The sequence below is a fragment of the Caretta caretta genome, chromosome 7 (assembly GCF_965140235.1).
Source record: "Caretta caretta isolate rCarCar2 chromosome 7, rCarCar1.hap1, whole genome shotgun sequence".
Classification (NCBI taxonomy): Eukaryota; Metazoa; Chordata; order Testudines; family Cheloniidae; genus Caretta; species Caretta caretta.
In genome coordinates, this window is record NC_134212.1 from 48,930,642 (window position 1) to 49,072,079 (window position 141,438).

Below are 141,438 nucleotides of genomic sequence, written 5' to 3' on the forward strand. Positions count from 1 at the left end.
AGTTCACAGATGACATTAAGATGGGGGGAGAGGTAGATACGCTGGAGGGTAGGGGTAGGGTCCAGAGTGACATAGACAAATTGGAAGATTGGGCCAAAAAAAATCTGATGAGGTTCGACAAGTGCAGAGTCCTGCACTTAGGACGGAAGAATCCCATGCACCGCTACAGGCTGGGAATCGACTAGCTAAGTGGCAGTTCTGCAGAAAAGGACCTGGTGATAACAGTGGATGAGAAGCTGGATATGAGTCAGCAGTGTGCCCTTGTTGCCAAGAAGGCTAACAGCATATTGGGCTGCATTAGTAGGAGCATTGCCAGGAGATCGAGGGAAGTGATTATTCCCCTCTATTCGGCACTGGTGAAGCCACACCTAGAGTATTGCGTCCAGTTTTGGTCCCCCCACTACTGAAGGGATGTGGACAAATTGGAGAGTCCAGCGGAGGGCAACAAATATGATCAGGGGGCTGGAACACATGACTTACGAGCAGAGACTGAGGGAACTGGGCTTGTTTAGTCTGCAGAAGAGAAGAGTGAGGGGGGATTTGAAGCAGCCTTCAACTCCCTGAAGGAGGGTTCCAAAGAGGATGGAGCTCAGCTGTTTTCAGTAGTGGCAGATGACAGAACAAGGAGAAACGGTCTCAAGTTGCAGTGGTCTAGGTTGGATATTAGGAAACACTATTTCACTAGGAGGGTGTTGAAGCACTGGAATGGGTTACCTAGGGAGGTGGTGGAATCTCCATCCTTAGAGGTTTTTAAGGCCCGGCTTGACAAAGCCCTGGCAGGGATGATTTAGTTGGGGTTGGTCCTGCTTTGAGCAGGGGATTGGACTAGATGACCTCTGAGGTCTCTTCCAACCCTAATCATAGAATCATAGAATATCAGGGTTGGAAGGGACCCCAGAAGGTCATCTAGTCCAACCCCCTGCTCGAAGCAGGACCAATTCCCAGTTAAATCATCCCAGCCAGGGCTTTGTCAAGCCTGACCTTAAAAACCTCTAAGGAAGGAGATTCCACCACCTCCCTAGGTAACCCATTCCAGTGCTTCAACACCCTCCTAGTGAAATAGTGTTTCCTAATATCCAACCTAGACCACTGCAACTTGAGACCGTTTCTCCTTGTTCTGTCATCTGCCACCACTGAAAACAGGGTTTCACCACCCTCTTAGTGAAAAAGTTTTTCCTAATATCCAATCTAAACCTCCCCCACTGCAACTTGAGACCATTACTCCTCGTTCTGTCATCTGCTACCATTGAGAACAGTCTAGAGCCATCCTCTTTGGAACCCCCTTTCAGGTAGTTGAAAGCAGCTATCAAATCCCCCCTCATTCTTCTCTTCTGCAGGCTAAACAATCCCAGCTCCCTCAGCCTCTCCTCATAAGTCATGTGTTCCAGACCCCTAATAATTTTTGTTGCCCTTCGCTGGACTCTCTCCAATTTATCCACATCCTTCTTGTAGTGTGGGGCCCAAAACTGGACACAGTACTCCAGATGAGGCCTCACCAATGTCGAATAGAGGGGAACGATCACATCCCTCGATCTGCTCGCTATGCCCCTACTTATACATCCCAAAATGCCATTGGCCTTCTTGGCAACAAGGGCACACTGCTGACTCATATCCAGCTTCTCGTCCACTGTCACCCCTAGGTCCTTTTCCGCAGAACTGCTGCCTAGCCATTCGGTCCCTAGTCTGTAGCGGTGCATTGGATTCTTCCATCCTAAGTGCAGGACCCTGCACTTATCCTTATTGAACCTCATCAGATTTCTTTTGGCCCAATCCTCCAATTTGTCTAGGTCCTTCTGTATCCTATCCCTCCCCTCCAGCGTATCTACCACTCCTCCCAGTTTAGTATCATCCGCAAATTTGCTGAGAGTGCAATCCACACCATCCTCCAGATCATTTATGAAGATATTGAACAAAACCGGCCCCAGGACCGACCCTTGGGGCACTCCACTTGATACCGGCTGCCAACTAGACATGGAGCCATTGATCACTACCCGTTGAGCCCAACAATCTAGCCAGCTTTCTACCCACCTTATAGTGCATTCATCCAGCCCATACTTCCTTAACTTGCTGACAAGAATACTGTGGGAGACCGTGTCAAAAGCTTTGCTAAAGTCAAGAAACAATACATCCACTGCTTTCCCTTCATCCACAGAACCAGTAATCTCATCATAAAAGGCAATTAGATTAGTCAGGCATGACCTTCCCTTGGTGAATCCATGCTGGCTGTTCCTGATCACTTTCCTCTCATGCAAGTGCTTCAGGATTGATTCTTTGAGGACCTGCTCCATGATTTTTCCAGGGACTGAGGTGAGGCTGACTGGCCTGTAGTTCCCAGGATCCTCCTTCTTCCCTTTTTTAAAGATTGGCACTACATTAGCCTTTTTCCAGTCATCCGGGACTTCCCCGGTTCGCCACGAGTTTTCAAATATAATGGCCAATGGCTCTGCAATCACAGCCGCCAATTCCTTCAGTTTTCTATGATTCTATGATTCTATCCGTGGATATAACAAATATATCACAGCAAATCCATGGTAGCACTGGGATCAGAATGCAGGACTCCAGGTCCTCTAGCCACTATACTCCACTCTTTCCACATGGCCTGGGAATGGAAAAAGCCCTTTTGTGACTAACCTGGAGCACAGTTTGTCCCTCTGTCAGGTTGTGAATTTTAATCACCAGTTTTTATTAAGTCCTGGCAAGCTGCCACTCTGAACTCTGTTTCTGAACAACACAGGAGGTATCTTACGCTAGAGAAAGGGAGCGCAGAGATCACTGGGTTGGCTGGTCCCCAGGCTTTGCCCAGGACAGAATGGCGAAAGAACATCAGCTATGCTTTAGCATGTGGGAACTGGGAGAAGCTGGAAGTTGCAGCCTGAAATCCAAGCAGGGATCATGATCCGAGCCCTGAGCCAAACCCAAACAAGTGCCAGGCTCCAGGGCAGTCACCTTGCCTGAAGAAAGGTGATGCAAAGCAGTAGAGCTGTTCTCAGTCAGTGCAGCAGCTGGGAGCTGGCAGATGTGGGGTGCGCAGGGTGGGTCCGACGAGGAGCGAGGGGGCAGAGTACAGAGGCAGGTGGAGATGCTGGCGGGCAGGGGGTTTAAGGTGATAGTCTTTCCTCCCATCCTGTTTCAGATGCGTGCCCCTCACACAGCAGGAAGCAAAGCTGCCCAGGCCCTAAGGGGGGTTTATGGATGGAGATGGTGCTGTGTGGGTGCTGTAAGGGCAAGCTCCTGGGCAGGGCCGGCTCTAGGTTTTTTGCTGCCCCAAGCTCCAATAGCGCAACTGCCCAAGCAAAAAAAAAAAGGCCGGAACGCCGCCCCTGGAATTGTGCAGCCCCACGCACGTGCTCGCTTTGCTGGTGCCTAGAGCCGGTCCTGCTCCTGGGGTGTGTGTCTCTGTTCCCCTTCTTCTGCCTAGTCCTCCAAAGATCCTGGAGAGGGGTCTCCCCCAACGGTGGCCTTCTAGGGGTGAAGGTCAAGAGGCTGGTTCTGAGCAGTGCGCTGGGGTTGGCTAACCTCGTCTCTTTGGGAGAGGTCTGCTCAGACCCAGTCTGAGCACAAGAGGGACAGTTTTTTTTCAGACCTGATCCAAACCTGACACTTGTAGGGTTGCTAACTCTCCAGGATTGGCCTGGAGTCTCCCGGAATCAGCATTGATCTCCTGATAACTATTGAAAGCAATCTGGGAGGATATTTTAAGAAAATGACATTACGTCATGTTGGGGGTGGGGTTGGGGAAGTCTCCCGGAACATCTTCAGTCACAGTTGGCAACCCTAGACACGTGTAGCTGGGTCCCGTCAGGTTTGGGCCTGGCTGCCAGGCTCTGCTCTTCAGATCAGCCTGAACCAATGTGTCTGTACTGCACCTGGAACGACAGGGCCCCAGTCCTGACTGCTTGAGCCAACAGCTCCTCATTTATACATCTGGGCCTTGGGGCCTGGTATCCTCAGGGCATGGGGTTTGACTCTGGAAGATGGTCAGTCCATAAGCCCATCTCACTCCACCTTCAGAGCATGAAGCCAGGTCTGCCTGCTCCAGCTTTTCTCGAGGGGATGCATGTGGTGCGGTGCGGTGCGGCACAGGCCGGGGGGGCAGGGCAGGGGAAGTTGTGGTCAGTGGAAGAGTTGGGGATCATTTTGTCCTGTCAAGATTGGGAACATTTTAAAAAGCGTCTCAGTGATTTAGGACCCCAAGTGCCATTTTCAAAAGTCACCTGCACCCACATCCTCAAAGGTATTAGGCACCTAACACCTATTAAAACCAAAGGGAATTAGGTGCCTAAATACCTCTGAGGATCTGTGCTGCAGGTCCTTGGGGGCATGGGACTTAGCTCCCAGGCGTTAGGTCACTTCTGAGACTTGGGCTGAAGCTCCTAAATCACTCTGGTGCTTTTGAACGTGTCCCCCATTGTATCACAGTCCTTGATTCAGTTAACTGCTCTCCCTCACATTGATTGACATTGGCCTGTCCTCCCAATGCCATCACCTTTCTCCCACCTCTCCTCCCCCCACCATTGCTGGGATGGGTCTGACCCTAAATGCAAGAACCCTCAGACTTTTTTAGATCAAAACAGAGCTGTGAAGGGTGCAATTTGACCTCTGAATTGGGCACAACCAACCCCAAGATCCAAACTCCTCAAAGTTCTGGAGGGAGAGATACTGGGAGCTGGAACAGCTTGAGTCCTTCTCTGTCAATAGTGTATCCTATTCTGTTCTCTGTTGATTCTTATACTGCGCCCATCCTCGTAGTAGCTGAGTGCCTTCCAGTCATGCTGTAAAGCAACGTGACTAATATCTGCCACATGTTTGTAGGCTCCGTGCTCCTTTCTGGAGGGCTCTAGGGTTCATCTGTAGCTTTTGGCTAAGTGAGAGAGTTACGTCGCCAGGGTGCATGCCTGGGAAATGCTAGCCCCAGTCAGTACAGTTCAGCACAGTCCTGGTGATGGCATTCTGAGTTCAGCATTCACTTAATCATAGAATCATAGAATATCAGGGTTGGAAGGGACCTCAGGAGGTCATCTATTCCAACCCCCTGCTCAAAAGCAGGACCAATCCCCAACTAAATCATCCCAGCCAGGGCTTTGTCAAGCCTGACCTTAAAAAAACTTCTAAGGAAGGAGATTCCACCACTTCTAGGCACCTCAGAACCAGAGAGATCTGGAAACATTGGCAGGGAATCTGAAGGTACAGCTACGTTATAGAAAAAACTCCATGGCAGTTGGGCTTAGAGCCTGGGTCAACTGACCACAGCAGGAATGTCTACACTGCTATTTTTAGCCCCATAGCATGAGCCCCACGAGCCCAAGTCAGATGACCAGGGATCTGAGACTCGCTGTCATGTGGCTTTTTTCCAGTGTAAATAGATCCTGAAAAGAGCAGCAACCTGATTAAGTGAGTAGTAGAGGGTGAGTCAGGAAGAATAGCCCAGTGGTTAGGGTTGTAGCCGGAGTTGTGGGAGACCTGCATTCAATTCCCTACTCTGCCACAGATTTCCCATGTGACCTCAAACAAGTCTCCCTGGGCCTCAGTTTCCCCATCTGTAAAATGGCAATCAAAATACTCACTTCCTTTGTAAAGTGCTTTGAGATCTCCTGATGATAACAGCTAGGGATTATTATTCTATACCTCATGGGCTCTGACCTCATTTGCACTTTGGTAATCTAGAGTAACTCCAACACAGTCAGTGGAAAGCCTTCAGTTTGACATGGGTGTAGCTGGGAGCCGAATCTTGTCCCAGGCATGTTTCAGTCCAGACTATTTTCCTCCTTTTAGCTGTTGATTATATTTTAAAATATCTATTTACTTAACACGATGAGATGAACAGCCCGTCTGGATCAAGGACAGTGTCCCCTGCTAGCGGATTGGTAGCCAATTGCTACCAAGTTCTTAGGGGAGGGAAGGGGGCAGAGTCCTGCAGCTTCCCATTGGTCAGTTACCAATGACGGGGGGTTTTCACAATGTATGGTGGCAGAGTAGGGGACACTCATTCTGATAAGGGGGAACTGGGATGTGGCTGGCCACTGCTCTATTCTTTCGCCAACTTGCCTGCTTGGAATGTGTATGCGTGTGTGTCCCAGCTCGAGGGCCGGATGTCAGAGCAGACCCTCGTGACGCGCTGTGTTCCCAGGTATAATAGTTTGCTGGATCACAGTTGTTTCTCTCTAGTGCAAAGTGTGTTGCCAAATCAGATGACAAAGGACATTCTGACTGGGCCCCCCACGGCTTTGCTTGCACAACTGCTTGGAAAGGGTCCTAGAAAGGAAGACAAGTCTGGCCCATGTTGATACACACTGCGAGGACTGAGTCGGGCAGGAAAGATCACCCCCTGCCCCCCATCAGTTCAGTCCTGGCCCCAGGGTGCACTGTAGGGTCTAGCAGATGGCCCCAAAGGGACCCCCACCCCACCATTGGCTGGAGCAGGAAACATGCTGAGCTTTTATAGTTTCATAGCCCAAAAGGGACCATCAGATCATCTCATCTGACCTCCTGTCACTAAGTTTCACCCAGACACTTGTATGCACCCAACGTGAGTGAGACTAAGGACTCGGAAGCAAGGTTCACAGAAACCTCTGCTAGCGTCGGGCAGGAGACACTAACACTGCCTGGCTAAGGAAAATAGATCACCTCCCTTGGGGGACTGGGGGGCTTCAGCGGACTGGCAAGCCCAGCCTCCCACTTCCATTGGAGGCCACTGGTTTGACTCCAACCCAGCAACACTAGCTGCCTCAAGCATCCCCGCCCCGACTGGTTGTTTGGTGGCAAGCGTGTGCTGAGATGGTGACCTTGCCACGTCGGTCTCCATATCACAAAAGCTGCTGGTGTGGCTCGTTGGTAAGTAGCCCCAGGCCTGGCTGGGCTGCGGATCCTGAGTGTCCGCTCCTGCTCAGAGGCAAATTGGTGACAGGGATGGTTGCCCTGCAACTGCCCGAGGTGTATGCGTCCTCAGAGTGCAGATGCCTCCCTTCTCCCGGGATGGCATTCTGGCCCTTCTCCGCCTCATGCCAGTCACTCACTTCCTTTTGTGTCCTTCCTGTTTAATTCATTTGACTTGGGAGGCATAATAGATGCTTTGTCCGTCCTCCACCCTGTGATTGGATCCCGACAGCTCGGTTTCTATGCCCCGTTCTGCTCCCAGGACTGCCAGTCACCCCAGCTGGAGGATGCGGCATGTGAAGGCAGATCACAGGACTCGTAGTACCACCATGGGCTGGAGCTGAGCTGTTACCACAGGGAGGTGATGCCACCGTGTAATTCTGGCCATAAAGCAAACCAGAGCCCAACCCTGGAGAGGCAGATTGAACAGCGTGGGTACAATGGCTCTTACTCACAAAGCGTGAGCGAGAGAGCCCTGACACTCTGATCTAGACCTGAATCTCCCCAAAATCTGGGTCAGAGCTGGGAGTTTGATCGGGGACCTTCTCTAGTATTGCTAGACTATAAGAAAGTCAGTCATGTGGCTACAGAACGGAGCTAGACAGTAGCAAGCTCTGCACACACATTGCAGAAGCTCTATGGCATGCAGGATGCCCAGATGAACAGTGTACTGCAGAGAGGAGCACAGTATAGATGCGTTGGAGGGGTGGGTGGGTGGATGGATGTGGTAGCTACTGATCTAGTTCAGATCCATAAATTCTATAGGTTTGAAAGGATCCGATTTTTATTAATAAACATCAGTAAACTTCAATTTCATGGTACACACACACAAACAATCAAAAACTATTTCCATTGATAATAACAGAAATTTACCAATAGGCAAAGTAAGAAAAACACTGCTTAAGAATGATTTGTGTTTTAATGGTTAAAAAGCTTTATCTTTCTGAATCTCAGAATCTATTGTCAGTAACTAATTATTGTCTGACTCCGCTGTCGTCTGACCCCCATAATTTCCTGCCGCTGAAAATTTAAATTGATGAAAATAAAATTAAAAAATGCTTAAAACCTGTAATTTTGAGCAACTGTGAAAACGGAAGTAGATACAAATCTGAAAAAAATGTTTACAAATAAACACTGATATTATCAAGTGAAATTTTTTTAAAAAACTGAATTCTTCCAAGCCTATGTGTAATGTAGTATGATGGGGAAGTCTACCTCGCTAAAGATAGTGGAGCCTACCGGACAGCTCACCCTAGTCACATGGCATGGCCCTTTAAGATTTTGGGAGGTTTTGATATAGGCAAAAAAGTTAGGCAATATTGGTGGAGAGGAAGCAGTCCAGGGAATAAGTTGTGCTTGGGAGAAAGTCTGTTACTGTTTTTTCAAAGGTTTGGGACTGGGAGATTTGTAGAGTGGGCGGGGCAAGGCTCCCCCCTCACCCAACTAATTGGGAATGAGCTAGGAGAAGAGGCCTGTATATATTCTGCAGCTTCCCTCAGATCAGAGAGACATCAGCTGGAGAAGGCTGCCTGCTGAGGTTGGAGGTTGGTTGGAGACAAGGAGCAGGTGAAGAAGGATCTGGCTGGAAGCTGCAGCTGGTCTGGGGTAGCGAGCACAGCCCAGCAAGGGGAGCTGTGGGCCTCAGGCCCCAAGGCGGGAGACCCAAACCCCAAGGAGGGTGTTAGGACCCCTGGGCCTAAAGAGGAGCCTTTTGGGGAAGCTGTATGAACTCAGTGAATTAGTGAATTAGGCCTCTGGAGAAGGGAAATAGTGGTTAGAGTCTCTGAACCCCAGTAGAAGGTGTGGAGGGAAGTGTGCCTGCAGGGCCTTTCCTGGTCAGCAGACGGTGCTACTGGCAGGCATGGCTGATGACATTGAGCTAGGCAGATGAAAGGACAGCTGTCCCTATAGTCAGGCCCCTCCATGGGATTGGCATTATCTAACAGAGAGACGCTGCCCCCTCTGCAGCCATAGGTCTCCGGATGGCTACATTCAACCTGGGTGAGGAGATTGCCAGCCACTAGGGCAGGCTGACAACGACAGAACTTTCACAGGAGCTGGACCCAGACTGTGAAACTCACTGCAACAAGAGAGAAGAGCTCATGGGCCTCACAGTGCTCAGAACTAAATGCAAAGCTCATTTCCTTCACAGCCCTGATTGAGGTCCCCTGCTGGAGACTCATCAGGCTGCTGTTTGGATGGGTGTGAAGAGTAACAAGAAGGGTTTCTACAGGTATGTTAGCAACAAGAAAAAGGTCAGGGAAAGTGTGGGCTCCTTACTGAATGGGGGTGGTAACCTATTGACAGAGGTTGTGGAAAAAGCCAAAGTATTCAAGTCTTTTTTTGCCTCGGTCTTTACAGACAAGGTCAGCTCCCAGACTGCTGCACAGGGCAGCACAGTGTGGGGAGGAGGTGAGCAGCCCTCAGCGGTGAAAGAACAGGTTAAGGACTATTTAGAAAAGCTGGACATGCACAAGTGACTGGGGCTGGATCTAATGCATCTGAGGGTGCTGAGGAAGTTAGCTGATGTGACTGCAGAGCCATTGGCCGTTATCTTTGAAAACTCGTGACAATTGGGGGAGGTCCCGAACGATTGGAAAAAGGCAAATATAGTGCCCACATTTAAAAAAGGGAAGAAGGAAAATCTGGGGAACTACAGACCGGTCAGCCTCACCTCAGTCCCTGGAAAAATCATGGAGCAGGTCCTCAAGGAAACCATTTTGAAGCACTTGGAGGAGCGGAAGGTGATCAGGAACAGTCAACATGGATTCACCAAGGGCAAGTCATGCCTGACCAACCTGATTGCCTTCTATGAGGAGATAAGTGGCTTTGTGGATATGGGGAAAGCAGTGGACATGATATATGTTGACTTTAGGGAAGCTTTTGGTACTGTCTCCCGCGGTATTCTTGCCAGCAAGTTAAAAAAGTATGGATTAGATGTATGGACTATAAGGTGGATAGAAAGCTGCCAGATTGTCGGGCTCAGCGGGTAGTGATCTTGGCTTGATGTCTAGCTGGCAGCTGGTATCATGCGGAGTGCCCCAAGGGTCGGTCCTGAGGCCAGTCTTGTTCAACATCTTCATTAATGATCTGGATGATGGGATAGTCTTGCACCCTCAGCAACTTTGCATATGACACTAAGCTGTGGGGAGAGGTAGATACACTGGAGGATAGGGAGAGGGTCCAGAGTGACCTAGACAAATTGGACGATTGGGCTAAAAGAAATCTGATGAGGGTCAACAAGGACAAGTGCAGAGTCCTGCACTTAGGACGGAAGAATCCCATGCACCGCTACAGGCTGGGGACCGACTGGCTAAGCGGCAGTTCTGCAGAAAAGGACCTGGGGATTACAGTGGACGAGAAGCTTGAGATGAGTCAACAGTGTGTCCTCCTTGCCAAGAAGGCTAACAGCATATTGGGCTGCATTAGGAGGAGCAGTGCCAGCAGATCGAGGGATGTGATTATTCCCCTCTATTCGGCACTGGTGAGGCCACATCTGGAGTATTGCGTCCAGTTTAGGGCCCCCTCTACAGAAAGAATGTGGACAAATTGGAGACAGTCCAGTGAAGGGCAACGAAGATGATTAGGGGGTTGGGGTACATGACTTATGAGGAGAGGCTGAGGGAACTGGGCTTATTTAGTCTGCAGAAGAGAAGAGCAGAGTGAGGAGGGATTTGATAGCAGCCTTCAGCTACCTGAACGAGGGTTCCAAAGAGGATGGAGCACGGCTGTTTTCAGTGGTGGCAGATGACAGAACAAGGAGCAATGGTCTCAAGTTGCAGTGGGGGAGGTCTAGGTTGGATATAAGGAAACACTATTTCACCAGGAGGGTGGCGAAGCACTGGAACGGGTTACCTAGTGAGGTGGTGGAATTTCCTTCCTTAGAGGTTTTTAAGGTCAGCCTTGACAAAGCCCTGGCTGGGATGATTTAGTTGGGGATTGGTCCTGCTTTGGTTTGGACTAGATGACCTCCTGAGGTCTCTTCCAACAGTCATCTTCTATGATTCTATGATGCCGACATTGAATCTATGTGATTTTAGCTCCTCTTCTAGGTAAGCTCTAGGCACACTCTTTCTTTGGCCTTTAGGCTTACTCCCTGGGGATGGATTCTCTGGTACCCCTTTCAAAAGTGGGACCCTCAGTCCAGCTGCACAGGACCAGTGCTGAGCCCCCAGTAGTTTAAGCATGTCTGTTCACTGAGCTTTATCCAGGTGACCAGTCAGCTTATAGCTTAACTTTTCAGGGACACGTGACAGTTGAAGAAAATAATGTACAGACTTTGCAAAGGGATTTCTAAAACAATTGCTCTTTACTTTAAACTGCACAAGAGATCTACAGATCTAGGCAAAACAGTAAGCATCTATGTATGCCATCCCTGCCTCAGTTTCCTCACCACTCGTGAGCCTTCTTTGGGATTTGGATCAAGGTCCATTCAGGGTTCCAAGAACTGCTGTTACCCCAAACAGTTAGAGGTTTCCTTTAGCTCAGAGAGGCCTGTGTTGTAGGAGCCAAGCACCATGGTTCTGGTCCTGACCCCCATGTGCATGCAATTGCTATAATAACTGCATCTGCGTATGGAATCACTACAAAGTGCAGCAGGGTTCTTAGCTGCCCCGGCCTTCTCTTCCCTTCCCTGCTGGTGCTCAGAGAAGCCTCTTGAATCTCAAAGGAAACTTTTAAAGCCTCTCAACTGACCAGAGCGATTCCCCACTCTCACCAGGAGGAAAACATTGCCACCGTGGGAATGCTGAGCATTACTCATCAGCTGAGATCAGGGTCCCATTGTACCAGGGGCTGAAAATGTGTGTGGAAAGAGTCAAAGGGCTTAACATTGAACAAGACAGGACAGATGAAGGACAAGATTATTAGCCCCATTTTACAGATGGGAATTGAGGTGCAGGGACTGGCCTGAAGGGAGGCTGTGAAAGGGAGTGAACCCACATTCCCAGTCCAATGCCTTAGCCACTAGACCATCCTTCTCCTCTGCCATTGCATTTAGTGGAAAGGTTAATGTCTGCATATTCCCGTAAATCACCTCCCCGCCCCCAGGCATCAACCCAGCAGAACTGTCTATGAGCAGACCCTTCAGGAGGTTTTGCTTGGGATCAAGCCCCCCTCTCTCTGGCCCCGTTCTGCCATCTCTCTGTGAAGACAACCCCCACCGGGCACATGTATGATGCACAGTCTATTGGCTTGGGCATGCAGTGCCAGCCTGCAGATTGCACGGGGGCAGCGAGCACATGGCATGGGCTCTGACGTTTTTCCCCTCGGGTGCACACACAGCCCCAGCTCCCCCAGCCATCTGCAACCCCCTGGCAGACTCCCCTCCAGCTGGCGTTTGTCCTCCCCACCCCCTAGCACCTGGCCTGGGAGAATCTGGAAAAATTACACAGCCAAGGCTCTTGCGCAGGGGCAGCTTGTTCAGTCACAAGGTCTCCTCCTTTCCTGCACTCCCTGTCTGCCCATGCTCCAGCTCCATTGTCTAAACATTAACTATCTGTGTCTGTGGGTCATATCTGGGACCTGGCATCCCGGCCAGGCATTTGGCTGCAGGTCCAGTTTGGTGCATGACCTGTCCTGGCGAGGATCCTATCTTCATTGGGGGCCCTCCAAGGGCTCGCATTGGTCCCTCTCCCTATGTGTTTCAGAGGCAGTCATGCAGTGTCTCTGCATGGGGAGGCCATCTGATTGCATCACACTGGGAGGACAGGATGGCATCACCAGGCCCCATGGGTCACATGCAAATAGCACAGGCAGGAACATGTGTCCTCTTTCACCCTTCCTGGAGCCAGCTCCTGGCTTATGACTCTGCAGAGCCCCTCCCCTATCCCCAGACAACACCCATCAGTGTCCTAAAAGGAAGCAGACACAGCGGTTGCAAGGGTAGCTCCTCCAGTGCGGGTCTTTTCTCCTGCTCTAGAGGCTGGTCCATGGAAGATGATAAGAGTCTACTACAGCTGCCAGCTAACGGAGCTGCTCCTGTCGCTCATGCTTTTAGGGGTGTAGGTCTGGGGTTCAAATCCTATTCTCAGCGCCCAGGGGCGGCGAGTTATATCTCCACATGGTGCCTTAGCACCAGCAATATTCAGAGCCCAGGAGCCCAGCTCCACCAATATTTGGGGCCGGGTGTCCCCACCTGCTGCCCCCCCTCCCGCACCTCCCCCGGTCCCCTCTTTCTGCACCTGGCCTCCCATGCGCTTCCCCGGGCCCTGGAGCAGAGCGTCTCTGCCTCTTCCGTGCAGCAACTGCTGCCGCAGGGTCCAAGCACTCCCCCATCTCCACTGTCAGGGCACACTGACTGAGCCTGCTCTTCCACCTCAGACCCTTCCCTTTTCCGGCGGGACCCTCTACCATCACAGGGGGCCCCCCCACCCACAGTCACTGCTCCTGCCCCATGCTGGCCAAGGAGGCAGCCCCATCCCTCACCCTCAGTGAGGCTACAGTCAGGGGCAACAGCAGGGGAAGAGGCACACGCAGCACCCCCCGGCACCCACCACGGGGGAGGCGAGGGAGATTCCTGGACCTGAGAGGGCCCCAAGGAGCACATGCAGTGACAGTGGTGGGGGTGAGTGTGCTGCTGGGGGTGCGGGAAAGGGGGGCTCCTCCCCCAGAGCTTGCTGCTGCCGGCAGAGAAAGGGCTGGGGGGAGTCCTCTTCTCTGGCCCCTGTTTCGGAGCAGCCTGCCTGCACCCCAAATTCAGCCCCAGCTCTGCCCCACCCCAGAGCCCACATCCCCAGCCAGATCTTTCACCCCCCTACCACACCCTCAACCCTCTACCCTAGCCCTGAGCCCCTCCAACACCCCAAACACCTTATCTCCAGTTCCAGCCAGAGCCCTCACCCCTCACACCCCAACCCTCTGCCCTAGCCCTGAGCCCCTCCAACATCACAAACCCCTCATTTCCAGCCCCAGCCAGAGCTCTCATCCCCCCACACCCCAACTCTCTGCCCCAGCCCTGAGCCTCTCTAACCCTGCAAGCCCCCCAGCCAGAGCCCTCACCCCTCACACTCCTAATCTCACCCTGAGCCCCTCCCACACCCCCAAACCCCACATTCCCAGCCCAAGACAGAGCCCTCACCCCCTACACCCCTACTCTTGCCCTGAGCCCCTCCCATATCCCAAACACCTCATCTGCAGCCACACCCCGCAGCCCTCACCCCTGCACCTCCTTCCTCTGCACCCCCTCCAATCCCCAAACTCCCTCCCATAACCTGCACCCCCTCCCACCGCACCCCTTCCCATCCCCAAACTCCCTCCCAGAGCCTGTACCCTGCACCCCAATCCCCTGCCCCAGCCTAGGACCTGCACCCCAGACTTCCTCCCCCACCCAAACTCCCTCCCAGAGCCTTGGACAGGTAGGGGGTGGAGCTTGGGGAGGCGGAATTTGGACAGGGGCGGGTTCTGTGCACCACCAAAATTTCTACAAACCTGCCACCCCTGTCAGTGCCGGCTGGCTAAGTTGTCCAAAGCCAAGAGAAGCAGAATATTAGGGGAGATCAAGCTGGGATGAAATGCTGGTGCTCCCTTCCAGTCCAGCATGTTGCAGATCTGCCCCCTGAGCAGCTCTCCTGTTTCAGTGGCTTTGCCTGTGGCTTTGCGGGGCAAGGGTGAGAGGAGTCAGTTTTCAGTTCCTGGAATCCTGCCTGTGTTATTTGCATGTGACCCATGGAGCCCGGTGATGCCACCCCCCCACACCGCCACCAGCGTGATGCAATCAGATGGGCTCCCCCTGCAGAGACACTGCATGGATGCCTCTGACACACACCGGGGGGGGGAGGGGGAGGGGGATAGGAGAGGCGCTAGCCCTCCCTGGAGGGGCCCCCCAGGGGCTTGCCAGACACCCCCATGAAGATGGGATCCTTGCCAGGACAGGCCATGCACCAAACTGGACAAAATGGGAGAAGACACAAGCTCTTTGGGGAGGGGGCCCAGCTGTGGGGTGTCTGTCAGCCCACATTTCTCACACAGCCCTAGTCCCTTAGAAGCTCTACCCCAGTAACAAGCAGACTGATCCCACGCCCCGCAGGACAAAACCTGTCTCGTCTCCCCATCCCCCAGGGGTAACTAGCACCAGCTGCCTCCCCTAAGCTGCTGCTCCGCCCCCTCTTTAATGCACTATGCCCCTCCCTGTTTCACCCTGCCTGGCCTGCACCATGAGAGAGCACAGAGTCTACAAGCAGAACTGTCCATTGGCTTGACAATCAGGCGATTATCCTTGCATACACCAGGCCAGCACTGTAGCCACTAGTTTCAGAGTAACAGCCGTGTTAGTCTGTATTCGCAAAAAGAAAAGGAGGACTTGTGGCACCTTAGAGACTAACCAATTTATTTGAGCATGAGCTTTCGTGAGCTACAGCTCACTTCATCAGATGCATCCGAAGTGATGTGATCCGAAGCTGTAGCTCAAGAAAGCTTATGCTCAAATAAATTGGTTAGTCTCTAAGGTGCCACAGGTACTCCTTTTCTTTTTGTAGCCACTAAGCCATCCTTCCTCCGTGCTGTCACCTGCCAAGGAGCCACAACAGCACAAGTGCTCAAGGAGGTTAGCGGAAGGAGCCAGAGGGAGCAGCAGGATCATCTTGTCCTGGAAAACTTGAGTAGGCTCCGTGCTCCTTTTGCTCAGGAGCATTAATGCTCCGATTTCTCCTTTGAGCCATTTCACGAAATCACAACAGACGCGGGCCATGCTGGCTTTCTCCTGCCCCCTTTAAACGAGTCTTGCCGTCAGTCCCGATTGCTCAGCAATCCCTCTCTCACCAGCTTCACTCAGCTGCTTATTGCCCCAGACCCCTTTTATCGGTCCCACGTTAGGGATTTGGTTTCTCTCATCACAGTGGGAAGAAGAGGAGCGGTTCCTGATTTGGGGGGCTGGGGAAAGGGCTCGGCCAATGCGCCCTTTGCTGATATTGACTGGAGATCCAGCTGCGGATTGTATCCAGATACTGAAAGATCTGCGGGTTGTATCTGGGATACTCAGAGCGAAGATCAGAGGGTCACACAGGTCCCGGATCAGAGCTTTTCCTAGAACCACCCCCTCCTCCTGAGGAGTCTGCAATCAGATCTCTTCCTCCGCTCTGCACCAGCCTCCCTGTGCTTACACACATAACCATCTTACTTCAGCATGAGTTTTCGTGAGCTACAGCTCACTTCTTTTCTTTTTGCGAATACAGACTAACACGGCTGTTCCTCTGAAACCATCTTACTTCGCTTTGTGAGATGCCCTGAATGGCCGTGTTGTGAGTGACAGTCTGTTCCAGGCTTGTGTCAGGGAGCAGGGCGAGACGGTAAATGTCATTATTCTGTCCCTCATGTGATGGATTAATTCAGCTCCATGTGATACAGCCTGGGCAAGCTGGGGGAAAACAGCACCTTTGGCTCTCAGGGCTAAAGGAAGGGACAGTATTTGACACCCAAGAACGGGGGAAGGGAGAGAGAGGTGAGCCTCACACCTCAAATGGTGTCAACCTGGGGGGTGGACTGACTGCTTAGTAGGGACCCTGCTGATGTGCATTAATAGGCTGCTAATGTACTTTGAGCCAGCCCTGTTTCAAAGAGGACACGATCAAAGCGCTCTGATGAACTGTTAAGGTGTTTCCTAAACAAACAGGGAGAACTGGAAGTCCTGACACAGTCAAGGAATTATGATGTGATTGGAATAACAGAGACTTGGTGGGATAACTCACATGACTGGAGTACTGTCATGGATGGATATAAACTGTTCAGGAAGGACAGGCAGGGCAGAAAAGGTGGGGGAGTGGCATTGTACGTAAGAGAGCAGTATGACTGCTCGGAGCTCCGGTATGAAACTGCAGAAAAACCTGAGAGTCTCTGGATTAAGTTTAGAAGCGTGAGCAACAAGGGTGATGTCGTGGTGGGAGTCTGCTATAGACCACCGGACCAGGGGGATGAGGTGGACGAGGCTTTCTTCCGGCAACTAATGGAAGTTACTAGATCGCAGGCCCTGGTTCTCGTGGGGGACTTCAATCACCCTGATATCTGCTGGGAGAGCAATACAGCGGTGCACAGACAATCCAGGAAGTTTTTGGAAAGTGTAGGGGACAACTTCCTGGTGCAAGTGCTGGAGAAACCAACTAGGGGCAGAGCTCTTCTTGACCTGCTGCTCACAAACCGGGAAGAATTAGTAGGGGAAGCAAAAGTGGATGGGAACCTGGGAGGCAGTGACCATGAGATGGTTGAGTTCAGGATCCTGACACAGGGAAGAAAGGAGAGTAGCAGAATACGGACACTGGACTTCGGAAAAGCAGACTTTGACTCCCTCAGGGAGCTGATGGGCAGGATCCCCTACGAGAATAACATGAGGGGGAAAGGAGTCCAGGGGAGCTGGCTGTATTTTAAAGAATCCTTATTGAGGTTACAGGGACAAATCATCCCGATGTGTAGAAAGGATAGTAAATATGGCAGGCGACCAGCTTGGCTTAACAGTGATATCCTTGCTGATCTTAAACACAAAAAAGCAGCTTACAGGAAGTGGAAGATTGGACAAATGACCAGGGAAGAGTATAAAAATATTGCTCGGGCATGCAGGAGTGAAATCAGGAAGGCTAAATCACACTTGGAGTTGCAGCTAGCAAGAGATGTTAAGAGTAACAAGAAGGGTTTCTTCAGGTATGTTAGCAACAAGAAGAAAGTCAAGGGAAGTGTGGGCCCCTTATTGAATGAGGGAGGCAACCTAGAGGAGGTGGAAAAAGCTAATGTACTCAATGATTTTTTTGCCTCTGTCTTCACGAACAAGGTCAGCTCCCAGACTGCTGCAATGGGCAGCACAGCATGGGGAGGAGGTGACCAGCCCTCTGTGGAGAAAGAAGTGGTTCGGGACTATTTAGAAAAGCTGGATGAGCACAAGTCCATGGGGCCGGCTGTGCTGCATTTGAGAGTGCTAAAGGAGTTGGCGGATGTGATTGCAGAGCCATTGGCCATTATCTTTGAAAACTCATGGCGATCGGGGAAAGTCCCGGATGACTGGAAAAAGGCTAATGTAGTGCCATCTTTAAAAAAGGGAAGGAGGAGGATCCTGGAAACTACAGGCCAGTCAGCCTCACCTCAGTCCCTGGAAAAATCATGGAGCAGGTCCTCAAGGAATCAATTCTGAAGCACTTAGAGGAGATGAAAGTGATCCGGAACAGTCAGCATGGATTCACCAAGGGCAAGTCATGCCTGACTAATCTAATTGCCTTCTGTGACGAGATAACTGGCTCTGTGGATGAAGGGAAAGCTGTGGACATGTTGTTCCTTGACTTTAGCAAAGCTTTTGGCACGGTCTCCCACAGTATTCTTGCCAGCAAGTTAAAGAAGTATGGGCTGGATGAATGGACTATAAGGTGGATAGAAAGTTGGCTAGATTGTCAGGCTCAACAGGTAGTGATCAACGGCTCCATGTCTAGTTGGCAGACAGTATCAAGTGGAGTGCCCCAAGGGTCAGTTCTCAGGCCAGTTTTGTTCAGTATCTTCATTAATGATCTGGAGGATGGTGTGGATTGCACCCTCAGCAAGTTTGCAGATGACACTAAACTGGGAGGAGAGGTAGATACGCTGAAGGGTAGGGATAGGAAATAGAGGGCCCTAGACAGATTAGAGGATTGGGCCAAAAGAAATCTGATGAGGTTCAACAAGGACCAGTGCAGAGTCCTGCACTTAGGACGGAAGAATCCCATGCACCGCTACAGACTAGGGACCGAAAGGCTAGGCAGCAGTTCTGCAGAAAAGGACCTAGGGGTTACGGTGGACAAGAAGCTGGATATGAGCCAACAGTGTGCCGTTGTTGTCAAGAAGGGCAATGATATTTTGGGATGTATAAGTAGGGGCATTGCCAGTAGATCGAGGGAAGTGATTGTTCCCCTCCATTCGAGATTGGTGAGGCCTCATCTGGAGTACCGTGTCCAGTTTTGGGCTCCACACTACAAGAAGGATGTGGAAAAATTGGAAAACGTCCAGCGGAGGGCAACAAAAATGATTAGGGGACTGGAACACATGACTTATGAGGAGAGGCTGAGGGAATTGGGATTGTTTAGTCTGCCGAAGAGAAGAATGAGGGGGGATTTGATAGCTGCTTTCAACTACCTGAAAGGGGGTTCCAAAGGGGATGGATCTAGACTGTTCTCAGTGGTAGCAGATGACAGAATGAGGAGTAATGGTCTCAAGTGGCAGTGGGGGAGGTTTAGGTTGGATATTAGGAAAAACTTTTCCACAAGGAGGGTGGTGAAACACTGGAATGCATTACCTAGGGAGGTGGTGGAATCTCCTTCCTTTGAGATTTTTAAGGTCAGGCTTGACAAAGCCCTGGCTGGGATGATTTAGTTGGGGATTGGTCCTGCTTTGAGCAGGGAGTTGGACTAGATGACCTCCTGAGGTCCCTTCCAACCCTGATATTCTATGCTTCTAAATCCATCTATCCCAGCTTGGGATCTGGTCCCATGCGGCCAATCTCCTGAAGTGAAGATTTGGCCCTTCGATGCTGGATGCTGTAGATACAGGTGGATAGCTAATCCAAGCTGATTGCTCCGTTTTTTTATTAGCAGTATGGGTTATTTTTTGTTTTCCCCTCCCTAGGCGACTGTGACATGTCTCTGGAGAGAAAGCTGCAAAAAGCCAATTAACTCAGCCTTCCCTAGCTCCCCATCAGTTAACGATGCTCCCTTGTTTAAGAGGCATGGGCTGGTAACCACTAGTAGAGGGGAGGAGTGGCTCTTCCCTATAACACTAGCTGAGACAGTGAAAGGGTGAAACCACCCCTATTAAGCAGGGAAAGAAGGGCTGGATTGACTGGTCGGAGCTGAGGGAGGGCTTCATGCTGAGGGGCTACAGACTGTGAGGCAACAGGACAGACTGGTAGGAAGGGCTGTGCCCAGCCAAAACCTGCAGTGGATGAGTGGACTTTGATTTAATGCTGGGGACTTTGATTTAAACCTGGAAGGGAGGAATTTTGTGGCTTAGCCAGAGGGTGATGACCCCTCCTATGAGACCTAGAGCTGCCTATAAGCCTGTGAACCCTGGCTCAGAGGAGAAACAGAGGCCCCACTGTAACGATGCTGCCTTTGGTTGGACACTTCTGAGAGTATCAATTCAGGACAAATTGCTTAGAGCAGGGCAGTTACAGCCCAAGGTTTATTTGTAAAAAGAAAGAAATATAGATGAGAGCTAGAATTGGTTAAATGGAATCAATTACATACAGTAATGGCAAAGTTCTTGGTTCAGGCTTGTAGCAGGATTGAAATAAACTGCAGGTTCAAATCACGTCTCTGGAGCATATTCACAGCTGGGATGGGTCATTCAGTCCTTTGTTCAGAACTTCAGTTTGTAGCAAGGTTCCTCCAGAGGACAGAAGCAGGATTGAAGACAAGATGGAGACTAGAGTAGCTGCTAGATCAACTGGAAGTAGCAGCTTTCCAAAGTAGCCAGGTGAGTCCTTAACAGGACGGCCTTCTCTTGGCTGCAGTGTGAAATCGAGGTATAACTTGAGTTTTGCCCGTAATCCAGCTTCTGTCCACACATGAAACCTCTAGTCTGAGTTAAATGGTGTTTTAAACTCAGGCTTGCTAGGCTTTCAGGGGAGTGGGCTGAACTCATGTGCTGCTATACTAAAGCTCGTAATGCAGCGAAGCTGCAGCTACAGGCTACGGCTGGACTCACACAGCTCGTCAGTCCCTGATCCCACAGATGCTGACTTCTGTTTTTGCCTGTGGGTGCTTTTGAAGAGGTGGGGGGGCACACTCTGCCAGTTTGGGGGGAGGCTATTTTCAGCATGTTTATAATTTTTCATATTCTAGTTTTTGAATATGTATCTGTCATTGGTATCTTAATTTAATCATTATTCAAATAATAACAAATGACATAATTACATTATCATGAATTACAGTTTATTACAATCATTGCACTCACCCAAAAGCTGTCTTCACTAATGTCCCCGTTGAAAGATATTATATCTCACTGTGGCTTACTGGATGAAACTGTCAGCCATATTACTTACATCTAGTTCCCTGGTCTGGTCTTGATACACATTAAGGACAGCTACATAATTCAGTTGCATCTGTTCCGATGGTGGTATAAAGAAAAGGAGGACTTGTGGCACCTTAGAGACTAACAAATTTATTTGTTATAGTAGTCTAATAATTCCACCTTCCGGTTTCACTGTGCGCCATGTATGTGCTCTTGCCCCCTACTGGTGCCATTGTAAAATGTCCATTGGAAGTTACTTTGCCTTAAACCGACATCTTTAACAACACTTACCACATAAAAAACCCACTGTGGCTTGTGGGTGCTGAGCACCCCTTTTTTTTTTTCAGTGGATGGTTGAGCCCCACAGCACCCATGGAGTCAGCACCTACGGATCCCATCACTGTGTAGCTTCACAGTCGTGTCACTCTCGCTCGAGCCAGGCTAACTCGAGGGGTGTAACTCCGGCTGGCTGTTGGCAGAAGGAGATGTTGGCAAATGAGTCAGTTCTTGAATTTCCAGGGCAAAACTACCCTGTGTAAAGGCTGCCATGGCCACAGAGGGTCACCAACCCTCCGGGATTGTCCTGGAGTCTCCAGGAATTAAAGATTGTATCATGAAAAAACTTGCAGGAATACGTCCAACTGAAATTGGCAACCCTATTGTCACATGGCAGTTGGAGATGCTATTTCTGGTAAGTCAGATACCCTCTCCCAGGAGAATCTTCCTCTGATAAATTTGTCAGTTTCATGTTTTCTCTGACAAGCTTCTACTGTGCTGTACATACAGGGAATGTGGTGGTATTTTCTGTACCTTGGCCTTTAGGACCAGCCTCCTAATCCTTTCTGTAGTGTCGATCTAGACATCATGTTCTAGATGTCTCTTATTTTATGCTTTTCTCTGTGTTCTGTAAAATTGTCAATAAAATCTATTTGCTTTAAGTCCCTGGTTCTCATCCTTTCCCATAATGGGCCCCTGCCATTCCCATCAAGACAGAACCTCCCTTTCCCTGAGCAGTATGGGACAAACTGGCCGGTCATGGCCCAGACATGTCCTCCAACTCTGGACAAGCTCTACAGTGGCAGAGTTACTTTGTTTTTGCCTTTTGCCACTCTGGCACTTTTCTGAAGTTGAGGTGTTTTAAAAATCTACAGAGCTCAGAAGAAGGAAAGGAAGACAGGGATTAACAGATTCCTAGGTTCCAAGGCCAGGAGGGACCATTGTGATCATCTAGTTTGATCTCCTGGTGAACACAGGCCAGAGAAGAGCCTCCTCCCACAGTACTTTAAAAAAAAAATCTTGATTTTAAAAGTTGCCAGTGATGGAGAATCCACCACAAACCTTGGTAAAAGGTTCCAAGGGTTAATTACGCTTCCTGCTAAAAATTTACACCTTATTTCCAGTCTGAATTTGTCTAGCTTCAACTTCCAGCCATTGGATTGCGTTAGACCTTCCTCCACTCGACTGACAAGTTCATTATCCAATATTTGTTTTCCATGGGGGTGCTATAAACTGTGATCAAGTCACCCCTTAGCCTTCTCTTTGTTAAGCTAAATAGACTCAGGGAGCTCAGTCTATCACTATAAAACAGGTTTGCTGAATCCTTTAATCATTCTCATGGCTCTTCTCTGAACCCCCATCCAATTTATCAACATCCTTCTTGAATTGTGGGCACCAGAACTAGACACAGGATTTCAGCAGAGGACACACCCATGCCAAACACAGAGGTAACATAATCTCTCTGCTCCTACCTGAGATTCCCTTGTTAATGTGGCCCAGGATCACATTAGCTCTCTTGGCCATAGTGTCGCACTGGGAGCTCATGTGCAGCTGATTATCCTCCACAACCTCCAAGTCTTTTTCAGAGTCCCCTATCCTGTAAGTATGGCCCACGTTCTTTGTTCTTAAATATATACATTTTACATTTTGCCGTATTAAAGCGCACACTGTTTGCTTGCACCCAGTTTACCACACAATCCAGATCACTCTGTATCGGATGACCTGTTCTCATCATTATTTTTGAGTCATCTGCAAACTTTAACAGTGATTCTAAGTTGAACACCTTATAGAAGCCTAAGTATTTTATGCCAACACTATTATCTTTATCAACCAAACTTGTACTCGGATTGAAAAAAGATAGTTAGTTTGACAGGATCTATTTTCCATAAACCCATGTTGATTGGCATTAATTATATTGCCCTCTTTTAATTCTTTGTCAATCAAGTCTCATATCAGCTGTTCCATTATCTTTCCTGGGAACAATGTCAGACTGACAGGCCTATAATTACCTGGGTCATCCTGTTTACTCTTTAACTATTGGCACAATTTTGTTCTTCCCACCTTCTGGACCTTCCCCAGTGTTCCAAGACTTACTGAAAATCAACATTAAAGGTCCAGTGAGCTCCTCTGGCAGCTATTTTAAAACTCTTGGTTGCAAAGTATTTGGACCTGCTGATTTAAATGCTGAATAAAAATGTCTAACTTTAGTAGCAGCTGTTTTACATCCTCCTGATATCCTAGTGAAATGGAAAGAGTGTTATCCTATTATATGATTGCATCATCTGTTTTCCCCCAAATACAGAACAGAAATATTTATTGAAGACTTCTGTCTCTTCTGCATTATAATTTGATAATTCTACCATTGCTCATGGTTAGGATTCTTTTTGCTCCTAATATATAGTGGCAGAGCTCTGACCTTGTCCCCTGGGTCCTGTGCTTCTAGGCAGTTTATGCTAGCCTCAGTGGCTCACTGCAACCCTCCACGTAGCCCTTCTCTCTCTAGGGCCAGGGTTACAGTCTACTGAGCCCTTTTCATCATAAGCCAGCAAGGAGCCTGCAGTTTATTCTATCATTGCTACAAGCCTGAACCAAGAACTTTGCCATTACTATATGTAATTGAATTCATTTAACCAATTCTAGTTCTCATCTATATCTTTTTCCTTTTATGAATAAACCTTTAGATTTTAGATTCTAGAGGATTGGCAACAGCATAATTTGTGGGTAAGATCTAACTTGTATATTGACCTGGGTCTGGGGCTTGGTCCTTTGGGGTATTTTTTTCTTTTACTGGGGTATTGGTTTTCATTACCATTCGTCCCCATAACCAGTGGCACTGGTGGTGATACTAGGAAACTGGAGTATCTAAGGGAATTGCTTGTGTGACTTGTGGTTAGCCAGTGGGGTAAAACCAAAGTCTTTTCTGTTTGGCTGGTTTGGTTTGCCTTGGTGTGCAAAAGAACCCCAGCCTTAGGTGTAACTGCTCAGGTTTAAGCAATTTGTCCTGAATTGGCACTCTCAATTGGCTCCCACCAAAGCCAGCATCGTTACAGTAGCAGACATCAACTAATAGCCCATCTTCTGCTTTATCTGTAAAGACATTGATCCATAAGCATTTCAAGATCATTTTCTGCTAAGTGATCAGCGACTCAGAAAAAGGTCATGCCATTTTTGACATAATTCTGCTCTCTCACCCCTTTTGCCCACTTGATCCTTCCTAAATAGGCTGTAACCATGAATTGTAAAATTCCAGTCATGGGAATCATCCCACCAGGTTCCAATAATACCAACAAAAGCGAATTTATGCTCGTAAATTCCAGTTCCTCTTGTTTGTCACCCAGGCTCCTACCATTCGTGTCTAAGCAACTAAAGAATTTCTTCTTTGCATGTCCTTTGGTGTCTCTATTTATTCTCAACATCACGATTTTGTGCTAAGTGTTCTTATCTTCCCTCTTTTTTTTTTACCCGTCCCCCTTTTGTTATTAGTTTAATGCCCTCCTGTCCCTAAGAAAATGGGTCCCCCTTCTACTGAGGTGGAGGCTGTCATAAATATAAAGGGAAGGGTAACCACCTTTCTATAAAATCCCTATAAAATAGTACTATAAAATCCCTCCTGGCTGGAGGCAAAACCCTTTCACCTGTAAAGGGTTAAGAAGCTACGGTAACTTTGCTGGCACCTGACCCAAAATGACCAATGAGGGGACAAGATACTTTCAAATCTGGAGGGGGGTGGGGAACAAAGCGTCTGTCTGTCTGTGTGATGCTTTTGCCGGGAACAGATCAGAAATGCAAGCCTTCCAACTCCTGTTAAGTTAGTAAGTAATCTAGGTAGAAAATGCATTAATCTTATTTTGTTTAATGGCTGGTAAAATAAGCTGTTCTGGAGGGAATATATATTCCTGTTTTTGTGTCTTTTTGTAACTTAAAGTTTTGCCTAGAGGGATTCTCTATGTTTTGAATCTGATTACCCTGTAAGGTATTTACCATCCTGATTTTACAGAGGTGATTCTTTTACCTTTTCTTTAATTAAAATTTCTTCTTTTAAGAACCTGATTGATTTTTCATTGTTCTTACGATCCAAGGGTTTAGGTCTGTGTTCACCTGTACAAACTGTTGAGGATTATTATCAAGCCTTCCCCAGGAAAGGGGGTGTACGGCTTGGGGGGATATTTTGGGGGAAGACGTCTCCAAGTGGGCTCTTTCCCTGTTCTTTGTTTAAAATGCTTGGTGGTGGCAGTATACTGTTCAAGGACAAGGCAAAGTTTGTACCTTGGGGAAGTTTTTAACCTAAGCTGGTAAGAATAAGCTTAGGGGGTCTTTCATGCAGGTCCCCACATCTGTACTCTAGAGTTCAGAGTGGGGAAGGAAACTTGACAGAGGCCATCCAAACTATATGGCCCTCCCTCCCCACAGAAGTTGGACCAATGTTGTGCAAAACCTAGGGTTACCATCTGGGTCTCCTGGACAGAGCCTCTGAGCTTCCTTTTCCTGTCTGGGTGGATTTCTCAAATAACAGGCAACGTCTGGGGTTTTTACAGAGCAGACAAGCTACAGCTCAGAAAGAGCCCCAATTGGTCCCTCTCCTGCACCCGCAGCTGATTGGTGCAATCCCCTGCAAACCACAGCTGCCTGATCGCACCACCCCATGCCCCAGCTCTGAGCCCTGGGATGGGAGTCTCTCAGGGAGGCACTGACTGACGATGGTCGCTGTGTCCTGGGCTTTCACCAGCCACCCTGCCACCATGAGAGCGACACGGCCTCCCACCTCCAATTAGTACCCCCTCTAGTTCCCCCAACTGTACCCTCCTTCCCTGCCCCCTCTAGCTCTCCCCTCCCCCACAATGTCCTCTTTTTGGAAATCTGAAATATGGTAAACCTCCACCTAGCCAGCGGTTCGCTTCCGAAATCTGCTGCATTCTGTCTTCCTTTGTTTAACCTGCTCTTTAACACCTCTGATGCTGGGGATTGCACCTCATTCATTGTATTGCAGAGAACCTGCAGTGAATACTGCATTGTATTGCAGTGAAGAGAGGAACCAAAAATCCACAATTAAAAAAAATCTTTTTTCAATAACCGACACGAACATTTCAATTAGAACTGAAAATGTTCATTTTGTTTTGAAATTCCCCATTGACCAATTCAATCGCACTTGACACTGTCCCTGTGAAAATTTCCGTTTCTGATTAAATCTTTTTTTTTTTAAGGGAACACTTTTCAGACAACAAATTTGGAGCAGTTCTAGTGTGTTCCCTGGGGAAGGCTTCCAGATCTGTTTGAGGCCTGATTTATTTATTTATTTTTAATCAATTTCCTTTTGCTAACCTTCATGCCCTGTTACTCTGATTGCCTACAGATGAGGGGGAATTGCATGTGCCAAATGACCAGCTATGCGTCCAACTACTTGCATGTGATGTATCTGATATCTGAATGCAGTCACAGTAATTCCACATACACATTCACAACGGCATTGCTCTGTTGTTGCACTTGGGTAATACTAGAGCAATGTGGGAGTGGATCAGAACCTAGTTGTGCAATTGCATGGACATTTCTTTACACGCAATACAGAAAAACAGGTGCTCGGGGTCTAATCCTGCCCCCACCCAGGGGTCAAATTAGCAGTGAGGTCACAATTAGACTCCTTGTGTTACAGAAATACAGGAATCCTCATTGCAAAGAGACCGGTCTCCTTCCCTTTCCTTCCCCAAACTAGGAAGTGTTTCAAAATAGGGGGGAAATGCCAACATTAGGCCATTTTTTCCCCTTGTTCCTCAGATCCTACCTTCCCTGACCCCAAACCGGCCTCATTACCACTGCCCATGACATATGTGGGAGGTTAGTGATTTAGTGAAGAGATAAACCCAGAGCCTCCAGGGCCAGCGATCAGTGTTTGTTTCTGCCTTGTGTAAAGTTAATTGGTTTAGATTTTCCAGGAACAAATGAGAGAAACCCATTCCCAGCGTGCAAAGCTCATGGCTGCTTTCTGATTAATTATAATTGGAAATAACGTTTTGAAATTGCATTAACCAATTATTCATTGTTGTTGTTGAGCTTGCCCCATCATAGGATAGCTGGGAGCACACACAATGATATAAACAATACTCTAGGGCAAACAACATGGCTATAAAATAAACTGGTTTCTCACCCCCTCATGGCAGCCATTTCTGAAAGTAAATATCCTGCTGGCTTGAAAAACGCATATCCTAGGATTTGACCATGAGTGAAGAGCTAAAGTGATCAAATACATCATCCACTAGGCAGTAAAGGCTGCCAGAGTTGGGATGTGGCAGATCTGAGCCATTGCAATGTATCCTAATGGAAAGGGCAGCGGACTAGACCTCGGGAGATCCAGGTTCACATCTTACCTTTGCCACTGGACTCCTGCATAACCTTGGGCAAGTCATTTCCCTTGCATTGTGCCTCAGTTTCCCCATCTGTAACATGGGGGTAACGATACTGACCTCCTTATGAAGTGTTTTGAGATTGACTGATGGTAAAAATTAGGTGTTATTGTTAACAATGAATCCCATCAAGAGAAACAATCTCACCGATTGTGCAAGCCTTTGACTTTTTTCCACCCCTAATTCAACCAGAACTTTCCACAACCCTTGTCCCATGATCCTTTCTGCAAGGACCATAAAATTAGAGTTGCAGCAAGCAAATGGAGCTGGTGTTTGGGTGGTGGGCAGGGAAGGCTGCCGATTCTCGGCTGGACAGTTGGATAACGTGAATCAGCATTAAATGGCATTTCCAAGACTCTACAACTGTGGGTCTCATGTCAGGAAAATGAAACTGATCATGTCCTTCGCAGCCTGGCCTCGTGGTGGTCATGCTTAATTCCAAATAAGCACTCACTCCACATGCGTGTAGATCTTCCAGACAGCAATAGATGATACTCGTAACACTCCCAAAAGTGACACAAGAGTGTGCGTGACAGCCTAGGACAGACTGTCAAAAACCAGGGCACAACCCCCAAATCAGCTGTGAGCTCTAAACGTAGATTTCACAAACAATGTGCAAACTCCTCAGGCACTTGAACAGCCTTAACATGGAGTCACCGCCAGCCCCTAGGGTTCTCTGGTCTGTCTTGCTGCCCAGGTGAATGTACCTCTCTGCTCAATGGCTCCCTACACCAAGAATCACAGCAATATTCATGGTACTTCTGATCCCAAAGGACCAGTCACTTACCCCAGATCAATTGCCCTTTAGGTCTCACACCAAAGATAACACTTGTAGCCAATCCTATAGTAAAGTACATGAAGATTTATTAAATAGGAAAAGGGAATATGAGCTTCTATAATCAGAAAGCTCTATTTGTCCTTTAGTGCTAACCCAGACTAGACATCCTGGGATTTCTTGCTCAAGCCTAGAAACACCTGGCCCTTCACCACACCCAAATCCAGGCAGCATAGAGATACCTAATACTTTTGTTTGGGGTTTTTATCCCACTCCTGCCTTGTGCTCTGAGCTGCAAACTCAGCTGATGGGAGTCCACTTTCATGACACATCTTCATGGGGAGCAGAACACAACAACAATAACAGGCTTTAGTCCTTTTATTGACAATTCCTAATCCCACAGTGGGGCGTTTCCCGTTGTAAGAACAGACGATGGCCCATCTGGTATCAGTGGGTCTCCTCTTTTTGGAAGGGGTAAATCAATGTTTGTAGAAGAACAGCTCTTCACACTAATTAATGTCGCTTTCCGGTATGATGATACAGAAGTTCACAATACAACCGCTCTGGTATTTGATTACAGTGTGAAGCACAGATATTACCAGCAAGATTAACACAAGCAGTAACTGAAAAGCATCCAACAGAGTCTAACCATAAAACACTTTCTTAGAATTCTTACACTTGCAGGTTGATGTTGATAAAATAACTAAATCTGTCCGTGAGACATGGGAACCTTGACACAAGCTGGCACTGGTCTGCCAGTGTCACTGTACTTTTCCTCCTTTTGAACATGTTTTGGTGGGCAGCAGAGCTGGTGGAAAGTTTTTTATCCAAACATAGCTATCGGTGGTCCAATGGCTCTTTGATCACAATGAACACGCTCTCTGCAAATTTTCACTTGGTCAAAAATGTCATTTTTGGTTACAAACAGAGAATTAAAGGGGGGCATTAATAAAAATTAATCAGAGGGCATTTGAGTTCCAGCAGAGCCAGGTCCCTCACTGCTATAGAAGGGATCTCTGGGCAGATCAAACAATCTAGTGTGTGTGTGTGGGGGGGGGGGACGGACAGTTGTTTCTTTGTCACAATATGAATTTATTCCTGCATTGTAGCAATAAAAACTTTGTTTCTTTCACACACAGGGCTCCTGATTAAGTGATTTCCTGTCCCTGATGTGAGAGCGATTAGATTGTTGTGAGAACAAGGACACACACACACATACCCCACTCCTGTGGAAAGCCCCTGCGCATGCAGTTTGTGCAGGGGAAACAGAACCTGCCCCACCAACTGATGGACAGCCTGCCCATTCTGCTCTCAGCCGAAATAGGAGATCTTGGTTTGTCCCTGTACTGGGGCATGTCACCCTTTGCTCTGTGTGGGTGTGAATGCACCCCTGTATTCACACCCTGCACACGACTGTAATAATCTCTGTACAAAACATGTCTTGTAAAAACTAAGAACTCGCTGGTCAATCCTATCAAAGGATAAAAGGTGTGTAGCAACATTCTATGTAAAGTTATGAGCACAAGCTGAAATCCTGACTGAAGTATGTTTACCAGACAAGTGTGGGGGGAGGGGAGAGTAAATCTGTTTCTTGGGTGTCATCAAGTGGCCATTCTTTGGGAGGGAAGTGAGGCAGGAACAAACAGAGCTGCAGTTTAGGAAACAGCATGGAATCTCTTTCACCTAGAGATGCCTTGTCTCTGTCCTCCATGCTGCAATGAACTTTGTCTAGGGCTAACCCTCAGGAAACTTCATTGCAAAGGGTGACTGGACTACAAAAGTGAGGGGCAAAACACCCCAAGGTGTCTCTCCCTCTCCCTCTTTTACCTAAGACGACAAAAGAAACAGGTTTTGGACTTTGGGAGCAGATCCTGGCCTGAGAATGTTCCTGGGAACATGGGGTAAGGGATTCCACCTTGAACCAAGGCTAGCTTGTCAAGTTTTAGCACTAGGATGCTAAAACTTGCCCGTTCAAGGGTCCCTTCCCCAAAGCTGTGTTCACCAAGTCTTGCTCCAGCCCATTCCTGACTGCCTCCTACACTCCCCTGCAGCTTCAACTGGGTCCAGGCTTCTCCTTCCCTTTGCTGATCACTGCAAACTAGCTGACTGTTCACTGCCCAGAGGTGGCTGCATTTCAATGCTGGGTCGGCAATCCTGGTCTCCAGGAGCTATGGCTCTTTGGCATGTGCCATGCCAGGCAGGTACTAGAGAAATGCAAGAGATTATCCTCACTGGCTGGTTCTGTCCATAGCTAGGGCTCAGATGTCCCCCACAAAGCCCCTAATCCTGGATCTTGCCTGTAACCCAGCGGTGAGCCCAAGCCTTGCTCCTACCTCTGGTGTAGTCAATGGAAGTCTTCCTGTTGCTCTGGGGACAGCTGGCCCAAGCTCTGGTTCAGGCAAAGTCCAACTGGGCAGTATTATAAAGACTGATCATTGCCTTTGCTCTGTAAGGTTGTTCTCTGGACTGGGGGGAGTCACTGCTACCACAATCTCTGAGATTGGCTTAAACACCAGGAGATTTAAAGATATCATAGAATCATAGAATATCAGGGTTGAAAGGGACCTCAGCAGGACCAATCCCCAACTAAATCACCCCAGCCAGGGCTTTGTCAAGCCTGACCTTAAAAATCTCAAAGGAAGGAGAGTCCACCACCTCCCTAGGTAACCCATTCCAATGCTTCACCACCCTCCTAGTGAAAAAGTTTTTCCTAATATCCAACCTAAACCTCCCCCACTGCAACTTGAGACCATTAGTCCTTGTCCTTGTTTGCTACCACTGAGAACAGTCTAGATTCATCCTCTTTGGAACCCCCTTTCAGGTAGTTAAAAGCAGCTATCAATCCTCCCCCCTCATTTAATCCATTTTGGGTCCTTTCCAATCCCCCCCCCCTTTAGGCGTCACGTACTCTAGCTCATTTCCACAGCCATGAGGGCCAGAAGTTTATAAAAACACCAACTGAGATTGTGACCTAATCCCAGGACTCCAGGAGCTGGAGCTTTGAGAAAAATACCAAATATTGCAAGACACACCATAAAAATCATGGTCATATATGCTGTGAATTTGCCTGCTTGGACCCAACAAACACATTGATTCTGAGTTTGCTCCGGTCTGTATCAGGAGTCACTGCAATGAAAGTCTTGTGGTGTAAACCAGTGCAAGATCAGGACAGAATCAGCAAGCTCCTACCTCAGGAGTTTCTCTGAGGAGAGTCAGAAAATCATTAGCTTTTGAGCCCATAGAAATTACCTCACCACAGATAGGGACTGAGCCCCCGTAGATTTGGGGACTGGCCCAAGGTCACCCAGGCAACCTGTGGAAGAACTGAGGACAGAACTCAGATCTCCTGAGTCCCTGTCCAGAGACCTGAGGAACAGGGTGTTCCTGGCATTCCTGGAGTGACTCCCTGCCTTTCCTCCATGGGCTGTCAGCAGTTCCTCATTAGCTTCTCCATCTACTCTAGATTGAATGCTCCGGGGCAGGGATCCTGGCCAGCCTTAATGGTTTTCACAGCAGAAGCAAAGACCCAGGAATGCCACCATCCCCAGGGGCCTCGGTTGGTTTAGATTCCAGAGTGAGTGTCCACAGAGTCAAATGTGCTGTCACATGCTGGGGTTGATGCTCCAACGTGCTTCCTGCAGCTGGGATGGTCCTGCGGTGTTTGCATTGAGCTCTGTTGCATGGCGTGGAGCTGACCGCCAGCCACTCACTGCTGCTTCAGGCTCTGCCCTCTACTCATGCTGGACGGCTAGAAATACCACACTGCTCCCAGCCCTCAGTGATTGATTGCTGGGGGGTGAAGGGGCTCTGTCCTAATAGCAGGTGTGTAAGAAGCACAGCTGGCCTGATGCCGCCAGGACTCAGGGGGACCTGTTCCAGTTGCAAACAGCTGTTCAGTTCAGCCACGTTTGGGCCCCTGACTATTCATGGTAGGTGCAACTAGAGCTGGGCAAAATGTTTTGCCTGAAACCTATTTGGTGACGCCAAAACCACTTGCAGCTCTGGGTCAAATTGTTTATTTAGCGGGGGAAATCTGAATAAATTGAAATGTTTGCATTTCAGTTAGAAACGAGTTTTCCTTTCAAAAAGTCCTTGCATTTTTTGCTTTAAATCCAAGAATGTTTAAAAAGTGGTGGAAATGGAAACAAAACACTCCACTCGCCCCACAATGAAACTAGCAATTTTGAAAGGTCAGAAACGAACCAACTAGAATCACATGAGTCATAAAACCAGCTCTCGCTCTCTGCAAAGGTCGTGTCCTGATGGCAGTTCAGAATAAACCATGGCACCTGCCCGCTCTTGGCTGGGCTTAAAGATTGTGTGCCTGCCCCGTGCAAGCGTGAGCATGAGTGTGTATGTGTGTGTGTGAAAGAAAATAGAATACATGCAGGAAATTGTTCTGGACCATGTGCAGGACAAATTGCATTTCCAAGGGCAGATTTTTTCTTACCTTCCACTTAATTCCCCCCCCCCCCATTTTTTAACTTCTCTAAAAGATTAATGTTTCTTCCAACTCCCCTCCGAGATTTACTGGAAGGGGCGACGGTCCTGTGATACCAGAAACACTCTACTTTCTTTCCTCATTATGAAAAAGACCACTGCAGCTATATTTATATGTATTTATATCTGCCACATGCTCTACTTAATATGCAGACCCTGAATCTGCACCCCTTTTAACTTCTCGGTGCTGTGAAATACACAGACCCTGCAGGGAGATGGGAACTGGAACCAGATCTTACCCTGTCCCTGAAGTCAGATATCAATGGGAAACTCCCGCTGTGGGTACTGATCAACCTCCATGTGTCAGTGTCATTGATCTGCTTCCAGATGTTTCTGTCTTGGTGGGAAGATGTAGAACTGCAGGTGCCTATGCACGCACTGTGCACCTCTCTGCAGGGAAGAACCTGTCAAACTGGGGAAATCCTCTGCTGACTAACTGCCCCTCTCCAATTTCCCACCTCCTGAGGAAGGGCAGTCAGTGAGTGCTGATGCATGCACTAAGGGGCAGTAGCTTCTCTCAGCACATGGAGCAGGCTCCTCTTCCCATTTTGCTCTGCAGCAAAGGGCAGGGAATGGGGCTAGGTAAATCGTGGGAAAACAATCTAGTGAAAATTTTTTGAGGTTTCCATTGTCAAATGGGACAACTTTTTGTGAAATATATTTTTCAAAAATTCCAATTTTGGGAAATGTCAGATTTGTATTTTTGAGATTGCAACTTTTCACTTCTTTCCTACTTTCCCTCTTTTTTACCAGAGTGCACCAGAATGCATGACAAAAAGGTGTCTTTTCCTTTTTCCAATCTCATTTCCCAAAACTGCCTCACCTTTGAGTCTGTTTCACGTTGGCTGTCCTATAACTCTTCCAAAGTTGAGGAAGTTTTGGAAAGGGAGAGTGGCAAAGGGGGAAAGCATAAAACAAAACCCTTGACATCTTCTATTGTGTTCTGTGTCAAAAGAGCAAAAAGGGAAAGAAGAAAAGGGAAAAAATCAATTTCAAAATTAAATTTTGAATTTTTCATTTTGACCCCAAAAGGACAGTTTTGCAAACAGAGTATTTTGCAAAAGATGAAGGGTTTTTAAAAAAAGTTTCCAACTAAAAATGTTAACCAGCTCTAGGTGGATGTGATACATTAATACAAAGCCCCTCAAATATATTGCAGGGGGTTGATATATCTGTAACTCACTGCCCTGGGGTTACTCTCAGAACCAGCTGAGGTGCAGAGTTACTTTAGGGAGAAGCTAATGCTAATTAATTAACAATCAGGGACAATGTTCCCTCTAATTTTTGACAGGTCATGTGCGCAAAAAATTTCTTCTGTGCAAATTGTTGTGCGTGCGGTGTTTTGCTGTGTGCGCGGGGTTTAGGATCTGTGTGCACATGCACCCGCGCACAGCTTAGAGGGAACAGTGATCAGGGAGTATTTATGCAACTTCCATGAAGGGGGCAGTGTTGCAGGATGTTGTCAAGACTGCTGCTCCTTAGCGCCTGGACTGCCCCCCAGAGACTCCCTCCTAGCCAAGCTAGCTAGCTGATCGCTCCTCTGTCTCTTCGTGTTTTGGCAGCTGCCACTCAAAAGGATTTACTTGTGTGACTCGGGCTCGCAGTGACACATAGACATGCATGGCTGTGCTGACTGTGCATGGCCATGGCTTGTAGCACAGCACTGGATGCGACTGCTGTCTTATTAAATGTCCCATGCTTCAGTGTGTTTGCTGGGAGGATTTGCTGATTGGGTGGCTGTTTTCAGGCCTCTCTCTTTTTTTAACCCCTTCCCTATGTCAGAATACATGGATTGCTGTATTCTCCTGACTCATGCACTGTTGATTTGTGCAACCCGGGTCCGGGCTGTGCTTGGAATTGTGGCATCAGAGGGGTTCAAAACCCTGGACTGGAGTCTTATCTCTTTCAAACTGGAACTTCCCACAAATGGCGCCTATGGGGTGGCTCAGATCTGCCTTTGTAACCTGCCCTGAACTTCCAAAAGCTCAGGCAGGCCTGGCCTTTAGTCCTTCAGGGTATCAGCAGTTCAGGAGTTACCTCCACGTGCTGCTGTTAGGAATTAACAGTCAGTGTGGCTCTTCTGCCAAAAAGCAGCAAAACAAGGCCAGCAGGAACAGGAGAAGTGCTATTGTGGGGCACAAGGGCAGCTCATGTGACAGCAACTTACTGAATATTTAACATCTTACTATTTGGGTGTATTAGGAACAGGCCGGCTCAGTTGAGCTCAGCAACAGAGTAAAAAGGGATGCAGCAGGTGGCTGCTATTTGTAGGATCCCTGGGTTGGGACCCAGAGCAGTGGGTGGGCCTGGGTCCCCCCCACTAGACACTAGGGAAGTGGCTTAAGCCCTGAGCAAGGAAGTAGCTCTGGGAAGGGGCTGAAGACCCAGAAGAGGGTCAGCATTTGTTGGATACCCCACCGGAAAGGGAGTGAACTGAACTATAAAGAGTGACTCAGCTGGAGAGCTGGGGTCAGCTAAGGCTTGCCAGGAGGTGAAGAGTCTCCAGTCAGGAAGCCCTAGGGGCACTGCTCCGTTCCAGAGCAGGGACCCTTTGAGAGCTAGCAGAGAAGGGGCTGAGGACTAAGCCTAGGAAGGGCTGCAGGAAGAGACCAAGTGAAGGTACTTGTTTATTCACATACAGACTGTATGTGACTTGGCCAGCGGGCTGAGTTGCAAAGATCCACTTGACGAGGCTGGTAGCCGACGGGTGGCACTGAGAGCAACGCTAAACTGAAAAAGATCAGGTGCGTGTGTAAGGGGACTGTTGCCCCCTTATTAACATTCAGCGGGGGTGTTTTAGTTGCTAGCTCCCAGTACTCAAAGAGGAAGGGTCGATGGGGAATCAGGACCCTGAGTCTTACAGCCCCCAGGAACAATAGGGAGAGGTCAATGCTCCAGGTCAGCCTGAATGACAGGGAGAGCAAGCTAATCAGGGAGTCAGGAGGCCAAGGAGGTCCTGTCCTCCGTGTGAGCTGGAATTGCCTGAGTCAGATAGAGTGGGGCCGAGCTAAGGAGAAAGCAGGGGCCAGAGCTGAGCTGGGGAGCAGAGCCATGCCAGATCCAGAGGGACCAGAAAAGCAGCCCAGAGAGAGCAGACCCTGTCCTGGGAGCAGAGCTGCAGCCCCAAAGCCAGAGGCACAGCCCAGAGAGAGCAGACTTGCCCTGGGAGGAGAGCTGCAGCAGCCAGAGCCAGAGGGGCCAGAAAAGCAGCCCAGGAAGCAGGTCAGTGCTGGGAGCAGAGTCACAGAAGCAGCCTGCAGAGCAGACCTGTCCTGGGAGCAGAGCTGCAGCAACCAGAGGCAGAGGGGCCAGAGAAGCAGCCCAGGGAGCTGGAGGCAGAGCAGCAGCAGCAGTGCAGAGACCGAGTGGTGGAGCTGGGGCTGGAGCAGTCTGGAGCTGGGTGCGGTGAGCAGCTGGGGAGAGCAAGGGGGACCCTGGGCAGCGGGCCCAGCACCGGGAGACGCCTCAGCCAAGAGACTCTGCAGGCCAGGCTTGGATCGTAACCCCGACAGGGCGGGGGTGACACTGGGAAGAAGGGTCCCACCATTAGAGCCTGAGAGCGTGTGGCCACCACCAGAGCAAGTGTCCAACCCACAGCATCCCTGCAGCACAGCCAGGGCCTGAGACGAAGGCCTGGGACTTACAAGGAACAGACTGTGAATGGCCCTGACATTCCAGAGAATATCCCTGACATCACTGTTTGTGATGTTCCCTGCCACAGAGCGGGGTGATGTGTTTCCTTTAACCTTTCCCATTTCCCCTTATTCTTTTTAAAATTAATTGTTGATTAAACAACTTGCATTTGCTTTAACTTGTATGTAATGGTCAATGGGTCAGAGAAGTGCCCAGTGCAGAGAGAGTACCCTGGAGTGGGGACACTCTAGCCCCTGTCCTAGGTGACCACAGCAGGGTTGGGGGTCGAGCCCCCCAGGAATCCTGGGCCCAGCCTTGTTGGGGTTACGAGGACTCTGCCAGACAGGAGAGTGCAAGGGCAGTCCTCAAGGGCAGGGAGGACACTGGGTAAAGGAAGTGGGAGCGAGGACTCAGATCCTTTCGCTAGCCCACTTCACTGGGGTAGTACAGAAGCCAGGAAGGTTCCCCACAATAGCGGGACTATTCCCCCGCTTACACATGCACATATCCAATAGAGGTTTCAGCGTAGCAGCCGTGTTAGTCTGTATTCGCAAAAAGAAAAGGAGCACTTGTGGCACTTTAGAGACTTACAAATTTATTTGAGCATAAGCTTTTGTGAGCTACAGCTCACTTCATCGGATGCATTCAATAGAGGGCACTCGTGAGAGGCAAGTGGGCCCAGCAGAGGGAGGAGGAAAATAAAAACAAATACATCTTTAAAAGGTCTAGAAATAGCATCTCTAATACATAAGTGTAAGCAGAGTCAGGATGAGATCCACCCTTGACATCTGGTGGTGAGGTGTGGCAAGTTGTGGAAAAGAACTTCAGGGGCCGATCTCATTTGCATAGGCACACCCACCCCACCTAGAATGAGGCCATAGCTGCCCAAATGGTCACTCTGGCTGCTGTGGGATCCCCAGTGTCTCTGTTATTGGGGCAGGAAGAATAAATTGTTATTACCCTGATTATGGGAATCAAGGACAGTGGAACTGTACTTGGCCTTTTGTTATGATGGAGGGACTCGCCATCAACTAAGTAGCAGTCGCTAGGAAAGGGACATGGGTTCCAAAACTCTGTGAATTGAGAGAGGTTGGGGATAGGTATTAATACTTGGTGGCATGGGCTTCCTGGTGAGGGCCTTACATGCTAATTGTACTTCCCCCTCTCTCCACTGTGGAATATCAGAGCTAATTTTGATTCCATTAGGAGTCTAGTTACAGGCTGCTGAGCTGAATTCACTTTGGGCTAATGGGGCACCAGCACTAAGGCTCCCCTACTACAAGCTGAAATCGCAAAAGAGCTGAAATCACTGAGTGTTGTGTTAAGTAGTGGGGGAGCCTGAAGCTATATGGTGGGGCAGTTTGCGGGACGGCGAGCGGAGTGGCTGCAGAGCATTGTAGTTTGCGGGATGGTGAGCAGAGCGGTTGGTGGAGCAGAGCAGTTTGTCGGATGCCTAGAGCAGCTCATGGGGTGGCTGGCAGAGTGGAGCCCATTGGAGAGGTGGGGCCATCAGCTTTGGACCATGTAACCCCCCACCCCCCCATCTCCACCCAGGTTGGGAGGTAAAACTCTGCAGATAAACTTTCGAACTCTGTGGCTGCCCTGACCAAGGACAGAGACTTTTGGGTCGTTGGACTTTTGGGACTTTGGGTGACTTTTGGGTTGCTGGACTCAAGAACCAAAGGGAAAGGACACGACCCAATTTGCTTGGGGTGGGTTTTGCTCATGGGTTGTGTTATGAATCCTGTTGGTGGTGTTTCCCCAACATAATGCCACATTGTTTCTCTCTGTTATAAAAAGGCTTTTTTGCTTCACTCAGACTATGTGCTTGTGAGAGGGGAAGTATTGCCTCTTGGAGACGTCCAGCGGGGGTGGTATATATTTGTCCCAGGTCACTGGGTGGGGGCTCGAGCTGGTTTAGCATTGTGTTATTGGAATGGAACCCGTAGATACTGAACCCGGCCCTTGTTGCTGCCAACTCTGACAGGCAGAAGAACATAAGAACATCCCAAATTTAAAGCCCAAAATCCCAGGACTAGAATCAAATGTTAGAAGCCAAAGATTTCAGACATGAAATCAGTTGCCAGCCCAGGGCTGGTGCAATTCTGGGTAAAACTATCATATCTGGGAAGGAAGGAAACGTCTCTCTAACAGGGTGATTAAAAAAACAAACCAACAACCCTCCCCACCCCCCAGCTCCTTGGGGCTGATCAAGGTCTTGGAATGTTAGAATAAATGCAGGGGAGGTGGGCAGAGTACAGGCAAGGCTGAGGAGTGTATGATCTATGCAACATCTTGCATGGTGTGGGTAGCACATGCCAAATAATGACATTAAGGTTGCACTGTTAGGAAATGGAACAATTCTGGCCTGAGGTGGTAGAAATTCATGCTCTTAGATCCAGAGGTTCTAGCTTCAGTTCCTACTGAGGCTTTGTAACATGCGGCATTAGGCTGCCCCTGCAAGGTGGGTTATTGGCAGGATCTGATCCTATGATCTTTATATCCAGACCTCTATTGCTTGAGCTATAGGAGTAACTGATTGCAGTAGTAGGCTGTTATCTTTTATATTTATCAGTCACCAGAGAAGACTGCAACACACATTTTGCTGATGGTTCACCCAAGTGTCTGCTGGACAGTGGTAGAATGATGATGGTAGGATTCCTGGGTTCTTTTCCTGGGTCTGGAGGGCAGTGCGTGACTATAGACAGCACAACTAAGCACACAGATTTGGCACTGGGTCCCAGAGCAACCCAGAATCTGGAAGGCAGAAGGATGTTATAAACCACCGTTTGCCTCTCTGTCTTAAGAGGCGCAGCATAGAGCATGGCCCCTGGCTCCTAGTTCCTGGTCTACCAGATGTGGCCTTGTGCAACCTAATTTGTAAAATGGAGGGGCTGACACATGCCTTCCTCCTACAGGAGAGGTGTGAGGCCTTACTCAGTGACAAGCTGTGTGCTTCACAGCCCTTAACACCAGTCAGCTGAAGAGATGGGATGAGACCTCATGGTGGCCTTTTGTCCCCCAGCCCCCCTCTCATTCCCCTTGTCCAACTGCTATTGCTATAGCCTGTTTTGAACTAGAGCTGTGGGAGAATTAGATGGCATGCTCAGCGTGGATGAAAGAGTCATATAGTTTTAGCAACCAGCCTCCACTGAGTGGGCAAATAGTGATTTTCAGACACTTATGGGCAAATCTGGGTGAATTTCACCAAGACCTCTTTGACACCAAGACCATCCTGCTGCCAAATGTGGAATTCCTGCCCCAAAGCTTGGGGATGCTACATCTCTTCGACGAGTTGGGGGGAAAATCTGTTGGCAAAACAACTTCATTTTCCCCCATGGCATTCTCAGAAATGGCTGGGCCATTTTTGCTGAAACATAAAGAACCTCTATATTTTTTCAGCCAGAAAAAGAGACCCGGCATGGAACATTTCAGCTCAAATACATCATTCTGGCAAATCTATAAGCAACTGAAAACAGGATCTTGTAATGAAAAGTGTCAAGCAACCTTAACTACAGGGCGCTTTGCTGTTAGTGGCTGTGTCAGGGGGCGGCCGCCCCACTCCGGCAGAACAGGGGTTAAAAGTAGCCCTGGAGAGGGCTGCGGCTGGGAAAAGCTAGGCTGACTGGGGAAGCAGCCACAGCTGTGGCCAGCTCAATCAGGGCCCAGCTGGCCCTGAGAAGAGGGCTGGAGATTAGGAGCTGGAGGAGGGGGAAGGGCTCACTGCCTGGCAGCAGGGTACCCGAAGTGGAGCAGTGCTGGGGAAGGGCAAAGGGAACTGGGGAGCTCCAGCCTGGTAAACCCCCAGGCTGCAGGCTTTGTTTAAGGGCAAAAGGTAGTGGGGCTGCAGAGGGGCAGCCCAGGGATAGGCAAAGGCAGCAGGTCCTACCTCCTTGCCGGTGGTGAGTGGTTTACAGACTGCAAGCTGCCCGAGTGAGCGGGGGCTAGATGATGACTGGCAGTAGCCACTGCAGCAAGGTGGGGATAGAGGGTTGGGGGTTCCCCTGGGTGGGAAGACCCAGACTGTGGGTTACCGGTGGGGGCAGAACCCCGAGGTAAAGGGGCACCGGGGTCTGGGAGGGACACGGGGACTGAGGTAGGCGAGACACCAGCCAGGAGGAGGCGCTCCATATGCTGGAGAGCTAATTCCCGAGATGACCAGTAGGAGGTGCCGTGCCAGTGAGCGTTCGCTTCGCTACAGGCTCTGCCTATAATTAATCATTCTGTGCACCCCTTCCAGCTTCTGCAACCAATGAGGCAGGGGTCCTACAGAAAACAGATGCCTTCACTATACTCCTAGGTTCTTCCTATGCACTGAGTGAGATAGAGGTTCTCTGGAAAATAATGCCATGTGATCATGTAAATAAACACTGTGTCATAATGCACACACAGGGGGAGGGCGTGAATTAAAGCTGGATGGGCCATCTTCATTCTGGCATTTCCTAACTTTGGGGTGCTTGACTCTGCAACCTTAACGTCCTGCTACTGCAGCTGTGTTGTATAGTGGGGTAGTCAATAGGCAGACCACAGGCCTAATCCAGACCCCCCAGACCTTTTGAATGCACCGCAAAGGTCAAATGGGTGAAGCTGTGCCAGCTCCCCAACGCAGGGCCCCCTGCCGCAGGGGGTGGGCGGCTGGGCTGAGCTGTGGGGCACAGTGTGTCCCCAGGTGGCTGCTTGTGCACCTTGCAGCTCCTTCAGCTCTGTCCTCCACTGGCCAGCAGCAGTAAAATCCTTGCTGATCTTAAACACAAAAAAGAAGCTTACAAGAAGCGGAAGATTGGACAAATGACGAGGGAGAAGTATAAAAATATTGCTTGGGCATGCAGGAGTGAAATCAGGAAGGCCAAATCACACTTGGAGTTACAGCTAGCAAGGGATGTTAAAAGTAACAAGAAGGGTTTCTCAAGGTACGTTAGCAACAAGAAGAAAGTCAAGGGAAGTGTGGGCTCTTACTGAATGGGGGAGGCAACCTGGTGAAAGAGGATGTGGAAAAAGCTAATGTACTCAATGCTTTTATTGCCTCTGTCTTCACGAACAAGGTCAGCTCCCAGACTACTGCAATGGGCAGCACAGCATGGGGAGGAGGTGACCAGCCCTCTGTGGAGAAAGAAGTGGTTTGGGACTATTTAGAAAAACTGGATGGGCACAAGTCCATGGGGCCGGTTGCGCTGCATCCGAGGGTGCTAAAGGAGTTGGTGGATGTGATTGCAGAGCCATTGGCCATTATCTTTGAAAACTCATGGCAATCGGGGGAGGTCCTGGATGAATGGAAAAAGGCTAATGTAGTGCCCATCTTTAAAAAAGAGAAGGAGGAGGATCCAGGGAACTACAGGCTAGTCAGCCTCACCTCAGTCCCTGGACAATCATGGAGCAGGTGCTCAAGGAATCAATTTTGAAGCACTTAGAGGAGAGGAACGTGATCAGGAACAGTCAGCATGGATTCACCAAGGGCAAGGCATTCCTGACTAACCTAATTGCCTTCTACTGCCTTCTATGGCTCTGTGGATGTGGGGAAAACAGTGGATGTGTTATCCCTTGACTTTAGCAAAGCTTTTGATATGGTCTTCCACAGTATTCTTGCCAGCAAGTTAAAGAAGTGTGGGCTGGATGAATGGACTATAAGGTGGATAGAAAGCTGGCCAGATCGTCGGGCTCAAAGGGTAGTGATCAATGGCTCATTGTCTAGTTGGCAGCTGGTATCAAGTGGAGTGCCCCAAGGGTCGGTCATGGGTATGGTTTTGTTCAATATCTTCATTAATGATCTGGAGGATATTGTGGATTACACCCTCAGCAAGTTTGCAGATGACACTAAACTGGGAGGAGAGATAGATAAACTGGAGGGTAGGGATAGGATACAGAGGGCCCTAGACAGATTAGAGGATTGGGCCAAAAGAAATCTGATGAGGTTCGACAAGGACAAGTGCAGAGTCCTGCACTTAGGATGGAAGAATCCGATGCACCGCTACAGACTAGGGACCGAGTGGCTCGGCAGCAGTTCTGCAGAAAAGGATCTAGGGGTTACAGTGGACAAGAAGCTGGATATGAGTCAACAGTGTGCCCTTGCTGCTAAGAAGGCTAACGGCATTTTGGGCTGTATACGTAGGGGCATTGGCAGCAGATCGAGGGACGTGATCGTTCCCTTCTATTCGGCATTGGTGAGGCCTCATCTGAAGTACTGTGTCCAGTTTTGGGCCCCACACTACAAGAAGGATGTGGAAAAATTGGAAAGAATCCAGCGAAGGGCAACAAAAATTATTATGTGGCTGGAGCGCATGACTTATGAGGAGAGGCTGAGGGAACTGGGATTCTTTAATCTGCAGAAGAGAAGAATGAGGGGGGATTTGATAGCTGCTTTCAACTACCTGAAAGGGGGTTCCAAAGAGGATGGCTCTAGACTGTTCTCAGTGGTAGCAGATGACAGAACAAGGACTAATGGTCTCAAGTTACAGTGGGGGAGGTTTAGGTTGGATATTAGGAAAAACTTTTTCACTAGGAGAGTGGTGAAGCACTGGAATGGGTTACCTAAGGAGGTGGTGGACTCTTCTTCCTTTGAGATTTTTAAGGTCAGGCTTGACAAAGCCCTGGCTGGGATGATTTAGTCGGGGATCGGTCCTGCTTCGAGCAGGGGGTTGGACTAGATGACCTCCTGAGGTCCCTTCCAACCTTGATATTCTGTGATTCTATGAGTACAAGGATGGGACAAGTGGGCCATGTGGGCGAACGAGCAGGCTCTGGCATCCAGGCTCAGTGAGTGGGGTGGCGGGAGCCTCTGCGGGCAGGGAGCTGGGTGGGAGGCAATTGGAAGCTTGGGGGAGCTGAGCTGCCTGGCCTACCAGTAAGCAAAGCTGCCATGCACCTCTTGGCTAGGCTGCCTGCCCTGCTATGGGGCCTCAGAGCTCAACAGGGAGGGGTGACAGGGCCAGACCCCGGCTCCCTGCCCTGGGGTGGGGGTGAGGCCTGCAGGGAGGCGCTGACTGATGGGCTGGCACTGCATTCCAGGCCTATGCCAGCTGCCCTGACACCATCACAGGGAGTCCAACACTGACCCCACCTTGAGAATGAGACCACAGGTACCACCGCCAGCACCCACAAATATCCCAGCCAGTACACACACTCCCCTCCAGCACCCCGCAAATACCCTCTCCAGTTCTCTCTGCCCTCCTGGCAGTGTTCTCTTGAAATACGGTAACCCTAAGATGTGGAGGGGGGCAATCGAGAGGTTTGGGGAGGGGAGGAAGGTGATGGGCAATCGGGGTATTACATGCCTATGATAATTTTATTTGACAAAACCAAAGATAATGCTCTTTGTAAACCCAAAACAAATTCAAAACGTAAACCAGTTGTCTAAAAGTGTTTTAATGCCAATATTTGCATCTATTTGACATTTTATCCATGTACTTTCTCTAAGTCTCAGATGTAATGTATTATACCTTTCTTGGAGGTTATTTTAGGTTATACGGTGTTTTGATTTTAGTTTTCATTTAATGTACCAAAACTATAAGCAGTAGGCCCTGGGTGTATTACACAGCATTGTATGTTTTTGAACAGGGGCACGTGCAGTGTGAAAAATGTTTCCCTGGAGTCTGTACCTTGACTAGACCTTGACCAAGAAATTTGGACATTGACAAAAAATAATTGACTATCCCTGTTGCATATAATGTGCACATGCAGTGGTTGCCATCTAAAAGTCAACATGTACTACAGGTCAGGTGCAACAGATTCTTCCTAAAAGTGGGGGCCTGCCCCCACCCCTCCATGGCTCCACCCCTGCCCCTCCTTTTTCCCCCAAGACCCCGCTGCCTAGCCAAGCCAGAAGCTGGAGCTGGGCTGGGGATCCTGGGATCCTCCACCTGCCCAGCATGTGGGGGAGGTGAGAGTAGTGCCTGGCCCATTTCCCTGCCCCAGGGTTCCCTGCCCAGGGCAGGTAGAGGGTCTGCAGCTCCACACAGCTGCCTGCGCAGATCTTACCATGGCCCAGCTCCGGCTTCCGTCCTGGCCTGGGGGTGAGGCCTTGGGGGCCAAAGAGGCACAGCTGGGCCATGGTAAGAGCGTCAGCTGTGGGGAACTGCCGACCCTCCATCTCCCTGGGTGGGAGGTCCAGGGGGTGCGGACATGAGCCCTGGGCAGGTGGAGGGTCTGTGGGAATGTACAGCAGCTGCTGGAAATGTTGACTTGTTAATAGCGATCCCTGGCTAGATTAATTTAACTACTGACACCCAGGGCAGCACTGGAGAGGAATTAAGGGAAAGTCAATGCCCAGATGATTTTACAGTCTAAAAACCTATTTCTGCACATCCTTGCTCACACAAATAGCCCCATTGATTTAACCAGGATTTATAGAATTAGCCCTTTTGTCCAATAGCACTATGCATTTCTCGAGATAGGCTTGTTTGCTGCCATCAAGGAGCCAAGCAAGTGAATTTGGTGCCCGCTATAGTTAGAGCTTCAGGGCTTAGATTAAAAGAACCAAAATAGATCTGGAGCATTTAATCCAGAGGTTATTCCTGGGGTTTTGGGTACGTGCCTATTTGGGATTAAAATCTGCAGAGGGGATCCTACAATCATCTGGATTTTAAAAATGGCTGAACTACCCCCATATAGCCAGGCCGAGGGAGAGGTTCTTAGGGAAGGGAAATGTCTGATCTTAGTGTGTGGCAGGAAAGCCCATGGCAAGTCATTCTGTAAAGCAGGGGAGAAAGAGGCAGCTTCATTCGTCGCTTGGGGAAAAAGCCAGCGGGACTCAGGAGTGAAATCAGAAGAGCTGGGCTGGTGGTGATGAGCAGAGCTCTACCCTTGCTATCCCTCTTGCTGTCCCTCTCTAATCCTGCTGTGTGCGTGTGTGTGTGTGTGTGTACACATCCCTTCAAGCCCTGGAGAAAAAAGGGTCGGCTGTGACGCTGGCCCAGAAGCCACACAGATTGGAAGCTGCGATGGGGGCGGGTCTGGGCTGCTTTAATCCTGCCTCCACTGGGATTACTGGGTAACACGGTCCTGTAATCTGCACAGTAGCTCTGAGCGCGCAGAGCAATCTCCCAGCAGAGGAAATCGGCAAGTTGCGCCCGCTTTCCCCAGCGCAGAACAGAGCAGCCAGTGTTTGGGGGGCGTAGAGGGAAGAAGCAGGTAAGTGCCAGCAAACTTGTCTTCTGTTTTCTCACACTGGCTGTGTTTTTCTTTTTCTTTTCTCTTGAAATTGCTTCCTATAAACCTGCTTTATAATTTTTTTTAAATGTGCAAAACTCTTCAATTTCCAAACCACCCTGAAACAGTGAGAACTCTTCCAGCCAAGCCAGGCTCATCTCTCCTGATCTATTCCGGCTGTTCTAATCTAACCTGTCCTGGTCTAAATACTGCTACTCTTTCTACTCTCGGTAATACCTGCGTGGGATGGGGTTAGAGCTTTTGACGTATGTGCAAGGGGGTTAGGAATAGCGTGTGTGCCGAACACTGATATTTGTGCACTATGTGGAGGGCGAATTGTAGGTCCAGGGAAGCTGTCTTTATCTTCCACTTCCCCCTCCCCCTCGCCCCCCATTCTTTATTTTTACCTCTTCTGTAGTCTCTCCCTGGCTTTCTCCTAAAACTCTTTTAAACTGCCCTGATGGTTTTATTGCCAGGGTCAACAGCCCCAAGATATTATAAACACTCACATTGCTTTCCTCACTTGCAAAAAGACAGCTGCAGGACTATATAATAGTATAATTCACGATGTGCTCATCTTAACATACAGATCCTAGCTCTCTTTCAATGTTGTGAACTATACAAGCCAATGCATGTGGGCCAAACCTGAAGCTACAGCAAAGTTTGCAGGTGACAAGAGCTGGAGTTCTGGTGTGGGTCTTGTTTGGGTTTTTTTCATTCTTAACTCCTTGTGATCTATAAAAATGTGTGAAGCATCAGAAAGGAGCCGGTGCTAAGCCGGGTTTGCTGCATTGGAACATAGTGCCCTGCCTTTGGGCAAAATCTTGGAAAGTGCCTTATGCTGTGTGAGCTGGGTGGGCCAGCTGTTGCCAATGATCGCTGGGTTGCACGCATTTAAAAAAAACACACCTTTTTTCCGCTTTAATTTTTAATTGGGCATGGGAGTTACATGTCTCCTAGCTCTGGGAACTGTTGCAGCATAGATCAGGTGTCATTGCTCTGGACTGAGACAGGAGGTTCCCGGTCAGCACACTATTTGAGAACACCAGGTTCTTGCACATTGCACCGGGAGACAGAGAGAGTCTTTGGCATTCGATTTCACCACCAGCAGCAGCATGTGTGTCCTTGCTGCATGTCACTTGGTGGGCTCTCTGCAATCGGGGTATTGAGGTGTGGCTGTCAGGACTCTGGGCAGGCTCAGAGGGGGTCACTGAGTGCAGCAGGCTGGATGTAATTTGACTGTCGGAGCTGGCTCAGTGTAGGTGCTGTGGCCCAGGCTGTCTGTGGGGAGCAGGTGGGACGTGCCTGGATTTGCCTTGCCCTGAGCAGGGTATTTATAGAGCCTGGTTGCTCAAGGAGCCATCAGATGGCTAGGGGGAGGCAGGGGTGGCACATTGCATTCCCCTTCTGCCCACATGCTCCAACTGCCAACCAAGCACTTTTCATCACTGTGTCCACTTCTAACTCCACCCTTCACCCAGCCAGTGATTTGCATAGCCATGCCCATTAGCCTTGATTATAGAGGGGCACCAGGGAGAGCTTGCCCCATCCCCACTTTTAGCCAGCCAGGGGAAGGGGGTGCCTAGTACAGGAGAGGCTGGGTGGAGCCAGGCGGGAGCAGTGCTAAGTGTGCTTGGATTGCTGGAGCTGGGGTCTCCCATCCCCAGTGACCAAGCCAGGTCCGTTCGATGATCATTCACATTTTCCAGCTGACCCCCCCGATATGCAGCCAGCTCTGGGGTAAAGCAGCAGCCAACAGCTGAGGAAGAAGGGGTGATTTTGGCTCCAGGCGCCAAGGCAAGTGCCTGCTCTTCAGGGAAGGGCTGGGGGATCCCACACTGATCGGAGAGGGCCTTGTTTGGTCTAAAATCCTTCCCCAGGTGTGGGGAACAGCGCAGTGGGGCTGGTCCCCCGTTGCCTTCCCCCTTGGGCCGACGTGGGTGTGAGAGACTCCCACGCTGCTCTGGGGGTGCGGCGCAGCACTCGCGTCACACTGCATGCCAGCAGATCAACATGGCAGCATCTCACACTTGCATCCCACGGTTGAGAATGGCTGCATCAGGGGAGGCCAACCCAGGACCGGGGCATAGGGGTGGTGAGCAGTCAGTTCCACTGACTTCAGAGAGCTCCGGCTCAGGGCCAGATGGCTGAGTCTGATCAGCCGGGACTCAGGCCTCTGGCTCCAGGGTGTGTGTGTGTTTCACAGCCAGGGGAGCAGCCCCCTTTGGGTAAGGGGCTATCAGATCTGCTTTGCAGCCAGGGTCACCTCCCCTCTCATCGCTCAGAAGAGGGTCGGGCTGGCCACACTACAGAGACAGGTGTCTGTTGTCCTGCTGGGCCAGGGGCTACCACAACCACAGGTCCTGTAAGGGGACCCTGTGCCGGAGCAAGCCGGAGCTAGGGCTAGTGCACAGGCCATGCGTTCACATGCTCAGCCCCAAACAAGGACCCCTTGTTTCCAGCTGGAGACAATTAAAGGGCCATGGCCGGGGCAGGGGGTGTCTAACTACTTTACTCGGCTCTTCCCATGCCACCCTTCATCTGAGTCTCTCGGGGCCTCCTGGTGCTCATGTGTGACCACACATTCACCTTCACACTCGGGGTGGGCAGCCCCATCTCAGAGGTGAGAGGAGTCCCTGCGAGGTGCCAGAGCCAAGCCTGCTCCCATCCCAGACCAAGAAAGGAACCCAGGAATCCGGGCCCCCAAGGCTTGCTTCTAACCACCAGACACAGCTTGCCTCCCGTAGCTGGGACTAGCACCCAGACTCCCAGTCTCTTATGCCAGTCACTAGATCCCACTCCCCTGTGACAGCTGGGATTTTCTAGACCAGGAATCAAGCTGCTCTATCCCCTGCTTTAACCGCCTGACCACAACCAATTGCCCTGTGACTCTGCCCCCCGGCCTGCTCTGGTACAGAGCCTGGGGCGGGTGGGGACACCTTTGATCAGCTCTGCCCTTCCCTTTCCCTGCTCCATCCCAGAGCTGCCGCAGCAGCTGCTAGCCAGCCTGGCTGAAGGCAGCGATTTGGGGCCCAGAGCTGGGAGTTCAGAGCTGCTGGGGTTTCAGCTGTATCTACACCCACTGGCTGCGGCTGTATCAAATAAACATGCTACACCAGGGCCTTTCTTTGGTGGATTTGTCGGGAGTGAAGCGCTGGGGTCCCACAAAGTTTGTTTTCTCAGTAAACCATTCTCCAGGCTGAGTAATAGCCAGCATGGTGGGGAGCTGGGGACCCGACGCCCGCTCACCTAGGCTGGCCCTGGCATGCTGGGGGCATGTGAGGTTTGGCTGCCACTCATGCGCCCCCTGCCGCGCAGTGCTGCTGACACAGAGATTTGCTAACAGTCGGGTCCTTCGTGTTCACCCTCAGGTCCCCTTCACATTCCACCAGGGGAATGTCAGTCGGGCCCCGGTTCCAGGGGTAATGCCTAAACCAAACAGTGTTCTAACCCCCATCTCCCCTCGTTTGTTATCACTTCCCTGAAAGGGCCGCATGTCTGCATCTGTCACCTGCATTCCGGTCGCCTCTGGGATACTGGAATGAGGCCCACGCCCCACTGTGCAGGTGCTGTGTGTATACACACACACACACACACACACACCCTAGCCCCACCCAACGTAGGCTAGCTAGGCAAAGGGTGGGAGGGGAAACAGAGGCACAGCAGGGGGCATTCACCCAGTAGGGCAAGGGGAGAACCCACATGTCTAGGATCAGCCATCCAAGGCAGAAGGCTGACCTAGTGGTTAGGACAGGTTCCGTTCTGGGCTTGGCTCCAAACTTGGGCCTGGCCTATGTTAGATCTAAGGTAGGGTGTTAGCTAACACATGCTACCAAGTCTAGCCTAGACAGTGGCAGTGGGCCGTTAGTGTGTGTTCAGCTGGTTCGATTAAAATCCAGGCCTCCCCCAGGAATGGACAGGACTGGCTGAGATCACATCCAGGGGCTGATGTCTCTCCTAGCTTCCTCCAATGTACAGCCTGTCCGAGGGAAAATGGCCTGGAGACCCCAATGGCTGGGGCGGATCCAGTCCCGTGAAACCCCTGAGGGGTGGTGCCCTGGTCCAGTCCTGCTGGCGTCCACAGTGGGCTCATTTCTCCAAACCCCGACGGGCCAGTTTGCATCTAACCTTGAACCCAGCAAAGAGCCTGATCCGAGTGGTGGGTCTCAGGCTCAGCCCCTGCTGGCCTAGCCTTTTATTATTGTAGCCCCAGACATGGCCCAGGCCCCCACTGGGCCAGGCTCTGTACAGACACATCACAAAGAGCTGGCAGCGTCAGTGCTAAGCTGGGCCACTTGCCTGAGACCAATCATCTGAGTTAAAGGGTTAGGCGCCTAAATCCATATGTCCCGGGCATGTTACACACCCCGGTCTGCAGAAGCGGGGTCTGCACCAGCCCCAGCTCCGGAGCATGGCTTCTCTAGTGCAGGATCCAGAGGGCCCCAGTCCGAACTCCACTACGCTGGCCAGCAGCTGTCACACAGGCACCTACGGGAGTCGCTTGTGGCTCAGGAGTTGAGCACCCACTGCTAGCAATGGCAAAACTCCCTCTAAGTGCAGGCCCAAGCTAGGTCAGATCTCACCCCTCTCCCCGAGGCAGCAAGTGAGCTCCCTGCTGGCCATTTGCATCCCCTGCAGCAGGCTCCATCCCTACCCACTCTGCAGCAGGTTACCTACCCGCCTGGCCTGGCCCTGGCTGGTCAAGGCTGCCTGTGATATTGGCAGCTGATGCAGGCTCCTTCCTCCTGCTCAATCACGTTCAGGGGAAGGAGCTAGTGTTGTTGGAGCATGTGTCTGGGTCTTGGGGGCAGCTCCCGCCTGCGAGAGGTTTCCCAGGACAGCATCTGACAGCTGGTGGCTCCTGCTTTGCAAGTATCCCATGGGTTCGTGTCACCCCGGCTGAGGTTACTGGGAGGTGGCTTCAGGGGTAGGCACCACATAGCCCCCCAGAGTCCCCTGGGCATGGGGAGGAGGTGCTGGGGTGGCCCCAGCTGTCCCAGGTGCTGGAACGCCATGGCTGTCTTTGCTGTTCTCCTAAGAAGGCAGTTGCCATCAGTCCATGTTCTCCCAGGCCCTCCTTCCCTCGTCCTCGCACGTCCGAGTCCCCCTCAGAGCCAGGCTGCGTCATCGACTAACACAGCTTCCTGCCCTGTTGGGTGGGTTTAGTGCCACGGGGAGGAGTGACGCTAGGTTAGCGGGGGCTGGCGCTTAGAGCAAGGGGATCTGGGGCTCACGCTGCCAGGGTTCAATTTCCCACTCTGCCACTGACTCACCATGTGATCGTAGACCAGTTGCATAGAATCATAGATTATCAGGGTTGGAAGGTACCTCAGGTCATCTAGTCCAAACGCCTGCTCAAAGCAGGACCAATCCCCAATTTTTGCCCCAGATCCCTAAATGGCCCCCTCAAGAATTGAACTCACAACCCTGGGTTTAGCAGGCCAATGCTCAAACCACTGAGCTATCCCTCCTCTCCTCCTCTTCCCTGCTGTGCCTCAGTTTCCCTATCTATAACATGGGGTCATGGCTTCTCCTGCCTTTACCAGTGGTCCAGGGCAGGTCCTGCAGAGAAATACAGAAGAACCCCGCCCACAGCCTACCTTGCTGGTACTGCGATCCTGGGCATGGGCTGGAGGGAGCGTTCCTGTCGGATCCCTGCCTGAGTGGGCTCAGGCACGGACGCGTCACAGCAGGTTAACCCTCTCCTAGCCTGTGGCAGCCCCTCTCTTGTATCCCTGCAGAGCTGGGAGGATCTCGGAGGGCTCTTCTTCCCTGGGAGATTGGGGCATGGCCCAGGGCTGGTTCTGGATGCCAGCTCCAGTGAATCCCATTGCTGGGGTGGGTAGGGTTAGGACCTGCACCCATGGCAGTGTCTGGCTGGAGTGTGACACGTGCCATGGAATGGGGGGGCTCTGCCCTGCTTCTAAATAGGCCAGTGTGGCAAGGTGCCAAGGGAGCTCCAGTGGCTGGGAGACCCAGTGGCTGGGAGACCGGGCTCGTCGGCTGGAACGGGTGTGGGGATGCACGGGAGCACCATGGCCTGGCTGGGCACTGAGGGTTTGAATCCACCCCCAACACGCCTGTTCCGCTTTCAGGCTTTCCGCGACGCTGGGAGCAAAGCCTTGGTGGGTTTGCCCACGCAGGTGTTTTGCAGCTCACTGCACTACGTACGAACCCCGTGCGCTGGGCTGGCCTCGTCTCTTGTTCAGTGGCTGCAGCCATGAGTGCATGTCCCTGCTCATCAGCGCGCCCTCGCTGATTATCCAGAGCAGCTGTGAGCTCTTTTGCGGCTCCCCCTCGCTAGGATTAGATTTCCTCTCCAAGGGCAGCTCAGGACATGGGGAGTGAGGCTGTGCATCCAGCCCTTCCCCAGGCGGGGGGACAGTCCTTGGCCAAGCAGGGGAAAGGTTGGGATGCTGGCCCCTAACGAAACTCAGTGGCTGTGAATGGGTTGGCTATTAATCCCCTGGTGGGGAAGCTGACAGAGACATCCAGTGCCATGGCAGGGTGATAGGGGCTAGGAGCCAGGACTCCTGGGTTCTCTCCCCAGCTCTGGGAGGGGAGTTAGTGGTGGGGGGGGGAGGGGGCTGGGAGCCAGGACTCCTGGGTTCTCTCCCCAGCTCTGGGAGGGGAGTTAGTGGTGGTGGTGGTGGGGGGGGGGGCTGGGAGCCAGGACTCCTGGGTTCTCTCCCAGCTCTGCTACTGGCTCACTATGAGACTGGACGTTGCACACTCCAGTGGAGGTGAATGGGCTGAGCCCTTTGGTCAGGCAAAGCTCGGCAGCGTTCTCTGCATCAGGGCTTGGGGCCCGTAGCTGTGGAAGCTGCTTGGGGCAGGGACTATATCTTGGTGTGTGTCTTGCACAGTGCTGAGTGCACAGTAGCGGTAAAAGCCCCTCCCTGCTGCACGATTCAGTGGAACAGCTCCACTGGATGGGGAGGCATGGGTAGTGGGCGCTTGGGGGAAGCGCGGTGCACCCTTCTGGGGACGGGCCTGTTAGTTCAAGTGGCGCCTGTGGTCCGCGTCCCCCTCCGTGCCCAGCCCCCAGAGGAGATGGAGCTGTCACAGCTCACGCTGTAGCAGCTCCTCCTTTGCGCTCTGGAGGTCCCAGGGTGCTGGCCAGGTGGGTGGCTGTCGCCCAGAGGAAGGGTGGCGGCTGATCAGGGAATGAGGTGAGCTGGTTCTGCCACCGACTCCATTACACCTTGGGCAAGAAACACACAGGCTCAGCTCCCTGTCTGGGCAAGGGGGCGCAGAGCACTGCCTGGCTCCCAGGGATGCGAGGCAGACAGGGTGCTAAGAGATACTGCGGTGCTGAGAGAGTAACACGCCCAAGGTAGAGGAGGGGGGAGTTCCACCCACAGTGGATAAGGGGGATGAATTTTGTCTGCACCGAACAGCTGTTTGCAATTGGAGAAACCATTCCCCAACCCAGCTGTGGGTCACCGTGCTTCTTACATGCCTAGTTTTGAGACCAAAGGTCCGCCTCTCCGTCCCCTCCGGATCCGTCACCAAGGGCCGGGAGCAGCAGAATCTTCCCAGCCCCATCGGCCTAGTGGAGGGCAGAGAGCCTGGCCCAGAGTGGCAGTGACTGGCTCGGGGCTGGCTCCAGGCCACTCAACCACACAGAACAACCCACATGTGGGCAGGATGATCCAGTGGCAGGGAACGCGTGAGACCGTCAGACCCAGCGCATGTGGCAGTCATGTCCGACTCTGTGTCCTCACTGACGGGAGACCAACTCAGGCACAGCGGCTGGGGAAGGGCTGAGATGGGGGCGTTCCTGGGTCTTCGTTTCTGCTCTGAGGATGTATTGCAACCTACTCAAGCCAGGATTCCAGCCCCGGGCGTTCAGTCTAGATTAGCTGGAGAAGTTAATGGGGGACTGCTGACAGCCCCTGGAGGAAAGGTGCCAGGAACCCCATGTGCTCATAGCTCTGGACAGGGACTCTGCAGACCTAGGTTCTGGCCCCAGCTCTGCCACAGGCTCCCTGTGTGATGTTGGGCCATGTACTGGCATCAGTGCCCATCTATGCATGTGGTTATAGCCCCTCTGGTCTCTCAGCCTTCGGAGCATGGTGCAGCATCCATGGTGCAGCATCATGGCGCGGGGGCAGCTGGATGCTGATGGGGGCCTGTAATGCTACTGTAATGAAATAGTGATCAAGGGCCCCGGGGGGAAGGGAGCTCTGCATGATTTATAGGGGAGTTGGGCTTGACTGGCGTTGACAGGGCTGGCTCTGATTCCCGCACGGCAGCTGCTGCGCCATCCTGGCTCTGCAGCCTGCATGTGCTGCCAAGCTAGAGACCAGATTCCACCGGCAAAGCAGCATTTACCTTCTCCCTCCTGCAGGGGGCACGGGTATCTCGCCTCCCACCATGCCTGAGGGCCCGTGGGTGCCAAGGGGTGAGGGGGAGCTCTGTCCTATGGGCCAGCAGGGGGCGGGATGTCGGTGGGAAGAGGGGGACACTTTGCTGGAGAAAGCGTGTTGGGGACAGGGGCTGCAATTTGCCCTGGAGCAGTGGGACGAGGGCAAAGTTCATGCCCCAGCTAGACCCCACTGAAGCCCTAGTTTGAGGAGAAAGGTGGGGGCCAGGCCTCAGCTGGTCCCTCTGCCCGGACTGGATTGCACCCGAGCATGTGGGCGAGGGCAGAGGGAGTGACCCGAGCAGCTGACAAACAGATTCAAGTCTTGGAAGACAAGAGAAAACCAGCAGGGGGAGGCATTAGGATGTACAGATGCCAGGCAGGCTGCCCGGTGGATTGTGGCCCCAGGAGCAGAAGAGGCCTAAGGTACCAGTGTCGGCCAGCTGAGCCGTGGTCCCAGTGCTATTTATCAAGGGCTCTGCTAACACTGGACTCTAACCAGAGCAGAGCAGAGCCACTCACGAAGGCCTGGAGTGCCCTGGGCCCAGCCTCTGAGCAGCTTCCCCTGTGGGGTTGGCCCCAGCGCCAGGGAGCTGGGCAGCACTAGGCTTCTCCATGGGGAGCTGTGGTCTCTTCCAGGCAAAGGCTCGAGCTGTCTGTGTGCACTGAGTGCCAGGGAACCCTGCTGCTCCAGCATGCCACAAGGAGGCTTTCTGCATGAACCGGGCCATAGCGGGGCTCTAATTACTACAGCCTGAATGCTGAGAGTTCCCTCTCTCTTCTCACCTAAGAAGCTCCTGTGGGAGGTGTGAAGGGTTTCCCTCAGGGTGTCACTTGGAACTGGGGTACCACTGAGCCCTCTGACCCACCAGCCTGGGCTCCCTCTCACACTGTGCTGTTATGACAAGCTGCAGAGCCGCTCCCGGTCCTACACTTCCACCAGCATTCACACAGGTAGGGACACACCCAGCTGCAGTTACATGCTGGGTCTCTGACCAGCCCCTGCATGAAGCAACAATAGAAAGGCTACAGCCAAGATAACTCCCAGCTCCCCAGGCACACCCCCACTCCCGCCCCGGAGCATAAACCCAAAATTATATCATCTCTTAGAGTTCACCTCACCCTCAATGTGGAGGGGAATATGCAGCAGCCCCCAGAGCTAAGATTCCCAGGGACTTCACTGCAAATTTATTGGTTTAGATTAAAGCATAAAATAAGTTTATTAACTACAAAAGATAGATTTTAGGTGATTATAAGTGATAGCAAACAGATCAAAGCAGATTACCTAGTGAATAAACAAAACACAAACTAAGATTAACATACTAGAAAGATAGGATGTGAATTATGTTTCTCACCCTGAGAGATGGTACAAGCAGGTTTCAGATTCTTAAGTGACAAGCTGCACTTGCTTTACAGCTTGGAATCCCCACGTCTTTCAAACACAGGCTAGAAATCCCTTTAGCCTGGGTCCAGCACTTCCCCCAGTTCAGTCTTTGTTCCTCAGGTGTTTCCAGGAGTCCTCATGTGGGGAGTGAAGAACAACAGATGATGTGACTCCCTGCCTTATATAGCTTTAGCATATGGCAGGAACCCTTTGTCCCAAAAAGTCAATTTGTGGAAAAACACTGACATCCCAAGATGGAGTCCAGAGTCATGTGGTCTCATCACATGTCCTTGCTGAGTCATAGCAGCCATTACTTACAGACTGGAGCATTCTCAGGAAGGTTCACCAGGCCAGGGATAAGTTTCTTCTAAGGCCTATTGTTTTTCCTAATGGCCCATTACCCTGAATAGGCCCTTCGCCACCATCTATCTAGACTGGAAGTTCCTGCCTAGTGGGCGTTACCCAGGCATAACTACATTTGCAAGACAGATACATAGTCAATATTCATAACTTCAGATACAAATAATACATGCATACAAATAGGATAATTATATTCAGTAAATCATAACTTTTCCAATGACATCTTACATGACCCATCTTGCATAAAATGCATCATAATTATGCCATAATCATATCATAATAATATTGCTATGAAGAATATGGGGTGCGGTGTCACAGCAGTGAGCAAAACAGGCTTGCTGATTCAGTGTCCTCCATCCTCATCTTGTGCTAATTTCACACCATGGCTGTCATGGCGCTGACTCCTGATTCACACCAGAGTGCTTGGAATCGGCCTATTTGTTGGCTGGGGTCTAAGCGGGTAAAGCAGCTGCCTGACTCCCCTGATTTTATGGCACATCTTGTGATATTTGGTGTTTCTTTTCCTCAAAGCCCCAGCTCCTGGAGTCCTGGGATTAGGTCAGACTCTCAGCTGGTGTTTTTATAAGTCAATAAGAATCTGGCCCTCGTGGAGAAGAGCTAGAGAACGTGACCCCTAAAGGATCAAAACTGGAAGGAGAATGGAAAGGACCCAAAATGGATTAAATCTTTAAATTTATTTGCATTTAAGCCAATCTCGTGACTGTGGGAACAGAGATTCCCCCTCTTCTCCCATCCAGATAACAGCCTTTCAGAGCAAAGGCACTGATCAGTGTTTATGCTACTGCCCAGCTGGACTTTGCCTGAATCAAAGCCCAGCCCAGCTGCCCCCAGAGCGATGGGAAGACTCCCATTGACTGCACCAGAGGTGGGAGCAGGACTTTGGCTCCTGCTGGGTTACAGGCAAAACCCAGGATTAGGGGCTTTGTGGGGGCCAGCTGAGCCCTAGCTATGGACAGAACCAGCTAGTGAGGATAATCTCTTGCATTTCTCTAGCACCTGCCTGGCACAGCACATCTCAAAGAGCCCATAGCTCCTGGAGACCAGGATTGCTGACCCAGCATTGAAATGCAGCCACCTCTGGGCAGTGACCTGTCAGCTGGTTTGCAGCACTCAGCAACACAGCTTGGCAGTCTAGGAAGAGAAGGAGAAGCATGGTCCCACTTGAAGCTGCAGGGAGTGTAGGAGGGAGACAGGAATGGCCGAATGGGCAGGGCAAGCCAATGGGGCTGCAGCCACACAGAACTGGGGTTACAAATCCCAGTTCAGGGGGAACACATAGATTCCATCCCCTGTGTCTGCCAGGGGCTGAATGAGCTGGGGAAGAGGGGCTGCCCAGCAGTTGGAAGGTGCGGGTTTTGCATTTACACTGGCTTCCTGCAGCAGGTATGTGTGTCTGGGGGAGGGAGGGAGTGCAGCTCTCCCCCTCGGTTCTGTCACGCCGATCTAATTCCTGGCACATCAGACAGGAAATCACTTGATTTGGAGCTTTGGTTGTAGATGAGACAACATTTATTGCTACCACTTAGGAAAATTCTTCCCACATTCCACCAAAGATGCGAGACCACCACCTCATTTGTCTGGTCCACGCCAAGGTTACCATTGAAACTCAGATGCCCTGCGATCAATTTTTATTCACGTTTTCCTTTTCGTTCCCGTTCTGTTTCTGTGGCCTTCAGGTGCCCGCGGATCATTAATAAGCACTGGAGTTTTTCAGCACAGATCTCAGAGTGCTTCTTGCAGGTGGCCAGGCCCATTATCTCCATTTTACAGATGGAGAAACTGAGGCACATAGGGGAAATTATTTGCCCAGGGTCACCCACCTGGCCAGTGCAGAACCAGGAAGAGAACACAGCTTTCTGAGCCTCTGGCCACTCTGCCACGCTCCCTTTGGCTGGCTTGTCTCTAACCCTAACACATCTGCTCAGGGGACTAAGGATCCCCTCCCCCTTGTGCAATCACATTAGGGTGGCAGCACTAGGGGAAAGCAGGGCTGTGACCGCTACTCCCCTGCTGCCAGCCATTGTCCCAGGATAGGGCCAGTAGTGCCCTGGTTCCACCCCCTCTAATTAGCCCCCCAGGGCCACAAGGGGGAGCCCACGGTAGATGGGTGTCTCAGAAGTACAGCGCCTCCTAGTGGGCTGACTGCAAGCACTGCACCTGCACTCTGCCACTAACGGCACAATGTAACGGCCTTCAGTAGCGATAAGGTGCATGCGGCAGGTGTTAGAGCCTCGAGGTTAAACGGCTGGGCTGTCTAGGCTATGAGGTCAGATGCTCCCAAAGCTTATCTCTTGGCTTTTCCACATCCATGTGGCTGGCGATTCATTCTCAGGCCACTCTGATGGGAAAAGAAGAAATGGAATATTAGCAAAGAAGCCAAGGTAGAAAACTGACCACTAGGAACATGGGGCTCTCTAGAGCTGCTCAGAGCCCAGATTGGTCTAGGACACTGACACTCTGTCCTGTCTCCAATGGAGGCCAGCACCAGCTGCTGCAGAGGAAGGTGCAAGAGACCCCCTTGTGACAGCTATGGAAGAATCAGTTTCTTCCTGACCCCATTAGTTAGAAGTTGGCCTGAAGCATGAAGCTCTGCTTGTGATCTGCAGGTGCAACTCCAGCGCCTGGAGCCAGCCGGCTGAGGGGCCTCAGTTGTTTCTTGTAGAAATGACTTAAGTGCCTGCCTAACTCCAGGTGAGGCGAACGATCCCTTTAGGGCACTCAGGTGGGCACTCCAGTTCAGTTCGCCCCTCTGCCGACTGAGAAGGGATTTGACCAGGGACCTCTGCCTTCAATTCTCTAGAGTTTGGGCTACGGAGTGAGTCTAGGGTTGCTAGTGTCCGGTTTTCAACTGGAACACCCAGTCGAAAAGAGACCCTGGTGGCTCCGGTCAGCACTGCTGACTAGGCTGTTAAAAGTCCAGTTGGCGGCTCAGTGGGGAGCGGCCATCATGTCCCTCTGGCTCCAAGGTGGAGGGGCAGCTGGGGGGCTCCATGCTCTGCCCCCGCCTGCAGGTGCTGCCCCAAGCACTGGCTCTGCAGCTCCCATTGGCTGGGAACTGTGGCCAATGGGCGCTGCGGGAGCAGAGCCTGCGGGCAGGGGCGGTGCGCGGAGCCCCCTGGCTGCCTCTCCGCTAGGAGCCAGAAGGACATGTCGCTGCTTCCCGGGAGCTGCCTGAGGTCAGTGCCACCTGGAGCCCGCACTGCAATTATCCCTCTGGCTCCAATGTGGACAGACCTTCAGCCTCTCTCTCTTTCTGTCATCTCCTCTTGGTTCTTAGCAGCTTAGCTCTAACCTGGCCACCATGGGATCTCCGGCCTGTCCCCCAATCCCTCTCCCTAGCCAGCCCGCTACCTCCCCATCCCATGGGCGCCTGCCCCGTGCTCCACCAATCTGATGCTGCTTCCTCCATGATGTTTCTCAGACCCTGTCTTCTCTTTGGGTCCCAATGCCTGCTCTCCCACCTGGATGCCGCCCCTCCTCCCCCTCATGCCCATCTTCCCATGGTCTGTCCACATCACCTGCTCCATGCCACCACTGGCTCCCACCATCTCATCTTGCCCTGCTGGCCCCTTGCCTCTGCCCGTGCTGCCAGCCTCACCCCCTGCCTGCTGTCTCACCAGTGTCTCCAGGCTCCCTCTCCCACTTGGAGCTTTGAAAAGGTCCCCTGGAGCGCGATTACTGAACTGATCCATAAAGCTCCAACCCTCGCCTCCTCCGGCCCCTTTGTCAGGACACACCGCTGCCACCCCACTCACAAGAACTCAGATGGAGGTGAGGCTGCAAGGCAGCTGAGCAGGAGATCAGCGGGCAGCCGGCCACAGCTTTATGGTAACTAAGTGTTTTGTTTGGGAGTTGGAAAACATGATCACAATATTTGGGGTCAGGAAGGAATTCTCCCCCGGGTCAGATTGGCAGAGATCCTTGGGGTTTTCGCCTTCCTCTTCAACATGGGTCACTTGCAGGTTTAAACTAGAGTAAATGGTAGATTCTCTGTCACTTGAAGTCTTTAAATCATGACTTGAGGACTTCAGTAACTCAGCCAGAGGTTAGGGGTCTGTTATAGGAGTGGGTGGGTGAGATTCTGTGGCCCGCAACGTGCAGGAGGTCAGACTAGATGATCATGATGGTCCCATCTGGCCTGAAAGTCTCTGAGTCTCTGAGAAACACTGGGTCTTTTATTTGGAGGTAAAAACTCAGCTGGGGATATGAGATTATTTTGGTTTGGTTTTGACTGTAATAGTTCCAGTTAGCACTCTTCAGCAGTAAATCTCAAAACACTTTACAAAGGAGGTTGGTGTTGTTATCCCCATTTTACAGATGTGGAAACTGAGGTATGGGGTGGGGACATGACTTGCCCAAGGTCAGCCAGCAGGCCCTTGGCAGAGCCAGGGACGAGAACCTGGTCTCCTGAGTCCCAGTCCAGTGCTCTGTCCACGAGGGCATGCTGCCTCCCTGCTGTAGACCACTTTTTTGCCCAAGGTCAGCCAGCAGGCCCTTGGCAGAGCCAGGGACGAGAACCTGGTCTCCTGAGTCCCAGTCCAGTGCTCTGTCCACGAGGGCATGCTGCCTCCCTGCTGTAGACCACTTTTCTGCCATGTGAAATCAACTCTCTGCTCAATTTCTGACACACAAACTCATCCTATTTGATTGGGGCTGATTTGGCATCTCTGTGAGTTCTTCATTGTGGGGCTCGTGCAGTGGTGCTGGAATACTTTTAATAGTGGGGGTGCTGAAAGCCACCCCCTTACCCCTGTCTGTGCCCCCCAGCCCCTCCCCAGCTGGGGCCAGGAGCAGGGCTATGTCTCCAGGAGTGGGGTACCCGGACAGGAGTAAGGGGGCTGAGGCTGGGGCAACAGCTAGGGGCGGCAATAGGGCCGGCAGCCTGGACCCTGCATGCCAGGACACTGCATAAAAACCTGGGAGTGCTGCAGCACCCCCCATGCCCCTAGTTCCCATGCCTATGGGCTCGTGGTGTTTACCCAGTCGGCTAAGAGGCTTGTAGAACAAGTAATCATCCCGAGTAATCATCCCGAGTCGCGCTGTCTGAGCTCATGACATTCGCAAGCCAGTCTAGCTGTGGTAGGCGGGATCGGCAACCTGCAGCCACCTGACAAATCACGAGATTGGTGGAAAATCATGAGACTTTTCAAAATCATGTTTTTACATTCATAGATTCATAGATATTTAGGTCAGAAGGGACCATTATGATCATCTAGTCTGACCTCCTGCACAACGCAGGCCACAGAATTTCACCCACCCACTCCTGCAAAAAACCTTGCAGGTGATCTTCAGCCTGAAATGTGATGTTCTGCAGTTGTCACTCACATTCTTATTTTTCCCTTTTGGTTCTGGGCCCTTCAGGGGCAGGGGTCACGACTTTGCGCTTTTGCTCTGTAGCTGTGAAGGCTAGAAATATTTCCAACAAAGAAAACGGAGATTTCCTCAGAACGAGAATAACAAGAAGTAATGGGCTTGATCTGCAGCAAGGGCAATTTAGGTTTGATATTAGGAAAAACTTTCTAACTTTCAGGGCCGTTCAGCTGTGGAACAGGCATCCGAGGGCGGTTGTGGAATCCCCGTCACTGAAGGTTTTTAAGAGCAGTCGGACAAGCCCCTGCCTGGGCTGGGCTGGGGTGACTTGGTCCTGCCTCAGCGCAGGCGGCTGGACTTGACACCTTTCTAGGATTCTTTAATTGCATGACTCTGGGAGCTGGGGCTTTAAGAAAACCATACCAAGTAGCATGACTTGGGATCAAATCCTGAGAGTTTGCAGAACTGAGTGGGCCAAGATTTCCAAACTGGGGTCCCTAAACTTCAACCCTGAGGGGGTGAATATTTCAAAACTCTGTAAGTCCCACTGAAGGGCAAAGTAATTAGGCATGTGAAGGCTTTTTGCTCTAGATCCAAAGGTAGGCACCTCAATGTCTTGCTTTTCAGAAGCCCTGAAAGTTAGAAAGTTTTTCCTAATATCAAACCTAAATTGCCCTTGCTGCAGATCAAGCCCATTGCTTCTTGTTATTCTCGTTCTGAGGAAATCTCCGTTTTCTTTTTTGGAAATATTTCTAGCCAAGAGCCTCAGAGGTATTTCGGCCCCCACCTCACTAACTGTGCCTGTTTAACTCAGTGTCCGTTTAGCATGGTTGAAAATTGGGCCTCTTGCCTGGGTGTCTAAACCTGGATTTTGGACTTTACCCAACTTTCGGAAATCAACAATCAGCCATATTTTTTCCACCTGTCGGAAGCATTGTCTAGTGGTTAGAGCATTGGGCGAGTCTGAACTCCTGGGTTCTTCCTGGCTCTGGGTGGGGACTGCGGCCCATGGGTGAGAGTGCAGGACTGAGAGTCAGGGCTCTTGGGTCCTAGTGCAGGCTCTGGGAGGGAGTGTCAGCTAGTGGTTAGAGTAGGGGGGCTGGGAGCCAGAACTCCTGGGTTCTATTCCTTGCTGCTTGCATAACCTCAGGCAAGTTCTGTTCAGCTCTCTGGGCCTTGCTGAGCTTCCGCCCAGCCACCTTCTTATGCCAGCGACAAGTAGGCACAATGCAGCCTCCCAGCCTGCCCGTTTCGGGACACTGAGGCAGGCAGCAATAACTCCCAAGCGAAGCAGTGGCAGAGACGAGAATAGAACCCAGGCGTCTTGGCTGCTAATGTCCTGGGCTCACCACGTGCCCACACTGCCTGCCTGGGTTATAGATCTGCAGCATGCCATGGTCAAGCCAGGGCAGGTAATGAGAAGCCTGTTGTGGGCATTTCCTGGACTCCACTGACCATGTTGGCCAGCGCGTGGGTACCTGGCCAGCCGCACGCAGCCCCAGCAGCTGGGCAAGTGCCTGGTGCTAAAGCCGGATTACTGCCATTATGTTTCTGCTTCCCGGGACCCAGGGCAGGCGGATTATCAGGGATTCAGCTGTGATGAGAAGGGAGATGAGTGAGTGGTTCTCCCTCCGCAAAGCTGCCCCTCCCCCTGAGCTCTGCCAGCCTCCAGGCAAGGGACCAGCCAGGGGCAATAGCATGGCTTGGCCAGCAGCAGCTACCACCGGGGCCAAACACTCCATCAGCTGCTTCTCTGCACCCTCCTGGTCCAGGTAGAGAGGCTGAGGGGCACTGTCACCAAAAGTCAGATGCCGCCTGTACCCCGTGCCGCCTGTACCCTGTGCCGTCCTCCCCCGCCCATGCTCCCACAAGGTAAAAACTATACCACCTTGTCTTCTCTAGGCTTTCCTAGCTTCCACAGTGTAAAAACAGCCCTGGATTGGCAGCAAGGAGGTGGCCTGTGTGTGTGTTATATCTTGTGTACATGCCACAGGCTGCACGGGTTTAGCTTAAATCAGTTCTCAAAGTAGTGCAACTCTCCCTTCCTCCCTCCCTCCCCATGTACATGCTCTTGTTTCAGGTGAGCTGAAACCAGTTCCTGGCCAATTGCAGCTAAACTGCGATCAGCCTGGTTTAAACTGAAATCAGAGGCTGCACCCAGCTCTTTGCACGGACCAAAAACCACCCCTGAAGCCAAGGCGCTGTGTGTGTAGACAAAGCCCGGGTGGGTGCGTCTCTGTCTGTCTGCGCAGGGCTGGAGGCGACTATCCTGTGCTACTTACTGGCTGAGCAACCAAAAGCTGCTCTCTGGGATCCAGCGACTCCTGCTCCAGCTGACAGCCCTGCCGGGTTCCAAGGGATGGGAGCAAAGCCACAGCAGCCCAGCAAAGCTCCTCCGAGTTTTGTTGCTGCTCTCTGGCTGCTGAGGCAATGCCAGCGCCTGTGTTAGTGGGAGCAAGGCCCAACCCAGCCGGCCCAGCACTGCAGTGGTTCTTGGGAGTTGCCCGTGCCCAGCTGCTCGCTGGCGGTGAAAGAGCAGGGAAGGTGCTGAGCCAGTGGCCCAGAAGGCTGGGCTTGTATAGAAAGCCGGGGGTTAAGAAACACAGCCCTGATTAGCTTTGGGGTCCTTCTTCCTTGCCACTTCCAGCGCACTTTACTGGGGGAGGGGCAGGTATCACCACCGGAGCTGTGGAGCAGGGCGGGGGCTTGGCCACAGGCCTCAGCACAGCCAGGAAGAACCCAGGTGTCCTGGCTAGCCGCTTGGTGCCCTAGCCCCTGGCCCCTGCTCCTCCACAGCAAGGAGCCCAGGCTGAGCATCATATCAGAATCAAGGGTTCTTTTAAAGCCAGCGACGAGGGTGGGATTTAAATATTCCAGCCGCACTCTTGCCCCCCCTTTGATGATAGAGCACCTTCCCAAGGTGGGCCAGTGCCATCACCCCCATTTCATAGAAGGGGAAACTGAGACACAGAGGGGGCCACGATTCTCACACGGTCCTCTGATTCCTAGCTTGGTGCTCTCTCCGCTAGGCCACAGCCTCCCCTGTGCTGGAAGTGGAGGTTACTTTGATAGCCTGAGGGAAAGACAGGGTGGTCTGGCACTGGCCTGGCACTGCTGTGCCCAGTGAGGCTGCTGTCATCCCAGCCTGGCCTGGGCACCCTGGCAAGACCCACTGCCTGCAAGAGCCAGAGCCCTGAGCCTCGGGCTCCGCTCCCCCTTTGCTCCCACTGCCTCCCAGCTGAGGCAGGTCCCATTGAAGCATGAGGCAGTCACACCTGGGGGGAGATTTAGGCAACACCTCCTCATCCCAAATGACCCTTTCCGATGAGATCCCCAATCAACCCCCTTGTCCTGGCTCCTGGGCTGAGGCTGTCTCTGCCCATCAGATGGTGCAGCGCTGCCAAGCGGATCACTGAGCCCTGCCAGGGCTTAGGGCAATTCATGGCTTTGTTTGTGGAGTCTCCCCTGCCAGAAGCCACGCAGCCTTTGCCAACAGTGGCCTGGGAATCAGGGCTGCCCAGAGCAGGGCCTCTCCCTTCGGGGGTGTGACTGGTGAGTAACAGCCCAAGTGATGTACTCTTAGGGGGCCGGGAACCCTGGGGAGATGGGGAGCAACGAGGGATCCATCTACCCACAGGTGTGTAAGGACTAACGGCCACCCCAGCTCAGACTCGTGGTCTTTCTAGCCTGGTGTTCTATCTCTGGCAAGTGGCTGGTGCTGGGTGCTTCAGAGGGAATGAACAGAACAGAGTGATTATCCAGTGATCCATCCCCTGTTTTTCAGTCCCAGGTTCTGGCAGTCAGAGGCTCAGGGACACCCAGAGCATGGGATTGCTTTCCTGACTACCTTGGCTAATAGCCATTGATGGACCTATCCTCCAGGAACTTATCTCATTCTTTCTGAACCTACAGGTTTCAGAGTAGCAGCCGTGTCAGTCTGTTTCTGCAAAAAGAAAAGGAGTACTTGTGGCACCTTAGAGACTAACCAATTTATTTGAGCATAAGCTTTTGTGAGCTACAGCTCATTTCATTGGATCCATGCAGTGGAAAATACAGTGGGGAGATTTTATATACATCAGCCACACTATCAGAGGCTCGTTCACCTGCACATCTACCAATGTGATATATGCCATCATGTACCAGTAATGCCCCTCTGCCATGTACATTGGCCAAACTGGACAATCTCTACGTAAAAGAATAAATGGACACAAATCAAACGTCAAGAATTATAACATTCAAAAACCAGTCGGAGAACACTTCAATCTCTTTGGTCACTCGATTACAGACCTAAAAGTGGCAATTCTTCAACAAAAAAACTTCAAAAACAGACTCCAAAGAGACTGCTGAATTGGAATTAATTTGCAAACTGGACACAATTAACTTAGGCTTGAATAGAGACTGGGAGTGGATGGGTCATTACACAAAGTAAAACTATTCCCCCATGTTTATTCACCCCCCGCCCCCCACTATTCCTCACACGTTCTTGTCAACTGCTGGAAATGGCCCACCTTGATTATCACTACAAAAGGTTTCTTTCTCTCCCCGCTCCCCCCCCCCGCCCCGCTCTCCTCCGGGTAATAGCTCACCTTACCTGATCACTCTTGTTACAGTGTGTATGGTAACACCCATTGTTTCATGTTCTCTGTGTATATAAAATCTCCCCACTGTATTTTCCACTGCATGCATCCGATGAAGTGAGCTGTAGCTCACGAAAGCTTTATGCTCAATTAAATTTGTTAGTCTCTAAGGTGCCACAAGTACTCCTTTTCTTTTTTCTGAACCTAGTTATAGTTTTGGCCTTCACACCATCCCCTGGCAAGGAGTTCCACAAGTGACTGTGTGGTGTGAAGAAGTCCTTGCTTCTGTTTGTTTCAAACCTGCTGCTTGTTAATTTCATTGAGCAACCCCTGGTTTGTGTGGGGAGGGTCTAATTTAAGGCATTCCAGAGCCCTAGTTGCCCCCTGAAGCCCCTGTCCCAGGTCATATCCCCACATTCTTTAGGTTAAGATGAGAGGGGCAGTTCAGCCCCCTGGGAGCTATTGTTTCAGGCTCTCTGCAGACTCAGGCCTTGTCTACACCTAAAGTTTTGCCACTTTACCAGCCTTCCCATGGGAGTAGTGGGGGAAAGGAAACTACCTCGGGTGAAGGTGGAGCATGATAAGTTTCTGAATGGGGTGATAGGGCGGGGTGGCCTGTGACACCAGCGGCTGGACTTGATCCTAGCTGCCCTGGAAGCAGTGGGTTTGCCTTCACTGCAGTTAGCCTGGGCTCTTACCTAACCACACAGCCTCTCTGACCCAAGTAGGGTGACCAAACAGCAAATGTGAAAAATTGGGACGGGGGGTGGGAGGTAATAGGAGTCTATGTAAGAAAAAGACCCCAAAATTGGGGCTGTCCCTATGAAATCGGGACACCTGGTCACCCTAGACCCAAACCTGGTAGTGTTTTGAACCCAGGCTAGCTGGTCTGGCTGGAGGTGGGTTAGAGCCCAGGGGCTGCTTGAACTGGGGCAGTGAGGATGCAGGCTAGATCATTCCCATGCTGCTAGTCCGCCAGCACCTTCCCCCTGTGTGCCGAGAGGAAGACAAGCTCTCCCGCACGTCACTGGGAACGAACCCCAGAGTGGCTCAGCTCCCTGCAGCCCAGTGGTGCAGACAACGGCCCCCAGAAATCCTTGCAACCCCCCCCCCCCCACAGGGAGCGCAGCACTGTGAGGGTGCAGGGCTTTTCTGGGGGGCTGCTCACACCCAGACTGGGTTGAGCCAGGGTCTCAGATCTGTGCTAGGCTCAGAACCAGGCACTGATCAGCTGACTCTGCAGGGAAAACATCTCCCCTAGGAGCGCACTGAGCAGCTGGCCGGGCCATACCCGCACTCAGCAGTGGTGTAGAGAGGGGAAGAATTATCCGGCACCAGGAGCTAGAACATTAGCGCCACTGAGAGCCTGGCCGGTGTCCAGAGAACCCAAGGACTGGTCACCTTTAGTTCATTGGCTTAAATCTACTGGGCCCTCACAGAGGAGCTGAGGCAGAAAGCAGGAGCTTTCCAGAGGTGCTAGGGGACAATACCCAAGCCCAGTTCAGCAGGGACAATGAAATGGGGGAGCTGGTACCACCTGGGAACAAAGTGACAGCATGTGAAGTGTGAGTGAAGGGCAAGCGAGGCAGGGCTAATGAGTTCAAACAACAAGCTTTGTGCGGGATTATCTCCCTGCTACACACCGAAACAAACTGTTTGGGCTATGGTGCATGGTGTGAGTGTGGGTCCGGGAGCAGAAGCCAGGATGCCTGGGTTATATTCCTGGCTCAAACTCCCCGTGTGACTTTGCTTGCTCTGTGCCTCAGTTTCCCCCTCTCTGAATGGGACCCAAACATTGCCCTGTTTCACAGTGGAGTTGTGAGAGTTAATGAAGCACTTTTCCCCAAAGATGCATTCATTTTAATGCTATGAGGAATCATTAAATCATCTAGTCGGACCTGTATCTCACTGACCTGAGAGTTTCACCAATTACTCTTACGCTGAAGCCAATAACTGGTGTTTTGCTAATGGGTGCCTTCTACAAAACGATCTAGCCTTGATCTGGCAACACAAAGAGATGGAGAATGCATCATTTCTCATGGGATTAGTTCCACTGCTCAGCCACCCCCACTGTGAAACAATTGTGCCTTATTTCTAAATTGAACTTATCTAGCTTTAACTTCCCACCGTCGGTTCTTGTTCTATCTGTCTCCACTCAAGTGGAGAGCCCGTGAGTTTCTGGTATTTGCTCTTTGAGATCCTTGGGTGAGAAGTGCTAGGAAACAGGCAAAGCTTCCGAATTAGAACACGGTGAAGAATGCTCCTGTGAACGTTTTATTTGGCTGAAAAGTGGGGGCTTGGACCAAAAGGAAACATTTCTCAAAAAATAAAAGAATCATTTTGGTAAAAAAAAAAAAAAAATTCAGCTGTAATATGTTTGATCCCATAGGCCAGAAATTCCCCCCCCCCCCCCCCAAACACACAGTCTCTCACTTTTTTGTCTTTTCCTCCCAGTGTGAAAAAAAAGTGAGAAAATATGTGGGGTGTTTTATTCTCCATCAAAACTTTTAAAAATTCTTTGACGAGTGCAGAATAGTTTCATTTAAAGTTAGTTCACTGAAAAATGAAAACAAAATCCCACCGCCCCCAGCAATGCATTTTCCAGGGTTTTTTCCTACAAAACAGTTACCATTTTTCTTCAACTTCCAGTTGAAATGAATGGTCAGGGGAGGGGGGGGTGTGCGTCACCACCCTCTCATGGATGGGAAAAGAACCGTTCCACCGTGCAACCTGGGTGCAGTGTCTGTTGGTGTCTGTCTATGAGGATGGGGTGTGGATAGTGTAGGCTACAAAGATAAAAGCTCTTTTGCCACTGGGGAAAGTCCCACATGTTGGGAGCCAGAAAACTTCTGAAAACCTGGCCCCAGCTGTGGGGTTTGAGTTCTTAGAGTTGGGCCGGCTCTCAGGGACCCTACAGATATTCAGTATAAATGTGGTGGTAAAAGGAACCTCTGCGCAGGGCAGGATACAACTTGTTGCATCTGCTTATACATGTGCCTAATGGGCCCAAATCTATGGGTACAGAGATAGCCATAGGCCAGTGAATGGTAGGGAAGAGACAGCATTGTGGAAACATGCAACTGAGGCCAGGCAAAACTTCCGAATTAGAACATGGTGAAGAATGTTCATGTGAACATTTTATTTGGACTGGCAGGGAGTGGTAACCCATCCCTGTTCTGTTCCTGACTCCGTGGCCTTGAGTAAGTCACACTTCCTGCTCTGTGCCTCAGTTTCCCCATCTGAGGGGACATGATTTTTCCCTGCACTGGCATGAGAAACACTCACTGTCAGCCCTGACAACTTGAAATAAATGAAGCCAAAAGCAGGGGTGGGGGTGAGCTGTGTCCAAGGGTTGGCAACTCCCCAGGGCCTCCCAGCCAGCACCTGAAGCCACGGTTGTTACCTGCAGTGATGCAAAGCAAACCCTGAGGCTTTGTCCAGACTCGGATTTAAGGGTTGACATTCACTCACGCCATGTGGCTAGCACATGGGGGGCGTGGATCACCTGCTGTGCTCCTCTGGGCATCTCTCAGCCGGTCCACAGGCATTTCAGCCACCACCTTTGCTAAGGGTCCACTGAGCTGCGGCCTCAGCTCTACCATGTACTGGTCTGTAGGGATGCTGTACCCAAGGCAGGCCCTTTCGAAATTTTCTAAGAAGGCCTCAGTATCATCGCCTGCCTTGTAGGTGGGAAACTTTCTGGGATGGGAAGCAGTACCTAGAGAAGGATTGCTAGGGTTGGTAGGTATATTCTGCTGAGCCCTTGCCTTCTCCATCTCCAATGCATGCTTCCTCTCTTTTTCTTTCTCCTCCATAGCTCTTCATAGCGGTCTCACCTCTGGCACAGCATAGTCCCCCGAGCACTGAAATGTTTGGTCTCACTGACATCCCTGGGCTCAGGAGCCGGTGGGGTCAGTGGCCCAGGCTATACGGAAGGTCAGACGGGCCAGTCTGATGGGCCCCTCCACCCTGAAACTCTATGAAACTGACAACAGCCCAGCTGTGCCAGGCAGGAGGGAAGCGGTTCAGCACTTGCTAAGGGCTAGGTGGGAGGTTCCAGGTGTGTTAGTTAGTATGTGTTAACCTCCCTCCTTAGGTTCCAGGCCCTGGGGGAAGCCAGGCCTTGCCCTGCACCATTGACCCTAGTCTGAGACTGGGCAGTGACACCAATGGCTTAAACCCTTCTGGAGACTAGGTGTCACTTGGAGCTGTCTTCATCCTGGCCTGGCCAAGTCCAGGCAATGCATGCTGGGGCCTGCTGGCTCGGCCCTCTGGCTTAGGGGAGAACTCGGCTTCTCTCTTAGCCTCTCCCCCAGTCAGCAAACAATCCAAACATGCTGGGGCGGGGAGCAGGTGCTGGGAGGCAAGGCCAGAGGCATTAGGGCTTGTTCCAGGGAACGGCAGCTGTGGGAATCCCTCAGGGACTGTGCTGTGCAGGGAACAAACAGATCAATAATGTGCAGGGACTCATGGGCTTTCCGCCACCCCTCTCCTGCCCGCTGGTGACGAGGGGGAGTGGGCGCTGCACGGGGGCTGGCGATGCCACTCACACCTGGGGCAAGCCCAGGGGAAACCAGGGGGCAAGGCCCAAATTCCTGCTGTGGCCCATGGGAGTTAGGCACCTGAATGCCTGTGAGGATCTGGGCCAATGTCAGCCTCTTGTTCAGTCCTGATGGGCCATATCCAAAGAGCCGCTGAGCCCCTCCTGGCGCTTCCATAAGACCTAGGAGCATGCTCCAGGCTGGTTCCAAGGATCCCACATGGCCGCTGTGCTGGGAGCTGGGGGAAAGGGGTTTGTGGGGGGCCTCCCTGTTATGGGAGAGGTGCTGGGCTGCCCTTCCCAGCAGGGGCTGACAGCAGGGTTTATTGAAATAATTGTATGCTCACCTTTCAGCTGCATGGGGGAGCCCAGGGCCGGGCTAGCTGGGGCTGCGGGTCGGGAGTGAGGAGCACTGGCAGAGCTTGGTGGGGGAGTCCAGGGCTGGGATAGCAGATGGCTGTGAGGTAGGACTGAGAGGCACCGGCAGAGCTGGGAGGTGGGGGGAGAGCCCAGGGCTGCAGGTTGAGACTGAGGGGCACCTGCAGAGCTGGGGTGGGAGCCCAGGGCTGGGCTAGCAGGGGCTGTGGGTCAGGAGTGAGGGGCACCGGCAGAGCTGGGGGGAGCCCAGGGTGGGAAAAGCAATGGGGGGGTGCTGCCAGCTGGGGCTGAGGATCAGCAGTGGAGCTGTGCTGTCTTTGGTCACTTCAGGGAGAACGAGGCAGGATAAGATTCTAATCCACATTCAGAAAGTCAACTTTGGGGAGCAGTGCTGCATGCTGGGGGTGTCTGGACAGAGCTGGCCCAGGGCTCCCACCGCAGGTCAACGGCACCAGCCTTGCGGATGAAGGCTTCAGAGCTAAAAGTTAATTATTTACCGGTGCCCCAGAGCTCCCTGCTGAGATCTGGCCCCATGGCACTGGGCATGGCCCAGGCACCGGGAGAAAAGGACCCAGTGCCGAGAGCTGACAGACACACAGCATACAATGATTATCCCATTGCACCGAGACCCAGGCCTGCAGTGGGGTTTAGGCTCCTAACTGCCACAAATTTCCAGTGGAGTTAGGAGCCTCAGGATCTGGGCAAGGTCCCAGAGGGAAGCTGGGAAGTGAGCCCCCAGCCCTGCCGCCACCCCAAGGCCGGCCTTTCTCTGACAGCCTTGGGTGCTGGGCAACGGTGGCTCGCACTCCCAGCAGGAACAGAGGAGAAGGAGGAGGTCGGGGGCTGGGGATGAGCTCAGCGCAAATGCCTGGATGGCTGGGGAGATGAAAATAGCGGGGCACCATTACGAGCAGTGGCACGTGGACCAGAGCGATTGTCTGGGGAGCGTTTTCCTCTCAGAGCCATGGGCCATGGAGGGCAATTAACTTTGCCAGAAGTTCCCACCATGTCCTCGCATGCAGCACATAGAATGGTCACCTGAGGCAGGGCCCTGGGGGTTTGAAACCTCCCTTGCTCTGTGACACACAGCCTGGAGTCTCCCACCTACACATGCCACAGCTTGGCTGCCCACCTGGCGTCACATTGTGAGGAGCGAGTAGAGACACATGACGGCTCAGATGGACACAGATACACCCAGGACTTCATAAGCCATCCAAACACAAACTAGCTGTCTCCCATGCATGCCACACGCTCACCCCGCTGCACCATTTCATATGCCACATCAATGCAAAGGCAGCCACATCTGTCCCGGATGCCCTGCCCAGGGAAACAAACTTCCCCACACCCAGGTGTGTGCCACACCCAGAAATTCAATTCCACACACGCTCCCGAACATAGCTACACCCCCTTCCCAAATACAAACACAGACCTGAAGCCTTATGCGCGTGCAAAGCACATGTATACGGCTCCAGCTCCACACACCGAGCTAGATTCATTGGCTGTCCCACAGCCTCTTATCTCAAGGCAAAGCAAACAGGTTTCCTCTGGTTCTGTTCCATCAATTTATTGATTTTCCTCCTTTCCCTCTCTCCCCTCGTGACAAACTGTTTTTAGTCACCATTTAAGACCCATCAGCCTCTCAGGTGACATTCTCTTTTCCACGTTCACATCGCCAACCAAACGCCTGCATGAATTGCATTCTGGGAAGGCTGCCAGCGAGGGAACAAAACTCCCCTCTCATAAGGCCCGGCTGGCGAATTTCACACAGACCTGGGATGTGGGGGGAATCGGTCTGTGCGCATCACATTCACTCTGGTGCGTTTGAAATAGGTTTTGCTGCCCCACACTCGCTACTCAGAGAGGCATGTGGGGGAGAGGCTGGTATTTCCTGAACTGCTGGGATAAAAAGTCATTGTAACCTGGGAGAAGGAGCTTTTACTCAGACACTAAAAAGGAGCATTTGAGCAGTGAGTGCTGTGGAAAGGGAGTGGCAATGAGAGTTCAATCCGCACCTAATAAAACACTCTACTACCACATGCCCAGGGACGAATGGGGGACAGAGTTTGGCATAAGGTGCCCAAGGAAAATAATATGGGGGGAGGGGACTGGGACAAACAGGCCGAAGAGCGAGAAGGGGAAATGCGAGGCAAAGATTGGAGGAACGGCCAGTGAGGTGAGCTAGGATGCGGAAGAGTGGGGAAATTGAAGCACTGGCTCTGTGTCATGAGCTCTGGGGAAGGCACCCGGCTGTGACTGGGATGGGAGACGAATAAAACCTGGTTGGGGGAAGCCCCATTGCTCAGGTCACATGAAGCTAGACTGGACAAAAAGCCAGGTGAGCATTCCTAGGTGGTGCTGTTCCATGCAGCCTTGTGCATTGTTTAGGCACTGGTTGAATGGTGGGTTATTGCTAGTTGTGTGACACGCGTTTGTCCCAGGGGAGCTGTTGCAAGCAGAAGGGGAGTTTTGCTCTGTGCTTTGATCTCTGTAAGCAGAGTCAATTTCTAGGGCGGGTTGCTTCCAGAGCCATGGGCAAGGGTGCTTGGGTTGGGCTTCCTTCACAAGGGCCTTGCCTGCCTGCCATTTGGGCCCACCACTGTCCCAAGCCTGGCGTATGGAGCGGAAATAAACAGCAGCACTAAGAAAAATCCCAGACTGCAACAGTGATGCCAGGAAATCCCACCTGCAAGGCCTCAGCCTTGGCAGAGGGCAGCGATGTAACAGGGCACAGCCTTGCAGTGGCAGGGGGATGGTCTGGCACTTTTCTGCTCCCTTCTAACTACCCTGGGCCTGATCTTCTGGAGCAGAATCCACAGAGCGCCCCCCTTTCGCACCAGCGAGAGACCCAACCCTTTGACTGCAGAGAGCAGGGGCTTCAGAGAACCTCTAGGACCTGGCCTCAGGGGTTGTGTGGTCGCGTGGCAGACAGCTGCCAGGGAGGGGATGAGAAGTCTGGGCAGGGCAGCTGAAGACATGGTTAGGTGGGGACGAGGAGTAGTGGGAAGGTGGCACTGTGGCCTGGTGGGGAAGGGAATGGGGTTGGTTTCACTGCCTGGTTCTGCTGGTCTGAGAGCAGTTTTGGTGCATTCATAACCTCCCCGGGCCTAACACATGTTCTGCAGGGAGGTGATTACCCATGGGAAAGGCTGCCCTCGACACGCGGTGAGTTCTCCATCCGATGGCATTTTTCAATCCAGCAGCTGATGTCTTTTTGTTGAGCCAGGCATCACGCACGTGGGGCAGGAACCTCTGGGTGAAATTCGCTGGCCTGTGGTGGGCAGGTCAGGGTAGATGATAGTTATGGTCCCCTCTGGCCTTCAAAATTTCTGATGTTCTCAGCAGAGCTGCAGTTTGCTAGGCTTTGTCTGCTGCTGAGGCTGAGGTCCAGTGCTCTGGAAGCCTCAGGTGGACAGTGCTATATGCACACTGAGCTTTGTCATCCCCTTCATATCAGCAGCCCCCTGTCTCTTTACACCTTTCATCCCCCCTCTGCAAACCACTGTGGCTATTGCCATGGACCCTCTGCTGGATTCAGCCTGGACCGAAGAGCCCTTCCCAGGCTGCCTGCCACCAAGCCGAGAGCTTGGGGCCGGAGCAACCGGTTGGGCTGAGGGACCCTCCCTTCCCTTATGCCCCCTCTGCGGCATCACCTGCCTTATCTGTCTCACACGCGGAGCGGAGCGGCCCAAGGTGGAATAGTGCATGTTGGGACTTGTAGTCCCCAGGAGCCACGCCAGCATGTTCACCAGGAGAGCGGTGCAACAGACTCCAGTTTATACCGAATAGGTGCAGGGCTTGTGCTCCGGGCATGATGCCAGGCAAGCACCATGGTGAGCAAAGCGTGGGCAGCTCCCTGGTCAGTGCCCCTCACTTTGGAACGGACAAAGCACCTGGTCTCCTGTGCAGATGAGATTAGGGCTGAGTCCACAGTGAAGATGGCTTAGCTGGCAGGCGCTGCTGCATCCCCCCAGAGGGGCTGGGCTGTCAACTGACAGACGCTGCTTTCCTGGAATACGGCTTCTGTTTGTAAGCTCAGATGCCCCAAGCATGCCTTACCCGGCTCTTACTGAGAGATTTCCTGGACAGAGCAATCTTTGTGGCCTCGTGTCACGGAGTCCCTGGGCGATGCTCTGGAACTGCTCCCCATGAAGCCAGTCAGGACTCTGGGGTAGTCGCCTTCCTGTGAGCAGCCTGTCTTCAGGACACACAGCTCACCCGGCTTCCACCTTCCTGGGTCTGACCTCGGAGCATTCAGCCTCCTCTGCCCCTCCGTGCGCTTCCCACAGCGAGTCCGCTCAGGCGGTGCTCCTGGGGAAGCCAGAGGGTCCTGCACCCCAACTTCGCAGTCAGACGTGACTCTCAGCCAGCCAGTAAAACAGAAGGTTTATTAGACGACAGGAACATGGTCTAAAACAGAGCTTGCAGGTGCAGAGAACGGGACCCCTCAGCTGGGTCCATTTTGGGGGGCAGTGAGCCAGACAACCACGTCTGCACTTCACTCCATGTCCCAGCCAGCCCCAAACTGAAAACCCCCTCCAGCCCCTCCTCCTCTGGGCTTTGTTCCTTTCCCGGGCCAGGTGGTCACCTGATTCCTTTGTTCTCCAACCCTTTAGCTCTCACCTTGCAGGGGGGAAGGGCCCAGGCCATCAGTTGCCAGGAAACAGGGTGTCGGCCATTCTCTGTGTCCAGACTCCTGCACACACCTGCCCTCTAGGGCTCTGCAATGATCATACACCCTTACTCCACCCCCTAGATACTTAAGAACTGCCTAGGGGAAACTGAGGCACCCCCACACTATTCAGAGGAAACATTAAGAACAGTCCCACTTCGTCACACCTCGCTTCCTGCCCTGACAGCCTGGAGTCAGTCTCCTCTCAGACCCTGCGTTCACGTGGGCCGGGGAAGGTGGGAGATGGAACAGATCAGATTCCAAAGTGGGGGAATGGTCCCGCTATTGTGGGGAACTTTCCTGCCTTCTGCACTGCCCCGGTGAGGTGGGTTAGCAAAAGGATCTGAGTCCTCGCTCCCACTTCCTTTGCACAGTGGCCTCCCTGCCCTTGAGGACTCCCCTTCCACTCTCCTGTCTGGCAGAGTCCTCGTAACCCCAACAAGGCTGGGCCCAGGATTCCTGAGGGGCTCGACCCCCAACCCTGCTGAGTCACCTAGGACAGGGGCTAGGGTGTCCCCACTCCGGGGTACTCTCTCTGCACTAGGCACTTCTCTGACCCACTGACCATTACATACAATTTAAAGCAAATGCAAGTTATTTAATCAACAATTACTTTAAAAAAGAATAAGGAAAAATGGGAAAGGTTAAAGGAAACACATCACCCCGCTCTGTGGCAGGGAACATCACAAACAGTGTCTCTGAAATGTCCGGGCCGTTCACATTCTGTTCCTTGTAAGTCCCAGGCCTCCTTCTCAGGCCCTGGCTATGCTGCAGGGATGCTGTGGGTTGGACACTTGCTCTGGTGGTGGCCACACGCCTCTGGTCTTTGGGTGGTGGAGCTCTTCTTCCCAGCATCAGCCCCCCATCGGGTTAAGATCCCCCTCCCAGTCTGGCCTGCAAGGACCCTTGGCTGGGGGTGTCTTTCTGCGCTGGGCCCTTTGCCCAGGGTCCCCCCTTGGCTGACCCCAGTTGCTCACCACACCTGGCTCCAGCCCCAGCTCCACTCTGCCTTAGCACTGACGCTGCTGCTCTGCCTCCAGCCCCCTGGGCTGCTTCTCTGGCCCCTCTGGCTCTGGCTGCAGCTCTGCTCCCAGCACAGGATCTGCACTATGGGCTGCTTCTGTGACTCTGCTCCCAGCTCTGATCCTGCTTCCTGGGCTGCTTTTCTGGACCCTCTGACTGGCAGGGCTCTGGGTGCTCCCCATCTCAGCTCGGGCCCCTGCTTTCTCCTTAGCTCGGCCCCACTCTGTCTGACCCAGGCAATTCCAGCTCACACAGAGGACGGGACCCACCCTGACCTCCTGACTCCCTGATTAGGCTGCCTGCCCTGTCATTCAGGCTGACCTGGAGCATTGGCCTCCCCCCAGGGGACTGTCAGTCTCAGGGACCTGATTTCACATCAACCCTTCCCCTTTTAGTACTGGGAGCTAGCCAAGCAAAACACCCCCACTGAATGTTAGTAAGGGGGCAACAGTCCCCTTACAGCAGGGGTGGGCAAACTTTTTGGCCCTAGCCACATCGGGTACAGAAATTCTATGGAAGGCCAGGTAGGGAAGGCTGGGGGCCCCCGAACTCCCCCTGGCCGCGCCACCCTGGAGCACCGGTTCTGGCCTCGCTACAGCCATGCCGCCCGGCCAGAGCTGAGCCAGGCTGCCGAGGTGCTGGGGGAACTGTGACTGCAAGGGAGGGAAGGGAGCAGAAGGTGAGGGGCCAGGGTCTAGCCACCGCCCCGCTCACCACGCTGCCGGGGAGTTGCTCTGGCAGGAGCTCAGGGGCCAGAGGGAAGGATCCTGTGGGACAGATGTGGCCCACGGGTCGTAGTTTGCCCCCCTCTGCCTTACACAGACTACTGAGGCAGCAAGCTGTGAAGTGTTTTGTGAACGGTCCAGAATAGAAGCCAGATCTCCCCACCCATCTGTGGCTCATTCCCATGGGACCCCTTGCCAGAAGTAGAGCCTCTAATGGTAACCACTTATTCTCCCTTGGTTTGAACTTGGATTTGGGGGTGAACTTGGGTCCTCCTCAGGTGACTTTCCCTGGCTGGCACGTGTAACGGACTGCCCGGCGTGCCCCAGCGCAGTGACACCTGAGGTGGTTTTAACAGCAGGGTTATTGCAAGTTGGTTTGAAATCATTGCTGCGCTCTGCAGACCCAGCCACCAACACCCTGATGCTCCTCCTCAACCTTTAGTATGACAGAGGCAGCCTTGTCCAGTGTTAGAGCAGGGGCCTTGGGAGCCAGGGCTCCTGGGCTCCAGTCCCAGGTCGAGGAGGGCCAAATGGGAGTGAGTGGCATTGGGAGTTGGCACTGAGTGCCACTCAGATTTGGCGGCAGGGTGGCCGGGCCAAACTGGAGCGGCACTGTGACCATGTGGGACAATCACAAAGTTCGGAGGGGAGCGCTGGGCCCACCTTGCGGGAGGGGAGCTGCCACTGGAGATGAGTGTGGCATGGGCTCGCCCTTCCCTCCATCCCGTGCTGGGATTAGGGAGGGAGTGCTGGGGCGTTGCTGTGGGTGGTCAGTACCCCCTTAGCAGGGCAAGGAGTCTGGGAGTACCCATTGCCTTGGCAGGCTGCAGCCACCCCTGCCTATGTCAATTTCTCCCTCTGGAAAATGGGATGAAGTAAGCAGTACCTCTGGGGAGGCGGGGGGTCCTTGTCCGACGCTCTTCGGGATCCTTGCAATTACAGCCGATGGCAGGGACTATAAACCCCAGAGCTAAAAGAACAAGACAAAAGCTGAGAAACAGTTGGAGAATATTAGCTAGACCCCAGGGTACGTTCCCTTCTCTCCCATGTCTGCCTTTTCCAGCCCTTTCCCCACTGATTAATGGGCTTGTTTGAATCCTTCCTCAAGTGGCTTTTTAATCTCCAGAAGCCTGAGCTGCAGGTACCAGCTGATCAGCCAGGGCAGGTCCTTGGCAGCTGCTCTGCGTGAGTGCAGACTAGCTGAGCGGGGTGTCACTGGCCAGGAGGTGGGGGTGGCCAGGTGGTCTGGCTGGAGCAGACGCAGCTTGGGTGGGCCCTGGATGGCTCAGGGGCTGGAAGCAGGGAGCTGGGGCATTGTGTCTTCGGGGTGCTGGCTCCGATGGGGGTGACTGGAAGCTCTTAGCAGCTGGTGGCTGCTTGGTGATGTTCACAAAGTGAAGGAGCTGTCCCAGCTCCTGATAGACAGGGGTCCCCCTGGCCATGCCCGCCACCCATGCTGGCACTAATTGCCCCTTGGTGGAAGTGTTAGCCGAGGACTGAACAGACCATGGGGGTATCTCAGGGAGGGATGAAGTGCAGGGGCCGTGTGCCTGTGGATAAAGATGGGCCCCTCCACCTGCTGCCCAGCGGCTTTGTTCCACCCCAGAGGCAGGTGCATTTCAGTGGCGACTAATGCAGTCTCAGCAAGTTGCTTGTGTTATCTCCTCGTTACATTCCTAGAGTGCTTTGGGATCCTTTATTTATTTGTATGACAGCAGCATCCAGGCACTGCAACATGAGCCAGCCCCTGCCCCAGAGAGTTTGCCAGCTGACTAGCTGGGACAAGCCAAGGAAGGATTATTATCCTTGTTTACCAGATGGAGAAACTGAGGCACGGGGCATGAAGGTCCCACAGGGCATCTATGGCAAAGCCAGGAATGACCCCAGATCTCCTGCCCTCCCCCCGTCTATGGCCGTCACCCCAAGACCCCTCTTCGCTGGACTGAAAGGCCCCAGGGCAGCCGCAAAGTTATTTTAATAATAACCATATTTTCCAAAGATGTTTGGCAGAAACGAACCCACAACACCCCCTCAGCCCGAGGCAGGGGACAGGGCAGGGGCTCCCCCTTGCCGGCAGCCAGCAGCCCATAAAGACTCACTGTCCATGTCAGCCATTTCCCAGCGATTGGCGGGGAGGGGCACACGGTCCCACAGAGGGAGCATTGTGCTGCCTGCCAAGGCGTCCTGTGCTCACTGCCCTGGAGCCCGGCGAGCTGCCTCTGCCAAGGCCTTGTTTCCAGTTCGTCTCCCTTCCTGCCCCCACTGGCTAGCCTGGAGCTCCCCCTCACTCTTTGGCTGGCACCGAGGCCGGCTGCTGCCAGCCCCATTGGAGAGACTTTATTAATCCTCTGTCTCTCGCTAGTGCTGAACCATTTCCATACCAGCTGGGGCACAATGGGCGCTGCTGAAGTGGGGACTGGCAGCTCGGCCCCTCTGCCATGACCCACCCCCCCTCTCTAGAGTCAAACCCTGAGCCAGGCCAGCAGCTAACATAGGGCCCAGCCTGGCAGCCAGAACCGTCTGTCTCCAGCTCATGCCGGTAGCTCTCACGCTTGCCCTACGCTGCCCGTGAACGGTCAACGGCAAAGAGCCGATGGGAAACTAATTGCTGGGGGCTGAAATTGCTTCCCACTCGTCCTGCCTGGGGAGACCCTCTCACAAAGCGTGCTGGGCCGTGCAAAGCGGTGTTGTTGTTTACACACTGTGACGAAGCAGGACTGTTCTTAATGTTTCCTCTGAATAGTGTGGGGGTGCCTCCTTTTCCCCTATGCAGTTTTTAAGTATCTAGGGAGTGGGATAAGGGTGTATGATCGTTGCAGAGCCCTAGAGGGCAGGTGTGTGCAGGGGTCTGGACACAGAGAATGGCCAACACCCTGTTTCCTGGCAGCTGATGGCCTGGGCCCTTCCCCCCTGCAAGGTGAGAGCTGAAAGGTTGGAGAACAAAGGAATCAGGTGGCCTCCTGGCCCGGGAAAGGGACAAAGCCCAGAGGAGGAGGGGCTGGAGAGAGTTTCAGTTTGGGGCTGGCTGGGGACGAGGAGTGAAGTGCAGACGTGGTTGTCTGGCTCGCTGCCCCCCAAAATGGACCCAGCTGAGGGGTCCTGTTCTCTGCACCTACAAGCTCTGTGTTAGACCATGTTCCTGTCATCTAATAAACCTTCTGTTTTACTGGCTGGCTGAGAGTCACATCTGACTGCGGAGTTGGGGGACAGGACCCTCTGGCTTCCCCAAAACCCCGCCTGGACGGACTCGCTGTGGGAAGCGCACGGAGGGGCAGAGGATGCTGAATGCTCCGAGGTCAGACCCAGGAAGGTGGAAGCCGTGTGAGCTGTGTGTCCTGCAAACAGGGTGCTCACAGAGAGGAGACTTCCCCAGAGTCCTGCCTGGCTTCGTAGGGAGCAGTTCCGCATCACGCGGGGACTCCGTGACACACGCCCAGTGCTTTGCAGGCTGTTGGGGTCTCTTGCCCACTGCTGAAATGTGGGCACCTCTGGGGTGGACCATGGCAGCTGTTTAGCAGCGCGCAGCAACACCACATGAGTAGTTGGGGGCCAGGAAGCGCGGCAGGAACCTGTATCCAGCTGAAAGTGCAGGGGAAACTAGAAATCCAGCTGGCAGCTCCCCAGACACTGCAGATCCCCACATGCAGGGCAGCCAGTGGAGCAAGACACAGCGTTGCCTGCTGGGCACCGGCATCCCCTGGAGCTGCACCAGAGAGGAGGGACACCGAAGTCCCTGGCCAGAGCTTGGTCTTTAGGGCAGGGTTGGGAGGTGGATTTGCATCTGGACCCAAAGCTCTGGGGTGTGGGGATGCCCAGGGCTGATGCCCCAGTTTATCAGCAAAGGAGAGGCTGCCCTGGACATAACTGCCATCTCGGCTGGGGTGCTGGTCATGCTGCCATTGGATCCGATGCCCCCTTGCCCTGCCCGTTGTGCTGTCATGCACCTCAGCCCTGCTGGTTGCCCCTGAACCAGCCCGGCACTTTTCAATGGGCAAGTGCACCCTGTGGTATCGGGGGCTGGGCCTTTAAGGGCTGAGCTTCCCAGACAGAGTGCACGTGGGGCGCTGAGACGCTCAGCCTTTTAAAGGCCCAGTCCCCACCGCACTGGGGGCATGACCGGGGGCAGCCCCTTTGCACAACTATTATAGCTAAAGGGGCTACTGACTGTGTGGCTTGGTGGAAGCACAGTCCTTGTTGATTAATAATCACTGCCCCCATGACAGCAGGAGACCTCCAAGGGCAGCCACGCTCCATAGACTGACCCTGCCCATGGGTCACCCCCAGGGTTTGCACCCAGAAACTTTACCATCGTAGCACTGGTTGCTCGTGCTCGAAATAAAGGGGTGGCTCTATTAGGTGGTAGCTGTAGTAGGCTTTTATCTTTCAGCAGCCCAGTCGTGACAAAGGACTGCGACGTGCCCTTTGCCAAGGTGCTGGAACTGTTGCTTTCCACCCAGCTAGCTGGCAGGATGGGATCAGCGGGGAGGCCAGGGCAGAGCCATAAGCATGGCTAGGCTGGGTCCGATCAATCATAGAATCATAGAATCATAGAAGATTAGGGTTGGAAGAGACCTCAGGAGGTCATCTAGTCCAACCCCCTGCTCAAAGCAGGACCGATCCCCGACTAAATCATCCCAGCCAGGGCTTTGTCAAGCCTGACCTTAAAAATCTCAAAGGAAGAAGAGTCCACCACCTCCCTAGGTAACCCATTCCAGTGCTTCACCACTCTCCTAGTGAAAAAGTTTTTCCTAATATCCAACCTAAACCTCCCCCACTGCAACTTGAGACCATTGCTCCTTGTTCTGTCATCAGCTACCACTGAGACCAGCCACGCTCCATCCTCTTTGGAACCCCACCTTCAGGTAGTTGAAGGCTGCTATCAAATCCCCCCTCATTCTTCTTTTCTGCAGACTAAGCAAGCCCAGTTCCCTCAGCCTCTCCTCATAAGTCATGTGCTCCAGTCCCCTAATCATTTTTGTTGCTCTCCGCTGGACTCTCTCCAATTTGTCCACATCCTTTCTGTAGTGGGGGGCCCAAAACTGGACGCAATACTCCAGATGTGGCCTCATCGGTGCTGAATGGAGGGGAATAATCACTTCCCCATATCTGCTGGCAATGCTCCTACTAATACAGCCTAATATGCTGTTAGCCTTCTTGGCAACAAGGGCACACTGCTGACTCATATCCAGCTTCTTGTCCACTGTAATCCCCAGGTCCTTTTCTACAGAACAGTCGGTCCCCAGCCTGTAGCGGTGCATGGGATTCTTCCATTCTAAGTGCAGGACTCTGCACTTGTCGAACCTCATCAGATTTCTTTTGGCCCAATCGTCCAATTTGTCTAGGTCACTCTGGACCCTATCCCTACCCTCCAGTGTATCTACCTCTCCCCACAGCTTAGTGTCGTCTGGGAACATGCTGAGGGTGCAATTCATCCCATCATCCAGATCATTAATAAAGATGTTGAATAAAACTGGCCCCAGGACCGTCCCCTGGGGCACTCCGCTTGATACCGGCTGCCAATTAAACATCGAGCCGTTGATCACTACCTGTTGAGCCTGACAATCTAGCCAGCTTTCTATCCACCTTATAGTCCATTCATCCAATCCATACTTTTTCAACTTGCTGGCAAGAATATTGTGGGAGACCGTATCAAAAGCTTTGCTAGCCAAGGTATATCACATCCACCACTTTCCCCATATCCACAGAGCCAGTTATTTCATCGTAGAAGGCAATCAGGTTGGCCAGGCATGACTTGCCCTTGGTGAATCCATGTTGACTGTTCCTGATCACCTTCCTCTCCTCCAAGTGCTTCAAAATGGTTTCCTTGAGGACCTGCTCCATGATTTTTCCAGGGACTGAGGTGAAGCTGACCGGTCTGTAGTTCCCTGGGTTCTCCTTCTTCCCTTTTTTAAAGATGGGCACTATATTTGCCTTTTTCCAATCATCTGGGACCTTCCCTGACAATTGGAAAAAGTCCCCCATGAGTTTTCAAAGATAATGGCCAATGGCTCTGCAATCACATCACTCAATTCCCTCAGCACCCTTGGATGCATTAGACCCATGGACTTGTGCATGTCCATCTTTTCTAAATAGTCCTTAACTTGTTCTTTCACCACTGAGGTCTGCTCACCTCCTCCCCATACTGTGTTGCCCAAAACAGCAGTGTGGGAGCTGACCTTGTCTGTGAATGGTTCGTCTTAACAGTATCATGTCTCTGAGCTTCCGGGGGAGTGGTCCCCTCCTGGCTTCTGGCAGTCAGAGGTTTAGGGTCACCCCAAGTGTGGGGTGGCATCCTTGGCCATCTTAACCAATGGCCACTCATGGACCTATCTTCCATGGACTTACCAAGATCTTTTTTGAACCCTGTTGTACTTTTGACCATCACAACATCCCCTGGCAATGAGTTCCGCAGGTTAATTGTGTGTTGTGTGAAGAAGTCCTTCCTCTTGGTTGTGTAAAACATGCTGCTTGTTCATTTCACTGGGCGACCCTTGGTTCTTGTATCATGGGACAGGATGAATAACGCTTTTCTACTCACCTTCTCTTAATTGGTCATGATTTCATCAACCTTTCTCACATCCCCTGTCAGTCATCTCTTGTCTAACCTGAACAGCCCTGCTTTGTCCGGCCTCTCCTCACATGGAAGCTGTTCCATACCCTGGCTCATCCTTGGTGCTTTTCTCTGAACCTTTCCCAACTCTGTTCTCCCCTGGGACTGCCAGACCTGGGCACAGAATTCCAGGGGTTAGACAGCGTTGTGATGGCAGGGGTGCTGCTGGCAGCTGGAAAGGGGCCAGCTCGGTGCTTGAGCTCACTCCATAGACATGCTGGCCTTCTGGGTGGGTGCTGGCATGACAGGTGTGGGTGGTAATAATGCCACCCCGGCAGCAGCCTGGGCTTGGAGTGCTCGAGGCTCCCTGTAGGCTATCCAGAGCTTGCCTGGCAGCCAGCACAGAACGCAGGTCTTACGGCCTCAGCTGGGGGCTGGGTGAGCTGCCGCTCCCAGGTGTTTTTCACAGCTGTGCCCAGGCGGGGCCCATCAGGGTGACCCAACGGAGACAGCATGAACGAGGGACTGGCCATCTAGGGCCGTCTCTGAGTGCCTCTCACAGCAGGGCAGCATCCTCCCTCCACCCGGCTGCCACTGCACCCAACCTGTGGTAGCGATCAGGTTGTCCTCTCTCCCTGCTGTCCCCGTAGAGCTGTGCCCATCACAGGACAGGTGGGGACAGTGCCATGCTGTGCACTGCCTGGGGAGGGGAGTGTGTCTCCAAGTGATGGGTTTGTTGGTTGGTGCCTCCAGAGGCTGCTGGCTCTGCCTCTTTGAGGCTGGCGGAGGGGCGATTGCAGGGATCCGGCTGACACCCATCTGTGGGGGGCGGGGGGGAGATGCCAGCCTTCACATGGCAGACAGCTCGTCAGCTCTCACCAGTCCCCAGCGAGATTTCCTTCTAGCACCCATGGGGAAGCCCCTGGGTGTGTCAGCTTCGAGCTGGTGGCCCCTTAGCAGCAGGCCCAGGACGGGTCAATGCGGAGGCCCCCGTGCCATAGCCCTGGGCAGATGCGGGACCCTGTGGCTAGCCTGGCTCTGTGGCTGCTGGCTGGGAAGGGAGGGCAGCTGGATGGCAGCAGGCTGGTGGGTGACCCCATTGGCATTTCCGTGTGCCCAGGGGGAGACTGATTTAGACCTGGAGGCCATCCCAAGATGGGATTTCGGGCAGGTCAAGCTCCAAGCCCGTGGCCCGGACACATGTTATTCTGTTTGTGTTCCCAGCCCCACTGAGCCCCAGTCTGTGCTCTGCCGCCTGGCCCAGCCCCACGGGGAGACGCCATTCTCTAGGGCGACTGACTATTCTTCTTTCCCACAGCCAGTGCCGTCGCCCCAGTGAGCCCGGCATCCCCACCTGCTGGCAGAGATGGACCCCGGGGAGATCCCCATCCAGACAGAGCTGGTGGAGCTGGTGCCCAATGGGAAATACGCTGTGAACGCCTCGGCCATCCCCTTGGTGGGGAATGACAGGTAACTCCAGCGCATGGGCAGAGGGCTGGGGCTTGCCTGCCCAGAGCCAGCTGAGAGACAGGGTCATTCTGTCTTCCTGAATTTGGCAGGGGATGGGTTAGGAACCCTCGCCAGGTCCAGGCACAGTGAAGGCAGGTGCCATGCAAGTGTCCCCTTCGCAGCTCTGCCAGGGCTTCTCACTCCCGACCTGCAGCCCCCTGCTAGCCCAGCCCTGGGCTCCCCCACACACATCCCAGCTCTGCCAATGCCCCCCACTCCTGCCCCATGCCCCCCCCAGGCTCTGCAACAGGCAGCCAAGAAAACAAAGTGAGGTGGGGGCTGATCCCTGTCTAGGGGCTCAGTGGAGCAGCCCCTTGGATCCCACGTGCTGTTCTGGGACCTCCATATGAGAAGGCCCCATTGCCGGGCTGAGAAGAGCCAGAAGCCCAGAAGGATTGAGTGGCTGGTGAGGCGGATTGATGGGGAGCCTGGCTGAGCAACAGCGCAGGGGGATGCAAGCAGGCACGGGGGGGGGGGGGGGAGTGGATAGCGCTAAGCTGCATGGGCAAGTCCTGCTCCAAGCAGCATGGTGCAGTCTGACCTCAAAGGGCCAGCTCCAGACTGAACCTGGGGAAGAATTTGCTTCCAAGAGGAGAATGACAGGACCACACACCCCAGTGCAGCCAGGAGCAGTGGTAGTCTATTAAGACTGGACACAGGAGAGCTGGGATCTGCTGCCTTGCAGGGTGATGCTGAGCAAGTCCCAGCCCCTCTCTGCCTCAGTTTCCCCAGGGGATTCTGGTGCTCACCCCGCCTGGAGGGGATCCTGTTTCTGGAGCACTTTGAGCCCCTTGGAGTATTGGTACTGGAGGAGGGTGAGGGATCCGTGCCAGTCATTCAGGGACGCTCTGCTTTACCATCCAGTCCCCCCCAGGGTGCCATCAGAGATAAGGCTCCCCAGGGGCAGGCTGGAACCTCCTGGCCAGTGGAGCGCCCTGGAGCGGGAGCCAAGGGAGGTGGAGGAGATGGAGTGGCATGGTCCTGTTCTGCCTTGTAGCCCGGGAGGTGGCAAGGGCAGCCCAGGTGGTGCCAGGGGGAGGGAGCACCCCACTGCGGTGGGTGGTTTATGGCTCTTCTCTCCCCCCTGCCTTGCTCTAGATTTGAAGAGCCCCAGCCCACCATGGCAGAGATGGAGGAGTTCCTGCCCCAGGGCCCTGACAAGAAGCAGACCCACTTCACGGATGTAAGTCCGGGCAGGAGAGTGGCTGGTGGGGTGACTGCAGCCTGGGCACCTCTTCACGCTGCTTGCCAAGAACCTGACCCTCAGGCAGGGCACAGACCCACTGCCCTTCACTGCAGAGTGGGGGCAGGACAGGGCAGGGGAGTGGGAGTCGGGAAATCCAGGTCCAGCACCCTGCCACCATGGGCTGTCCCCTGAGCTCATTCCCTGGGTCATAGAGAGAGCTGGAGAGATCGCCCGGGTTCTTTGGTTTCACCATAAACATCCAGTTTAGCGTGTGTGACCCATTTGCCCTCTGGTGGCTGGTCCTTCTAGACGATAAAAGCCTACTACTGCTGCTCACAGCTTATGGAATTGTTCCCCTAGCCCAAGTGATCAGAGCTCTTGCATTTAGTGCTGATGACCCCTGTGGGTGTGCGAGTGGACTTGTTACATGGACTTGATGGCTGCCCTCTTGGCCTGCTCCCCAGGTATTGAGCCAGGTGCCAGGCTGCCCTGCAGGGGCACAAGAGCAGGGCACCAACCCTAACTGGCTGTGAGTTCTACACTTAGATTTCACCAAGTGTGAATTCCTCAGGCACTAGAGCAGGCTAACCCTGGAGTCACCAACCATCCCCTTGTGTCTATCCTGCCACCCAGGCAAGTCTGCCTTTGTGACAGAGGGTCCCTCGTGCCAAGGATCACAGCAATAGTCAGGTTGCTCCCAGTCCCAAGGGGCCCCTCACTAAGCCCAGGTCAATTGCACCTTAGACCATAGGCACCGACTGGAGCACCCACGGAAAAAGAATGGTGGGTGCTGAGCAGCCCCCCAGCAGCGCCTCCTGCCCACCAGCGGGCCCTGCCCATCAGCACCTCCCCCTGCCCTGCAGCGCCTCCCACCCGCTGCAATCAGCTGTTCCGTGGTGTACGGGAGGGATGGGGGAGAGGGGAGGAGCGAGGGTGGAGCATGCTCAGGGCAGGGGATGAGGAGGGGAGGGGCAGGAAGAGGCAGGGTGGGGGTGGGGACAGGGGTGGAGCAAGGGGGTGCACCCCCTAGGACATTAGAAAGTTGGAGCCTGTGCCTTGGATCTCACCCATAGACAGCACTCATAGCCAGTCCTGTAATAAACTCTCCAGTGCAGTGATACTCCGAGTGAGGTTCGGGAGCCGCAAGTGGCTCTTTAACATGGCTCTGTGGCTGTTCATAGCACATGATGTTAAAGCCCCGTGTGATTTCATTATTAACCAATCCAAGTTAGTAACCAATCCGGATGCTTGTACTGTGTTATTAACCGACTGTGGAATAGTTGGCCGTTCGTGCTGTGAGAATAGTGTGTTAGTCAATGAAACAAGGAATTCACGTGACTGGAGCTCTTTTGGGTCATGTTGCTCACTAATTTGGCTTCTGAACGGCTGAGCTTGCAGTATCACGGCTCTATAGATGTATTGACTAGGAAAAGGAGAGAGGAGAGCAATTTGGGAGGTTAAAGTGGCTAAACACAGACACACCCAAATGAATTCCAGTCTCATGTTTCACAAAGTAATAGAAGCTTCTCTGATAAGCAGGCTCTATCTGTCCTTTGCGGCTAACCCAGGCTAAGCACTGGGAATCTCTTGCTTATGCCCAGTAATCCTTGCCCCTCAGAGTCCAAGCAACATAAAAGATCCAGTTCCTCCTTGTCAGGGTTTTTTATTCCTCTCCCCCTCCCCACTTTCTGCTTCAAGATGCAAATTCAGCTGCTGGGAGGAATTCAGGAGTATGGCTCCTCTTGGGGGAGGGGGCAGCAATCAGAAATCTTTCCTCCTCTGATGCTCCACAAGGGTTCAGCTGGTGTCACTGGGCCTCCTTGGTTGGGCCGGAGCTGAGACCTCCCGTTCACACCCCATTCGCACTGGTTAATGCTTCTCTCCTGTCTGGTGGTTGCCAGTTTCAGAGCAAAGACTTCACTGTTACCCCCTAGCATGGGACAAAGGTATTATAAACCAGATTAATGACCACAGCGACACACAGCATTCCATCACGTCCAACCCCCTAAGCTCATTTGTATAACGCTAATACCAAGGTTAATAAGGCTAACGCCCAGGGAGTCAGGCTGGCTCCAGCTGTGTGCTTGTCATGGGTCAGTCGACACCTAGGGGCCTTGGCATGAGCTGGCCCCTGATGTGCCAGAATCACAGCAGGGCCTTCTAGATCTAAGAGCAGGAGCGACTACAGCTGGAGTTGAAGAACCAGGCTGTGGAAGTGGGGCTCTTTTGGAGGGGGACCCCTAAGGCCTGCTGCCCAGAGGGGTGCGGCAGCTTAGGGCAAGGAGGCAGGATATTGCGGAAGAGGGATTACAAGGGAAATAACAGCCCTTAGGAAGGAGGAATGTACCCTGGGCAGTGACGGAGGCGCTGGTACCAGTAACATGGTAGTAGCCCAGAGGATCTGCCAATGGGCCCAGTCCCCACATTTCCGCAGCCAGAGGGTTAGCTGGGGTGCTCCAAAGGCATTGCCCTGTGTGAGTGGCAGGTACTGGGGGACAGGGGACAGGTGGGTATTTCCAGCTGGGGACACGGGGGGCTTTGCCCAGCAGCAGCGTGTGACCCACTGTGTCTCATCTGTGCAGTTCGAAGGGAAGACCTCCTTTGGCATGTCCGTGTTCAATCTCAGCAACGCCATCATGGGCAGCGGCATTCTGGGGCTAGCCTACGCCATGGCCAACACTGGCATCCTCCTCTTCCTGTGAGTGAAGCTCTCCACATGCCTCGCGCTGGGGGGTTGGGTGCGGCTGGGGCCGGGGGGGGAGGGGCCTTGGCCCACACTTGGGGACTGAATCTGCTGTTAGGCCTGTGTGGGTCCAGATGGGAAAGGACAGTAACTCCTAGCAATGTGAGAGCCTGGGCAGGTGGGTGGGTGGGTACAGACCCAATGATGAGAATGGGGAAGTCTGGGGATGGATGGATGGATGGAGGCTGGTGTGTGGGGATGGATGAATAGATAGAGGCGTGTGAGGGGCATGCGCACACTCAGCGTTCGCACGCTGCGGGTGTTACACTTGCTGTTGGGGGGCCGACCCTGCCTGAGCTGTCCCGCAGCTTTGCGGCCGCGCTGGCTGACAGGAGCAGGGATGGGCAGAGGGCCCGTGGGTGGCTGGGCCCAGCTGGGATCCCAGTGCCGCCAGTGATCCTGCTGGCACAATGGCTCTGGCTGCCCCGGAGCAATCAGCCAGACACGGGGGATTCCCCCTGGAGACAAACTCGGCAGGGGCCAGACATGTCTCTGCCACCCCTTGGCACGGCACAACTCAGCACGCTGTCTGCTCCACTGCCAGCTCTCGCCCCCCCACCCCCGGCAGGCCCCAATTCCCCTCTCCCACATAGATCCGCCAAGGGCCAGTGATATGCAGCAACCCCCAGCTTGACCCATCCTACACCACATCTGACCTCGCCAGAGCCCCCAGGATGGCCTGGGCGAGACCAGCTCATGGGTGAAGAGCAGCTGGTAGAGGCCGAAGCCGAGCGATGGTGCTGGTGAGCAGAGGAATCATGCTGGAGACTCTGGGCCACAAGGGAGTCTCCCCCCAGCGCTGAGAGAGGAGCAATCAGAGGGCCGGCCCCGCACTCTGGGGTGCCCAGATAGCCGCTAAGGGCTGTGTAGCTCTGCTGGCTGCTCTGCCCAGCTGTCCCAGCTGCACAGGTCGCCCGATCAGCAGCCGCCTGGTTCTCTGTGGGGCTGAGGAGCTGCTTGGCGGCTGGCAGTGGTGGGTGAAGGGGGTTACTGCCTGACATCCTCTGCTTCCCACTTCCTTGTTAGGCTGCGGCCTTAATGAGGAGCTGGTGGATCCGCCCTCCCATTCCCCACTGGTGGGAGCAGCGGGGCCGCCGGCAGCTGTGGACTTTCCCCCAGGTCGTTGCTTGTTGTGGCACTGCTCACAACTATTCAAACAAAGCAGCGAGGGCAGCCAAGGCCGGGCTTCCAAGAAGCCGATTTTCCATTGACCGAGAGAGGCGGGAGGTCCCTGCATCCAGGGAGGGGAAATGACCCCGGAGGGCAGCTTTCCAGGGCGCCTCCTGCCATCCCGCGGGGCTGCAGGGCACTCCCTGAGACCCAACCCCCTTGCGCCACGCGCTGTACACACCGATAGCCAGAACCGGCATCAGCCCCAAGGAGCAGGCCACCTAAATGGACAAGGGCCTTAGCTCCGTTGTGCGGATGGGGAACTGAGACCCCTCGCCACAAAGTCTGTGCCACAGCTGCCCACTGACCCCAGATCGTCCACAGCCAATCCACATCCTTCCACTGCTCGGTGCCTCCAAGCACCGCCTGCCCCCAGTGTCCCAGCCCCCCGCAACCCAGTGGGCAGTGGGCCCCAGAAGCCTTTCAGCAGCTGGCGTCGCTCTGTGAGGCCCCTCAGAAGGATCCCCCGATGCCGGCCCCGGGGCAGCTGTCACCCACAGGGTCACGTGCCAGGCAGAGGAGGAAGGCCTGCCTAGCTCAGCTCCTGGCGTGGTAATAAAACTCCGGACTGTGTGACCGGAGAGATTAGCGCTGCTGCTCGCCTTGGATGGCACTGGGAACAAATAGCAACGAGGCCACCCAACCAGCCGGGCACTGGGCCACTGTGCGCCAGGCAACGGGGTGACCTGGGCTCACCACCCCGCCAGCTTCCGGCGGGGGTGGGGTCTGTGGGTCACGAGGAGCTGGTGCTCATCTTGGTCACGTGTCCCTGAAAGCAGCGCCCTGCCCATCCCGTGCCCTCCGCATGGACGCAGCATCATCTGCCTTGTGGCCAGTGCCAGGCTCCAGTACAGGGGGAGGAGAAGAGTGGAAGTGAGTGCCAGCTGGGCAGGATGGGAACAAATGGCTGGGGGTGATGGGGATGCAGGGCCGCCCAGAGGATTCAGGGGGTCTGGGATCTTCGGCGGCGGGGGTCCTTCTGCTCCGAATCTTCAGGGCAGACATGGAGCGGAAGGACCCCCCACGGCCGAATTGCTGTCAAAGACCCGGAGTAGAAGAAGCGGTGGCGGGTCCTTCACTCCGGGTGTGTTCAGCGGCACTGAAGGACCCGCCACCGAAAACTCTCGTGGGGGCCCCTGAAAACTCTTGAGGGGGCCACTGTGGGGCCTGGGGCAAATTGCCCCACTTGCCCCCCCTGGGTGGCTCTGTGGGGATGGAGACCTGGGGGGCACCGATTGGGCAGGATGCGTTTGGGTGGTGGGGGGCACTGGCTGGGCATGGCTGGGTGGGGACCACTGGCTGGGCCGGATGGATATGGGCAGTGGGGGAAGGGTACCATCTAGCTAGCTATCATGTGCCTGTCACGATGGTATCTGGTCTGCAGCAAGCTCTCCTGTCCTGTCTGTGGGGTTGGCGCTGTGGAGGGAGTTGCTTTGCAGGCGGGATGACACCCGAGGTCGGCTGCTTTCATGGGCTCCGGTGCTGGGGTGGGTTAGTGCGGACACACCAAACCACAGTCCTGAACGCCCTGGCTGGGTGGCTGACCCTTGAACCAACTCAGCCCTGAGGACAGCCCCCTCCAGAGCCCAGCAGGCACCTACTCCTAGGACAATTCTGCTGCTTACTCACACACTCAGGTAGGACTCGGGTGAGGCCCAGCTCCACAGCGGTTGGCCCTTCCCAGAGCCCCCAGCCTGAGCCCCCGCCAAAGCCTCCTGGGTTTGTGCTTAGAACAACCACAGATGCTCCGTTGCTCACGAAACCTTTGGAGGCGCCTTGGGAGACAAGTCCTGCTTTGCCCTCCTCTTCCGCATGTGCCTCAGTGCATGCAGCACAGCAGAGTTGATCGGCCCCCGGATTCCTCCACCCGTGAAAACAAGCAAAATTTCAGGGGAGATTCCAAAACCACTGGAAATTTTCCAAGAAATGAAATTCTGGAAACCCTGGTTCGGGGGCCATCTGTCACGGAGTCCCCGGGCGATGCTCTGGAACTGCTCCCTACGAAGCCAGGCAGGACTCTGGGGAAGTCTCCTTTCTGTGAGCAGCCCGTCTGCAGGACACACAGCTCACACGGCTTCCACCTTCCTGGGTCTGACCTCCGAGCACTCAGCATCCTCTGCCCCTCCGTGCGCTTCCCACAGCGAGTCCGCCCAGGCAGGCTCTTGGGGAACCCGGAGGGTCCTGCACCCTAACTTCGCAGTCAGACTCTCAGCCAGTGAGTAAAACAGAGGTTTATTAGATGACAGGAACATGGTCTAACACAGAGCTTGTAGGTGCAGAGAACAGGACCCCTCAGCTGGGTCCATTTTGGGGGGCAGTGAGCCAGACAACCACGTCTGCACTTCACTCCATGTCCCAGCCAGCGGCAAACTGAAACCCCCCTCCAGCCCCTCCTCCTCTGGGCTTTGTTCCTTTCCTGGGCCAGGAGGTCACCTGATCCCTTTGTTCTCCAACCCTTTAGCTCTCACCTTGCAGGGGGGAAGGGCCCAGGCCATCAGTTGCCAGGAAACAGGGTGTTGGCCATTCTCTGTGTCCAGACCCCTGCACACACCTGCCCTCTAGGGCTCTGCAGTGATCATACACCCTTACCCCATCACCTAGATACTTAAGAACTGCATAGGGAAACAGATGCACCCCCACACTATTCAGAGGAAATATTAAGAACAGTCCCACTTCGTCACACCATCGAAATGTTCCAATCTCCATTGCAACCTTTGAGAAATGGGGTTCGTTCTAGTTTTGCTAGAAAATGAAGTATAGTTCCAAACAAAGCGGTGTTTCACAATGAAAAATCAACAGTCCCATTCAGAGCTTTTTAACTGTTTTTTTTTTTAAACCAGTTTTTTTCTAAGTGAAATTTCGTCCAAACCGCTATGATTTCACAGGAAATGTCAGTTTATCAAAACGGTATTTCCCCCAAGGAAAAATGTTTTGATGGAAGTTTTCCAGCAGGCTCATCCCACAAGCTCTGGGGAGTGGTGCAGTGCCATAATCTCCCCTTGAGATATGGGGAAACTGAGGCACAGAGCAGGCCAGAGACTCAACTACAGTGGCCCAGCCAGTTGATGCGAGAGCTGGGAATAGACCCAAAATCTTTGCTACGCGCACTGATCCGCACCTGTTCCCAGTTGCTTTTATCCAGTAATGGTGCAGCCTAGTGGATTGAGCCTTGAGCTGGGAGCCTAGGCACCTAGATCCCAGCTGCACCAATGACCTTCGGTGAGTCACTTTCCCTCCATGTGCCTCACTTTACATGAAGTTAATGCTCATGGCTTTCTCTTCGGGGTGAGGACCATGCCTGCATGTGCTTGTACAGTGCCTGGCGCAGCGGGGTCTTAGCCCTGATTGGGCCACTATAGAAAGGAGCTGCAGGGGGTTGGAGTGGATCCATGACTGTTTGCATCCCGCTCAGCCAAAAGAATAGAATTTGCGCGCTCGGTTTCACTTCCTGGTTCCCATTCACAAGTTCCAGGCTGCTACGGTGGGGAAAATCCATCTCCTAAAACACATGGGGGCAACTTGCCTGACCCCGCAGCCCATTTCTGCTGGCTTCAGAGGGGTCACGCCTGATTTATCCTGGGGTATGTATGCAAGACACAAACCTGTTTCTAGCCCCATGAGTTTTCTAGCCACCACACTTTAACAAAACCAGCATTCAGGACTCCCTGGTGGTGATCTGTGCTGTGAAACGACTGAGGCCGTGTCCGGGTTGCTGATTAGCTACGCAACATGGCAAGACACATGCCCTCAGCTCTCCGCATCACAGCATAACTCAGGTGGATGTTGGAGAGCCGGGGGGGGGCGGGGGTTCCCTTTACTGATAGGAAAGTGTTTTTACACCTGAGTAAAACCAGGACAAACAAATCCAGAGACGAACCTCCAGCTGATGGCACTGATCCGCGCTGCCTGGTTCCCCCCAGCTGTGAACTCGCCCTGAGATTCTGGGGGTAGCAGGAGAGAAAAGAAAATCTTCTTCCCTAAGAGACAGCTGGGGAAAAGCCCATTCAAATGCAAGCAACGCTGGCAGGTGCCTTGTTACCTAGCGGGACTAATGACAATGGATCTGAGCGGAAAGTAAAAGGGCATTAATTAGCCAGGACCCGATCCTGTTCTTGGAGCCACACACCAGGCTGGGTGAGAAGCTGTGAAAAGGTGGTCAGGAGGATCGGCTTATGACATTGTATGTAAGTCACTCCGGTGCTGTGCCTTGGTTTCCCCATTTGTACGGGGTGGGGGGGGGGCAATGGCACTGCCCTACTCCAGGCAGGGAGGCTGCGAGGCTGAATACCCAACAGAGCATGAGGGTCTCAGATGCTGTGGCTGTGGAGGGTCAATCAGAACCAAAAACCCAGAGCTGTATTTCGGGCCCCAGTCCTATGATGTCTGGCTGCAGTTGAAATGCCCCATCCCACTACCAGGCTGCCCTGGTTCCTGTTACACGTGTCAGCGTGTCCATGCTGCAGACAGGGAAACCGAGGCAGACAGGGGTGGGTGACTCGCCTGCCATCACACAATAGGCCAGAACCAGGAATAGGACCCTGGTGTCCTGTCCCTCCGCCCACTGTCTCCTGTTTTAAACTCAACCTGTCCTGTGCTTTGGGGCCAGACCAGGTGAGAGCTGCCTGGTGTCCTGGGTCTGGAGTGCAGATGAGCGCTCCACTCTGGCTCTTCCTTCCGCGCGGGGAGCAGCTCTCTCAGGCATCGGCGCATCAGACGGCGCCTTGTTTTCAGTGTGCCCTGGCCGGAGGCTGGTTTGCTGGCTCCATTCTCAGACACAGCTGCCAGCAGCCCCCAGGCACGTGGGACACCATCGAACTCCTACGACACAAGGCAGAGCCAGAGCCAGCCTTCTGCATCGCCTCTGCGACATCCTCTGCTCAGCGGGTTCCAGCCAATTACAGCCTAGGGGCTTTGCTCAGTCCCCGCGGCCTGAACGATCTCACTTTGGAAGCCAGAGCCAGCCCTGGTCCTCGCCGCTCTCCCACCACCAAGTATGCAGAGCCCCAAGGGGAGGCTGACGCCGTGTGGCATGACATGGCAAAGTGACACTTTGTCCTGGGTGATCTCGGGGGTTCCTGGGCATCACGATGCCCTCGTCCTGGCGCAGCTGTGGATGGTTTGGGTCCCTTTTGTCCAGTGCACCCAGGTGACACAGCTGTACCGAGAGCTGGGCAAGTCCTCATGTGGATAGGACAGCAGGATTCTTTGGGCGTGGATCCATCCAGCTCGGGGTGTCCTAACCTCCCCGTGGCTCCAATCTCATTCCAGAACAGCTGTGTCCAGCAATGGCTCTGTGGCAGTGGGGGATCCATGGCCCCCTCCAGCTCCTCTGGAAAAGCTCCAGGTCCCTGGCTGGCCAGAGGGAACCGAAGGCCCTTCCAAAGCAAACACGGCAGGCTGCGATTTGAAATGACCATAAACAGGAGGAGAGGGGCTGGGCAGGCCACATGCCTGGGAACATGTAAATAGCTCTGGGGGTAATGACATCTCCAAGAACAGTGCCGAGGAACAGGGCCCCCAGGCCGTCCCAAACCCCGGAGCGCCCCCAGACAGTCATGTCTATCTTCTGCCGCCAAGCATCAGAGTGCCTGGGTGCCTTCCCTGTACCCCTGACGGGGTCAGAGCTCTGCTCGTGGGTGGGCTGTAGGCTTGATTGGGGGAGGTTAGATTGTTATGAATTCACTGCAATGGGGTTGTCTTAGTTGATTTGTTTCAGGCTGATTTTAATTGTTGTTTTCCTAGGTGGGTGGCTGATTGGTTGTTTGAGGAACTGTGTGAGTGGGTGAGCTGTTGGTTGAGTAGGTGGGTGGGTGTTTGTTTGGGTAGGTGGGTGGTTGATTGGCTGGGTGAGTGAGCGGCTGGGTGGTTGTTTGGTTGGGTGGCTGTTTCTTTGAGTGGGTGAATGATTGATTGGTTGGCTGGATGGGTAGTCAGTTGGTTGTTTGGCTGGGTGAGTGTTTGGCTAGGTGGCTGGCTGGGGTTTGTTGTGGAGCAAAGTTGTGAGTGTAGCTCCTATGGTGGAAGGGCCTTTTCAAAGAGGTTGGAGATGTTTCCTAAAGCCAGTTCGGCTCTGGGCTCGCTCTGGAAGTTTGCCCAGCAGCTGGACACTCCCCCTCCGCCACGATCCGGGGGGAGGGATAGGGATGCGAGGGGAGGGATAGCTCAGTGGTTTGAGCATTGGCCTGCTAAACCCAGGGTTGTGAGTTCAATCCTTGAGGGGGCCATTTGGGATCTGGGGCAAAAATTGGGGATTGGTCCTGCTTTGAGCAGGGGGTTGGACTAGATGACCTCCTGAGGTCCCTTCCAACCCTGATATTCTATGATTCTATGATCCAGGACGCTTCGCCTATCCTCTCCACGCTTCACCCTCCTCCCCTCCCCTGGGCTCTGCATCGCCTCGAGGAGCCCAGCTGACCCCAGGGCTCACAGATGGAGATTTGGCCTTTGGGTTGGCTGGGGCTCACTCTGCTCCTTGCTGGGAAGGTGTGGCCCAAGGCCACAGACTGGCATCAGAAGTGACTGGCAGCCAGTGGCAGGCGGGGGTGCAACAGCACCCACTGCCCTCTGGCCTCCAGATACACCCCAGGACGGGCATCAGGAGAGCGGGGAGCGGGGGCCCGTGGGATGAGCTAGAGGTGTGTTTCATTGACTGGGGAGAGACCACTCCTAACAAACACCCAGCCCTTAACTCTTGGCTGGGTTCCACAAGGTTAATGGGTTTTCTAAGCCCCCACCCCCCATTATGCCACGGCAGCTGCAGGCTCCAGGAACCACTGACAGGCAGCAGCTCCTCCGCTCTCCGCCCAGCACCACGAGCAGGTGGGATCCCGAGACGCGGATCGCACAGGTTGCGGTGCAGCTGGAGCCCTGCCGTGGGGCGGAGAGAGGGGCCGGGTGGAGCCTGCACTGAACCCAGTGGGTTTTCCCCGGGGGCCAGCAGGGCCCTTTGGCTGGTGAATCCTCCCAGTTCCCCTGTATCAGTAACACGCTCACAATCTCTGCTCCAGAAGGGTAAACAGGGGCACAGAGGGGCTTGGGGTCCAAAGGTAATGGGAGTGCCAGGACTCCACTCCTTGGAGAATCTGGCCCTCAGAGACACTCCCGGGCCACGCGGTACGTCAGCGCCTGTGACCCCTGGGGCTCTGGCCTGCCAGCCCTGAGCTTTCCGTCCCAGTAGCTCCCACCCCGATGCAACCTCCTAGGGCTCTGCTCTCGGCTCACTCATCTCCCGTCTCATTCCAGCTTCCTCCTGACCACAGTGGCCTTGCTGTCCAGCTACTCCATCCACCTGCTGCTGAAGTCCTCTGGGATTGTGGGTAAGACCCCAGCCAGGGAGGATGGGGGGGTCATCTCCAGGCCCAGCTTTCCCATTTGTGCCAGGTTCCCAATCCCCACACTTGTCACTTTGCACCCCCAGCTCAGGGTGGACTGAGGCTGACTGACCGCCTGCAGCCGGAGGGGAATGGCCTTTGCATGGCCAGGTAACCACACTGCCGTATGCTCCCTGTGTGCTAGGTGCCAGGCGGGGGCAGTGCGGGCAGGTGTTTGCCCCACTTGTGGGGTTTTGCTTTAAGCCTGCAGGTTGCAGACGGATTGTCCCGCAGCAAGTCCCAGCACCCTGTCACTGCAGCCCACGTCAATGGGGCTGTGCGTCGGGCGAGATTACGCCCTGGGGGCCAGGGGCCAATACACCAGATGGGGGTGCTCAGCTCTCAGCCTAGGGGGCCAAGGGGCTAGAGCATCGTGCGGGGGATGCAGTCGTCTCCCAGTCCCCTAGTGCAGCAGCTATGGGGGCTCCATTCAGGGGAGGGGTCGTGTCGCAGGACTGGGTGGCCTGGGGTACTATGAGGGGGACGGTTCATATCTTGAGGCTGAGTGTACCTGGATGCCGAGGGGGGAGAGGTCGTGTAGTGAAGCTGGGGGAGGGGTCATGTGTCGGGGCCGGGAAACCTGGGGTGCTCTGGGGGGGAGGGGTTGTGTCTCGGGGCTGGCAGAGCTCCCTGCCCCCACCCCACTGCTAGCCCAGGGCTGAGGGCACCATGCTGGGGCTGGCATTCCTGGGTGCTGCTCCCTGCTGGTGTTGCCCTGGTGCGTGGCCCCTGTGGCTGCTCTCACCCTCTGATCATCCCCCCTGCAGGGATACGTGCGTATGAGCAGCTGGGCTACAGGGCCTTCGGCACGCCAGGGAAGCTGGCCGCGGCCACCGCTATCACGCTGCAGAACATCGGAGGTAGGAGGGGAATGGGCAGATTCCCTGTCCCATACAGCTTGGAGCCACAGCTGGCACCCTGGGGCACCCACAGTGGGCTCACCTAGCTGGGGCACCCACGGGCGCTCACCCAGCCAGGGCACCATCTGGCACCCCCAGGCCCAGCTAGGGGGTCGCCTAGGCTTCCCCACTGGGGTAGCTGTGGGGAGTGCCTGGCAGGGTTGCAGCTGGGAGGGCGACGTCTGCTGGGCACCAGTAATGTGGCCATGCTGGGGCTGCCCTGCGGCCCCTCTGCTCTCTACAGCCATGTCCAGCTACCTGTACATTGTGAAGTCCGAGGTGCCGCTGGTGATCCAGACCTTCCTCAACCTGGAGGAGAAGAGCACGTGAGTCCCTGTGTGCCTGTCTCCCCTCTCCCCCAGCCGGCCACAGACCCCTGGCCCCATGCTGGTGCCCAAAACAGCTGGGCCCCGTGTGTGGCCACACGTTGGCCATGCTCCAGCCAGCACCGGGGGTCAATGTCATGTCCAGAGGCCCCTCGGAGAGCTCGAGAGGGGAGCAGGGGCCCAGTGTGGGTGACCATAAGCCCCCCAGCTCCAGTGGGTGGAAGGGGGATGGGCCCAGTGGGAGGAGGGGGAAGGGGCAGCCAAATCCGCAGCATCCAAGCCCCCCAGCCAGGGATCCCCAACCAGGGCGTCTCCCCAGTGCAGAGAGCCCAGGCACCACATGGCCCGGGGGGGCATCAAGTGCCTCTGCCAGCCCCTGCTCCCTGGCTCCAAATAGAAGGGGATCCCTAGCAGGGCTGGGCCCAGTACCCACCCCTCGTTCCCAGGGCCAGGTTCAGTGCCCCAGCCAGCGGTAGAAGGGACGTCCTGAGGGCCCCTCGGAGAGCTCAGGTGGTAAGAAGGGGCCCAGCAGGGGCAGGAGTGACCCGAGGCCAGCGGCTTGAGCCAGCTGGGGGTGCAGGGAAGGGACACTGCTTAGGGGAAGACCGCAGCGTGGGGGGGTTGAGTTGCAGATGCTAGTCACCACTTGCAGCCAACCCCAGCTGGGCCGGACCCAGCCCCACTTCACGGGAGCCAGAGAGGGGCTTTTGCATGGGGAAACAGCCAGCCCAGGACACAGCATGACTCCTGCTATCCCAGTCCTGGGCTCTCCCCACAGCTCTGGGTGCCCCTCACTCCCGACCCGCAGCCCCTGCTAGCCCTGCTCCCGGGTGGTGCTTGTCTGGGGATTGGTGCACTTTAGGGGTCAGATGGAGCGAAAGCTGATCTGCCCCGTGATCTGCGCTAAATCTGACACACGACCTCTGAGGGAGAATGTTCCATGTGACTCCAGCCGCCTCCTCTTATCCATTGGTCTGTCTCCTGCCCCTGTCCCTGCCCTTCTGCCTCCCCGGGCTGATCTCCTCCCCACCGTGAGGCAGGCCAGCGCTATTAGCCCCCTTTCCCAGTTGGAGAAACTGAGGCATGGCATGACACCCCTCTGCAAAACCAGCTTGCCCAGGGGATCCCAGCTTGGGACTTTCACCCAGAGGACACCTGAGCCTCCTGGTGATTGGTTTGTACCAGGCTGTGTCTGTGCCCTCCTGTCACGCTCGCAGCTCCCTTCTCTCTGCCCTGCTAGCCTGGCTCTGTCTCTCACACTCCTTCTTCGGTGCATTTCCTCTCTCCCTACTTCCTGCCTGTGCCTCTCTCCTCTAGGCCTCTGCCCCCGTCTGATCTCCGGCTTCCCCCAGGCTCAGCTGTGTCTCACGTCCTGTGGCGGCCGGGCAGATCTGGCCTCCAGCCTGTCACAGGGATTTAGCCGTATTTAGTAACTTCTATTTTAGCTTGATGCCAGAGCTGAATAAGCCTTTGGTGTCGGATTAAACCAGTGGGAATGTCCAATCCCTGCTTCCTTTTCCTGTGGGCAGAGCCAGCCCCCTGCTGGGCACACGCCTTCCACGGGGTGTGACTCTCCATGTGGCACCGGGCCAGGGCAGCTGGCACTTCCGGGCACCAAGGGGTTAACGCGGCAGCTGGCGAGGTTGCTGCGCGTGTCACTACCACTCCAACATCCATGCCGGGTGCCAGAGCCTGTCTCCCGGTGCCTCTATCGGTTCATCCGGCTTCCCACAGGCCGGCAGAGGCACTCCATGCCCGGCACCCACGAGGCCAAAGGATGGGTCACTCCTGGCACCCTGAGCCCATCTCTCCCCTGGAAGTTAAGTGGAGACCGGCCGAACTGGAGCCGCCCAGGCCCTGAACTCTGGGTGTTTGGGTCTAGATTCTTGCACAGGCACAGCATAGCGAGCGCGCTGTTGGGCCTGGCAGCCACTTGCAGGCCCGATCCTGGCACTAGTCAATGCTCAGACTCCGTTCCAAACAGCTCCACGTGCGCCCAAGGACCATGCCCCACCGTCCCGCATTAGCACAAATCCCAGCATCACAGTGCTGCTTGCTCAGGGAAGGAATGGACCTGGGGGTTCTAGCCAGGGATAGAACTGGGGAACTCCCCACTATTTGATGTGAATGGTATCAGTGCCTGGCACTGTGAGCTGGGCTCACTGCAGTGACGAAATGCTGGATTCTGCTCTGAGCCTGGGGTGGGGCATGAGTGGCACGTCTCCTGGTGCACCAAGGGAGAGGAGAGATGAGATCCAGGCCCATGAGTCAAACGACCCACGGTGGGCGCTACAAACCATTCCCATGGCAACGCTGTCCCCACAACCATCGCTAGCCCTGCAAGTGGACCCAGCACTGCACTACAGTCCCCCCCAGCGTGGGTGCCCATCACCACAGGCCTCAGGCCTAGTTTTCAGCCCGTGGGAGAAGCCATGGGCGAGGACAACAGGAGGTTGCTCATTCCCCACACATTCCTAGGGATCTTCTTCTGGCTTCCCCAGTGGGGCCCTGACCCAATTCTCAGGGACCGTCCTGAGCTGGAGGACCCCGAGCCAGAGACAGTCAGGTCCCATGGAGGAGCCTGGAGCCCCATCGGGGTGGGGATTAGCTGCCCATGGGGGTGAGCAAGGGGGAGCCGCAGGACAGGTCATCTGGTCCAGGCCAGGTGGATGCCCGGAGCCACAGTGGTCACTGGCACAGTCTCCGCAGAGCTGGCTCAGTGCGGCCAGGCTGAGCGCCAGGGCACGTTAAAGGTCCCAGTGATCCCTGCACAGAATGAGCTCTGTCTCTGGCCCAGCCGGGCTCTGGCCACATCCGAGCGGGGCGGGGGAGGCAGATGTGGCTTGAGGCAGAGTACTCCCAGGGGGCCACGCAGGGTGTGGCCATGTGTCTGGGCAGGGGCAGGCAGCCAGGGGCATTGCAGTTCCGGCGGGCAGCCCAGCACTCCTTCCAGAGGGCAGGGAGATGGGATAGCAGGGGGCTGCGGGTTGGGATTGAGTGGCACTGGCGGAGCTGGGGGGACCTTACACCACATTGACTTGCTCAGTTTTCCCGTTCCTGGATATTAAATTGCTTAACACATGCGTTAGCTGCCCACCCCATGTGCCCATTGTGGGGGATGCTCAGGAGCAGGCAGGGTTAACCCATAACTGCCCCCCACATGGGCTCTGCTGATGCCAGGGCCTCTTGGGGAGACTTGGGACCCATGAGTTGCACTCTTAGAGTGAGTGGGTGGGAGGAGAGGGGCAGAGGGAGACTCTCCAGACAGCAGGGCTGCAGCAGGCCCCCCAGCTGGTGCAGGGGAGGGGGCAGCTGATGGGCACAGAGAAGGAGCCAGCTGGGGTGGGGGTTGGCACGGCACGGCGGGGTCGGGCATCCAGAATCAGTCCCAGCTGGTCCTTCCCACTGAGGCAGGGGGGTTGCTAGCCCAGGCTGGGGGTGGGTATTGACCGAGGCACCGGTGTCAGCCCCAGGGCCCCCGGCGCTGCAGGGCCTGACCCGGCCTCTTGTCTCGCAGGGACTGGTACCTGAATGGGAACTACCTGGTGATCCTCATCTCCATCACCATCATCCTGCCCCTGGCCCTGATGAAGCAGCTCGGTGAGTCACCTGCTCGGGGCCAGGTCGGGGCTGGCAGCTGTGGGGAAAAGCGTGGGGGGGCTGGGGTGCGGGGTACCCGAGAGAAGGGCCCGTTGTGCATTGTAGGTGCCTGCCCCACCCCCAGCTCTGCTGCATGGACGGATGGGCAGCACATCCCCACCCACCCCTGGCACAGCGGGACAGGCAAACGCCATGTGGGGCGAGCGGGTGGGGAGTTGAGGGGAGCTGGGATCAGAGCTGGGATGCAGCGAGGGCTGGGAGCCAGGCTGCTTCGGGCTGAGGGCGGGGCAGGAAGCGGGGAAGCGAATCTTAGGGGGGAAGGAAGGGAGATAGCAGGGAGGGGAAGTGTTTGGAGGGCAGGACCAGCCTGTGACTGGAGGAGGGAAGCGACAAGGGGGCCAGTGGGGTCTGTCTCTCGCTGGGGTTGGGTGGGCGCCAGGTATCTGTGCCACCGCCCTCCATGCCGCCCCTTGCCCCACCAGGGCTCATGCCCCCACCCCACACATACACCATGCGCCTCACCCCTTGGAGCCCCAACCCCATATGCGTCTGGGCCAAGGGCAGAGTCCAGCTAGGGGACTGGAGGCAGCAGCCCGAGATGAGTCTGATGCCCATGGCTGGTAAGTGGGGTAGCTGGTGCCCATGGCTGGATCTCTGCCCATCGCTCCCAAAGCAGACTGAGCCCTGAGGCTCCGCGCCCCAGACCTCTTGGTGCCAACCCCATGAGGGCCAAAGATGATGAGCTGGGACACACCCAGCTCTGCTCACGCCCACCCCCTGCTCTCCTCTCTCCCCAGGCTACCTGGGCTACGCCAGCGGGTTCTCCCTCAGCTGCATGGTCTTCTTCCTCATCTCGGTGAGTCTGCCAGGGCCCTGGGGAGCACCAGTTCCCCCGAGAAGGGCCAGCAGGCCGGACGTGCCTAGCCCCTGCCGTGCTGCAGGAACAGCGGCGCCTGCTCTCCCGAGGGGCACACGCCCTGACCTGGGCATGGCTGGAGCTTCCCCTGCGTGTCTCATGCGGCCACTGAGCTGCTCCGGATTCCAGCTCCCTGGGACTCCCTGGAGGTTCGGGGGGAAGTCCCACGATTGCCCCCCCCCCACGGGGTTATCCCTCTGCACAAGGACCTGGGATGTGGGGACTGGTCCTGACTGACGGGGGGGGCCCCGTTTCCTGAGCCATTCGGGCTGGCTCACACCTTGCTCCTCATCCTGGGTGGCCTGGCCGGAGCTCGGGATGCTGCTGCTGCTGGGGAGGGATCGGGAGCACAGGGGCCACACGAAGGGCCTGACTCTGAGTGATGGGCTCTGTGAGCTGAGGTGGGAGATAGGGGGCTCAGTGCATGAGGAGCCTGGTGTGATCTCAGCCCTGGCATGAGGAGCTGCACACTGCGCTGAGTGCCACGCCTCTGTCTGGTGGGGGGGGCCGGCTGCGGCTACACGTGGGCAGAGAGCAGCCGCTCTCCCCTCACCAGGGTCCCTGGGGCAGCTGCATGGCCTGCCAGCTCTGGGGAGCTGGGTTTAAAGCTGGCGTAGCTCCCTGGTGAAATGTGCCTTTTCTAGCGGCCAAATGGCTCCATTCTGCAATAGCTGAAACACTGCAAACTCCACTTTGGAGGGGCCCTGGCCTGGCGTAGGAGGGGGCTGCGGGTCAGGAGTGAGGAGGACAAGCAGAGCTTGGAGGAGCCCAGGGCTGGGAGCCCAGAACCCTCTGTTCCCGTTGGCCCTGTGCTGGGGGTTGCTAGTGACTCCAGCAGAGGTAGGACGGGGCCTGGTGGCTCAGCGCTCGCTCCCGCGGCTGCCCAGGGCTCCAGACACCAGCTGGGGACTCTAGGTCTCTGCTCTGGGCTGCGGAGAAGGGGTGGGACCTGCTGGGCTTGTCATGGCTGCTCGTGGCCCCAGACAGGGACCCTGGCCTGGCAAGGGACTGGTTTATTTCTGGTTGAAGAAGCCTAGGCCCGGGTGGAGGGGTGGGCGAGCGGCTGCCGGAGAGCGCTGAGCTTTCAGGGACAGCAGAACACACGGAGAGGTTCATGCCCGCGCACAAAGGCACACACACTCATGCCCGTGCACAAAGGCACACGGAGAGGCACACACAACGCGCCAGATATGAGAATTCTCTGCCCATCACCAAACCCTGCTGTGACGTCAGGCCCTGGAAGGGCCGAGCGGTTACAAAGACTTTGTGGGGTTTCCGTTGCTCGTCTCGCAGGCAGGTGGGTTTGGCTCCAGTGCCCACAATCTGAGACCGGTGCCCCCAGTTCAAGGCGGGAGCAGGGGTTTCCGGCAGGGCAGAGAAGGACCCTGAGGGTTGGACCAGGAAGGCCTGGCTGGGTCAGTCAGTGATGCAGGGGGATGGGCCGTTCTCCCCTGCCCCATGATTTCCCCCTCATGCTTGGGCAGCACCCGTCTCCTTCGCAGCCTTTCCTCCCAGGTTCAGAGCTGGGGCTGAGCCACTGTGGGGCCGTGGGCGACACTGGCAGGGCCGGGCCCTGACCAGGTTTTCCGTCCCATCCCTGCCCAGGTCATCTACAAGAAGTTCCAGATCCCCTGCCCCCTCCCTGAGCAGGATGGCAATGGCACACGCAACCTCAGCAACGCCCAGGGCAGCACCAGCGACTATCAGAATGGCTACCCGGTCCTCCAGCCAGCTGCTGCCGGGGCCGCCTGCTCTGCCAGCCTCTTCACACTCAACTCCCAGGTACCACCCGCGCCAGGTCACACTGCAGGCCAGCCAGGATCCCGTTGGAGCCCTGCTCTGGGTGCGGGTGTGTCCCGGGAATGCTATGGCCATGCCCCAGCCCTGCCACTGACCCTGCTGCCATCTGGCCAAGCCCAAGGACCACTAACCATGCCTCAAGCCCCCAAAATGGCAGGACTGGCTCCCAAGCCGTGAGACTTCACAAAATCCCCTGGCTTTTCCCTTCGCCTTGGGGTGTCTGTGCCATCGGGTTGTGCTTGGGCCACTTTTCCTCTGGATCCAGAGATGCTCTTTATTTAAAATGCACACCGAGCTTCTCCCCGGCTCATGTTCCTCCAGGAGCTGGGGCTTGGTGGGACCCAAACTCAACTGGTGGGAGCCGGCAGTTCTGCACTGGAGGTTGTGAGCCCGGCACCCTCCCCTGGGCCCTCTTGGCCACTCCACTCCCATCCTCCCCATTCATCCCACCACTGGGTCATGCCCAGCTGCAGGGACCCAGGCCAGGGGCGCTGGGCATATGGGGTGCTCTGGGTAGCTCTTTGTGTTTGGTGCCCTGCACCGTTATCCATCAGCCCTGCCCCGCTAACCCTTGGTGTCTCCTGCAGACAGCCTACACTATCCCCATCATGGCGTTTGCCTTCGTGTGCCACCCCGAGGTGCTGCCCATCTACACGGAGCTGAAGGAGTGAGTCCTGGGGGGCCGGGATGTGGTGGGGCAAAGGCGGAGAAGGAGGCGGCCCCGGGACCCTGCCCCATTGCTCCCTAGAGGAGCCTGAGCTAGTGTCGCTCAGCCCCTGAACCCAGGGTAGCTCCGTGGTAAGCACAGGGGCGTCTCCAGGTATATGTCAACGTGGCAAGGATCCATGCCCAGATGGGCCCCCACCCCTTGTGGCTAGACCATTTACCCCAGCCAGGGGCCCCATTGCTGCCCTGGGACTCCCATATCTGGGTTCTGCTCCAGCGGGTTCTGGTGCCACCCCTGCCTCATTGCCCAGAGCGACTTGCCCTCTGACTTGTGGCACCTGGAGCCCAGGCACGGGGCCACTTGGGGGCACTCCCAGACATTCTGGGGACCCTTGATCCATGCCAGCTCTGCAGCTCACGCCCTCACCTTGCCGGCCTCATGGCTGACAGGCCCACGTGGGGCAGGGACCACCCACCATTCGCCTGCCCCTTTCTACAGCAGGGCCAGTAGTGGGAGTAGCTCCTGCCTCCCGTCCTGTCTCTGTGTCAGGCCGGCACCCTCTCCTGGCACCGGAGAGCCCTGCTTTCAATGAGGGTGGCTACTCGGACAGCTGAGATGCCCGCAGGACACAGCCTGCAAGGAGCCCTCTGATGCTTGGTATTCCAGGGGTAGGGAGGGCGATGGGGTGCTGCTCCCCAGCCAAGCCTGCTGGGGCCCATCCGTTCTGGGCTGCCAGGCACCAGCTGGCGCCACGGGGTTTGCCCCAGAAACGTGCCTCTCCCTCGCCAGTGCCAAGCAAGAGGGACCCAGCTTAGCAGCCTGGAAAGGCCTCAGGACTGAGAGCTTGGCTCCGCGGCCGGAGCAGGGTGAGCCCAGCCCACGCGGGTGGCGGCTGCTGGCAGCCGGCGAGTCTAACCCTGCCTGCTGTGGGCATCCCGCAGCCCCTCCAAGAAGAAGATGCAGGGCATCTCGAACATCTCCATCGCCGTCATGTATGTCATGTACTTCCTGGCTGCCCTCTTTGGCTACCTCACATTCTACGGTGAGTGCCCACCACCACCCCACCCCCCCGGCGAGACGATCCCCGCTCCCCCTCCCATCACTAGCCCCAGAGGGACCCAGCTGGCACCTGCCAGAACTGGGTTACTGGCTCCATTGGCTGCCTGGGAGCCATGTGGCTCATGCAATGGGGAAGCCCTCTCCTGCCAAGGTTCTCCCAGACCCAGCCATGGTAGGAGCCATGGGACTCACGGCTATGGGGCTGCCCTCTCCCGCCCAGGTACCACCAGACCCAGCCATGGCAGGAGCCATGGGGCTCATGGTATGGGGCAGCCGTCTCCTGCCCAGGTACCTCCAGACCCAGCTGTGGCGGGGCCCCTCCAGTGCAATCCACCCAGCGAAGTCATGTTGCTGGGCTCCAAGTCTAGGGCTGACCGGTGCCGCTGTCACGCACCAACCCAATGCCTCTCCAGGCCATTGCAGAGCCATGTTGGCTGGTTTCCCCATGGGACAAGTCTCCCCGTGGGCCAGCGGGATGAGCGGGGCTCGCCCTGGGTGAGACTGAAACAGGTTGTGTCCTGCAGGCCGGGTGGAGTCGGAGCTGCTGCACACCTACAGCTACGTGGACCCCTTCGACGTGCTGATTCTGTGCGTGCGTGTGGCAGTGCTGACCGCCGTGACGCTGACTGTGCCCATCGTCCTATTCCCGGTAGGTGATGCCACCCGCCAGCCGCAGGGGTGGGTGAGGGGACAGGGCCTTTCCCCCACCATCGGAGGTTCTGGCTCCCTGTGCAGTGCCCCACACTGGGGAACACTGGTGCCATGGTCTCAGGCCCCTGCACGGCTTCAGTTGGCACAGGCTGGCCGCTTGTGGGTAGTGCCAGCAGAGGCTGGATGGGCCTTGGCAACTGAGGGCAGCCCAGTGTGGAGCCCTGGCACCGCGTGGTCCTTGTCGGGCCTGGGGTTTCTCTGGCTGGGCCTGGCCCTGCATGGGCCGCGGTGAGCACGGGAGGGACACGACAGCAGCAGGAAATGGACGTTTATACAAACTGCAGGAAGGGAGTTATGGGGGCCAGCCAGGGACTGGGGCGAGAGGGGCCCAGGGACCACAGTGATGGGCACCATACTACAGGTTGGCCCTCGCGGGTGTGGGGCAAGTGGGGCCCAGAGGCCATGGTGATGGGCACCATACTACAGGGAGTCCATGGCGGGTGTGGTGGGCCCAGAGCAGACTGGGCTCCGGAAAGGGAACTGGCTGTGGGCCCAACGCTGGGAATGCAATCTGACCCTCTCCCCACTAGGTGCGCCGCGCCATCCAGCAGATGCTCTTCCAAGGCAAGGACTTCAGTTGGGTCCGTCACACGGCGATCGCTGTGGTCCTGCTGAGCACCATCAACCTGCTGGTCATCTTTGCCCCCTCCATCCTCGGCATCTTCGGCTTGATTGGTGAGTCCTGGCGCGTACTGCCTGAGCCACCCCCACGGCACTGCAGGGAGCCCGGCACTCCCCACACTGGCACCCTGTAGGCTGGGAAATAGTGTCTGGTCTGTCGTACCAGATTCCCAGCCCCCCAGCCCGTGAAATCCACTGCTCCTCCCCAGCAGAAGGGTAGTCTCCCATGCACACTGCCCCCTGCTGGCCTGCCTCAGCCCTGGGCTGGAGGGACCTGTACAAACACGGCTCGGCCACCCAAGGGAAGGAGTGCCGGTGGGGAAACTGAGGCACTGAGCGTCCTTTGCCTAAGGCCACAGAGTGAGTCAGTAGCAGTTCTGGGATCGGACCCCAGTGGTGAGGGAGTTCAGTCTCCACAGCCTGCTACAGGGGAGGCAGCATTGCCTACTGGTTAGGGCTGGCCTAGCAATCTGGGCAACCTCAGCTAGGTCATATCCCCTCTCTGTGCTTCAGTGTCCCCTCCCAGCCTGGGGCTGTCTGCTCCATTCCCTGCTCAGCCCACGATCTCTGCCCCACAGTACTATCAGTACAGCATTGGTCCCTGCTTCAACTGAGCTCCCCCAACTCCTCTCAGGAGTGGCCCAGATAGACAAAAGGCCCCCCTCCCTTTGCTGCTCGCCTCTGATCATTGTAACCACAGGATTTAAATGCGGCACCAGCTGCTCTCTCTTGTCCCTGGACTCTGGAGTCCCGGCTTGTCCACTGTGTTAGCTCAAAGCCCAGGGCTCAAGGCTGAAGCCTGGGGGCTTCTCTTTGTTTGCAGTTTGGGTGTTTTTTTAATTCCTGTTCTGCCTCTGCACTCATCATGCCAGATCTGTTCCTAGTATCGGGGGTAGCCGTGTTAGTCTGTATCCACAAAACCGATGAGGAGTCCGGTGGCACCTTAAAAACTAACAGATTTATTTGGGCATAAGCTTTCATGGGTAAAAAACCCACTTCTTTGGACTCCTCATTAGATCTGTTCCTGGGATCCCTGGCTGGCCACGGGGCAAGGCTGGCACCTGGGGATTGTGCCAGGGTGGCTAGTCCCACTGTTTCCAAGGATGCCAATAGAGGGGGGAGGTTTGGATCTAGCCAGGTGTGGGGCTTGGCTTGGGGTCAGGTGGTTGTGGGGGGCTGGGAGCTGCTGGCTGCTCCCCCGCACCTCAGTACCCATTCTCTCCTGATGTTCTCCAGGTGCCACGTCAGCCCCCTGCCTCATCTTCATCTTCCCGGCCATCTTCTACATTCGCATCGTACCCAAGGACAAGGAGCCCCCGAAGTCCACCCCCAAGATCCTGGTACATCCTCTTCAGCCAAGCTGACTGTTGGGGGGAATCGTGCCGCTAATGGGCACTGCATGGGGATGATTTAGTTGGGGATTGGTCCTGCTTTGAGCAGGGGGTTGGACTAGATGGCCTCCTGAGGTCCCTTCCAGCCCTGATATTCTAGGATTCTATGCAGAGGGTGGCCCTGGGCCAGCATTGACTCTGCTTTTGGGGCCCCCTCCAGAGGTCTCCTGCCCAACTCTCAGGGGTGCTTGGTGCTGACCCCCCCACTGAGAGGCCATAGGACCAGCAGGGCAATTGGCACAGCTGAGGTCATGCCTCCCTGCCAGTGTGTTTCAAATCAGTCACCTAACATTAATAGCTATCAATATTCTGAAAACAATGGCCTTAATTTCCAGAGTCCTCCCCTCTGTGTGTATGGGGGGGGCACAATTTTAGGGGGAACCACAAATCCCTTGCACTTTGCAGAGGGTTGGCTCTCACTTTAGAAGCAAGGAGGCGCATTTATAGCATGGGAGGCTCCTCAGATGTCACGAGGATACAACCCACGAGTCCTGAATCTGAGACCATCACCACTAACCACTAGACCCCACTCCCCTCCCACAGCCAGGGATAGAACCTAAGTTCCCTCTAAGCTGCACAGCTGTGCATCAGGCTATTAAGGGCCACGCAGGCACACAGCGGGGAGAGGCACCTCTCATCTGGCCCCGGACTGCTGTGGCAAGAGAGGGCTGGGGGGAGTCGAGTCCTCTCTCCCCAGGGCAGCCTGCACCCCAACCCCCTCATCCCCAGCCCCATCCCAGAGCCCGCACCCCCAGCCGGAGCCCTCACGCCCCCACACATACCAACCCTCTGCCCCAACTCTGAGCCCCATCCCAAACCCCTCATGCCCAGCCCCACCCCAGAGCCTGCACCCCCAGCCAGAGCCCTCACCCCCTGCAATCCAACCCCCTGCCCCAGCGCTGAGCCCCCTCCCACACTCTGAACCCCTCTGCCCCAACCCGCCACACATCACCTCCAAATATGCACATAACAACATTCATTCCACACATGGACGTAAAAAACATAGAGGGACCATTGGATAGAACACAGGAGTCCTGAATCTCAGCCACACCACCACCACTAAGCCACACTCCCTCCCAGAGCTGGGGATAGAACCTAGGAATCCTGGCGCCTAACCCCGGCTCTAACCACTGGACCTCGGGAGGAAAGGGCCTGCAGAAGAAAGGGAGATAGTTATAACAATTAAGTTTGGGCCGGGGGGGAGGGGATGAGCTGTGTGTCTGAGGGGCATGGATGGGTGTGGTCAGGTGCAGAGCTGTGTGTCTGAAGGTTACAGGGGGCAATGTCAGGGGTGGAGCTGTGTGTTTGGGGATGCAGGTGGGTGGTGTCGAGGGTGGAGCTGTGCATCTGAGGGGCATGGTTGGGGCGGAGTTGTGTTTCTGAGGGGCACAGTCGGGTGGGGTTGAGGTCAGAGCTGTGTGTCTGGGGAGAGCGGGTGGGTGAGGTTGGGGGCAGAGCTGTGTGTCTGGGGAGCGCGGGTGGGCAGGGTTGGGGGCGGAGCTGTGTGTCTGGGGAGAGCGGGTGGGTGAGGTTGGGGCGGAGCTGTGTGTCTGGGGAGAGCGGGTGGGTGAGTTTAGGGGCAGAGCTGTGTGTCTGGGGAGAGCGGGTGGGTGAGTTTAGGGGCAGAGCTGTGTGTCTGGGGAGAGCGGGTGGGTGAGGTTGGGGCGGAGCTGTGTGTCTGGGGAGCGCGGGTGGGCAGGGTTGGGGGTGGAGCTGTGTGTCTGGGAAGAGCGGGTGGGTGAGGTTGGGGCGGAGCTGTGTGTCTGGGAAGAGCGGGTGGGTGAGGTTGGGGGTGGAGCTGTGTGTCTTGGGAAAAGCGGGTGGGTGTGCTTGGGGGTGGAGCTGTGTGTCTGGGGAGCGCGGGTGGGCAGGGTTGGGGGCGGAGCTGTGTGTCTGGGGAGAGCGGGTGGGTGAGGTTGGGGGTGGAGCTGTGTGTCTGGGGAGAGCGGGTGGGTGAGTTTAGGGGCAGAGCTGTGTGTCTGGGGAGAGCGGGTGGGTGAGTTTAGGGGCAGAGCTGTGTGTCTGGGGAGAGCGGGTGGGTGAGTTTAGGGGCAGAGCTGTGTGTCTGGGGAGAGCGGGTGGGTGAGGTTGGGGGCAGAGCTGTGTGTCTGGGGAGCGCGGGTGGGCAGGGTTGGGGGCGGAGCTGTGTGTCTGGGGAGAGCGGGTGGGTGAGGTTGGGGCGGAGCTGTGTGTCTGGGGAGAGCGGGTGGGTGAGTTTAGGGGCAGAGCTGTGTGTCTGGGGAGAGCGGGTGGGTGAGTTTAGGGGCAGAGCTGTGTGTCTGGGGAGAGCGGGTGGGTGAGGTTGGGGCGGAGCTGTGTGTCTGGGGAGAGCGGGTGGGTGAGGTTGGGGCGGAGCTGTGTGTCTGGGGAGCGCGGGTGGGTGAGTTTAGGGGCAGAGCTGTGTGTCTGGGGAGAGCGGGTGGGTGAGTTTAGGGGCAGAGCTGTGTGTCTGGGGAGAGCGGGTGGGTGAGGTTGGGGCGGAGCTGTGTGTCTGGGGAGAGCGGGTGGGTGAGGTTGGGGCGGAGCTGTGTGTCTGGGGAGCGCGGGTGGGCAGGGTTGGGGGCGGAGCTGTGTGTCTGGGAAGAGCGGGTGGGTGAGGTTGGGGCGGAGCTGTGTGTCTGGGGAGCGCGGGTGGGCAGGGTTGGGGGCGGAGCTGTGTGTCTGGGAAGAGCGGGTGGGTGAGGTTGGGGCGGAGCTGTGTGTCTGGGAAGAGCGGGTGGGTGAGGTTGGGGGTGGAGCTGTGTGTCTTGGGAAAAGCGGGTGGGTGTGCTTGGGGGTGGAGCTGTGTGTCTGGGGAGAGCGGGTGGGTGAGGTTGGGGCGGAGCTGTGTGTCTGGGGAGAGCAGGTGGGTGAGGTTGGGGCGGAGCTGTGTGTCTGGGGAGAGCGGGTGGGTGATTTTAGGGGCAGAGCTGTGTGTCTGGGGAGCGCGGGTGGGTGACGTTGGGGCGGAGCTGTGTGTCTGGGGAGAGCGGGTGGGTGAGGTTGGGGGTGGAGCTGTGTGTCAGAGGGGCAGAGGTGGGCTGGGTTGAGGTCAGAGCTCTGTGTCTGAGGGGCAGAGGTGGGCAAGGTTGAGGGTTGAGCTGTGTCTGAGGGGCTCTGGGTAGGTGAGGTTGGGGGTGGAGTTCTGTGTCTGAGGGGTGGAGTGGGCAGGGTCAGATGTCTGGACCTGTGCCCGGTGGGCCGAGCCTGCCCTGGGGCTGATGTCTCCTGCCCCCTGTCTCCTCCCTTGCAGGCTGCCGGCTTCGCGGGCCTTGGCGTGCTCTTCATGGTCATGAGTCTCAGCTTCATCATCAGCGACTGGGCGATGGGTGGCGGCAAGAGCGGGGGCAGCCACTAAGAGGGCAACAGGAGGCACCCTCCTGCCCCCGCCCCACACCCTGGGAGATGGGGCTGACTGAGCCATGCTCCCCTGCCCCTGTCCTGCTGCTAGTACTGTCCAGCGACCCGGACCTCACCACTGCCGAACCAGGGATGCACCCGCAGCCCTGTGGCACTACTGGGATTTTCCCAGCGCAGGCGAGCCAGCCCTTCGCAGCCAATGAATGTAGCATGGGGGGGGGCGAGCAATCCGTGGGCCTGGCTGGGCTGGGCCAGTCCGGCCGGGGAGCTTCAAGTGCCAGAAGGAGGAGAAGCAGGTCTAATGGTTGTAGCATGGGAGTGGGCTCTATTCCCAGCTCTGCCCTTGTCTGGCTAGGTGAGCTTGCCTCAGTTTTCCCATCTGTAAAATGGGGCTGCTACTTCCCTACCTCACTGGGGGCTGGCTGCGAGACGGAGCCGCTCCATGCACATGTGGAGCAGCCAGAAGCCCCCCGATGGCGGTGCCAGCGAGGCAGTCAGAGGATTGTTCCAGGGGGGCAGGAAACAGGAAGCGAGTGCTGCCAAGTGGGAAGTGACGCAGACAGAGGGCACGTCCTGTCAGGGAGCAGCTTGGCAGCGAAAAAGAAACGAAATGGGGCAGGGTGTAGTGCTGTCCTGTCCTGTGCCTCAGTTTCTTTTTCCCTGCCGGGACACAGGGCCAAACATGCCCTTCTGAAGCCCCTTTTCCTGTTGAGTGGGGGGGGGGTCCCACGCTCTGTGAGGCAGCGGCAGAGTTGTGCTAAGCCCGCAGCCATGATCTCACACCTGCCAAGGAGGGTGGCATTTGGGGTGAACTGAGGGGCAGGGACACCCTGCACTGGAGGGAGCAGGGCCTTGGCATATCTCACCTTGGCCCGTGTGGGTGGAGGGTCCAATGCCAGCCCTGGTATGCCCCCCCCATCTGCTATCACAAAGGGGGCCTTGCCCGCTGCCTGGATCAGCTCCCTGCCCCACAGCACTGAGAGACATGGTCCAACCGTGCCCCCTTCTCAGGAGGGCCTTCCCCACTGGCTGGCAGAGGGTGCCCCACTGAGAGTTGGCAGTGTGTGCTGGGAATTGTGGCCCTGCCATTGAGCCTGTATAGAAACTAAACAATCCCTAAAAATTGATTTGCTGCTAATGGAAATAGTTTAGGAGAACCTACATTAATTTATATTGTATATGTGTACACATACACACACACGCGCGCGTACACACATACTGTTGTTATTGTGTTACTGACCTTGCGGTTAGTGATTTCCATAGGGTGCCCATCCCATGCAGACCGTGTCAGAGCTGGGAGGGTCCAGTGAAATTGTGTTTGGTTGGCTGCTGTCTTCAATTTGGGATGCCCCCTCGTTACTGCTTGTGGTGGGCATGAGGAGAATCAGTTCACCATGGGCCTCTCCTTTTGTCCTCCCACCCGGCCAGTTCGCTGGGGGAAGCCAAACCTGGGGGTGCCGGCAGCGTGCACCTGTTTAATATCTTCTGCCCCCCCTTTGGACAGGTCTTCTCCACCTCTCTGACCTGTGGTCCCATCAGACTTCAGCCCAAACCAAAGATGGCTCCCAGCCCTCTCCACATGCTATGGTCATGGGTCCCTCTTCCTCAGGGTCTGGCTGGCTGAGGGGCAGGACATGGGCAGAAGAAGCCACCCTGGATGTGGCCTCCTCCCAGACCCACAGCAGGGGCTGTTCTTGGTGCCTTGGAGTGGGGAGACCTGCAGAGCTCCCTAGCTAGCTGTGGGTGGGGGTCCCCAGGCAGTGAGGGGGCCTCCTGGCCTAGCTGCTAGTGAGAGTTTGACCGCGCTAGCCCTAACGCCGTGGGAACCACGTGATGGCTTTGATTTCCCCAAAGGGAGAGGCCGTGTCACTCTGAACTTTTCCTGTGTGAACCTGAAAAGGGTCCTGGTTATACTGGCTGTTGCTGGGCTGGACTGGAAAGTGAGCTGGTAGAGGTGCCTAGATTGTAGTTAGAGGAAAAACCCATGCAGAGTCACAGCTCACCACCCAGCTAGTGAGGGGCTGGGCCTGTGTTCGCCCTCGATCCTGGCCTAAGGGGGCAGGCTGCCTGGGTATGTGAGGGTCACTCATGGAGGGGTGAAGGCAGCAGCGTTGTGTCTGTGTTGGCTGGCAGGGAACCCAGGTGGGGCTCCAGAATGGGCACCCCTCTGAAAGGAGTTTCTGGAGGCTGGGGTTCAGCTAGGAGAACTGAGGCAGGTTTTTCTGGACTCCCCCAGGTGCCTGGGCTTCTTTGACAATGCTCTTCAGACCTCCCCAGGGGTGGGGTGCTTCCCCAAGGGCCTCTCCTGCTGTCCTGCCCGCCCAGTTGGCTCCCCCAGCCCTGAAGCCAGAGCTGGGGGTCCAGCAGGGTGAACCAGCTGCCTTCTTGGGTATACAGCCATGTGCAGGCCTGCGGTGCTGATGCCGTGGGGCGCATGGGGTTCCTGCCTGAGGCCTCCCCGGGCCCGGCTGCAGTGTCACACCCTCAGTGGTCAGGGCACCCATGGACACAGGGGGCTGTTTGGGGCCGCTGTGACTCAGGGACGTCCCAAACCAAGGCACAGCCGCTCCCCCAGGGCCCGGCCAGGGCTCTCTCCCGGGTTTGGCCAAGCAGAGGAGGGTCCCTGGGCTGGAGCGAGACCCATTCATGTCCTGTGGGGGGGCAGCCCTAATGGCTGGGGGCAGACGAGGGTGATCAGTGGGGAGGAAGGGTCAGGGTGGGTGTGTATGTAACCCATATGCCTCCTGGGTGTTGTGCTCTGTCCCCTCTCGTGGTACAGAGACCACTTAGAGATTAGTGAGTCTGCTACAGCTGTAGCTCAGAGGCACGTGGCTTTTAGCTGACACAGTAGAGGCTCATACACTAAGCTCCAGAGGTCCCAGGTTCCATCCCGCCTGCCAATGACTGGGGTCTTGTACATGTACACGAGGGGGGGCAGGGCCCATGGGGGGAGCTGGTGATGTGCTGGCAGGTTCCATTCTGAAGGACAGGGAACACCCTGGGCAGCAGAGGAACGTGGGGCTTGATCTCCCGAACAGAGAACACCGGTGGCTCAGCCCACGGCAACGTAGGGCCCAGACACCAAGGTGACGGGCACCAAATACCTATGCAGTGTAATGAGTCATGGTCTACGGGATGATGCTGCCCCCTGCAGCCCAGGGTCGTCATTGCCTTCAATGCATCCAATGAAGTGACCTGTAGCTCACGAAAGCTTATGCTCAAATAAATTGGTTAGTCTCTAAGGTGCCACAAGTACTCCTTTTCTTTTTGCGAATACAGACTAACACGGCTGCTACTCTGAAACTTGCCTTCAGGCAGGCTCTAGCTCCCAGCATGACTGGGTGGTTTGGGTGTGTCAATTGCCCCTCGGTGAGCCGAGGGCGACCCCCCACACCTGTGCCCTGGGAGATACCTGCCCTGTAAGCCAAAGAGCAATTGGAGAGCAGGTCGGGAGCGCCCCACACGAGCTGGGGGACATGGGGAGAACAGGCCTATGTTGATGTGCAAAAAGGCGATGCTGGGGGTGCACTAATGTATTCGGATGGCAGAGGACATGGGGGTTGAGGGCTGGGGAAGGAACAGCGCCCCTTCCTCTGTGCCCTCCCCCTCATGCCCCAGTTATCAGGGAGTGGGCGGGCACGTGTAGGGCACCCGGCCCACAGCTGCCAGCAGGATGGCCCTTCTACCCCACGAGTGCAACCCCTGTTCTCCCACTAATGCAGGGCCAATGGCAGGCCTGTAGAGGGCGCTCTGCCCATGCACTGCAGCCTCTACCCAGCACCCACCCGGCACAATGGAAAGATGCCCACAGACGTCAGGGACGCAGGATCGGGCCCGAAGCCGGTGCATTATGCGCCATCACGTCCCCTCCACAAGGGGTGAGCAGAGCATCTCCCCACCCTCCCCCCCACCCCTGCCCCTGCCATCCACCGCTGGGGAAGTGGGCCAGGGTGCAGATTCCCACCCTGTGCTAAACCCTCCCTGCAGCCTTGTGCTAACACTGTCTGACTACCTGCCAGCCCGCTGCTCCAGCCCGCAGCACCCCCCAGCCGCCCGCCTGCCCCCATCATTCCTCTGGGCGCCACATGCCCAGGAACCTCTAGGGCACGCCAAAAAACAAGCGGTCGCCTCCCAGGCTCCATCTGCTGCGTGACAGGCACCCTATGAATTCGGTGGGCTGGGGGTAGGGGATGTGCTGGGACACACATGGCGAGGGGTATTTTTGACAACCCTCTGATTGCAAGCGAAATTAAGCAACGCACCATTTCTTGGGGTTGACTAAGTGCAAATGAAGTAACTCAGAGATGTATTTTTGTATCGGGGTGCAGGAAGCTGGACAGCTTTGTGTCAATACTGTATATAAAAGTAAGGGTTTCTAAGGCATGCTGTGTGGCTCTCAGTAGCTCTGTATAGTGGATTATATACGTAGTCAGTGGAGAGGGACCACTCTACCAGATGACCTGCCTACGCCGCAGAGAACTGACCACGAGATTGGGCCATTCCACAGGCCGGTGGCCACTGCGACATTGGCTAGGGGGACGTCTCCAGATGTCACTGTGCTGGTGTTAAACTGTCTCCCAGTAGCCCGTAGAGGCTCTCCATCAGATCAGGGCCCTAGTGAAGAGTGGGGAGGGCTAGACAGTTGCAAAGCTAAAGGGTCAGCTTTTAAGTCAGCTTTATAAGGGCCCGATCCTGCGAGGTGCTGAGCGCCAGCCCGGCAGGGGCAGGCGTTGCAATCAGTGGGTGCTACTTGCCTCCCAGGAAGGGCTCAGCACCAGCACCACTCCCACGATTGAGCCACAGTCTTGGTTACCTGGGGGCTCTGTGGTATTGGAGAGCTCAAGTTGCTGTGCCCTGCTGGCGTGGCAAGGGAGGTGTGGGGTGGCTTGTAACCACAACCAGGGCTCTCTGCTTCTCCCATCTTGGCCGTGCTCAGTGGGTCGTTGCGCTAGGGCGCGTGTGCCCCTGCCTGCCCATTAAGAGGTGGCGGGGCCCGGGTCAGGTTAGCCAGGTAGTGGCAGGTTGGTCCGGCCATCCCTCTCCATCGCTCTGTCCATGAGGCAGCTCAGCAGGCTCCAGCGTAAGGGGTAAAGGGGATTTCAGTCTCACTCTGCATTCGGGACCCTCCTGCAGGGGTCGGGCTGAGCCTCCAGTGCCAGCCCTAGCCTCCGATGCCCTGTTTCTTCCCTAGCGCATTCCCAGCCTGTGAAGGGGGAGCGAGGCGCTGGCCAAGGAGCCGCGTAGCTGTAGTGTGTGACAGGGCTAGCGGTCGGTTTTAAATTATATGGTTAAATTAGATTTTTATTTGGAAAGGAAACAACCCCCCCTTTTTAAATAACAATAAAGGAAAAGCAAAACCTCCTTGGATCCGTGTGTTCTTGACGCTGGGAGCCAATGAGACGGACCCAGCGTGCAGAGAGCTGAGGTCCTGCAGAACTACATGCGTGCGTGACTGCAGTGCACATGCCAGACCCATACTAAAGACCCGTGGCTCAGGCACAGAACGGGACGTACAGCACACACGGATCAGTGGGGAGCCACCCCCACTGTAAGTGACTCGCTTGTGAATTACTGCATGGCATGGTGACTGCCTCTATACAAACCAATGAGCTCAGCCTCTTCCCATGCGGCCAAAAGCAGATGTTTATCCCCTTCTGGGGTTGAGATGAGCGTAAGGTAGGCCTTTCATCTGGGCAGGCTGAAAATGGACACAAGGAGATCATTATTGGTGCAGCATGCAAAATTAACACGTGGAACTCACTGCTACAATGTATCACTTTGGCCACCAGCAAAGTAGCTTTCTGTTGTTCGTTCTTGTTGTTTTTTAAGGATGAGGCATTTATATAGAGAATAAAAACACCCAGTGTTATCATGGAGAGACTCAAACATCTAGAAAGGTTTTAAAGCCACATGCTTCAGGGCATAAACCAACTCGGACTTAATGCAGGTCAGGAAGGAACTGCCCCTATGGACAGGTTGTTTGGTCATTGTCCACTAGGGGCTTTCTTTCCCTTTCCTCTGAAACAGCTGCTGCTGGGTTGCCGTGCTCCGCCAGTTCCTGTGTCCCATGCACGTGTGTGAGCGGGTTGGCAGTGCAGCAGGCTCATGCTCTCTGTGGTACAGTGGGTGCACAGCAGCAGAAGCCCAGTCCGTGATCGCTGCAGAGCGACTGTGCACAGTGCAGTAAGTGCAATGAAGACGTTGGTCCCTAGGTCGCAGGGGAGACACATCAGTGTCAGCCCAGCCTGCGAGTGTCTGTTCTAAGGTCCCTGATGCACGGGGAGATGGGTCAGGCCTCCTCTGCTTGGGGAGCCCAGGGCAATTGCTGCCTGGGCCCGGCCCCATCAGCGCTCGTTTGCTGTCACCGTGTGGGTGGACCCGAGGCAATGGAGAGCACAGTCAGGCAAGCTCCAGCGATGCTGCCGTTCAGTGAGCTTCACACGCAGCCCCGATTTGAGGTAACTCTGCTCCAGGCAAAAAAACGTGGGGCTGCTGTTTTGTCCAGCATCATGAATGAAACACGCCAGGGTTAGGCCAGGTTTTGGATCGGAGACCACCCCACAGCGCTCCAGGAGCCAGTCTGCTGATGAGTTGGGGCTCTTGCACAGTGCTAGGGGCAACTGCGCAGCAGGGAACGGGGGAGGATCACCTCAGGGTCACTGCCCCAGCCACATGCTAGGGCCTCTGGGCAGCAGGGAATTGGGGGGGGGGCTGTCACCTCTGCGCTCAGGGTCACTGCCCCAGGCCTGTGCTAGGGCCTCTGGGCAGCAGGGAATTGGGGGGGGGGGGCTGTCACCTCTTTGCTCAGGGTCACTGCCCCAGGCCTGTGCTAGGGGCACTGGGCAGCAGGGAATGGGGGGGTGTCACCTCTTCTCTCTGGGTCACTGCCCCAGGCCCATGCTAGGGGTGTTGGGCAGCAGGTAAGAGCCAGCCCTGGCCCTGCAGAACTTAACTAGACATGTTGTGGGGGAGACGCACCCAGCAGCCCAGTGGCAGAAGCAGGCGTAGAAGCCAGGTCTCCCAAGCCCCGATGCTCTACTTTGCCCACTGGTCCATGCTGCCCCAGCTGGACAGTTTGGCAGATGGCGTGCTCATCTCCCCGCTGGCCGAGGGGGCTCTGGGCAAGCCCAGCAGCACAGAGAGCAGTCAGGACTGTGTCGCAGCAACCAGCTATTTCTTGGGCCAGGCTCTGACCACGCAGGAGACATGGGGCTGCAGGGTTGAGGGGAAGTGCCCCCCCCGACCCCTGGCAGCACGCCAACAGCCTGGCAATGGCAGGGTGGGAACAGGGAGTCCCAGGTAGAGGGAAGCTGCTAGGCCTGCACGGTGTGCCATGAGGTTAGCTGCATGGCAAGTCATCCCCTGGCCTTCGTCTGGTGCTTTGCTCACAGGCAGGTGGCTGGGTGGCACTGCTGTGGGTTGTGAGGGCAGCGAAGCAGGGGAGATGGGGGCTGGCGAAGAGGGTGAAACCAGTGGCTGGATGGGGGCCTGATCCTGCTGCCATATCAATTGTCCCCTCACACCAGGGCCTGTCACAGGGTAACTGGCCCTTTAAGGACGCTGGACTCAACCCCTGCCCATTACCAGGCTGGCAGGTGATGGATGTGAGGCTGGGGCTTGCCCTGCAGATAAGCTGATTTAGAGACCAAGCAATGCCCCGAGAGGCAGAGACAGGCAGGGGCAGGAGCCCCAGAGCCGAGCCGGTCTCCCCATGGGCGGGATGGAAAGGCCTGGCTGGGCAAGACCTGGGGCAGGGGCTTGCCAGGCAGCTGAACGGGGCAGGCTAGTGCAGAGGGCTCAGAGAGCCTAGGGGACCATTCCCTCCTCCAGCCTGAGCATCCATCTGCTGCTGGCCATTGGCTTCCACCCCGCTACCCCGTCCTGAGCCCAGTGACTCTAGCCAGCTCAAAGCATGCCAGGCCTCGGGAGCCCGCTGGGACCAGGCGGGACCGAGAGGCCTTCAGTGCCTGAGGGAATGGCTTAGGTGAGCCTTGCCCAGGTGAACCCCAGCAGGTATCCATGTCCCATGCTGCAGAGGAAGGAAAAAACACCTAAGATGCCAGCCGGGGGGGTTCCCGTCTGTTACCCAGCCAGAAGAAGTTCAGGTCTAGGGCAGAGGTGGGCAAACTACGGCCCGCGGGCCACATTCAGTCCATGGGACCATCCTGCCCAGCTCTTGAGCTTCCGGCTGGGGAGGCTAGTCCCTGGCCCCTTCCCTGCTGTCCCCACTCCACCGCAGACTCTGCTTGCTGTGCCACCAGCGCTCTGAGCGGCATGGTAAGGGAGCGGGGAGCGGGTAGGTTGGATAAGGGGCAGGAGGTCCCGGGGGGGGGGGCAGTCAGGGGACAGGGAGCAGGGGCGGTTAGATAGGGGGTGGGGTTCCGGGGGGCAGTTAGGGGTGGGGGTCCTGGGAGGGGGCAGTCAGGGGACAAGGAGCAGGGGAGGTTGGATGGGTGGAGGGTTCTGAGGGGGGTAGTCAGGGGACGGGAAGTGGAAGGGGGCATATAGGGGGCAGGAGCCAGGCTGGTTGGGGAAGCCCTCCATACTGTTTCCGAACTCCGATGTGGCCCTCAGGCCAAAAAGTTTGCCCACCCCTAGTCTAGCAGGTGTTTGGCTCCACCTTGTGGCCAGGACTGTACTGCATGCAGCTCACTGCTGGAAGCCACAGTACACTGCTGCTGAGCTCGGGGCCTGGGTCACCACCTGGCCTCAGCCAGGGCCCAGCTCCCTCCCTCACAGCCAAACGCCCAGCTGCCAGCAGAGAGAGAGGTAGACGCTGCGGAGGGGGACTGCCTTCCGTCTGGGGGCCATGCCCTCCTCCGTCCCCCCACCACACCCCATCCCCACTGCAGAATCCCAGCACAACCAGGCAACGTGGGCAGCTGGGGCTGGGCAACGCACAACACCACGGCTGAGACTGCCCGGGTGGGCCCGGGGGTGGGAGAGCATGTCAGTGCCCCCTCTGCCTCTTCTTGTGCCCCTCTAGAAGAGGAAAAGGAGCCATGGCCCCAGGCTAGCCAGTCTGGCCAGGTGCAGGTGGGTCCCTATGCTGCAGTCTTTGAGGGGTGGGGGACTGCTGCAGGGGCTGGGCTGTCTACACACACACACACCCCCTGTGGGGGTGCAAGCCCCCTGCTGAGTCACCCCCCCATTCCCTGCAGCACCCCATAGTACCGCGCTGGGATCAGTAGCAACTCAGAGGGGAGAGCACCCCCCACTGAGTCAATCATAGCACTCCCTGCAGCACAGTGCCCCCTAGTACCGCAGTGTGGCGGGGGGGGGACATCCTCCCCACCAGTCTCTGCAGCAAAGCACCTCCAAACATGCACTGGCTTGAAGTGAACCCCCCTCCCCACCCTCTTTGCTGATTCTGAGCAGAGCTGGGAGCATGCAGCAGAATTCAGCGCCCACTCTGGATCGACCCTCCCAGGGCCAGGAGCAAGGCTCCTGCCCCCTCTACCAAGGGATTGGACTTCCATGGCATGCAGAGGAGTGAGGGCATTCCTACGGTGTCTATCAGCAACTCCTTCGTGGCGCCGAGAGGTCAGCATGGCCTGCACCTCCCTGGCATGCAGCCTGCCTGGGCATTGGTCCACTGCCACAGCGACCAGCTCGGGTCCCACATAGCCCCCCCAAGGTGCGGGAGGGGGCCCAGCAGGCCCAGCAGCCCCCAAGCAGCACGTAGCAGTGGCTGGTCTGTGCGGGGAGGGGGACGGCCCGAGGAGCCCTGGGCAGGGCTGATGGCTGCGGGTCCCCAGGCTGTGTGGGCTGTAACAGGCTTTGGGATTCCCCCAGCTGGCCACTGGGTGGCCCCATCGCCCTGCCCGCCCAGAGGACTGCGCCCAGGGGTTATTGCCCAGAGATGCCGTGCAGGGCCAGGCAGTGCCTTGGGGGAAGGTGGCTGGGTGGGGAGGGGGCAGGCAGGCAGGATCGGGGCCGCTGTGACTCCCTGTCTGAAATGTTTGACTAGATGCCATTTAATGCCCCTAGCAGGACTGGAACTGTGCCAGGGTCCACCACTCAGTGCTCCTGAGCCTCTCGTGCCCTCCGCTCAGGACGCCCCAGAAAAGGGCAACCCCTGCAGCTCGGATCTAGTGGGCACTGGGGTGCAAAGCACATGGGGGCTACAGGTAGCACCCCAAGCTCCAAAGCCCCCGCCCTCCCTTGGGCTGGAGCAGCAGGGCAGTATGTGCTCCCCGAGGACACTGGGCTCTGACGTTTTCACGCCCAGGCCCTGCAGAGGTTGATGTGAGTGGGAGGAGCCTGGGACCTATATAAGTCAGTCCTAGACCCAGGCGGAGAGGTGTTATGGGGTGCTGCAGGAAACAGCCCCAGATCAGGGCAGGGGGAGCAGTGCCGTGCCGTGCCGGAGAAGAAGGTACTGAACGTAGAGGGGGTTGGACATAGACCAGGGCCTCTGCGTAAAGACTGCATGTGCAGTATGGAGAGCTTAAGGGGAAAGAGACTAAAAGGGGGTACGTGGGGGGGGACTTGAAATACTGATTGATAAGAACTGCCTTTTTCTCTGGCTTCTTACTGCCCCCCCCCCCTTTCTGGGGTGGCCAGGTCATCCCAGCCCCCCAGGCAATCCCCTGGGGATATTGGGGGTGAGCAGTGGGGCATTCCTCCTGTTCCCTGCCTGTAGCACAGAATCGTCTAGAGTTTGGGCTTGTTCTGGTTGCTTGGTTTAACATGTGGGTGGGGTGCTGGCCTGTGAGAGATCAGACTGAGTGAGCTGGTGAGCCCGTTGAGCAGAGTCAGAGCTCAAGGCTGCTTTAGGTCGCAGACCCCCAGCCATCACCTGTCTGGATTGCAGTCACCCTGAGACTCGCCGGCTATTCCAGCAGGTCGGACCATAGAAGAGCTGGCCAGCCATTTTCAGTCTATTACTCAATTCCCTACAAAATGCAGCTCTTCAGAGAACAAACTGTGACGAAGTTGGGATTTTTGTAGTGTTTTATATGAATAGCTTGTGTGTGTGCCTCAGTTTCCCTGTGTGCTGCATGTTTAACAAGGTGGTGGGAGAGGGTTTGTTGTTGCAAAGGCCCAGGTGTGACCTCGCCTAGTGGCCGGGACCCCTGGACGGACAACGGCCTGGAGATGGGGAACCCTAACAACTGGTGACCTAGTGACTAAGAGGCTCACCCCAGCTTGGCAGTCTGGCCAGGGGGAGGATAAACGACTGAGGAGAGAGGACCCTGGTGACCTGACCAACCACTTCCAGCCAGAGGGGAACAAAGGACAGAAGAGAGAGGGCCCCAGCAACCTGTTTACCTGGAACGGAAGGCAAAGGACAGGGGAGGAGCTGATGGAGCCCTTGCTCTCAGATGCCCAGCTGGAAAGCGCAGGGTCTTGGGACTGGAGAGAGAGAGCAGGCAGAGCCCACCTGGATGCAGGGGAGACTGAGATGTGCTGTGCTGAGGGCAGCCAGGCCTGAGGGCCCAGAGAGTTTCCTATGCAGTGTTCAGACGCTCAATAAACCCTCCTGTTTTACGCTGACTGAGAGTTGCTCTGGTCTAGAGATCAGGGTTGCATTATTCCCTCTGGGAGTGGAGGCTCTAGGGGTCCAGAGGGAGTGGACTCCCTGAGGGGGGTGAACAGCTAGAGACAGGCATGCTAAGGCTCAGAGAGGTGCAGTTCCAGGAGGCAGCGGGACTTAACCCCCGAGAGAGAGTGGACCCCCGAGAAGGGCTGTCACACTGAAGGGGGTTCCCACCAGCGACCGTACAGGGCCAAGAGTGGGCAAGACCTGTGAGTCCGTGATACAAACTATGTGTGAATTCAGGTCGAATTCAGCTAATCCTTTTGGCCAAATAAAAAAAACAGGAAACTATTTTTTTTTCTCCAAAAATGTCAAAACTTCATTCAAGTGTCCAAAAAAAAAAAAAAAAAAGTCTCGATGCTTTGTTTCAGAACCAGCCCCACACGTGGAAATGCTGTGTAGATTTGACCCAAATGGCTTTTTATTTTCTCATTTTTCGCTGAGGGGGGAAAAAATGCCTGGGGGGAAAAATGTTTATTTCAAATGAATCACAGTGTTCAGTTTGACCCCAAGCCAAAAAAAAAAAAAAATCATTAAGTCCCTGGGTTCTTGACATGAGTCCATACCTGCAGTTATGAAGAGTTTATCTGTGCTTGATTTGTAATGAGAGAGGGCCAGGGCTCAAGCTGTTTTTTTTTCCCTTTCATAACAGACGCGCCGGGCCCAGGGATGCCGGGGTTCCTAACCGCCAGGCCTGGAGATGCCGGGGCTCTGAACTGCCTGGCCCAAGGGTGCCAGGGCTCTGAACTGCCAGGCCCGGAGGTGCTGGCTCAACCTTTGCACAAATTAAGCACTGGGTTGACTAGTGACTCCGCAGCTTTCCCTGCGCACAGGATAGTTTATTTAGGATACAGGCATCACAGAGAAAACATATAATCAAACAGCGAACAATCAACTGGTCTCCATGCTTGCTAAACTTACCAGGTGTCTCCATCTTTCCCCGCGTGGGTAACCGGGTTGTGCCCTTCCAGTCCTCCCAGCAGGGTTTTCCCCAGTTACAAGCTGGTGTGAGGTTTTGGCTCACATGGGGGCATGACTCTGCTCAGGCTGGCTGTTTGTACCACATGCTCTTTCTTTGTCTCCTGGCCCCTTGAACCTGGGCTGACTCAGGCTGTGATTTTTTTGTCTTGCCCCTTCCCTCCCCCACCCTGCTGCCTCCTGGGGTGGTTCTTCTCTGCCTGTTCTGGTGTCTGCACTAATAACTTCCCACTGACTCTGGGCTGGCTTGGGGGGGCGGGTGGGGATTCAGAGCAGGAGGCGCAGTGGCTGTGGTGATCCTGTGTCCCCACAATTCTGCGGCACCGCCATGGCCCTGCAGAGATGGGGCGCAGGGATTCGGCAGGTCTCCAGGCAGTGTCTCCGGGCCACATGTGAAGTGAGGATGCTCAGGGTGTAAGGCCCGGTGCACTGGGGCCTTCCTGTCTGTCTCCTCACCAGTGCCACAGGGGCTGTGTAACCATCACTGAGCGGCCAGGCTGAGCCTGCTGCAAGGACAGCAGCGAACAAGCTGCAGAAGGAGCAATTCCAGGAAAAGAGGGAGTGATCCCCGGGGAATGATGCCAGCAGGGAGATGAACCAGGGTTACCTACCGCCTGCAGCCCTGCCCTAGGAGTGACTGGGGGCATCCCATACCCTGGGCATTGCTTCAGAGCACCTCCATGGCCTGAGGGCTGTGCCAGGGCACGCCCTACCCTGTGTGCCATTCTGGAGCACCCCCAGTGCTGTACCCCACCCCTGGACTAAACCCACCTTCCAGACACATACCCCAAGGCACTGCACCCCTCCCCCACATGCTTCCTACTGTGTGTGCTTCCCTGGAGACTTCCCTTCTGCTGCCCCCTCCTAGCCTGGCACACGCAGTCCATCAGCATCAGCACCACTGCTCTCTGTCCTCAATAAATCCCTGGCACCGGGGCGTGGGGACAAGTCTTTCTGCCTCGTTAGGGTGGCAGCAGAGAGCCTAAACTCACCAATAAGGAGGAAGCCCTTAGTCCTAGTTTGAGCTGCACACAGCTCCAGACCCCATTACGGATCTGGAGCCCCTGACCGGGGCTGGGCCAACATTCAGACTGGCCATGAGGAAGAGGGGACATGCAGGAGCCAGAGGGATCAGAGATGGGGGAGCTTCCTTCAATACCCCAACCCCCACGACTCTTGACTCCCCTGGGCCACCATCAGAACTAGCCATATGGGAAGAGAGCCTTGGGCTGCTGAGATCTCAGTGAAGAGACCCATTAGGGTAGCTGATGCCCAGCTAGAGGGTTTGCTAACTAGTCCTACCTGTGCCTTGGGGATGGACCAGAAGGAAAAGGATCCTCCTTCTATCCTCCCAGCGGAGTCATGAGCTGGGCTTTCCCTTCGAGTCTCACCTTGGCACTTCATTCCTAGCTGGCTTCTGGGAAGCCCTTCCTTCGGCACCTGACTCTCTTTGTACAACATCTGGTGACCCTGGCACCCAGCATGGGACGGAGGAGTGCTCTGGGCAGCAGTTGAGCATTGCAGCGCTACGCGTGGCCGGGCCTAGGTCCCTGTGTGGCTCTAGCTCTGGGAAACTTTCCGTTGAGTGCAGTGGCCTGTGGATCAGACCCTGAGTGAGCAGCCCCACCCGCTGCTCTGATGGAGATGCCGATGGTCTCATAAAGTGATAACTTCTCAGGGAATGTGATAGGGACTGGGCACCCAGGGAAGGAGCTCTCCGTCTGCTTCCTCCCCAGCCTGGAGGTACCACATGCCCTCCAAAGCCTTGATTCTCCATCACTCACAAGAGGCCAGATCCAGTGTAATGAAATCAGTGGAGTTGCATCGTGACAAACATCAGTATGGCCCAGTGGGCAGCTCTTTCATTGCCTCAGGGGCCGAGGTTAAGGGCATAGACTCCTAGCAATGTTGGACTGGAAGGGACCTCGAGTGGCTGTCAAGTCCATCCCCCTGCTCTGAGGCAGGGCCAGGTAACCCTAGACCAGCCCTGATGTGGCTCTTTATTCAGGAAGCGTTTGCCTCTGTGTGTATTCTGTATCAGCTGTGCTGCTGCTTTCCACTTTGTTAGCTGTAGGGATGGATTGAGGGGAGTGTGAGGGGCTGGCTGGACTGAGAGGTGGATCTGTACGGGAATGGACGGCTGGGAAGACAGATCTTGGGGGATTCTTTATGGGGCCTGCTGGACGCCTGTGCTTCTCTGCCACGCTCCTGTCCCCAGCTTGTTCAGCCTGTTGTCACCACTAGCAGCATGTCTCACAGGGACTAGGGTGACCAGATGTCCCGATTTTATAGGGACAGTCCCGATATTTGGGGCTTTTTCTTATATAGGCTCCAATTACCCCCCACCTCCTGTCCCAATTTTTCACACTTGCTGTCTGGTCACCCTAATCGGGGACATCCAGGAAAATTAATCCGAATTAACTAAAGGTATGTCTACACTACGAAATTAGGTCAAATTTATAGAAGTCGTTCTTTAGAAATCTTTTTTATATAGTCGATTGTGTGTGTCCCCACACAAAATTCTCTAAGTGCATTAAGTGCATTAACTCGGCGGAGCGCTTCCACAGTACCGAGGCTAGTGTCGACTTCCGGAGCGTTGCACTGTGGGTAGCTATCCCACAGTTCCCGCAGTCTCCGCTGCCCATTGGAATTCTGGGTTGAGATCCCAATGCCTGATGGGGCAAAAACATTGTCGAGAGTTCTGACATGTAGTCAGGCCCTCCCTCTCTCCCTTTCTCCATGAAAGCAATAGCAGACAATCGTTTCGTGCCTTTTTTCCTGAGTTACCTGTGCAGACACCATACCACAGCAAGCATGGAGCCCGCTCAGCTCACTGTCACCGTACGTCTTCTGGGTGCTGGCAGACGCGGTACTGCATTGCTACACAGCAGTAGCTCATTGCCTTGTGGCAGCAGTCAGTGCAATAGGCCTGATAACCATCATCGTCATGTCTGAGGTGCTCCTGGCCGCCTCGGTAAGGTCAGTCAGGAGTGCTTGGGCAGACATGGGCGCAGGGACTAAAATAGGAGTGACTCGACCAGGCCATTCTCTTTAGTCCTGCCGGCAGTCGTATTGCACCGTCTTCTGCCGAGCAGGCAGGAGATGAGGATGGCTAGCAGTCCTACTGCACCGTCTGCTGCCAGCCAAAGATGTAAAAGATAGCTGGAGTGGATCAAAACAAGAAATAGACCAGATTTGTTTTGTATTCATTTGCTCCCCCTCCCTCCCTCTGTGAAATCAACGGCCGACAATTGTTTTGGTGAGGTCTGTCCGGGGCACCTTGAAAAGTTTAATGGAGATTCAGTCCTGCCTGGAATAGTGGGGGGAGGGATAGCTCAGTGGGTTGAGCATTGGCCTGCTAAACCTAGGGTTTTGAGTTCAATCCTTGAGGGGGCCATTCTGTGTGACAGTTGTTTTTGTTTCTCCTTGAGGTAAAGCCACCCCCTTTGTTGATTTTAATTCCGTGTAAGCCAACCCTGTAAGCCATGTCGTCAGTCGCCCCTCCCTCCATCAGAGCAATGGCAGACAATCGTTCCGTGCCTTTTTTCTGTGCAGATGCCATACCACAGCAAGCATGGAGCCCGCTCAGATCACTTTGGCAATTAGGAGCACATTAAACACGACACGCATTATCCAGCAGTATATGCAGCACCAGAACCTGTCAAAGCGAAACCGGGCGAGTAGGCGATGTCAGCGTGGTGATGAGAGTGATGAGGACATGGACACAAACTTCTCTCAAAGCACGGGCCCTGGCATTGTGGGCATCGTGGTGCTAATGGGGCAGATTCATGCGGTGGAATGCCGATTCTGGGCCCGGGAAACAAGCACAGACTGGTGGGACCATATAGTGTTGCAGGTCTGGGACAATTCCCAGTGGCTGCGAAACTTTTGCATGCATAAGGGCACTTTAACGGAACTTTGTGAGTTGCTTTCCCCTGCCCTGAAGCACCAGAATACTAAGATGAAAGCAGCCCTCACAGTTGAGAAGCGAATGGCAATAGCCCTGTGGAAGCTTGCAACGCCAGACAGCTACTGGTCAGTCGGGAATCAATTTGGAGTGGGCAAATCTACTGTGGAGGCTGCTGTGATGCAAGTAGCCAACTCAATCAAAGATCTGCTGATATCAAGGGTAGTGAGTCTGGGAAATGTGCAGGTCATAGTGGATGGCTTTGCTGCAATGGGATTCCCTAACTGTGGTGGGGCCATAGACGGAACCCATATCCCTATCTTGGCACCGGAGCACCAAGCTGGCGAGTACATAAACCGCAAGGGGTACTTTTCAATATTGCTGCAAGCACAGGTGGATCACAAGGGACGTTTCACCAACATCAGCGTAGGATGGCCGGGAAAGGTACATGACGCTCGCATCTTCAGGAACTCTGGTCTGTTTCAAAAGCTGCAGGAAGGGACTTTCTTCCCAGACCAGAAAATAACTGTTGGGGATGTTGAAATGCCTATAGTTATCCTTGGGGATCCAGCCTACCCCTTAATGCCATGGCTCATGAAGCCATACACAGGCAGCCTGGACAGTAGTCAGGAGCTGTTCAACTACAGGCTGAGCAAGTGCAGAATGGTGGTAGAATGTGCATTTTGATGTTTAAAAGTGCGCTGGCGCAGTTTACTGTCTCGCTTAGACCTCAGCGAAACCAATATTCAGTATGCTTGCTGTGTGCTTCCACAATATCTGTGAGAGCAAGGGGGAGACGTTTATGGCAGAGTGGGAGGTTGAGGCAAATCGCCTGGCCGCTGGTTACACACAGCCAGACACCAGGATGGTTAGAAGAGCACAGGAGGGTGCGGTGCGCATCAGAGAAGCTTTAAAAACCAGTTTCATGACTGGCCAGGCTATGGTGTGAAAGTTCTGTTTGTTTCTCCTTGATGAAACCCCAACCCCCCGGCTTGGTTCACTCTACTTCCCTGTAAGCTAACCACCCTCCCCTCTCCCCTTCGGTCACCGCTTGCAGAGGCAATAAAGTCATTGTTGTTTCACATTCCTGCATTCTTTATTAATTCATCACACAAATAGGGGGATAACTGCCAAGGTAGCCTGGGAAGGTTGGTGGAGGAGGGAAGCACCTGGTGAGGTGGTGGAGGAGGGAAGGACAAGGCCACACAGCACTTTAAAACTTTAAAACTTATTGAATGCCAGCCTTCTGTTGCTTGGGCAATCCTCTGGGGTGGAGTGGCTGGGTGGCCAGAGGCCCGCCCACCGCGTTCTTGGGCATCTGGGTGAGGAGGCTATGGAACTTGGGGAGGAGGGCAGTTGGTTACACAGGGGCTGTAGCGGCGGTCTGTGCTCCAGCTGCTTTTCCTGCAGCTCAACCATACACTGGAGCATATTAGTTTGATCCTCCAGCAGCCTCAACATTGAATCCTGCCTCCTCTCATCACGCTGCCACCACCTTTCAGCTTCAGCCCTCTCTTCAGCCCACCACTTACTCTCTTCAGCCCGCCACCTCTCCTCCCGGTCATTTTGTGCTTTCCTGCAGTCTGACATTGTCTGCCTCCATGCATTCGTCTGTGCTCTGTCAGTGTGGGAGGACAGCATAAGCTCAGAGAACATTTCATCGCGAGTGTGGTTTTTTTCGCCTTCTAATCTTTGCTAGCCTCTGGGAAGGAGAAGATCCTGTGATCCTTGAAACACATGCAGCTGGTGGAGGAAAAAAAGGGACAGTGGTATTTAAAAAGACACATTTTATAGAACAATGGGTACACTCTCTTTCATGGTAAACCTTGCTGTTAACATTACATACATAGCACATGTGCTTTCATTACAAGGTTGCATTTTGCCTCCCGCCACCATGTGGCTAACCCCTCCCCCCTCTCCATGGCTAACAGCAGGGAACATTTCTGTTCAGTGACAGGCAAACAACCCAGCAGGAACGGCCACCTCTGAACGTCCGCTTAAGAAAAGCACCCTATTTCAACTAGGTGACTATGAATGATATCACTCTCCTGAGGATAACACAGAGAGATAAAGAATGGATGTTGTTTGAACGCTAGCAAACATACACTGCAATGCTTTGTTCTGCAATGATTCCTGGCTACATGCTACTGGCCTGGCATGGTAAAGTGTCCTACCATGGTGGACGGAATAAGGCTGCCCTCCCCAGAAACCTTTTGCAAAGCCTTTGGGAGTACATCCAGGAGAGCTTTATGGAGATGTCCCTGGAGGACTTCCGCTCCAGCCCCAGACACGTTAACAGACTTTTCCAGTAGCTGTACTGGCTGCAAATGCCAGGGCAAATTAATCATTAAACACGCTTGCTTTTAAACCATGTATAGTATTTTAAAAGGTACACTCACCAGAGGTCCCTTCTCTGCCTGGCAGGTCCGGGAGGCAGCCTTGGGTGGGTTCGGGAGGTACTGGCTCCAGGTCCAGGGTGAGAAAGAGTTCCTGGCTGTTGGGAAAACCGGTTTCTCTGCTTGCTTGCTATGAGCTACCTACAACCTCCTCCTCTTCATCTTCCTCGTCCCCAAAACCTGCTTCCGTGTTGCCTCCCTCTCCATTGACGGAGTCAAAGCACACGGTTGGGGTAGTGGTGGCTGAACCCCCTAAAATGGCATACAGCTCATCATAGAAGCGGCATGTTTGGGGCTCTGACCCTGAGCGGCCGTTTGCATCTCTGGTTTTCTGGTAGGCTTGCCTCAGCTCCTTAAGTTTCATGCGGCACTGCTTCGGGTCACTGTTATGGCCTCTGTCCTTCATGCCCTGGGAGATTTTGACAAATGTTTTGGCATTTCGAAAACTGGAACGGAGTTCTGATAGCACAGATTCCTCTCCCCATACAGCGATCAGATCCCGTACCTCCTGTTCGGTCCATGCTGGAGCTCTTTTGCGATTCTGGGACTGCATCATGGTCACCTCTGCTGATGAGCTCTGCATGGTCACCTCTGCTGATGGGCTCTGCACTCACCTGCAGCTTGCCACGCTGGCCAAACAGAAAATTGAAATTCAAAAGTTCGTGGACCTTTTCCTGTCTACCTGGCCAGTGCATCTGAGTTGAGAGTGCTGTCCAGAGTGGTCACAATGGAGCATTCTGGGATAGTTCCCGGAGGCCAATACAGTCAAATTGTGTCCACACTACCCCAAATTCGACCCGGCAAGGCCGATTTCAGTGCTAATCCCCTTGTCGGGGGTGGAGTAAAGAAATCAATTTTAAGAGCCTTTTAAGTCGGAAAAAAAGAGCTTCGTTGTGTGGATGGGTGCAGGGTTAAATCGATTTAATGCTGCTAAATTCGACCTCAACTCCTAGTGTAGACCAGGGCTAAATGGGTGAATTTGAAGTAGATTTGTTAAACTGCATTAAATTCCTGTGTGGCTGCTGTAATTCAGAATTATAATAGCCTTAATTCAGTTTATTTCAATTCACTTTCAAAGTGAATTAAACTAAACCGAATTAAGGCCACTTTAATTCTAAATGAAGGTGTTCACACAAGGGTTTAACACAGTTTCATAAAATCATAGAATATCAGGGTTGGAAGGGACCCCTGAAGGTCATCTAGTCCAACCCCCTGCTCGAAGCAGGACCAATTCCCAGTTAAATCATCCCAGCCAGGGCTTTGTCAAGCCTGACCTTAAAAACCTCTAAGGAAGGAGATTCTACCACCTCCCTAGGTAACGCATTCCAGTGTTTCACCACCCTCTTAGTGAAAAAGTTTTTCCTAATATCCAATCTAAACCTCCCCCACTGCAACTTGAGACCATTACTCCTCGTTCTGTCATCTGCTACCATTGAGAACAGTCTAGAGCCATCCTCTTTGGAACCCCCTTTCAGGTAGTTGAAAGCAGCTATCAAATCCCCCCTCATTCTTCTCTTCTGCAGGCTAAACAATCCCAGCTCCCTCAGCCTTTCCTCATAAGTCATGTGTTCCAGACCCCTAATCATTTTTGTTGCCCTTCGCTGGACTCTCTCCAATTTATCCACATCCTTCTTGTAGTGTGGGGCCCAAAACTGGACACAGTACTCCAGATGAGGCCTCACCAATGTCGAATAGAGGGGAACGATCACGTCCCTCGATCTGCTCGCTATGCCCCTACTTATACATCCCAAAATGCCATTGGCCTTCTTGGCAACAAGGGCACACTGCTGACTCATATCCAGCTTCTCGTCCACTGTCACCCCTAGGTCCTTTTCCGCAGAACTGCTGCCTAGCCTAGTCTGTTGCGGTGCATTGGGTTCTTCCGTCCTAAGTGCAGGACCCTGCACTTATCCTTATTGAACCTCATCAGATTTCTTTTGGCCCAATCCTCCAATTTGTCTAGGTCCTTCTGTATCCTATCCCTCCCCTCCAGCGTATCTACCACTCCTCCCAGTTTAGGATCATCCGCAAATTTGCTGAGAGTGCAATCCACACCATCCTCCAGATCATTTATGAAGATATTGAACAAAACCGGCCCCAGGACCGACCCTTGGGGCACTCCACTTGATACCGGCTGCCAACTAGACATGGAGCCATTGATCACTACCCGTTGAGCCCGACAATCTAGCCAGCTTTCTACCCACCTTATAGTGCATTCATCCAGCCCATACTTCCTTAACTTGCTGACAAGAATACTGTGGGAGACCGTGTCAAAAGCTTTGCTAAAGTCAAGAAACAATACATCCACTGCTTTCCCTTCATCCACAGAACCAGTAATCCCATCATAAAAGGCAATTAGATTAGTCAGGCATGACCTTCCCTTGGTGAATCCATGCTGGCTGTTCCTGATCACTTTCCTCTCATTTAAGTGCTTCAGGATTGATTCTTTGAGGACCTGCTCCATGATTTTTCCAGGGACTGAGGTGAGGCTGACTGGCCTGTAGTTCCCAGGATCCTCCTTCTTCCCTTTTTTAAAGATTGGCACTACATTAGCCTTTTTCCAGTCATCCGGGACTTCCCCCGTTCGCCGCGAGTTTTCAAAGATAATGGCCAATGGCTCTGCAATCACAGTCGCCAATTCCTTCAGCACTCTCGGATGCAACTCGTCCGGCCCCATGGACTTGTGCACGTCCAGCTTTTCTAAATAGTCCCTAACCACCTCTATCTCCACAGAGGGCTGGCCATCTCTTCCCCATTTTGTGATGCCCAGCGCAGCAGTCTGGGAGCTGACCTTGTTAGTGAAAACAGAGGCAAAAAAAGCATTGAGTACATTAGCTTTTTCCACATCCTCTGTCACTAGGTTGCCTCCCTCATTCAGTAAGGGGCCCACACTTTCCTTGGCTTTCTTCTTGTTGCTAACATACCTGAAGAAACCCTTCTTGTTACTCTTAACATTTCTGGCTAGCTGCAGCTCCAGGTGCGATTTGGCCCTCCTGATATCATTCCTACATGCCCGAGCAATATTTTTATACTCTTCCCTGGTCATATGTCCAACCTTCCACTTCTTGTAAGCTTCTTTTTTATGTTTAAGATCCGCTAGGATTTCACCATTAAGCCAAGCTGGTCGCCTGCCATATTTACTATTCTTTCGACTCATTGGGATGGTTTGTTCCTGTAACCTCAACAGGGATTCCTTGAAATACAGCCAGCTCTGCTGGACTCCTTTCCCCTTCAAGTTAGTCCCCCAGGGGATCCTGGCCATCCGTTCCCTGAGGGAGTCGAAGTCTGCTTTTCTGAAGTCCAGGGTCCGTATCCTGCTGCTTAGCTTTCTTCCCTGCGTCAGGATCCTGAACTCAGTTAGCAGTTTGACTAATCTGCTTCAGATTCACCTATTTAGTTAGTTCAAAGCTTGTCTACATTGAAACGCAAAAGCAGCGCAGCTATGCCAACAGGAGGACTGCTCCTGTTGGTGGTGTTAATCCACTTCCTCAAGGGGCAGTAGCTAGGTTGGTGGAAGAATTCTTCTGTCGACCTACCGCTGTCTACACCAGGGGTTAGGTTGGCTTACCTACGCCTCTTAAGGATGTGGATTTTTCGCATCCATGAGCAATGTAGCTGGGTTGAGCTAACTTTTTAGTGTAGACCAGGCCTCAGGTTAATTTTCCAGGCTGTGCTTATGTAGACAATCCCTAGGTATCTGCTGACTCCAGGCTGGAGCACGGGGAGATCCAGAAGGGACAGACAGTCCCTGCAAGCTGTAGCATAGCTATCCCACTCAGGGATGCCTTGTCTGAGGCTCTGCACCTGGGTATGGCAATGGGAGCTGGAGCCCAGCCACAGGTTGCTGAGGGGAGGGGGCTCTTGGGTGCAGGAATGGCATTCCCACCCTACCCCCTTTCCCTGTTTCCCTTGGATGTCAGGGGCTGGGAGTTGGATCACTTCTCCTCTCCCCTGTGGGAACCTGTCCTCCAGCATGATCAATGACCTCAGATTTATGATATTGGTTTTAATGTGTCACTTATTTCTTCTGCTGGGACCCTGCCAGCCCTTTCAGCCCTATTGATACTGACTGACTGGATTCAACTGCTCTTAGTTTACTCCAACGGGGCGGTGCCGCAAACCGGGATTGTGCCCTGCCCAGGGCAGGGAGCTGCTCTTCGTGCAGCTCAAAGACGGGTGACAGATGTGAGTATCCGTGGCTCCGGGCATGTCTGGAAGACGCTCCGATGTTGCAGGGATGATGGTGCGATGAGGACAGGCTGGAATGTGGTTCTGGGTCTATACAGCAAAGGCAAGTGAAACTGGCATACAGACAGTGCAAACTGGCAGGGTTGCTCCACACTTGGGAAGGAGGGGCCTTTTATCAATCTCCTGATGCGATTGGCAGGCAATGTCCTGATCTGGGTTCAGAAAGTGGGTGTGTGTGATCTACCTCAGTGGGAGTTTTGCCACTGACTTCAGCCAGGCCAAGATGGAGCTCTCTGGAGGACAGCAATGCATAGAACTCCTTGCTGTGTCTTTCTTTAGGGGCTGGGGCTGAAATTTCCCTTGCCTTGGAACCCAGGTCAGCTTGACCCTGCTTCCACGGAAAACTACAATCAAGCTCCCCCTGAACAGGGTGAGGCCCAGTGTCTTTAGCAGACAGCCTAGGTGGCTGAGGGACGAGGTCACAGGTCACTGCTATGTAATTCCCTATCCCCTAGGAGAGAAATGCACAAGTGATTTCAAAATGATTCCTCCAGGTATTCTCCATCCACATCCGGACCTTAGGCAAGAGCGGACAAGGCTCTGAGCAGAACAATATCCCAAGGAGTTAGAAAGTCTGGGTCCGGTGTATTAAGCCATTTGGATGCTGCCCCAGGACACTGTATCAGTCATTAACCCCTGGCCAATGACTAGTGAGCATTGGGGGCAGCGCCTCCGGCTGGTGAAAGTGAGGGAGTAACAGATGTGTAGTATCCTGAATGCAACATCAGGCACAGGACACCTTTCCTTCAGGCCCTGATTCCTTAGAGCTCTTAAGCACATGCTTCAAATTAAGCAAGTTCCAATGAAATCCAAGCTTAAAGTTAAGCACGTGCTTCAGAACTCTGCTGAACTGGGTCTCGTGGCCTGAAATGTTTTGTGTCCCCCTTTATCTTCGCCCCATCCCGGTCCCATTTACTCCCCTCCCACAGTGACTTGGCTGCCGGGTTGAGAATCTGTGTCCTGCTGATCCATGGGCAGGGAACGTCTGCTGCTGCGGCACTCCACGGCCAGGCATGGCACTGCACTGCCCTGATGATCAGCAAGGAGGCAGCTGATGCAGAAGGGGCAAGGAAGCGGCGGCACCTTGGGAACAGAGGAAGCAGGGGGGGAAGTAGCCTGAGTGGGCAGACATCACACAGGGGGGCTGGAACTAGGGGTGCTGGGGATGTGGCAGCACCTGCTGGCTTGAATTGGTTTCCATCAGACACAGGGTTTCCAATTTGGTTCTATGGCTCCCAGCCCCCCCACTACACAAATTGTTCCAACGCCCCTGGCATCACAGAGTTTTTATTGGAACCGAGGTTGCAGGACTGTCCCTCAACTGGAATAACCTCAGCAGACAAGGACCCGGGGTTGCGCTAATGATTAGTGGTGTGGCAGATAGAGCACCGGGCTGGGATTCAGGAGACCTGCGTTATAGTCACGGCTCTGGCCCGCGGGGTGATCTTGGCCAAGTCACTGCCCCTGCCACAGTTCCCCCATCTGTAAAATGGGGGTAATGAGAATGACCTCCTTGTGAAGTGCTTTGAGAGCTATGGATGAAAAAGCACTAGAGAAGAGCTCTTATTAAAATGCAGAGGTGGCCTATAGCAACTAGCAGCCCTGAGGCCTGACCTCTCAGATCTAGGGTTGCCAGGTGTCCAGTTTTCGACTGGAATGTCTGGTCGAAAAGGGACCCTGGTGGCTCCAGTCGGCCCATTCAAAGTCCGGTTGGCAACGCAGCGGGGGCCCAGGGCTAAAGCAGACCTCCCTGCCTGCACTGGCTCCGCGTGGCTCCTGGAAGCAATCTCCAGGTCCCTGAGGCCCCTAGATGCATGGGCAGCCAGGGAGGCTCTGCACGCTGTCCCCGTCCCGAGGGCTGGCTCCACAGGGGAAAGAGACCCAAGGATAAGGAGAGCCTGGCTTCCTTCAGCTCTCCATGAGGCCAAGAACAGGCCCTGCTGGGGGAAGGGGATTCCCCACAGATCCCGCCCCCCAGGGCTGGGCAAGGGGGAATGGACCCACATGATCATAGCAGAGCATTCTTCTCTCCCAAGAGAAAAGCGTTGGTTACAGACCAGTGTCAGGCTGTCTGGACACCCCGACCGTGGGTGCCAGCCTCAGGGCAAGCTGTTAGGAACCAGGGCACAAACACCAAACTGGTTGTGTGTTCTACACTTAGGGCATGTCTACTACAATTTTATGGAAGTCGATCTTTAGAAAGTGATTTTATACAGTCAATTGTGTGTCCCCCCACTAAGTGCAGTAGGTCAGCGGAGTGCATCCTCAATACCGTGGCTAGCATCGACTTATGGAGTGGTGCACTGTGGGTAGCTATCCCACAGTCTCTGCTGCCCATTGGAGTTCTGGGTTAAGCTCCCAATGCCTGATGGGGAAAAAACATTGTTGCGGGTGGTTTTGGGTACATGTCGTTAGTCTCCCCTCCCTCCCTCCTTGAAAGCAATGGCAAACAATCATTTCACACCTTTTTTCCTGGGTTATCCATGCAGACTCCATAGCATGACAAGCATGGAGCCCACTCTGCTGCACACTGATGTTGCGAGCATGGTAAACACCTCGCGCGTTATCCTGCAGTATGTGCAGAGCCTGGCTAGGAGCCGCCAGCACGAGGATGACTGTGAGAAGGACATTGACACAGACATTCCTGAAAGCACGGGATGTGGCAATTGGGACATCATGGCGGCAGTGAGGCAGGTTGATACAGTGGAACACCGATTCTGGGCCTGGGAAACAAGCACAGACTCGTGGGACCACATAGTGTTGCAGGTATGGGATGATTCCCAGTGGCTGTGAAACTTTTGCATGCATAAGGCCACTTTCATGGAACTTTGTGAGTTGCTTTCCCCCTCCCTGAAGCACAGGAATACCAAGATGAGACCTGCCCTGACAGCTGAGAAGTGAGTGGCAATAGCTCTGTGGAAGCTTGCAATGCCTGACGGCTACCGGTCAGTCGGGAGTCAATTCGGAGGGCAAATCTACAGTATGGGCTGCTGTGATCCAAGTAGCCAAGGCAATCAATAATCTTCTGCTAATAACATTGTTATTGTGTGTTCCATAATATCTGTGAGAGTAAGGGGGAGACGTTTATGGCGGGGTGGGAGGTGGAAGCAAATCGCCTGGCAGCCAGTTTTGAACAGCCAGATACCAGGGCGATTAGAAGAGCACAGCTAGGTGCGCTGCACATCAGAGAGGCTTTGAAAAACAGTTTCATGACTGACCAGGCTACGGTGTGACAGTTGTGTGTTTGTTCTTGATGCAAAACCTCCCCCTTTGTTGAATGTACTTCCCTGTAACCCAGTCCCCCCCCTCTTCGACCACAGCTGGCAAAAGAAATAAAATCCCTATTGTTTTGAATCCATTCATTCATTCTTTATTAAAAAAGAAAAAGAAAAAAAAGTGAGGTCACTAACAAGGTAGCCCGGGTGGGGGAGGAGGGAAGGACAAGGCCACATTGCTTATTGTAGCCACACTACAAATCAAAGCTGTTTGAATGACAGCCTTCTGTTGCTTGGGTCATCCTCTGGAGTTGAGTGGCTGGATGCCCGGAGCCTCCCCGCTGCGTTCTTGGGCATCTGGGTGAGGAGGATATGGAACTTGGCAAGGAGGGCAGGCGGTTATACAATGGATGCAGCGGGGGTCTGTGCTCTAGTTGTCTTTCCTGCAGCTCCATCAGAGGCCTGATCATGACCGTTTGCTCCCCCATTAGCCTCAGCATCTCCTCCTGCGTGTTTTGATCATGCTCACTGTATGCTTTCCTGGCCTCTGCCACCGAATACCGCCATACATTCAGCTGTGCTCTATCAGTGCGGGAGGACTGCATGAGCTCGGAAAACATGTCATTGTGAGTGCATTTTTTTTTCGCCTTCTAATCTGCGATAACCTCAGGGATGGAATTGATACAGGGAGCATGAAAACATTTGCACCTGCAGGGGAGCTAAAAAGGGAGAGTACAATTTAAGAAGATACGTTTCTGGAAACAAAAGGGAGATTCTTTCACAGTGAACCAAGCAATTCATAGCAGACAGCACATGTGGTTTAGGTACAAGATCACATTTTGCCTTTTATATTGAGCGCCTGCCAGTATGGTGACACATCACACATGGCTGGGCAACAGAATTCAGTTTTCAGGCAGCCATGGTAAGCCAAAGGGTATGCAAGGTTGGCTTCTTCCGCCTTCATAACATGTGGGAATGCTTTCAAACTGCAGCGCCCTCCTTTCCCATAGCAAGCAATGCTGGTTGGGTTTGCCATTTAAAAGGAGGTGCTGTGGTTTTGGGGTAGATGTACAGCACACCCCTCCCCACACCGTGTGGCTATTTTCTGGGATGATTCCTCTTAGCCAAGCGCAAACAGCCCAGCATGAAGGGGGTCCTTTACTGTTCCCTTACAAAGGGGGTCCCTTTCAGGTGACCATGAAAGATATCATTCTCCTGAGGCTGACACAGAAAGATAGAGACCAAATGTTGCATGAATGTGACCAAAACCCAGGACCATTCGCTGCCATGCTTTGTGGTGCAATGATTCCAGACTACTTGCTACTGGCTTGGAGTGGTAAAGTGTCCTACCGTGGAGGACGAAATAAGGCAGCCCTCCCAAGAAACCCTCTGCAAAGGCTTTCAGCGTACCTCCAGGAGAGCTTCATGGAGATGTCCCTGGAGGATTCCCGCTCCATCCCCAAACACGTAAACAGATTTTTCCAGTAGCTGTACTGGCCGCGAATGCATCCCAATTCTTCACGGCAAATCAAACATTCAACACAATTGCTTTTAACCCCTGTAGAGTAGTTACAAATGTGTACTCACCAGAGGTGCCTTCTCTGCCTTCAGGGTCCGGGAACCTGCCTTGGGAGGGTATTGGTTCCAGGGTGATGAAAAGGTCCTGGCTACTGGGGAGAATGGATTCTCTGCTTGCCTGCTTCGCATTCTCCTCTTCCTCCTCTTCCTCATCCACAAAATCCTCCTCCGTGTTGCATGAGACTCCCCCCTTGCAGGTGTCCACGGACAGTGGTGTGGTACTGGTAGGGTCCCCCACTAGAATGCCATGCAGCTGATCATAGAAGTGGCATGTATGGGGCTCTTACCCGGAACAACTGTTTTCCTCCTTTGTCTTTTGGTAGGCTTGCCTGAGCTCCTTGACTTTCACGCGGCACTGCTGTGTGTCCCTGGTGCAGCCTCTCTCCACCATGCCCTGTGCGATTTTGGCAAATATATCAGCATTTCTTCTGCTGGTTTGGAGTTCTGCCTGCACAGATTCTTCTCCCCACACAGCATTCAGATCCAGTGTCTCCCGTTCACTCCATGCTGGAGCTTCTTTCATAGAATCATAGACTATTAGGGTTGGAAGGGACCTCAGGAGGTCATCTAGTCCAACCCCCTGCTCAGAGCAGGACCTATCCCCAATTTTTGCCCCAGATCCCAAAATGGCCCCCTCAAGGATTGAACTCACAACCCTGGGTTTTAGCAGGCCAATGCTCAAACAAACCACTGAGCTATCCCTCCCCCCCAAATTCTGGGACTGTGCTGCTGAGCTCACCACACTGAACAAACAGGAAATGAAATTCAAAAGTTCCCAGGGCTTTTCCTGTGTACCTGGCTAGTGCATCGGAGTTG

General features: G+C 54.4%; 1 protein-coding gene and 1 long non-coding RNA gene across 2 annotated transcripts; both read left to right on the forward strand.

Moving 5' to 3' along the window:
* The first annotated feature begins 24,859 nt into the window (after window positions 1-24,859).
* On the forward strand, window positions 24,860-29,804 carry LOC142072879 (uncharacterized). The gene is made up of 2 exons (XR_012669481.1): window positions 24,860-24,914; window positions 29,412-29,804. It is a non-coding gene; the product is annotated as an uncharacterized LOC142072879 (long non-coding RNA).
* Window positions 29,805-45,386: 15,582 nt separating this feature from the next.
* Window positions 45,387-116,000, forward strand: SLC38A3 (solute carrier family 38 member 3). The gene is made up of 16 exons (XM_048856213.2): window positions 45,387-45,528; window positions 84,770-84,921; window positions 86,059-86,143; window positions 88,729-88,844; window positions 97,302-97,375; window positions 98,197-98,289; window positions 98,573-98,654; window positions 102,172-102,254; window positions 103,052-103,110; window positions 104,776-104,952; window positions 105,558-105,637; window positions 106,579-106,679; window positions 107,221-107,345; window positions 107,938-108,082; window positions 109,265-109,368; window positions 112,652-116,000. The coding sequence occupies exons 2-16, from the start codon at window positions 84,818-84,820 to the stop codon at window positions 112,754-112,756; spliced, it is 1,533 nt and encodes a 510-aa protein (XP_048712170.1). The 5' UTR covers window positions 45,387-45,528; window positions 84,770-84,817; the 3' UTR covers window positions 112,757-116,000.
* The last annotated feature ends 25,438 nt before the right edge of the window (window positions 116,001-141,438 follow it).

Coding starts and splice junctions, on each gene's coding strand:
- SLC38A3 (XM_048856213.2), top strand. CDS start 84,818: ATGGACCCCGGGGAGATCCCCATCCAGACAGAGCTGGTGGAGCTGGTG. Junction 103,111..104,775: donor TGGTCTTCTTCCTCATCTCG/GTGAGTCTGCCA, acceptor ATCCCTGCCCAG/GTCATCTACAAGAAGTTCCA. Junction 106,680..107,220: donor TGGCTACCTCACATTCTACG/GTGAGTGCCCAC, acceptor TGTGTCCTGCAG/GCCGGGTGGAGTCGGAGCTG.